General features: G+C 36.0%; 2 protein-coding genes, 1 long non-coding RNA gene and 1 pseudogene across 4 annotated transcripts; 1 reads left to right on the top strand and 3 right to left on the bottom strand.

Annotated features, from left to right (window-relative positions):
- Nucleotides 1-26,640: 26,640 nt before the first annotated feature.
- On the bottom strand, nucleotides 26,641-48,488 carry LOC137772402 (inactive caspase-12-like; annotated as a pseudogene).
- An 8,119-nt stretch (nucleotides 48,489-56,607) lies between these two features.
- Nucleotides 56,608-71,387, bottom strand: LOC137772659 (caspase-13). 2 transcript variants are annotated; one of them, XM_068556718.1, is made up of 8 exons: nucleotides 71,278-71,387; nucleotides 67,266-67,520; nucleotides 62,877-62,986; nucleotides 61,907-62,080; nucleotides 60,463-60,697; nucleotides 59,478-59,621; nucleotides 58,226-58,335; nucleotides 56,608-56,711 (listed from the first exon to the last, which is right to left on the bottom strand). In XM_068556718.1, the coding sequence occupies exons 1-8, from the start codon at nucleotides 71,282-71,284 to the stop codon at nucleotides 56,613-56,615; spliced, it is 1,134 nt and encodes a 377-aa protein (XP_068412819.1). In that variant the 5' UTR covers nucleotides 71,285-71,387; the 3' UTR covers nucleotides 56,608-56,612. The 2 variants fall into 2 exon arrangements, with proteins under 2 accessions (XP_068412819.1, XP_068412820.1); XM_068556719.1 differs by having other exon boundaries at nucleotides 67,266-67,517; nucleotides 71,278-71,382.
- LOC137772660 (uncharacterized) lies at nucleotides 64,855-118,221 on the top strand. The gene is made up of 3 exons (XR_011075512.1): nucleotides 64,855-64,911; nucleotides 111,853-111,964; nucleotides 118,134-118,221. It is a non-coding gene; the product is annotated as an uncharacterized lncRNA (long non-coding RNA).
- Nucleotides 77,978-89,707, bottom strand: CASP1 (caspase 1). The gene is made up of 10 exons (XM_068556717.1): nucleotides 89,696-89,707; nucleotides 88,807-89,073; nucleotides 86,994-87,056; nucleotides 83,881-83,996; nucleotides 83,065-83,238; nucleotides 82,353-82,587; nucleotides 81,745-81,888; nucleotides 79,044-79,153; nucleotides 78,488-78,590; nucleotides 77,978-78,077 (listed from the first exon to the last, which is right to left on the bottom strand). The coding sequence occupies exons 1-9, from the start codon at nucleotides 89,700-89,702 to the stop codon at nucleotides 78,492-78,494; spliced, it is 1,215 nt and encodes a 404-aa protein (XP_068412818.1). The 5' UTR covers nucleotides 89,703-89,707; the 3' UTR covers nucleotides 77,978-78,077; nucleotides 78,488-78,491.
- Nucleotides 118,222-144,179: the final 25,958 nt, after the last annotated feature.

The raw sequence follows: 144,179 nt of genomic DNA, 5'->3' as shown, positions 1-144,179 counted from the left end.
CTCTTGGTTATTTCATCTGCAGTACATACCAGAATACCTCAAATATGTAAGGTTTCCACTTAAATTTTAGTGAATAAATCAATATATTTGTACTTTTTTACACTGTCTATTTGCACATATATATACATATGAATATTTTATTTCATTGTGTATGAGTTAGAGAAAATAAAATATACTTCATTTAGTTGTCACTAATGCATTTATCTGTTCAACAAATATATATTTTATCTATATTATGTTTTAAGCATTATACTAGTAACCAGGGGCAGACAATGTTTTCCTTGTATTTTATCTAACAGAGAGATATACCATTAGCAACAATTAAAATAAAGAATGATAAATGCTACGAAAGGGGATAAACAGATGTTGGTACCCAACATTCCTAATAGGTAAATTAGGAAAACCAAAAAATAAGTAATAGATTGATATTAAGACCAAAATGATGATTAAAAGTTTTCTATCAAAAAAAAAGAGGAAGCAGAGATACACACCAAGTGGTCTCATGAAGAGATGTGGTGCATGTCTAAGGGAAAACAAGTACAATGAAGGGATAAAGGGATTGGTTGTTACTGTATTTTAGAGTACAAGATAGAGTACCTAGAGATTATGAAAGGCAAGGCTTGACTATGATAGATCAGGTCTGGTAGATTTTATCCTAAGGACAGTGGGAAAATATTGCAGAATTTAAAGCAGGAAAAATTTCATAGGGTGAGGAGTCCAGTAAGGAGATTTGAAAAATTATTCTTGTGAAAGGCAATATTGGAGTTAATGAAAATTTTGGCAATAGAAATGGAGATAATGGGTAGCTTTGAGAGACATAGGATTTAGAGGTCGATTTGGTGTGGATGTAGAAAAAAAGGGAGAAGGCAAGGAGGGCTCTTTGTTTCTGGCTTTGCTGCTGGTACCATTAACTTCAACAGAGAAATTTAGATGTATAGTAGGTTGGGTGTTGAACTGCACCCTGCAGGCCTGAAAGCCCTGTACTTACTCAGCTTCAAGACTGAAGAAAGAGCCCATATCCGCATCAGATACATCAATAGTTTAATGGATAGGAGGATCTTACATGTCTGAAGCAATGTCCTGGAGCGACACACCACTGTGTGGGCAGGACATGGTGGCAGTCTTTGCACAGAGGGGGAGGGGCAGGTTACCAGTTATAGGGGGAACTGATGTCAGTTTGGCTCATCAGTTACTAGGGAAACTAGCAGAGGGACATGGCCCTCACTACCCCTTTGATAAGCTATCATGGTAGAGATATTCTGATCTAAAGATTAGGACAATCACTAGCTGAGGTGGGGGCAAATATGTAAGAAGGTCAGTCATGTGAATACTGTGTAAGTGAAGCAGGCACTGGTCGAGGAGGGGATGTACAGAGAGCAAGAGAACAGCTATTTTGGGTGGCCTGACCATATACTGGGTAATCAGAGATAAGATGACATCACATTTGAACTTGCAATACATCCACTGGAAAGTTTGAATAAAGGGTTGGATTTATGGGTCTAGACCTCAGGAAATACAGATTTTAGAGCCATGTCTGTATACATGGTCACTGAATCCATAGAAACAAATAAGATATTCTACATGTAAAACAGGACAAGTAAGTCTATAAATAAGGAATCACGAATACCAAATATAAAGTGAGTTGTAAAAGTGGAGCCTGTCTTTGGGAAAATTAATGAGAGAAGTGTCACTGAATCCAAAGAATATAGGAGGTTAAAAATCAACCATGACTTTTGTTGGAGAGAAGTCAAGTAATTAAATTTTTCCTTTGGATTTAAGAGTAATTAGTGACCCTGGCAAATGCATTTTCTGTGAGGTAGTTGTGACAGGAGTCAGATTTCAGTAGCTTTAAGAATTAAGAATATAAATTGAAACAAGCAATTGAATGATGCTATTATAAGGAGTTTGAGATGTTTAAGCTGGAAGAAATATGACCAGAGTCAGAAGATATCAGCAGAAAAGAAGCTGTGGTTACACATGATATCTACACAAGAGTTATACAGGGGCTATGTGGCTCTAAGTAGAAGATAAGGATAAGTGGAAGGCTAGCATTCTATGTTCAAAAACTCCTATTACTTTCCATCATCTCCAAAACAAGTCACATCATTCATCCTCTCTCATTCTTTATGTCTTTATTTATGACTGTAGGAGTATTATTCTTATTATTCCCTTATTATTGACCAGCCATCACATTTTGGAGAGAAATAAAATCTTATCATATAAAACAATGAAGAAATTACACATTTATCTAACAGTCTTTTAAGAATAAAAATACAATTAACTGTTCCCACAATGGCATTTCATTCATTAAACAAACATGAACTGAGTGTCTACTAAGTGTGAAACACTGGAGATATAGAAAGGAATGTAATATTTTTAAGAACAAAAAAAGAGGTTCCATTCCAAGAGGGTGATATAGGAGGGTCAGGAACTCACTTCCTCCTAAACACTGAATTCACAGCTACACACAGACCAACTCTTTCTGAAAGAAGTCCAGAAACTAACCAAAAAACCCACAGTACCCACATCAAAATGGGTAGGACAGGCTGAGACAAACTCTTGCCATAAACACCACCCCTGGCACAGTGAAATACAATCTGGAGGGAACTCACAGTTTCCAGCTTCTCCCTGAGGTTCAAAGGGTTTGGATCCAATATATAGCATCCCAACTTATAAGACGTCCACGTGAGGCACAGCCCACAGAACACCTATTTCTGAAAGTCAGTGGGGCTTGCATCCATGAGACGCACAAGACTGTAGCAGACAAAGAAACAATTCTTTTTCTTTTAAATAATTTTTACTGGAGCATTGTTGATTTATAATGTTGTGTAAGTTTCTGCCCTACAGTAAAGTGAATCAGTTATACATATATATATATCGCCACTCTTTTTTAGTTTCTATTCCCATATAGGCCATTATAGAGTATTGAGTAGAGTTCCCTGTGCTATACAGTAGGTTCTTATTAGTTATCTATTTTATATATATTAATAGTAGTGTGTACATGTCAATCCCAATCTCCCAATTTATCACTCCCCCTTCTTTCCCCCTTGGTAACCATAAGTTTGTTTTCTACAGCTGTGACTCTATTTCGTTTTGTAAATAAATTCATTTGTACCCTATTTTAGATTCCACATATAAGCAATATCATATGATATTTGTTTTTCTCTGTCTACATACTTCACTCAGTATGACAATCTGTAGGTCCATCCATGTTGCTGCAAATGGCATTATTTAGTTCTTTTTTATGGCTGAGTAATATTCCATTGCATATATGTACACATTTGCTTTATCCATTCATCTGCTGATGAACATTTAGGTTGTGCCCATGTCCTGGTTATTGTAAATAGTGTTGCAATGAACATTGGGGTATGTGTATCTTTTTGAATTATGGTTTTCTCCTGATATAGGCACAGGAATGGGAATGTGAGATCATATGGTAGCTCTATTTTTAGTTTTTTAATGTACCTCCACACTGTTCTCCATAGTGGCTGCACCTATTTACATTCCCATCAACAGTGTAGGAGGATAACCTTTTCTCCACATGCTCTCCAGCATTTATTCTTTGTCGATTTTTTTGATGATGATCAATCTGACTGGTGTGAGGTGATACCTCATTGTATTTTGATTTGCATTTCTCTGACAATTAGTGATGTTGGGCACCTTTCATGTGCTTTTTAGCCATCTGTATGTCTTCTTTGGAGAAATGTCTGTTTAGGTCTTCTGCCCATTTTTTAATGGGTTGCTTGTTTTTTTGTTTTTGTTTTTTTGATATTTAGCTGCATGAACTGTTTGTATACTTTGGAAATTAATCCCTTGTTTGTTGCTTCATTTGTAAATATTTTCTCCCATTCGGTGTGTTGTCTTTTTGTTTTGTTTATGTGCAAAATCTTTTAAGTTTAATTAGGTCCTGTTTGTTAATTTTTGCTTTTATTTTCATTACTCTAAGAGATGGTTCAAAAAGATCCTGCTGTGATTTATGTCAGAGTGTTCTGCCAATGTTTTCCTCTAAGAGATTTTGTCTGGCCTTACATTCAGCTCTTTAATACATTTTGAGTTTATTTTTGTGTATGGTGTTAGGGAGTGTTCTAATTTCATTCTTTTACATGTAGCTGTCCAGTTTTCCCAGCACCATTTATTGAAGAGACTGTCTTTTCTCAATTGTATATTCTTGTCTCCTTTGTCATAGATAATGTGACCATAGGTGCATGGGCTTATCTCTGGATTTTCTATCCTATTCCATTGATCTATACTTCTAATTTTGTTCCAGTACCTTACTGTTTTGATTATTGCAGGTTTGTAGTATAGTCTGAAGTCAGGGAACCTGATTCCTCCAGCTCCATTTTTCTGTCTCAAGATTACTTTGGCTATTTGGGGTCTTTTGTGTTTCCATACACATTGTTAATGTTTTTGTTATAATTCTGTAAAAAGTGCTATTGGTAATTTGATAGGGATTGAATTGAATGCGTAGATTACTTTGGGTGGTATAGTCATTTTGAAAATATTGATTCTTCCAATCCAAGAGCATGATATATCTCTCTATCTGTTTACATCATCTTTTATTTCCTTCATCAGTATCTTATAATTTTCTGAGTACAGTTCTTTTGCCCCCTTTGGTATGTTTATTCTTAGGTATTTTATTATTTTTGATGCTATGGTAAATGGGATTGTTTCCTTGATTTCTTTTTCTCATCTTTTGTTGTTAGTGTATAAGAATGCAAGAGATTTCTGTGTATTAATTTTGTATCCTGCAACTTTACCAAAATTACTGATGAGCTCTAGTAGTTTTCTGGTAACATCTTTAGAATTTTCTCTGTATAGTATCATATTATCTGCAAACAGTGACAATTTTACTTCTTTTCCAATTTGGATTCTCTTTATTTCTTTTTCTTCTCTGATTGCCATGTCTAAGACTTCTAAAACTATGTTGAATGAAAGTGGCAAGGGTGGACACCTTCTTCTTGTTCCTGATCTCAGAGGAAATGCTTTCCATTTTTTACTGTTGAGAACAAAGAAGCAATTCTTAACAAGCTATCTCCCTAGGGCTCAACACAGGGAGAGCTGACAGAAACACTAATCTCTCAGTCTTTCTCTGAAAGAGGCCTATTTGCATACTTTAAAAGTTGCAGCCTGAGAGTCAAGCTTTTAATTTAGTGTGCATCTAGAGTATGACTGTGATCCTTTCCTTAGACCCAGGAGTCCTATGGGTGCAATCTCTGTGTTCTCCCTCTGACCCACTCCAAGTACCTAGAGTCTCCCTGGAAGGAGCTTGTTCACAGATCTTGTTCTCCAGCTTTTGTAGCAGCCACCAAGGGGATGCACCCCTTGATTGACTGGCTCCATTAGCCAGATGGGCTTCCATTCCCTGGACCTGCAGAACTGTAGCAAGGAAAAAAGTAGTTATTTACCAGTTATCCTTCAGAGTTCAGTGCAGTCTTTGTTCAGTCTTTCCCTGAAATAGGCCTATTTGCATACTATAAAATCCACTTCCTGAGCATCTGTCTTCCATTCTAGGTGCTGACTGAGATCATCACCCTTGGAGCACTGACTGGTCTTGACACAACCTCAACTACTAGGAGCTGCTAAACAAAGATGGTAGCTTGGATAATCACAAAGGATTGAGAGAGAATCAAGAGCTTGGGCTGGGCTGAACGATAAGGTTCATCTCCTCCATGAGACCACACTTTCAAGACTGGGAGAGGTGATTTTATATCCAATGTATAGAACCAACATAGAGAGTTTAGGAAATTGAAGAAACAGAGCAATATGTTTCAAACAAAAGAACATGATAAAACTCCAGAAACAGATCTTAAAGAAATGGCCATAAATAATTAAAAAGATAAAAGTATTAAAAATAACTATAACTATAATAATTTGTTAATGGATTCAGAAGGTAAAAATATGTAAATTGTGACATCAAAAACATAAAATGGGGGGAGGAGAGTAAAAATGTAGAGCTTTAGTTTTCTATTTTTTATATGTGGAATCCTAAAAAAAAATAAAACTCATATAAACAGAATTTTGAAAAGTAGTTTCTAGAGGCTGGAGTGTGGGAGAAACAAGGAGAAAATGGTAAAAGTGTACAAACTTTAGCTATAAGAAGGTCTGAGGAACTAATGTAAAATATGGTGACTATAGTTGATAACACTGTATTGTATAATTGAAATTGGCTAAGAGAGTAGAACTTAAATATAAAAAAGAAGATAAACATTTGAGGTGAAGGATGTGTTAATTAACTGGATGGGGGAACCATTTCACAATGCATATGTATATCAAATTATCATGATGTACATTTTAAATATCTGATAATTTTATTTGTCAATTGTACTTCAATAAACCTGAAATTAAAAATAAAATAAATAATATAACAAAAACAAAAACAAAAACCTGCCTCATATTACTAACATAGAGCCCTTACTTATAATTCATTTTTATATTAAAGTTAATGTAGTTTCAAATGTATTTTATAGATAAATTCTGTTAAATTCCAAGGTAAGTGATGAGGTATATCATTTCTTGTTCTTTCCCTCTTCCCTCCATGTCTAATACATTTTCTAATAGTTCTCTGAATAAATGAAATTAATATTAAAATCACCCATTTAATTACTACAAAATTTTCTTCTGCAAAAATATTGGTGACTAAATGATTAAAGATATTTACTAGTATGAGATATTGAATTACTCTTGAATTTGAGGTAGCCATATTGCCTGGCTGTGTGTTACGTACATGAGGTTGGCCCAACTTGATATAATAAAGGGAGAAACCCAGAAATTTTCTAAGGGAGAGCACAGTAATCTTTATCAATGCCCTAACTTTAACAAGTTTGCTTCAACTATTTTGGACTTAAAAGTATTTAGACTATTCTTGGAAATTTCAAGGTGAACTCTTTATCATGTAACATGACTTTATCATGTCAGCTTATAAGTTGACCTTCATCTGTTTCATTTCTCATTTAATTCTCCATCAAATTAGAGAAAAGATAATAATAATTATTACCATTTCCTTTCAAAGTTACTTTAACAGAAAACAACAATGTAAAGGTAATTGGATCTCCGAAAATAAAAATGAAAGTACTACCTAAAGTAAATATCTTCTCACTAATAAAAATGTGTTGTTCTCATGTAACTCAATAGCAAAGACAATCTAATAAAAAAATGGGCAGATGACTTGAATAGATGTTTTTCCAAAGAAGATACAAATGGCCAACAGATGTTTTAAAAGGTATTCAATATTACTCATCTTCAGGGAAATGCAAATCACAACAATAAGGACATATCACCTCATACATATCAGGATAGCTATTATCAAAAAAGATTAAAGATAACATGTTTTTGAGGGTGTGGAGAAAAAAGAATGCTTGTACAGTGCTGGTGGGAATGAAAATTAGTACAGCCATTATGGAACATAGTGTAGAGGTTCTTCAAAAAATTAAATAGAACTGTTATGTGATATAACAATTCCTCTTCTGGGTATATACCCAAAGGAAATGAAATCAGTACCTGGAAGAGGTATCTGCACTCTCATGTTCATTTCAGCCTTATTCACAATAGCCAGCACATGGAAACAACAATCTAATTGTCCACAGATGGAAAAATAAAGAAATTATTGAATAAATTCAACCTTAAAATAGAAGATCTTTACATTTGCAGCAACATGGATGAAACTGGAGGACATTATGCTGAGTGAAATAAGCAACACACAAAGAGAAATACTGCATGATTTCATTTATACGTGGAATCTTAAAAATGTTGAATGTGTAGAAGCAGAGAGTAGAACAGTAGTTACCAAGGGTGGGGAAATGGGGAAATGTTGGTTAAAGAGAACAAAATTGCAGTTATGTAGACGTCTAGAAATCTAATGCACAGCATGATGACTGTAGTTAATAATACTGTATCACATATTGAAAATTGCTAAGAGTAGATTTCAAGTGCTCTCACCACACACGCAAAAAATTGTACATATGTGACAAGATGGATATGTTAATTGGTTTGAATGTAGTAATTATTTCACCATTTATATGTATATTAAAATATCATGTTGTATACCTTAAATACATACAATTTTTTAAAAATAAAAAATGAATAAAAATGTTTTGTGATTTTATTTTCAAATCTATGTTGTAAGTTCATACGTAAAATGAAAAGTAATTTTTAAAATTATTTTAGTATAGTGAAATCCAGCACCACAAATAACTTTTACATGATTCTGACTAACTGGCATAAAGGAGTCATTGATATGCAAAATCACTGTCGAGTTTGCACCATCTGTAAAGCATAGAAAGTAGTTTAGTTATTGTATTATGTATTTGAAAGTGTAATTTTAGTTTAGTATATTTTTGTTACACAAATTTGAAGTACAAAGGAAAAAGGAATAATAACAAAATAATGAGGCTCTCAACACAGCAAGCAAGTTGGAAATTCGCCAATTAACAATGATTGCAGATTCTGTATAGCAAGTATAGAACTTACTATACACTTCAAATAAACGCCTCTTTAAGGAAACTGCAATTTAATATTTCTCATAAAAATATAGAAAACAACACTGTCTCAATAGAAAATAAAATAAAAACATAATGATAGACAGCTGAAGTAATTGCTGTGTTCAAGTTATCTTGTCCATTTTTTCATTAAAAAACATATGCCCTACTTTCTTATTCCCAGCTCCAGAGATGGAATATATATGTGTGTGTGTGTGTGTGTGTGTGTGTGTATACATATTGCATTTTAGATTGAAGCCATGCTCACATACCTTGACGATACTAATGTATACTTAAAGTCTTATATTGGGAAAGAGTAGAATAAATCCACATTAACAATAGCTTGTAACATAAGTAATGTATTTGTGCTACCATATTCTCTACCAAAATTTTTAGGAAAAAAGACAAAATATTTGTAGTTTAACATTTTGTCTGTTGTAAGGATGCAAAAACAGATACATTTTAAATAGTACTTTATTTCTCAGCTATTAGTATTTTATTTCTTTTTTTTCCTCTTTTTTTTTTAATGTGTTTATTTATTTATTTATTTATTTATGGCTGTGTTGGGTCTTCGTTTCTGTGAGAGGGCTTTCTCCAGTTGCGGCAAGCGGGGGCCACTCTTCATCGCGGTGCGCAGGCCTCTCACTATCACGGTCTCTCTTGTTGTGGAGCACAGGCTCCAGACGCACAGGCTCAGTAATTGTGGCACACGGGCCCAGTTGCTCTGCGGCATGTGGGATCTTCCCAGACCAGGGCTTGAACCCGTGTCCCCTGCATTGGCAGGCAGATTGTCAACCACTGCGCCACCAGGGAAGCCCAATATTTTATTTCTTATTACACTTTGTTCATTCAAGAATTCATCAAATATATATGGAAGATACAGCTTTTTTTTTTTTTTAATAATTATAGATTTATAGGAAGTAATAAAAAATATGAACACAGTGTAGACATCAGTGAAAATGGAGTATTAGGGAACTCCAAAATTCCATCTCACCAATAAAAGCAATGGATATTATACAACTGGCAAAAACTGTCAGAATCAACTTTTTTGGAATTTTGGATACTACTCAAAAGCTTACAGTAAACTGAGGAATGTTTAAATAAGAAAAAAAACAGCTGAATCTCAGGAGAGCTTGGTAACATTTTAGGTTACCAAGACCCCATCCCTTGATCCCCAACTTTGCAGTGGTCTTGAAAATACTGGCCTGCATTCCCAGTACAAGTGTCTAATACTAGAGAGAGTAGAGCGGACCTTACTATCAAGAATTGTGGTTGCTCATTTTGACCTGTCTGATGGCTCCCTGAGGGCATAGCCCAAATGGCTTGTTTCTATTTTGCCTAACTCAGAACTCTTCTAGGTCTGAGAAGGCTACCTAGTAGCATTTGTCAAAAGTATTTAAAGGCAAATGTAATAGTTGCTGCTGCTTGGAGCAAGGGATAACTGTTGGAAAAGGTAATCGACTAATCAAAAATTTGAACAAAGAATTACCCAACATTTCCACTCCTAGGTATTTCCAAAATATTTGAAAACATATGTTAAATGAAACAAACACTTGTACAAGAATATTTATAGTAGCATTATTAATAATAACCAGAAAAGTGGCAACAACCTATCCATCATATGACAAATACATTAAAAAAGTGATATATCCATACAATGAAATATTATTTGGTCATAGAAAAAGAATGATGCATGCCATAACACGGATGAACCTTGAAAACCTTTTCCTGAGTGAAAGAATCCAGACATGATAGTCCACATATGGTATGATTCCACTTATATGAAGTGTATGCAATTGGCAACTCTTTAGAGACAGAAAGATTAGTTGCCATAGGCTGAGGAAGGGGAAATGGGGAGTAATTGCTTAATGGGCAAGGAATTTCCTTTTAGGGTGATAAAAATATTCTGAATTTAGATAGTGGTTATGGTTGCCCAATTCTGTGAATATACTAAAAGCCACTGAATTGTACACTTTAAAATGGTTAAAAGAATAGGTTTTTTAATGTGAATTTTATCTCATACACATGTTCACCCATACACCCAAAAGTGGCTCTGGGCTGTTCAGCTCTGACTTCCCTGCTGTATTCCAGGGTGATAGGGACACTGGGATACCAATACCATAGATCTTCCCCTAAGTCTGTGTCAGTACGCAAAGCCCCTTCCCCATAAATTGTCCTTTTTGCTTTTATTATAGTGTGCAGTTCAGCATTGATAAATGTGGTTATTTCATTTCTGTTTTTATCCACCATACAGAATCTCATCCAAGCTATTTGACACTGAGTTCTCACATCAATATCTGAAAAAATATTCACTGAATAAAGGAATATAAAATAGGAGGGGAAAATGTACAAAGAGATCATGTGTACACTTTATCTTGTTTCCCCCAGTGGTAAGATCTTGTGTAACTGTAGTACAATATCAAAATGAGAAAATTAACATTGATAAAATCCATTGATCTTATTCAGATTTCACTAACCTTACATGCACTCATTTTATGTCTATAGTTCTACACAATTTTATTTATTTATTTTTCTTAATTTTTATTGGAGTATAGTTTATAATACTCCAATAAAAAGTTGTGTCAACTTTACAATGTTGTGTCAATTTCTACTGTACAGCAAAGTGAATCAGCTATACATATACATATATGCCCTCTTTTTTGGATATCATTCCCACTTAAGTCACCACAGAGAGCTGAGTAAAGTTCCCTGAGCTATACAGTAGGTTCTCATTAGTTATTTATTTTATACATAGTATCAATAGGGTATATATGTCAATCCCAATCTCCAATTCATCTCACATACCCCCTTCCCCCCTTGGTGTCCATATGTTTGTTCTCTATGTGTGTGTCTCTATTTCTGTTTTGCAAATAAGATCACTTATACCATTTTTCTAGATTCCACATATATGCATTAATATATGAAATTTGTTTTTCTCTTTCTGACTTACTTCACTCTGTATGGCAGTCTCTAGGTCCATCCACATCTCTACAAATGACCCAATTTCATTCCTTTTTATGGCTGAGTAATATACCATTGTATATATGTACCACATCTTTATCCATTCTTCCGTTGATGGACATTTAGGTTGCTTCCATGTCCTGGCTCTTGTAAATAGTGCTGCAATGAATATTGCATGCATATGTCTTTTTGAATTATGGTTTTCTATGCCCAGTAGTGGGATTGCTGGGTCATATGATAGTTCTATTTTTAATTTTTTAAGGAATCTCCATACTATTCTCCATAGTGGCTATATCAATTTACATTCCCACCAACAGTGCAAAAGGGTTCCCTTTTCTTCACACCCTCTCCAGCATTTATTGTTTGCAGATTTCTTGATGATGGCCACTCTGACTGGTGTGAGGTGATACCTCATTGTAGTTTTGTTCTGCATTTCTCTAATAATTAGTGATGTTAAACACCTTTTCGTGTGTTTGCTAGCTATTTGTATATCTTCTTTGGAGAAATGTCTATTTAGGTTTTCTGCCCATTGTTTGATCGGGTTGTTTGTTTTTTTGATATTGAGCTGCCATATATGACAAAGCCACAGCAAAAATTATTCTCAATGGTGAAATAACAAAAGCATTTCCTCTAAGATCAGGAACAAGACCAGGGTGTCCACTCTCACCACTATTATTCAACATTGTCTTGGAAGTCCTAGACATAGCAGTCAGAGAAAAAAAATAAGTAAAAGGAAACCAAATTGGAAAAGAAGAAGTAAAACTGTCACTGTTTTCAGATGACATGATGCTCTACATAGAAAATCCTAAAGATGTCACCAGAAAACTACTAGAGCTAATCAAAGAATTTAGTAAAGTTGTAGGATACAAAATTAATGCACAGAAATCTCTTGCATTCCTATACACTAGCAACGAAAGATCAGAAAGAGAAATTAAGAAAACAACGTCATTTACCATTGCAACAAAAACAATAAAATACCTAGGAATAAACCTACCTAAAGAGGCAAAAGACCTCTATGCAGAAAACTATAAGATGCTGATGAAAGAAATCAAAGACGACACAGACAGATGAGGAGATATACCATGTTCTTGGATTGGAAGAATCAATATTGTGAAAATGACCATACTACTCAAAGCAATCTACAGATTCAGTGAAATCCCTATGAAATTACCAGTGGCATTTTTCACAGAATGAGAACAAAAAATTTTACTTTGTATGGAAACACAAATGACCCCGAATAGCCAAAGAAATCTTGAGAAGGGAAAACGGAGCTGGGGGAATCAGGCTCCCTGACTTCAGACTATAATACAAACCTGCAGTAATCAAGACAGTATGGTGCTGGCACAAAAACAGAAATATAGACCAATGGAACAGGATAGAAATTCCAAAGATAAACCTATGCACATATGGTCACATTATCTATGACAAAGAAGGCAAGAATATACAATGGAGAAAAGACAGCTTCCTCAATAAGTGATGCTGCGAAAACTGGACAGCTACATGTAAAATAATGACATTAGAACACTCCCTAACACCATACACAAAAATAAACTCAAAACAGATTAAAGAGCTGAATGTAAGGCCAGACACAATAAATCTCTTAGAGGAAAACATAGGCAGAACACACTTTGGCATAAAGTGCAGCAGGATCTTTTTTGACTCACCTTCTACAGTAAAGAAGATAAAAACAAAAATAAACAAGTGGGACCTAATGAAACTTAAAAGCTTTTGCACAGCAAAGGAAACCATAAACAAGACCAAAAGACAACCCTCAGAATGGGAGAAAATATTTGCAAATGAAGCAACAAACAAGGGATTAATCTCCAAAATATACAAACAGCTCATACAGCTCAATATCATAAAAACAAACAACCCAATAAAAAAATGGGTGGAAGAGCTAAATAGATGTTTCTCCAGAGAAGACATACAGATGGCCAAAAAGCATATGTAAAGATGCTCAACATCACTAACTATTAGAGAAATGCAGATCAAAACTACAATAAGGTATCACATCACCATCTTCTCTCTATATAGTTTTCTTTAGATAAAGAAGAAAGTCAACACTCTCCTTTTCCAGTTCTAAAGTTTTTAGAAAATGTGAGTGATTCTTCCTGAGAATTGTCATGTCAGAACAAAGATACACTCAAATCCAGTAGAGGATTGAACATTTCTGAGACTGAAGGGCTACGGAAGCATGCCAAAGCAAGACAGAGTGGGAGGTGAGAGAGGTGTGTCTTCCTTCTCTCATATCTCAGAGTGTGTGTGTGTGTGTGTGTGTGTGTGTATGTATGTATGTGCACACTAGTTTAGGGAAACTATGTGTATTCTATGTAAGTTTCACTTATATAATTTCCCTTATCTTCAAAATCCATATCTTCTTTTAAAAGCCAACTTTAATGAGAACATTTCTCCTATTTGCCTTCCTTAAACTCTCAAAGGATCTTAGACTCCCTTTTCCTTTTTGGATCTTTCAAAGTCTGGCGCCTCATATATTGGACTGATGCTAATGGAGGCTTCTTCAGCCTAAGGTTGGCTAACTCTGATAAAAGCCAAGGGCTCCATTCCCTTGAGATAGATAATCTTCTTCATTCTCTCCACCAGTAAATGTTAAAGATAAATTTTTCCCAAATTACTCAAGGAAAAACACATGAGTTTTAAGCATATTAAATATCCTCTAAAGAGTACATGGTTTATTCTCACTAAAGAATGTAAATTTATCCTATTTTTTTTAAACATCTTTATTGAAGTATAATTGCCTTACAATGGTGTGTTAGCTTCTGCTTTATAACAAAGTGAATCAGTTATACATATACAGTATGTTCCCATTTCTCTTCCCTCTTGCATCTCCCTCCCTCCCACCCTCCCCATCCCACCCCTCTAGGTGGTCACAAAGCACCGAGCTGATCTCCCTGTGCTATGCGGCTGCTTCCCACTAGCTATCTATTTTACATTTGGTAGTGTATATATGTCCATGACACTCTCTTACCCTGTCACATCTCAACCCACCCCCTCCCCATATCCTATTAACTTGATTTTGATCTGACTTGAAAAGTAATAGCCTTGGCATTATTGTTCTCAGAAGCATTTGCCTCCTTCGCAAGTCTTCTTTCAACACAAAAGCCCACAGCATTAGCTGAGAAGTATTATGTAGGAAATTATGTTAATGAAGTAGTAGTCTTCAATATACTAACCGAGAAGCTATCCCAGAATTTGAAACAGAAAGTGTTTCAGACTAAATAAAAATGAAAACGTGACTTATCAAGTCAATTAAAACACCGAGCAAGAAGGAAGGAGAATGAAATAGGTTAAACTAAAACATTTAGATAGGTGCAAACAGGGTAAAAGGACCACTCTCCCTGAGTCCCGATGTTCCCAATGTTCATACATCCTGCTTCTCTCTTGCTATATCAACCTTCGCAGCTGAAGTTTTGGTGATGAGGACCAGAGTTGAGGTTGGATCAAGGAAGAGTAACAGAGGGAGATATCTTGAGCCAATGACACATACCTGCTCTGTCAGAGTTGCAGGGGAATTGTACTTGATGCAAGAGTAGCTGCCAATTAGCTTGTTTAGCAGCCTTTGATCTTATTTGCATTCCTTGGGTAGGGCACTTGTATGACCAGAATGGGACTCTATTGGATTGTAAACAAATGGTGTTAAATTCATATATGATCAAGTCCTAGTCTAGAGGTTGCATGATCACAAAGTTGGTCTTTCATCCCTTTGTATCTTTAAGCAGCATATTTTTGTTTCATTGCATTTTATATTTATTCTTTCTTTGTCAGTCTTACTAACTTACTATCTATACTTACTAAATCATATGAATTCATGCCTACATTCCATTATATATAAACCTATCCTATGAGTTTTGCTTATATCTCATATACTTACTTTGTAGCATATTACTATTTATGCTTAACATTTCTTATGAATTCCATCCACCTTGTTTTCTTGTTTTCCAGAGTAGAATTGAATATTCTCAGCAGTACAGAAAATGCTCATTACAGAATGCCATTGGCTGAGCCATCTAATTTGATGAGTATCATAATCACAAAACCTATTCTTTCTATTCCCCAATATATCCCCAACAAAAAGGAGAATTTGCGTGTTTTAATGGCACTAAGACACACTTACAGTAGTTCAGGTGAGAGATGATGGTGTCTCAGCCTGGACTGAAAGTATAGGATGTTGAGAAATGGATGAAACAGAGAGGGAATCTATATATCTAGGTGACCAAATTTAAGTGGGGTTTTCAGAAGAGAATGATATCAAAGAAACTCCCAAGTTTCTGTATCAAGTTTCTGTATCTATACGTGTATCACTAGATAAAAAACGTGAGAAGAGTGGAAAAGAAGTAAGTTGGGGACTGTACAGGTGAGTAATTGACACAAATTCAATTTTGGAATTATGCTCCAAGGGTGATATCTAGTTTGTAATTAGTTAAATACTAATGTGAAATTTAGAAGACAAAACTATCAATTATATACAGTGAGAATATTTTAAAATATATTGATAAATAGTGTTAAATACCATGAAATTGAAAAATATCATCTAGGAAGAGAATGTAGAAGGGAAGAGAGACTCAGTGAATCAATATTATGAGCATATACACATACATGTTTATAGGGTACCAAATACAGGTTACTTTTTAGTTTTGTATTGTGTCAACTTACTAAGCTGGAACTAGGTTTCTCAGAATTTCCTTCCCTGCAAATTCAAAGTTAGATTCAGCCACAAGAGATATTTTCATGAGATTTGGAATGTCAGTGAAGCAGCAGCCATGTTTTATTTAAATATGGAAGGTCAGTGAAGGACATGAGACAATTTGCAGCATTACCACCTACATGCTTAGCTTGGAAAAACAGCCAGGCCCACAACTCCTCCAGGTCCAGTCTGATTTCCTCCTTCAGCTTTCTCATCTCTTGGGTCTGATAAATGTTTAATTACAGATGTGAGTCCTGAAGGACACAGCCATCTCTGAAGTTGGAGGCTTGGAGATAGTGAGAGACTGATGACTTTTATCTTGGTTTCTATGTAATCCTCATAGGTTTCAGCTGAGTTGCTTCCTTCACTTCAAGTCTATCTTCGCGCACCTCTTTGTTTCCCAGTGAACTTTAGGCCCCAGTCATAGACACAGGCATCATCTTTATGCAGACCATTTTACCAGCTTCCAGGTAGTTCTGCTTCTCTGACTGAATCCTGAATGATACAGTTATGAACAACCTGAATTTTGTGGTAATACTAATGTAGCACTAAGAAAAGAAGAGGAGAATGACCTAGACAACCTACAGAACACAATGCCCAGCACTGTACCAGTCATTAAACTATTCTTTATTAATTTCAAATTCACCCTTCCATATTCTCCTTTATGATGTTGTGGCTGGGATTCTGCAAACAATTTTTCTTTGGTCAGCTAGCGTCCAGTTAGGCTCTACCAATAAGGGGTAAAGACAGAGATAAGAAAACATAAGGATAAGAGAAGAAATTACTTGTTTATCCATTCCTGTCAGCATTGGCAAAGCAATGACCCTTTACTCCTGAAGTGGTAATTAGTTTCAGATCTGGGCTTATTGCAACACTCCTAGAAGGAGCTTCATCCCATCCCCTTGAGAGAACTCACATCAAAAGTGGGTAGTCTTTTCCTCAGAGGTCTAGAGTCTACTTCATGAAATATCCATGATCAGGCTTTAAAAAACCAAAGCTACTCCATTGTGCCCTTCCTCAGAGGTCTGAGTACTAATTTTGAAGGTCCTCCCCTCTCAATAAGTTAGGTTTTGATAACCCCAATTACTTCTTTTGAATTCCCTCTACCCTAGGATTGATTGGTAAGTGCTTCCTGCAGATATCACCTTAGTGTTTCCTCAATATTTCCTTTTTTCTTTTTCAGTGTTTGAATACCAAATTAATAAATCCATGTATTAAGTTTCATCTCTTTATCTATATACAGTAGTATATTTTGTTGTCCTTTGTGGACTGTGCCTGATAAATACTGCTGCTCAAGAACATGTGAAAACATGTCGGAGGAGTACCCAATAGCTAGGAGAAAAGTATCAAAGAAAATTACCCTGAGGAACTGAACCTTCAATAAGAAAATATTTATAAAATGTTTTGTGAAGCTCGTAGTATAAATAAAAACATTTAAAATGAATGTTTTTCTTTTCTCATGTTTACTCATGTTGCCACTGTTTTTGTCGCTATTTTTGTTGTTATTACTGTTACTACTATCATGAGGAATAATCAGAGATTAGCAGATAAAACGTTCTAGGATTGGAGTATGTGGTTGTTCCAGGGAAGCAAGATTAGTACACAGAAAGGCATATAGAGCATGCAAAGGCACATAAAACATGGAGACTTGCAAGTATTTCAGCATAGCTGGGATTCAAAATAGAAGAGGAAAAGTTGCAGGAAGTAAAGACACAATAGAGTTTGTGAGTTACGAGAATATGTTTGTATCTTACTCTGAAAAGAATAGGGAACTAATAAATTGGTGAATGATGAATGACATTCATTTCAGAGCAATCTCACCAATGATAGTCTAGTGTATTAGAGGAAGACAAATGTGAATTTATGTTGACCAGTGATGAGTCTATGTACTACTTCAGATGAGAAATAAAGGGGGTTTGACCTGAACAGGTGAGAGTGATTATGGGGAGAACAAAGCAGATTTGGAAATGCCAAAGTAAAGCTGGCAGATTTGGTGATTGATTTTATGTCAAAGGAGGAAAAAGAAGGAGCTAACTTACAAAGCTAGGATTCTGGCAAGGGCAAGTGTGGGGATGGAAATGCCAGCCATCAACATAGCGATTTTGGAAAGAACAGAATTGGACTGAGATTCTTAGTTCATTTTTCAGAACACGATATTCATTTTAACATTTGGGCTGATGTAACAAAATACCACAGAATAGTGACCTATAAACAGAAGAAAGGTACTGCATACAGTTCCGGAGGCTCCAAGTCTGAGATCAGGGTGCCAGCAAGGTCAGGTGAAGTCCCTCTTCTGGTCACAGATTTCCCCTCATATGTTCACAAGAGGAAAGGAGCTAGGAATCTCTCTGGAGCCACTTTTATACGGGCACTAATCTCATTCACGAGGGTTCCACCCTCATGACCTAAGCCTCTCCCAAAGCCCTCACTTTCTAATACCATCACATTGAGCATTAGGATTTCAACATATGAATTTTGGGGGGGACACAAACATTCATTTGATAAGAGTGTGTTTTAGATATTTATGTTAAATAAACTCTATATAAGTAGCAAACCTGTCTATCTTTTTCATTGTTGTATCTCCAATGGCCACTATTGAATTAGGCAGAGTACAATCACACAAACAGTATTTATAGAATGAAAAAATGTTTGGTTGTGAAGAAAAGAATGTATTATGAATTTCTAGCGCATAAATAGTAGATGTTCTTAAGAAGAATCTAGAAAAAATGGCTTAGGTTTAATAAAATAAGAAATAAAAATCCTCAAATAAAACAAAACCTAAGTTTTGCATTGAAAAAAAGTTTGTATTGCAAAGCTATTTGCAAAGTGTATTACATATTTTAACTCTCTAGCTCCACGGCAAAATGTTTTCTAGATGTATTCATTCACCTAGTCAAAAATTGGTGTCTTCTCTGTGCCAGACACTATTCTACACTCTGTGAATACAGTAAAAAAGTCACTGCCCTCATGGAGGTTATAGTCTCATGAAATGAGATGGACATATTAAATAATCAAAACATAATTATGTGGTGTGTCATAAGGTAATCAGTACTGTGGAACAAATAATGAAGCAGGGTAAGGATGTAGGGAGTATCAGAGGCAGAAAAGGGCATGCTGTGTTATTTAGAGTGGTGAGAGAAAGCTTCACGGATAAAGTTAGGTAATTTTAGGTAATTTAGCAGGCATCCAAAGAAGGGCTGTAGCAAGTCTTATAGATATGGGGAAGGGAGGGGTTATTGTTCCAGCCAGGGATTTTAGCAAATTCTTATGTGCTTTTAGTTAGAAGGACAAGCCCTGGAAGGGTTTGAAGCCACTGAGGTAGCCTAGGTGCCAGTTCCTATGAGTTTAAGACAACCCTATATAGAACTTGTGGGCAAGAGGAGGCACAGGCTAACATTTAAATAGTATACAATGACCAGTAAGTGTGGGAAAGGATGCTTAATCAATTTATAAATCAAATACATAAAAATTGAAATGATTTTGTTTTTAACCTGACAAATTAAGGAGATTGATCATGCATGATGTTGATGAAAATATAGAAAAAGAGACTATATCACTTTTGGCTCATGGGGAGGGCACATGTGGACAATGCTTTGAATAATACCTTACATAGAATTTTTAAATTTTAATGCTTTTGACCCTGTCATTTAAGTTTTGAGAATTTAGGCCAATAATATTATCAGAGAGAAACTTAAAGATATACTTATAAGGATTTTTTAAATTTTAAACTTGCTTAAGATAACAAATTTGGAAATTACCTAAATTAGTAATATACATTCTAATATATCCATTAAATGGGATATTAGGTAGCCATTGACTATGGAAACAATGTATGGTAGAGACACTGTTGAGACCAAATATGTTTTCTTTTTCCTTTCCTAGTAGAAACTCCAATTTTTTTGGTTAGGCATGTGGCAACATGCAATAAACACTTAATTTCTCAGCTTCCATTGGAGCTATGATTTGCTTTTTGACTAAGTTACGGTTAATTGCTAATTGGAAGAAAAGCTCCTCTGAAAGGGATTGGGCATGTGCTTTTCATTTCTTCTTTTTTCTTGACAAAGATTTCATCTCAGTAATATAATCATTGCTTGATATCAGAACACCTATTTTTTTTTAAACATCTTTATTAAAGTATAATTGCTTTACAATGGTGTGTTAGTTTCTGCTTTATAACAAAGTGAATCAGTTATACATATACATATGTTCCCATATCTCTTCCTTCTTGCATCTCTCTCCTCCCACCCTCTCCATCCCACCCCTCTAGGTGGTCACAAAGCACCGAGCTGATCTCCCTGTGCTATGCGGCTGCTTCCCACTAGCTATCTATTTTACATTTGGTAGTGTATATATGTCCATGACACTCTCTCACCCTGTCATATCTCACCCCTCCCCCTCCCCATATCCTCAAGTCCATTATCTAATAGGTCTGTGTCTTTATTCCTGTCTTGCCACTAGGTTCTTCATGGCCTTTTTTTTTTCTTCCTTAGATTCCATATATATGTGTTAGCATACTGTATTTGTTTTTCTCTTTCTGACTTACTTCACTCTATATGACAGACTCTAACTCCATCCACCTCATTACAAATACCTCCATTTCATTTCTTTTTATGGCTGAGTAATATTCCATTGTATATATGTGCCACATCTTCTTTATCCATTCATCCGATGATGGACACTTAGGTTGCTTCCATGTCCTGGCTATTGTAAATAGAGCTGCAATGAACATTTTGGTACATGACTCTTTTAGAACTATGGTTTTCTCAGGGTATATGCCCAGTAGTGGGATTGCTGGGTCGTATGGTAGTTCTATTTGTAGTTTTTTAAGGAACCTCCATACTGTTCTCCATAGTGGCTGTATCAATTTACATTCCCACCAACAGTGCAAGAGGGTTCCCTTTCCTCCACACCCTCTCCAGCATTTATTGTTTCTAGATTTTTTGATGATGGCCATTCTGACTGGTGTGAGATGATATCTCATTGTAATTTTGATTTGCATTTCTCTAATGATTAATGATTTTGAGCATTCTTTCATGTGTCTGTTGGCAATCTGTATATCTTCTTTGGAGAAATGTCTGTTTAGGTCTTCTGCCCATTTTTGGATTGGGTTGTTCGTTTTTTTGTTATTGAGCTGTATGAGCTGCTTGTAAATCTTGGAGATTTATCCTTTGTCAGTTGCTTCATTTGTAAATATTTTCTCCCATTCTGATGGTTGTCTTTTGGTCTTGTTTATGGTTTCCTTTGCTGTGCAAAAGCTTTTAAGTTTCATTAGGTCCCATTTGTTTATTTGTGTTCTTATTTCCGTTTCTCTAGGAACTGGGTCATAAAGAATCTTGCTGTGATGTATGTCATACAGTGTTCTGCCTATGTTTTCCTCTAAGAGTTTGATAGTGTCTGCCCTTACACTTAGGTCTTGAATCCATTTTGAGTTTATTTTTGTGCACGGTGTCAGGGAGTGTTCTAATTTCATACTTTTACATGTATCTGTCCAATTTTCCCAGCACCACTTATAGAAGAGGCTGTCTTTTCTCCACTGTATATGCTTGCCTCCTTTATCAAAGATAAGGTGACCATATGTGCATGGGTTTATCTCTGGGCTTTCTATCCTGTTCCATTGATCTATATTTCTGTTTTTGTGCCAGTACCAAACTGTCTTGATTACTGTAGCTTTGCAATATAGTCTGAAGTCAGGGAGCCTGATTCCCCCAGCTCCATTTTTCGTTCTCAAGATTACTTTGGCTATTCGGGGTCTTTTGTGTTTCCACACAAATTGTGAAATTTTTTGTTCTAGTTCTGTGAAAAATGCCAGTGGTAGTTTGATAGGGATTGCATTGAATCTGTAGATTGCTTTGGGTAGTAGAGTCATTTTCACAATGTTGATTCTTCCAATCCAAGAACATGGTATATCTCTCCATCTATTTGTATCATCTTTAATTTCTTTCATCAGTGTCTTATAATTTTCTGCATACAGGTCTTTTGTCTTCTTAGGTAGGTTTATTCCTGGATATTTTATTCTTTTTGTTGCAGTGGTAAACGGGAGTGTTTTCTTAATTTCACTTTCAGATTTTTCATCATTAGTGTATAGAAATGCAAGAAATTTCTGTGCATTAATTTTGTATCCTGCTACTTTACCAAATTCATTGATTAGCTCTAGGAGTTTTCTGGTAGCATCTTTAGGATTCTCTATGTATAGTATCATGTCATCTGCAAACAGTGACAGCTTTACTTCTTCTTTTCCGATTTGAATTCCTTTTATTTCTTTTTCTTCTCAGATTGCTGTGGCTAACACTTCCAAAACTATGTTGAATAATAGTGGTGAGAGTGGGCAACCTTGTCTTGTTCCTGATCTTAGTGGAAATGGTTTCAGTTTTTCACCATTGAGGACAATGTTGGCTGTGGGTTTGTCATATATGGCCTTTATTATGTTGAGGAAAGTTCCCTCTATGCCTACTTTCTGCAGGGCTTTTTATCATAAATGCATGTTGAATTTTGTCAAAACCTTTCTCTGCATCTATTGAGATGATCATATGGTTTTTCTCCTTCAATTTGTTAATATGGTGTATCACATTGATTGATTTGCTTATATTGAAGAATCCTTGCATTCCTGGGATAAACCCCACTTGATCATGGTGTATGATCCTTTTATTGTGCTGTTGGATTTTGTTTGCTAGTATTTTCTTGAGGATTTTTGCATCTATGTTCATCAGTGATATTGGCCTGTAGTTTTCTTTCTTTGTGACATCTTTGTCTGGTTTTGGTATCAGGGTGATGGTGGCCTCGTAGAATGAGTTTGGGAGTGTTCCTCCCTCTGCAATATTTTGGAAGAGTTTGAGAAGGATAGGTGTTAGCTCTTCTCTAAATGTTTGATAGAATTCACCTGTGAAGCCATCTGGTCCTGGGCTTTTGTTTGTTGGAAGGTTTTTAATCACAGTTTCAATTTCAGTGCTTGTGATTGGTCTGTTCATATTTTCTATTTCTTCCTGGTTCAGTCTCGGAAGGTTGTGCATTTCTCAGAATCTGTCCATTTCTTCCAGGTTGTCCACTTTATTGACATAGAGTTGCTTGTAGTAATCTCTCATGATCGTTTGTATTTCTGCAGTGTCAGTGGTTACTTCTCCTTTTTCATTTCTAATTCTATTGATTTGAGTCTTCTCCCTTTTTCTCTTGATGAGTCTGGCTAACGGTTTATCAATTTTGTTTATCTTCTCAAAGAACCAGCTTTTAGTTTCATTGATTTTTGCTATTGTTTCCTTCATTTCTTTTTCGTTTATTCCTGATCTGATCTTTATGATTTCTTTCCTTCTGCTAGCTTTGGGGTTTTTTTGTTCTTCTTTCTCTAATTGCTTCAGGTGCAAGGTTAGGTTGTTTATTCGAGATGTTTCCTGTTTCTTGAGGTAGGCTTGTATTGCTATAAACCTCCCTCTTAGCACTGCTTTTGCTGCGTCCCATAGGTTTTGGGTCGCCGTGTCTCCATTGTCATTTGTTTCTAGGTATTTTTTTGATTTCCCCTTTGATTTCTTCAGTGATCACTTTGTTATTAAGTAGTGTATTGTGTAGCCTCCATGTGTTTGTATTTTTTACAGATCTTTTCCTGTAATTGATATCTAGTCTCATAGCGTTGTGGTCGGAAAAGATACTTGATACGATTTCAATTTTCTTAAATTTACCAAGGCTTGATTTGTGACCCAAGATATGATCTATCCTGGAGAATGTTCCATGAGCACTTGAGAAAAATGTGTATTCTGTTGTTTTTGGGTGGAATGTCCTATAAATATCAATTAAGTCCATCTTGTTTAATAGAACACCTATTAATATACTCTATCAGTAGTTCAAATAGAAAGATCATATTTTCTTTCTCTTTGCTGTAGTCTGCATAAGGACCCAAATAACATTCATCTCTTAGAGGGAGAAAAACCATATGAAAATAACAATGTAAATATACACTTTATTATAAAAAAATCTTGCTTAAATCAATAGAAGATAAACTATCCTTACTGATGAAACACTGGAGGCATTTCCACTAAAATAATAATTAAGAATGCCCATTTTCACTATTTTAATGTTTATTTTATCTAGAGGTATGTGATAAATATAAAGTTTCATGAATATGAAATAAAAGCTGTGAATAGTGGCAAGGGAAAGACAAGTTTATGATTTGTAGATAACAAAATTTTATATGTAGAATTTTCAAAAGAAAAACTAAGTGAAAGATTCTCTACAATAATGAATGTTCAATATGGCTGCTGAATTAAATTTATATATAATTAAGAATCAACAGTGCCTGTCATTTTCTTTTCTTAACACTCACAGCAATAACCAGTTGGAAACTATGGAGGAAAGTATTTTCATTCAAAACAGTAAGAAAATACAATTTATTCAGGAATATCTTTATCCAAAAATTTGAGGAAGTTATGTGAAGGAAAATCTAAACTTTTGCTTAAAGATAAAAATATAATATGTGGCTTAATGATTACATAAAACATAGTCCTAAGGATGTACTTATTTAAATTCCATTAAAACCCCCTTTTAGTTGTCAGAAAACTTACAACATCTTTCTAAAATTCATCTGAAAACATGTACAATACAAGAATAAGAATATTGTGAACAGGGAGAACTAAAGAAGAGTATAAAACAACAGTAATTAACAGTGTGATGTGGCATAGCCCTGAAAGATAAATCAGTGCATGTAACAGTAATGACTTCTACTGTCAAAATTGCCCACTATGTGACTGGCAGTGTAACAGGGAGGCACTTCATACACATAATATTGTACCTGCTCTATATGAGTCAAGTGTTAGTGTACCCACTTCATACTTGGAAAATTGTGTCAGAGAAGTTAGCTACTTTATTACAAATTATGGATTTTTATAGGTGCAAGATTTAAAAGAAAGACTCATGCTACATTGTAGGGGCTAATCAGAGAGAATAATTTCCTGACTTTCAATTTTCTAGACCAGATTTCCAGAGACATGGTTATTTTTTTGTTTTCCACTTGTAGGAATATTAGATTACCTGTTGTTTGCTTACTTTAAGACTGTTATTTTGTTTTTTATTTTTTTTTTGAAGCTAGCTTGAGTGGATTCCAATCCCTTGTAGTCAAAGATTCCCTAATGTAAAAACCAAAGTCTAGTATCTGTATTATATATTCTCCAAAAACAACTAGCCCAGAGCACATTCTAAATTAATATTAAAGACAATTAGTAAGAAAATGAAGCATGAATCAACAAGTATTTCTTTCACAGTTTGTAATTCATTGAAAAAATATCAATAATATCCTTAATAATAGTATCCCATAATTCATAGGAAACAACATATATAATTTAGAGATAGATTAAAAAAATCTTAAAAGTAATTCTAAAAAATTATTGATGAAGTAGTACAATATTTCATTTAAAAAAGTAAAAGTAAATGCAGAAAAATATAAATGGATGTCATTACTGAAAATTTCAATGTTCTACATGTCACATAATAGAATACACAAAATAATATCAAACTAAGAAATACATGCTAACATGACCATGATCTAATAACATAAGAACATGATCTAATCCTTCCTTCTAATACAGGGAGGATTTACACAAGTTGATAAGAAAAACACAAAAAACTTGAAACAAAATAGGAAAATAATATGAATTAATAATTCATATTAAGATCTAGCTAATAAAGATATTTAAAATATGTTCCAATGAAATTGAATATTTTTATCTATTAAATTAGTAACATTATTAAAAAGAGGCATTTATCTTCATTTCTTTGCCAATCATTATCGGCTTTATTTCTTGTGTGCATATAACAAATCTTGACAATAAAAAAATGTAGAAGTATTTAGACTTGCATCTAGAAATACCAAAAAGGTTAACAAGTATTATTTCTTTGTTAAAATTTTTGGTTTTCTATACTTAAAATTTGTTTTGTAATGAGCATGACATATTTATGGTAAAATGAGAAAGCAAGCATAATTTTAAAAGAATTTATGAAGCATTAATGCAGCAGTAGTATAGGAATGATTTTACCCTGTTATTTTTGGAGGATGGGCAGTTGGGAAGTTTATATAAAAATGTTCTTAATTAAGTTGACCTTTTAAAATAGTAGATTCATAGGAACCATAATGCCTTAATTTTCCTGGAAAAAATAAAGAGAAGAGAACATGAGTAATTGGGCTCCTAGAGATAAGATATAAATAGAACTCATCTCTCCTGTGAGATGTATCTTCACAAAAGGGCTATGGACCTGTCATCCCCAAATGGGAAGATCTACACTAGGGTCTCATGGTCTCAGCATAGATCCAGCAATAACAGTTGACACTGTGGTCCAGGCAGCCCTCATCACAAACAGAGAAGGGATGTGACTCAGCAAAACTGACTTCTCGGAAGTCAGGAAGCTAAACACCTGCTCTACATAGCATGTTTGTGCATGCATCAAAACTAAATATTTTATATTCACTGAGTAGATCCTTGAGAGAAATGAGGACTGAAATGTTTTCTAGCAAGCTACCGTTGGACTTTTATCGTTTCATGTGCAGTCATTATACAATGGCCAAAGTCAAATAAAACTACGGTTTCACCAGCAACCAGTAAGAAAAGGCAGATAAGACGAGCTTCAGTGACTACGGTGCTGCAGCACTCTGTCATTGTTCTCCATTCTGTCCAGACTTTTTGTATAGACTCTGAGCAGGGAAAACCCAAATCCACTTCTTGGATACATTTACCTGAATGCTTTGCATGATTTTAATTCCCTGGGAAGAGGTAGAAATATCGTATCATGGATAGTCTTTCAATCGTGGGCATCTGGGTCAGTACATTTGGGGTCTCAAATGAATGTTGAACCTAAAATAGTAAAGAAATCTTTTTAAAAAAAATTTAAAGGGAATTCTGGACTTCTTCTCAGAAGTGAGTATATAGTTTGTATTAAGGCTGTGGTCAGATAGTACAATATAAACAGAAGAACTTTAGCTTTTACTTGGATATAGTACCTACGCAAAATAAATAGTACTCTCAAAAGCACTCGTTAAATAAGCAAGGCTATCGGAATCAGAAAAACTCACTCTGGTTCTACGTAGTGTGCTTCCAAAAACTTCCTCTTTAAATAAACTTAGAGTACAGGAAGGAGTATCAAGATGACTTAAGAGCTTCAGGATTCACAGAAAAGCTTTGCAAACAGTTCTACAAAGTTTTCTGGGACATAAATTGAAAAGACATGGAGATTCCTACCTTTCGAAAAATCTCCTCCAAATGATAACACCAAGAATATTCGTTGAAGTAGTAGATAAGTTGGGAAATGAAGAGAGAGCCATTTGTGTAAAGTATCCAAGAAACATTACCTGAAAATAAACGGTTTTAAAATAATGGGGGAATTCAGCCACCATATAAGTGTACAAGACTCTTAGAGCCATAGCTTTTGAACAAAGTTTGATTTTGGTGCTTCGTAGGAAGGAGGGAGGCCAAATCTGGATAATGCTGAGATGTTTCCATAACAGGCCCAGAGAAGCCATCATAGACCCTCAATTATAAATTCCTTTGACTTTCTTAGTAGGCAGGGCCAACATTATGGCCTCTAGGACTGCAAGTAGTAGAAAAGAACATAAATCTTTTGAGCATTTACTACATGATAGAATAAAAGAAGCCAGGTCTTGACAGTCCTTGACTCCGGGCCTCCTCTTCATCCATACTGTTTTAATACTTTAATTTTTTGCACTTACTGTTTTATTGAGTGAACATCTTTTGAATTACTACCTCTCTTTACCATTGCAATGTGATCAAATTTCTCTTATCAGAAAAAGCTAATATTCTCTTAATTGTCACTTTATCTGCAGCTACCTTCCTATATCTCCTTCCTTTTTATAGTTAAATTTCTCCAATTTATCTCTACTCAACGTCTTCATTTCCTCCTAGCTTGTTCACTTCTGTCTGTCTTCTCCTTCCCACAACAACTTTACCAAATGACTTTCCCCAAGGTCATCCATGACCTCTAATTCATTAAGTCTAATGGTCCTTTATCAGGCCTCACATTTACCTGGTCTCCCATTCACATCAGAAAATATTGGTAACTCCAACAAATTCTTTCTTTATAACTCTGACAACACATCTTCCTAGTTTTCTTATTCCCTGACCATACTTTCTTAGTATAATTTGCTGACTAATATTTCTGCCTCAGATCCTGAACTCTAGAGTTCTTCAGTCCTTAGCTTTAGGATCTATTCTCCTTCTATTCTCTGTTGCTAGATAAATTGATCCATTTTTAGAATATTAGATATCATTCTTAGGCAAGCATCTCCCAAAATTCAAATGCTCTCTCTTCTGGAATATACAGCTATGTAACGCTACACTCTTCATTTCATCTTGAAATACGCCAAAGGCATCTCAAATTTTCTTTCAGGGTTCCCATTTTAATGAATGAACCAGAGTTCTCCACTTGAAAACTTGAGTCACCTCAATCATGTCTTCATGTTCATCAGACATACTCGCTAAACTACTAGGCCATATAAATTTTATATACTAATTATTTCCCGGATCCAAATATTTACATCATCCCAAGACTATCATTATCACCTATGGCTTGTAATACTGCAATAGCATTTTAACCTATCTCCCTACATCTAATATTGTTGTACTGTAATTCATTCTCCACAGAATCCTCACAGTGATCATCTTAAAAGAGACATACAGTTGGCCGAAAGGGACATGACAAGATGCTCAACATAACTAATTATTAGAGAAATGCAAATCAAAACTACAGTGAGGTATCACTTCACACTGATCAGAATGGCCAACATCAAAAAGTCTACAAATAATAAATGCTGGAGAGGGTGTGGAGAAAAAGGAACCCTCCTAAATTATTGGTGGGAATGTAAATTGGTGTAGCCACTATGGAAAACAGTGGAGTTTCCTTAAGAAACTAAAAATAGAGCTACCATATAATCCTGCAATCCCACTCCTGGGCATATATCTGGAGAAAACCATAATTCAAAAATATACATGCACCCCAATGTTCATAGCAGCACTATTTACAATAGCCAAGACATGGAAGAAACCTAAGTGTCTATAGACAGATGAATGGATAAAGAAAATGTGAGATAGATATATAGATATATATATAGATAGATATATATATAGATATATATATATATATATCTCACAATGGAATACTATTCAGCCATTAAAAAGAATGAAATAATGTCATTTGCAGCAACAAGGATGGACCTAGAGATTATCATACTATGTGAAGTAAGCCAGACAAAGACAAATATATGATATCAATTATATGTGGACTCTAAAAAAATGATAAAAATAAACTTATTCATAAAATAGAAATAGAATCAGAGACATAGAAAACAAACTTATGGCTTCAAAAGGGGAAAGGGGGGATAGATAAATTAGGAGTTTGGGATTAAAATATACACACTATGATATATAAAATAGATAACCAACAAGGACCTACTGTATAGCACAGGAAGCTATACTCAATATCTTGTAATAACCTATAATGAAAGAGAATGTAAAAAATGAATCACTTTCCTGTACACCTGAAACTAACATAACATTGTAAATCAACTATATTTCAATAAAATTTTTTAAAAAGAAAAAACAGCAAGAAAATCTTATCATTTCATTGCTTAAAAGTCACCTAAGCAATGAAATAGTATAAAGTAAAATTAGTAGTAGTATAAAGTAAAATTAGTATTAAAATATATTAGTGCAAAAGACCAAATCCTTCCTTAACATATGAGGCCTCAAATTATGTGGCTCTTGTGTACTTCTCCAAATTCCTTCTGGTTACTGTCCCCTGGCTCTGTGTTTTAGTCACACTGGTTCTCTGGTTCTCTTTTCTAAGCTCCTTTCTTTCTTTCTCACGCCCTCCTCGTACAGTTTTTTTTTTTTTCTGTCTGGAATATTCCTCTCTTACCCTTGTCAGCCTAAAAATGTTAAGAAGCAATAATCAAGCAAAAGCATTTATTTGGGATCAAAGAATTTCTATTCAAGGCACACAGATTTGGGTAGCAATCCAAATAGTGTCCCACTAAGGATCAAAATCAGAGGTTTTTAAGACAAAAAGGGGAATGTCTACATAATTTGCTTACAAAGAATTTTGATCGGTGTTGCAAGGCAGAAAGCTAGACTTGACTGAACATGATTGGTTCCCAAGGCTATCACTCAGCAAAAGTCCATTACTGGAGCAAGTAGCAGGTATTATTGCAGAGTTATTGGAATATTTGGCATATTTGTAGTTTATTCCAGCTCAAAAGTTCATGTTTCAGCTGGTGAGGATGTGCATAAAGCTCACTTCGTTAATGGCCTCTCGGCTCCATTTTAAAACCACGTGACATAAGTGAGTCTGTTTGATTTTGTCTTTCATGCCCTTGATATGGTTAACTCCTTCATCTTTCAAATGTGAGCACACATTTTTTCTTTAAAACACTTATCACATTTGACAATCATTATTTATTTCTGTTAAACATAACAGATATTTTCCCCCAATTAATTTCTGTCTTCCTGGTCTGACCATACACTCTGTAATGTTTAGTGACCATGCCTGCTTTAGCTGTGTATCACATGCCTTGCATCTAGTACATTATCTGCACATAGTTATGTATATAAAAATATTAATGCAAGAATTTCACATATTAGACTTTATTTCCTCAATTAAACAATCTCTTAGAGTACGTATCAGACTGCATATACTTTTTAAACTTCCTTTAAGAGCTAAAAGCACAGAACTCTTCTTTCAAATAAAATATTTTTAAAACTCCAATATGTAAAACAAAGAGAAGTAGAACTATTCCAGTTGTGGAATGGGTGTTTCCTGCATGGTCTTTTTCCTATTTCCCCAGGTAGACTCAGAGGGTCCTCTAATCCCTTCCTAGTCACAAGCAGCCATGAACCAACAGCACTGCATCACCATGGAGCTTTTAAAAAATGAAGAATCTCAGGCCCTGCCCCAGACATACTGAATGAGAAATCTATGTTTTAATGAGATTCTCAACGATTCCCATGCACATTAAAATTTGAAATTACTACACTAAAACACTTAGAACTTGTATAAACTAGGTTTTTAAAACTGCCCTTGTTATCTAAATCATTGATAAAACAATATCATGAATGACTGTTAAATAGATTTTCTACAGGTATGACCATGAGCAATCAAGAATATCTTTTATTTCTACCTCTACTGTGACTTTCCTGCCAAAGAAGGATTTTCAGTCACTGACTGCACTCTCATGAAGTCAGGCATTTGAATGTTAACTAATAACCTAAGACTAGATTCAAATAACAGGCCGATAGGTGTTGAGCAAGCTTTACAGTTTCACTGGTTGGCTCATTTAGTTGTTAGTAGATCATCAGTTGGACCAAATCTGAGAAGATGATACATTTCTGTGCCATTGCTACATCTAAAAAACCTCTTGATTTATGTATAGACTATTTTAGACTATTTTAAATCTGGGTCTTCACCGAAGTCCTGTTTATTTTGAAAATTTCCTCCAGTATCAATACATACAGGTTTCCAGTCATGAAAATCTCAGTACTTAAATATCTTCCCCACCTAAATATCTCATTAGTTAGGGAAGAAATGTTCTTATATTAGTGATAAGATATGATCATAACCAAGCCTGTGATCAAGAAATTAATAGGAGATCTAGAAATTGTTCTCTCTGAAGTCACTTATGTGGAGTCGAAGATTTGAAAGCAATGAAGTCTTTCTCCACATGGCTCTTTGTAATGGCATCATTCCAGATGGAACACTGCAAGAACTGGTCATACCTATATGCAGAGGCTTCTCCCATGTCAGTCACTCAAACAACTCCAGCACCTTCTGAGATATCCATGTCTTATAAAAGATGTTATATTAACACACACACATACACACAGAAAGTCTCTTTTACAATTATTCCTTTCAATATGCCATTTATTAAAAATGCAAATGTCTTGCTACTAGAAAAACTGCCTCACTGACTGGGAACCACATAAATCTCACTTAAGTTTAGAATGATCATGTTGACAACCTAGTCCCAAATAATCAGTATATTCCTCATTATTCTAGGCTATTTATCATTTCTTAAAAAAAAAGAAAAATAGTACAGCCTTATTACAATTTCTTTCTGGACTGTACCTAAGAGTTATACTGAAATATTGTTTCTCTCCCCATCCCTGGGAAAATGAAGGCTAGACTCTAGACTAATAGAAAGAAGTACATGGCCACTCCCTGGGTTTCCTGAACTTTGACTCACTGCTTCAGCAGGCCTGCATAATGATGACCTTGGGTTTGTCTTTTAGACTCTGGCAGTTACGGCTGTTGAAAATTTGGAAGATGGTATCATCACGAAGAATATCTGGGTCTTTTTCTGTGTGTTTTGTCCCACAGATTCCATCCATGATGCCATGTGACATAAATACAAGGAATGTGCTGTCTGAGGACTGGTGCTCTTGGTGGGCAGCAAACTGTCTTAGCGCTGTTTCCATTTCCTGAAAAAACACTCCAGAATTACTATTGAGGAATTCTCCTTATATAGTTTATACTCAAATAATAGGTGGAGTTCACAAAAAGGAGCAGGCACTAAAGAATCAGGTGATTTGGACTGAATGGAATTGTAAGATAAATTATATTCTGACATAAAACCAGGAAATTAGATGTGTAAAATATTAAAGTTAGTAGAGATTTTACATAGCATCTAGCCCAATGGTTTTCAATAGAACCTTACACTTAAGAAGATACTGGGAGATGGAGTATAATGAGGGGCAAGTGAGATGATATGTCTCCAATACGAGAGCTTTGCTTTCATCTGTTTTACATGTTGGAGTTTCTGTAAGTTTTTATTAAAAAGAGAGTGACAGAGACAGAGGCAGAGACAGAGAGAATTTTCTATTGACAAAAATTAGAAACACAACAAATTCCTTCATCTTGGAACAGCAGAAAGTTAAGTTTAAAATGGTTTGTCTAAAGCCCTCTGGGATTATTTTTGGCACGGCCAGAATCACAACATTTTCTTTATGTGTGTATGTGCAATTTTTTTCTACACACCTGGTTTTACATTTACACACATGATATTGAAACTGTAAAAGTCTCATAAGCTCTTTCTGTAGATATCAGTAACTTTCAGGGCCCAGAGCTTATGTCTCACCCAGGCTATCAAGTAATAGATTCCTCCCAGGTTGAGAACTTTAGAAAGATCCAACATTTGGGGGAAATACTTCTACATAGAGCTGCTCTAAATATTTTCTATGAGACTGTGCATGGGAGGATGCTGAAATTAAGGGAATCCTATTCTGGAGCAAATATAATTTCTATAACATGAATTTTATTCTTACAGATGCTAAGGAAGAGGTTCAAAACGTTTAGGAGGGAAGGAAGCTTGTCCCACTCTCCTGGTCCGTTACCAGAACTGTGAGAGCCTCTTTTACAACCACTGAGTATCCAAGGTTTTCAAGCAAATCTTGCATTCCCAAAAGGTCAACCACAGAACCATATTGATTAGAAAGACAGTCAAATTCTTTGTTGCAGATGATGAGGGCCAGGCGTGTCCAGCCTTCATTCTCCATCACTGGATATATCTGCAATTAACAGACACAAAATGAGTTGCTCCAGACCTCCTAATTTTGCCTACAAAGTTCATACAAAACAGGCCCTTACAATTAAACAGTGGATGGCTGGAGAGCTTGGGAATGGAAATATATTCTCTTGAGGAAAGAGACAATACCTGAAACTGAAAACATATACTAGGTCTGAGTATACACTCTAGGAACTTGGCTTCGGTTGGGTGGTGGATAGGAGTTCAGAATGTGATGGAAGAGACAGGAAATCAAATGTAAGAACCAGATAATTAGATAACATGATTAAATAACATCCTGTGCTTTTGGTCTGATCTTAGGACATTTGTAACAAGAACTAAAATTGAGTGAGTCCCAGTATCTTGTTTAAATGGAAAATCTTCCAAAACATATCATCTCATCTTCCTTCGTTGTCTTCAGTGTGTGGAAATGATCAGGAGGACAAAGTTTTAACTTCCCAGGTTGGGAAGCCTGTGTTTCCTGAGGAGCTAAAAGAGAAAAAATAGCTCATTAAACAGTAACATCCACTGCCATTAAGTCATGCAGATCTTTTGACTGGGCTTTCATTCTCCAGAAATGCTTACTGCCAGCCCACCACAAAGTTTAATATAATAAGAAAATCATTTCATATTTAAAATGACTAAAACACAAATCTTGAATACTCCCCATTTTGCTTTCTGCTTCTTACTGAACTCACCATAAATTTCTGTTTTTGTTAGTGGTCACAACTTTGATTGCTTTCTCAGACCCAACACACTAGACTCACATAAACATGATATCTAAGATTGGGAAGGAAGCCTAATGTTCATCTTGCCTAATAAGGTCATTATTCAGATATTTGAACTCTGCTGACTATATGCCTACTTTATTATTACCACTCTCTGAAATATCTCCACTAACAGGGTACTTACAACATTCTAAGGCATTTTTAAACAGTTCTGAGCATCATAAAGTGTGAACTTTCCAAACACTGGTATATATTTTCCACATTGGGAACATACAGAAAAAAAATCTAATTCCTCTTCCTGTAAAGCCCATGAATTCTCCCATGACTTCAATATACCTTTCCCTATGTTTCTATTATTTTATGTAAATGCCCCATATAAATAATTATGTTTATCTTAATTGTGTTTACTGTACTGTAAGCATAATTAAGACAGGGAAGATGTCTTTAATCTCTAATCTCTGTATTCCCAGTATCTAGAATGATACCTAGCACAGATTAAAAGTTTATGACTGCTTGTTAATGAATAGTTATCTTCTCATACTTGAAAATAGCTACCAAGTATCCCCTGGTTCACATTTTCCCTTAGGCAACAAACCTTTTATTCCTTCTAATATTTTTGCATAAGAATATCATTGATGGAGATCAAGATGCCTGAGAAGTAGGAAGATGTGGAGCTCAAATCTCCCCACAAATACATCAAGAATACATCTACAAATGGAAAAATTCTCACAGATCACTGGCTGAACACTAGCAGAGGACCTCAGGCACCTAAAAGGACAAGAAAGATCCCTGCATAACTGGGTAGGATGAAGGAAAGGAGAAGGGAAAAAGAAGAGGAGAGGAAGCAGATGGGAACGGCACCCCTGGGTGGGGTAGCTAAAGGAGAGGAGAGGTCCCTGCATCCAAGGAAGCACACTCACCTGTGGGAAGATCAGTTGGGACAAAAGGGGAGCTTCTGAGGCTGTTGGAAGAGAGTGCAGCAACTGGTCTGTGGCAGGCAGGACAGAGTGAGACCTACACAGACAGTCTGTGCCACAGCCCAGCATGCCCCTGCCTGAGATGCGTGTCCACTGGTGCGCACAGGGCCTGGGTGTTGGAACATGGGGTTTGGAGAGCAAACCCGGGGAAAGGACTGCTGTTGGCTGCAAGGAGACAGCTTGAGGGGACAGGAGTGAGGAAATCCACAACCAGGAATGCTTGTGGAGGAAACCTGGACTCCCGTAGAAGCAAAGCGCCAAGATTAAGTGACACTTAAGGGGTGGGGAAGCCATTGCAGCCTTTCTCCCCACATGTTGGCTGCTGCCTCCCAAGGCCAGCTCCCTCATGCCCAGGACCACTGGCTTACTGCATGCCCATCACCACCAGGGCTCTTGTGACCCTGGCCTCAGTGCTGCATCCAAGCTCCCTCCCCACTGGGGCAGACTCGTGTGCTCCAGGGAAGACTCAGGAGCAGACCTCTGTGGGTGGCCCACATGCAGAGGTGGGGCTGAAACCACAGCTGAGCCCCAGGGAACATGCAACTAAGGAAGAAAACCTCAAATCTCTCCTCACAGCTGTGTGAAGATTCAATTGACACCCCCGTGACCAGCCTTGTAATCTCAGCACCTACAGAATGTCTGAATGGGCAACAAGTGCTCCCACAGCCAAGACGGACCTAGCTTTAGCATCTGTAGATTTTGTGGGCACATGTACATAGGGGTTGGGCCAGGCTAGAGTCAGAGCTGCCCCCATAGCACCCACAGTAGGTCCAGATCCATGACTACTTGAAATCCTGGGACCTGAATTCAGTGGATCTATGCTGGAGGTCTGGTGAAAAAATCTTCTGAGAGATACCAAGGCCAGTTGCTGGCATACCCACAGTTAAGGTGGGGCCGAAAGCAGTGCCATCAACAGTGTAACCTGAGAGCTCTCACAATGGGTGAAAGGTGACACAACAGAGCACACCCATAGGTGAACAGCTACAGAGGAGGAATACTCAGTGGCTTCCTTCCCAGTAGGAGTACTGCAGTCCTGCCTACCTCAAACCACAGATCAGAAACACAGCTAAGAAACAGATCTGGGGCCCTCTCTTCCAACAACTAGGGAGCAGACCCCACCTCTGGCAAGGAAGTAACAATCACAGGGCAAAGGGGAGACCCTGCTCAATATCCATTGCAGGCTCTGGACACTACAACATAAGTCACACCTCCTATAAAGGGAATAACAGCCGTTATACAGTGAGGAAAGAGATGGCAGACATCTATACTAAAAACAGCCCTTGCACCAAAAAATATTAAACCCATGCAGGTTACACAGAGAGGTTCCACATAAAATAGCCCTCCAATACAGTCTGAGGGTCTGGCATTGGGTGGAAGAAGCCCCAGAACATTTTAGTCTTGAAAGCCAGCAGGCTTGAGTGCAAGAGCTCCACAGCACTGGGGGAAAAAGAGACTCCACTCTTGGAGAGACACAGAAAGCAGTACCTCCATAGGAATGCAGGCTACAACTACCTAGGGGTCTTAGAGGGTCTCCTGGGAAGGCAGATGTCAACTATCCTTCACTGTGAGGGCAAGGAAACTGGTAGCAGAAGCCCCAGGGAATATTGAATGGAGTGCGATCTCCCAGAGGTCCACATTTCAGCAGCAAGACCTGGTCCCATCCAACAAACTTTAGGCCCAGAGCTGGAAAGTCTCATGCCAAACAACAACCAAGGTAGGAACACAGCCCCACCCATCAGAAGACACGCTGCCTAAAGTTGTACTGAGCTCACAACTGCCTCAAAACACACCCCTAGACATGGCCCTGTCCATCAGAGGGACAAGACACAGGTCCATCTGTGAGAGGGCAGGCACCAGTCCCTTCCACAAGGAGGCCTACACAAGCCCCTGGACCAACCTCACCCACTAGGGAGCAGACTCCAGAAACAAGAGGAACTAAGATCCTGCAGCTTGTAGAAAGGAGACTGTAAACACAAAAAGTTAGACTAAATGAGATGACAGAGAAGTATGTCCCAGATAAAGAAACAAGATAAAACCCCACAAGAACAACTAAATGAAAAGAAGATAGGCAATCTACCTGAAAAAGAATTCAGAGTAATGATAGTAAAGATGATCCAAAACCTCAGAAAAAGAGTTGAGGCATAGATTGAGAAGATACAAGAAATATTAAACAAAGAACTAGTAGATTTAAAGAACAGAGATGAACAATACAATACATGAAATGAAAAATACGCTAGAAGGAATAAAGAGCAGAATAACTTAGGCAGAAGAATGAATAAGTGAGCTGGAAGACAGAGTGGTGGAAATCACTGCCAAGAAGAGAATAAAGAAAACAGAATGAAAAGAAATGAGGACAGTCTCAGAGACCTCTGGGACAATATTAAATTCACCAACATTTGAATTATAGGGGTCTCAAAGGAGAAGAAAAAGAGAAAGGGTCTGAGAAAATATTTGAAGAGATTATAGACAAAAACTTCCCTAACATGAGAAAGGAAACACTCACCGAAGTCCAGGAAGTGCAGAGAATCCCATACAGGATAAACCCAAGGAGGAACACAGCAAGACATATATTAATCAAACTGATAAAAATTAAAGACAAACAAAAAATATTAAAAGCAACAAATAATATACAAGGGAGTCTCCATAAGGTTATCAGCTGATTTTTCAGCAGAAACTCTGCAGGCCAGAAAGGAGTGACACGATATATTTCAATCAATGAAAGGGAAAAACCTACAACCAAGAATATTCTAACCAGTGGGCCCCTCATTCAGATTCATTGGAGAAATCAAAAGCTTTACAGACAAGCAAAAGCTAAAAGAATTCAGCACTATGAAGTGAGCTTTAAAACAGATGCTAAAGGAACTTCTCTAGGCAAGAAAGAGACCAGCAACTTAGAACAATCTTGTACATATATAGACTACTAAATCAAAACCTCAAGGGAACAACAAACTCCAAAACTACAATAGATATACACATAAAAAAGAAAAATCAACAAACACAACACTAAAGATGGTCATCAAACCACAAGAGAAGAGAACATAAGAGGAAGGGAAAAAAAAAAAGACCTACAAAAACAAACCCAAAACTATTAAGAAAATGGCAATTAGGAACATACATATCAATAATTACCTTAAATGTAAATGGATTAAATGTTCCATCTGAAAGACATAGACTGGCTGAATGAATATAAAAACAAGACCCATATAAGAGACCCATATAACAAGACCCAGTGTATATATATATATACACTGTCTACAAGACACTCCACTTCACACCTAGTGACACATACAGATTGAAAGTAAGGGTATGGAAAAAGGCATTCCACGCAAATGGAAATTAAAAAAAAGTTGGGGTAGCAATATGTATATCAGACAAAATAGACTTTAAAATAAAGACTCTTACAAAATACAAAGAGGACACTACATAATGATCAAGGGATCAATCCATGAAGAAATTATAACAATTGCAAATATATATGCACCCAACAGAGGAGCACCTCAGTATGTAAGGTAAATACTAACAGCCATGAAAGGGGAAAATGACAGTAATACAATAATAGTGGGTGACTTTAATACCCCAATTACACCAAAGGACAGATCTTCCAGACAGAAAATTAGTAAGGAAACACAGACTTAAATGACACATTAGACCAGATAAACTTAACTGATATCTATAGGTAATTCCATCTGAAAGCAGCAGAATACACTTTTGTCTCAAGTGCACATGGAACATTCCCCACGATAGATCACATCTTGGGCCACAAATCAAGCCTCAGTAAATTTAAGAAAATTGAAATCATATCAAGCATCTTTTCCGAACACAACAGAAATCAATTACATAAAAAAAAAAAACTGTAAAAAACCCAAACACATAGAGCCTAAACAGTATGTTACTAAACAACCAATGAATCACTGAAGAAATCAAAGAGGAAATTAAAAAATAACTAGAGGCAAATGACAACAACAAAAAAATGATGATCCAAAATCTATTGGACACAGAGAAGCAGTTTTAAGAGGGAAATTTATAGCAATACAATCTTACCTGTGGAAACAAGAAAAATCTTAAGTAAACAACTCAACCCTACACCGAAAGCAACTAGAGAAAGAAGAACAAACAAAACCTAAAGTTAGTAGGAAATAAATCATAAATATCAGAGCAGAAATAAATAAAATAGAGATGAAGAATACAATAACAAAGATCAATGAAACTAAAATCTATTTCAATTTTTAACAAAACTGATAGACTTTTAGCCTGACTCATCAAGAAAAAAATGGAGAGAACTCAAATCAATAAAAGTAGAAATGAAAAAGAAGTTACAATGGACACCAGAGAAATACAAAGGATCATGTGAGACTACTCAAAGCAACCTTATACCAATAAACGGATAGCCTCGAAGAAATGGGCAAATTCTTAGAAAGATACAAGACTGAACCAGAAAAAAATAGAAAATATGAACAGACCAATCACAAGTATTGAAATTGAAACTGTGATTAAAGAACTTCCAACAAACAAATGTCCAGGACTAGATGGCTTCACAGGTGAATTGTATCAAACATTTAGAGAAGAGTTAATACCTATCCTCTTTAAACTATTCCAAAAGAAATCACAGAGGAAGGAACATTCTCAAGCTCATTCTCCAAGGCCACCATCATTGTGATTCCAAAACCAGCCAAACATATCACAAAAAAAGAAAATTATAGGCCAATATCACTCATGAACATAGATGCAAAAATCCCCAAAGAAACATTAGCAAACTGAATCCAACAACACATTAAAAGAATCATATACCATGTTCGAGTGGAATTTATCGCAGGGATGCAAGGATTCTTCAACATATGTAAATCAATCAATGTGATACACCACATTAACAAACTGAAGAATAAAAACCATAAGATCATCTCAATAGATGCAGGAAAAGCTTTTGACAATATTCAACACCCACTTATGATAAAAACTCTCCAGAAAGTGGGCATAGAGGGAACCTAACTCAACATAATAAAGGCCGTATACCAGAAACCCACAGCAAACATCATTCTCAATGGTGAAAAACTGAAAGCATTTCCTTTAAGATCAAGAACAAGGCAAGGATGTCCACTCTTGCCATTACTATTCAACATATTTTTGGAAGTCCTAGCCACAGCAATCAGAAAAGAAAAAGGAATAAAAGGAATCCAAATTGGAAAAGAGGAAGTAAAACTGTCACTGTTTGCAAATGACATGATACTATACATAGAAAATCCTAAAGATACTACCAGAAAACTACTAGAGCTCATCAATGAATTTGGTAAAGTTTCAGGATACAAAATTAATACACAGAAATCACTTGCACTCCTATACACTAACAACGAAAGATCAGAAAAGGAAATTAAGGAAACTATCCCATTTACCATTGAATCAAAAATAATAAAATACCTAAGAATAAACATACTTAAGGAAACAAGAGAACTGTACTCAGAAAACTATAAGATACTGATGAAAGAAATCAAAGATGACACAAACAGATGGAGAGATATACCATGTTCTTAGATTGAAAGAATCACTGTTGTGAAAATGACTGTACTACCCAAAGTAATCCACTGATTCGATGCAATCCCTATCAAATTACCAATAGCATTTTTCACAGAATTAGAACAAAAAAATTTACAGTTGGTAGGGAAACATGAAAGATCCCAAATAGCCAAGGCAATCTTGAGAAAAAAAAAAAAACCGAGCAGGAGGAATCAGGCGCCTGACTTCAGATAATACTACAAAGCTACAGTCAACAAAACAGTATGTTACTGGCACAAAAACAGAAATATAGATCAATGGATGAGTATAGAAAGTCCAGAGGTAAACCCAGGCATCTATGTTCACCTAATCTATGACAAAGGAGGCAAGAATATACAATGGAGAAAAGACAGTCTCTTCAATAAGTGGTGCTTCAAAAACTGGACAGCTACATGTAAAAGAAAGAAATTAGAACATTCTCTAACACCATACACAAAAATACACTCAAAATGGATTAAAGACCTAAATGTAACACCAGACACTATAAAACTCTTAGAGGAAAACATAGGCAGAACAGTTTCTGACATAAATTGCAGCAAGATATTTTTTGATCCACCTCCTAAAGTAATGAAGATAAAAACAAAAATAAACAAATGGGATCTAATAAAATTTAAAATCTTTTGCATATCAAAGGAAACCATCAACAGAAGGAAAAGAAAACCCACAGAATGGGAGAAAATATTTGCAAATGAAGCAACTGACAAGGGATTATCTCCAAAATATACAAACAGATCATGCAGCTCAATATCAAAAAACAAAAAAACACAATAAAAAAATGGGCAGAAAATCTAAATAGATATTTCTCCCAAGAAGACATACAGATGGCCAAGAGATACATGAAAAGATGGTCAACATCACTAATTATTAGAGAAATGCAAATCAAAACTATAATGAGGTATCACCTCACACCAGTTAGAATGGCCATCATTAAAGAATCTACAAACAATAAATGCTAGAGAGATTGTGGAGAAAAAGGAACCCTCCTACACTCCTGGCGGGAATGTAAATTGGTACAGCCACTATGGAGAACAGCCTGGAGATTCCTTAAAAAACTGAAAAGAGAGCTACCATATGATCCAGCAATCCCACTCCTGGGCATATATCTGGAGAAAACCATAACTGGAAAGGATACATGCACCCCAGTGTTCATTGCTGCACTGTTTTACTCACACATAAAAAATAATGAATTAATGCCATTTTGAGCAACATGGATGGACCTAGAGATTGTTATACTGAGTGAAATAAGTCAGACAGAGAAAGACAAATATCATATGATATTGCTTATATGTGGAATCTAAAGAAATGGTACAAATGAACCTATTTACAAAGCAGAACTTGAGTCACAGATGTAGAAAACAAACTTGTGGTTACCAGGGTAGAAAGGAGTGGTGAGTGATAAATTGAGAGTTTGGGATTGACATGTACACACTACTATATATAGACTAGATAACTAATAAGAACCTACTGTACAGCACAGGGAACTGTACTCAATAGTCTGTAATGACTTATATGGGAATAGAAACTAAAAAAGAGTGGGTATATGTGTATGTATAACTGACTCACTTTGTTAGTTTCTGACAGTAAAACTAACACAACATTTTAAATCAACTATACTCCAATAAGAAAAGTAAGAATAAATAAATAAATAAATAAATAAATAAATAATAGAAAAATATTTTGGTTACTGGGGGAAGGGTGGGGGAGAGGGATAGTTAGGAGTTTGGGACTGACATGTACACACTGCTATATTTAAAATGGATAACCAACAAGGACTTACTGTATAGCACAGGGAACTCTGCTCAGTATTACTTAACAACATAAATAAGAAAAGAATTTGAAAATGAATAGATATATATTTTAAAATAAATAAATAACATTATTGCATCAAAAAAAGGAACAATTACATCCTTTTAATCAACAAGTTCATCAAATTACCTATATCTCTACCCACCTTCTGTTCTTTCCCTCCTACTAAAAAGAAAGATATGTTCTTCCTCTGATCTAAGCGTGATACCACTCCTTATGAGTCCCTTTCCCTCTCACACACAGGAAGTTTACTCAAGCATTTATTCAGCCATGTCTTCTATAGCATCAATTTCTACCTCTCTCCCTTCTATGCTATCCCCGTTGGCATATTAGAATCTTAATTTATCTTTTAAAAACACATTTCCTTGACTCTGTTTCCCCCCCATCTATTGTCCCATTTCTCTGCTCCACTTCTCAGCACAGTCGTTAAAGGCATTGTCTATTTTCACTATTTTCATGTTTTCAACTCTGATTTTTTTTTCTTGTATGCATAAAATGGCTATTATCCTCACAACTTAAGCAAAATACCTGTTATCAATGTTACCACTGACTATTTGTTGCTTGCTTAGCATTTAGCATTGTTGAACACATCTTTCTTGAAAACTGCTCTCTAGGCTTCTGTGATCCTGCATTTTCCAGCTACTCTTTCGAAATCTGTCTGTGTTCATTGCTAAATTTTCCTCATCTGCCAAACTCCAAAAGTGGGATTATTCTATATTAGAGTCTCTGTTATTCTCTATCAACATCTCTCCCTAGGTGGCCTCTTCTAGGTGGTACCAACATCTCTCTGTGAATTCCTCAGTTGTACATCACCTTTTTATTCAACATTTTCTCTTGGATGTAACATGTTTTAAACTAAACTTACAAAGAAGAACTTCTGATACCATCTTCTTCTACAGATAGGTTTCTCCCAAGTTTTCTCTCAACCACAAGTTTTCTCTCTCTCAGGAATTGATATCTTTCACCCAGTTGCTGAGCCCAAAACTTAGAATCATTTTTTTTTTCTATTGTTTTAATTGGGGTATAGTTGCTTTACAATGTTGTGCTGGTTTCTGCTGTACAGTGAAGTGAATCAGCTATATGTATATATATATATATATATATCTCCTCTTTTTTGGATTTCCTTCCCATTTAGGTCACCACAGAGCACTGAGCAGAGTTCCCTATGCTATACAGCAGGTTTTCATTAGTTATCTATTTTATACATATTAGTATAAAATACATACAGATTAGTGTATATATGTCAATCCCAATTTCCCAATTCATCCCACCTCCCTCTTTCCCCACTTGGTGTCCATACATTTTTTCTCTACATCTGTGTCTTATTCCTGCTTTGCAAACAGGTTCATCTGTACCATTTTTCTAGATTCCACATATATGCGTTAATATACCATATTTGCTTTTCTCTTTCTGACTTACTTCACTCTGTATGACAGCCTCTAGTTCTATTCATGTCTCTACAAATCCTTCGTCTCTTTCATTAGCCCATATCCAATCCATCTGTAGTTTCTGTTGACTCTATCTCCAAAATAGATCCCAAATATAACCACTTGTTATCATCTCTATTACTGTAACCCAGGCCTAAAAGCTATTATCTCTTAACTGAAACACTTAAATAGCTTACAAGTAGATTTTCTATTCTATGTTTATCACTCCTCTGCTCAAAAACTTCCAAAGGCTTTGTATTGCAAATAAAATCCGAATTGTTTTGCATTCTCTCAGAGGCCCCACATGCTATGGCCGTCCCAGTCTGTCTGACAGCTCCTGCACCCATATCGCCCTCATTTCCTACTCCCCAGCCAGACCAGCCTTCTCTATTACCCTTTTACATGACAAGACCATTCCTGACTCACAGCCCTTGTTCTTGTTTCCTCTTTCCATGGAATGTTTTTGCCTTAAATTTTGGCACAATTCCCTCCCTATTGTTCAGTTATATACTGAAATATAATCTCAAAAGAGTTCTCATAACTGTTCACCCTGACTCATGTGTACCCCTCCCCTCAACAACAATATCGCTTTCTATGGCCTAATCCTCTTTCTTGTGTACATCCCCTGAAATTATACTGTTTATTTTTTGAGAGTTTACTATATATCTGCCCTCACTACACTGTATGAAAGCAGTAACTTTATCTTGCTCACTGCTATAAACACAGTAATTAAAATAGCATACTGTAGATTTTCAATTAGTATATGAATATATAATGTATGAATGGATATAACAATGAATAAAGATGACAAAGTTTTTATTCCTTTGGTAAGTTTTTCTGTACTTTTGAAAATATAGTACTCAGAAGACAATACTATCATTACCCTTTTTCTGGATGCTATGGTTCTTTAATGTGGCCCAATAATTCATCAGATTCTTTGGTGACCACATAGTATGTGTGACTCATGCTGTTTTTTTTAATGTGTTTTTCTTAACCACATCCTTATTCTGTTTTGTGCAGTAGGTAGTTGCCTATATCTTTGATGTTTTATGAATCCTTTCAGAGATGTTATCAACTCCGTTTAAAAATGTGAGTCTCAGAAATGTTGGTTATACCAGCAAATATGGTTAATCAGAGACAGTGATGGGCTCAGTCTTACAGATTTCTTGGGTTTTACTTCAGTTCTCTTTCCACTACACCATAAGGAGTTTCTTTATCTGTCTTTGCTTTAATAATGTCATTATGTGTCGATGATATTACCTATCATAGTTAGAACAGATACCTGGGACAATCTAGCATTCTTCTCAGTTTCATAATCTTCACTTTCAACTTCTACATTCTTAGGAGAATTGAATATCAGGGATGTAAATGCTAACCTTACCTTTAAGGGGCTTTGTTAGGTGCAGAGGAGAGAAATAAGCCAGATTTTCTGAGCCTCAGTTCAGTGGTCTTTCCACTATAATGTAGGGACGTTGTACAGCTGCCTTACCCCAAGTAATGAATAAGGGTTCCCATGAGCCACTGGGTTTGGGGCAGTTACCTGTTGGAGGGAGAGCCAATGCCTGGGCTGATTCAACTTTTTCCTCATCTCTACTTTTTTCACTTTCATCTTCAGATTCTGAGGTGGAATGAAAAAATTTAAGGATCAATGTTCTATTCTGAAGGTTATTTCCAAAGATGAGAACTGACTGAGAACATAGAATTTCTAGGTTTTTAAGGAAATACCTTCTAACAGCACTAGGGGTCTAAGAGTATTCACTTGGGATGTGTGATTTGGAGGTAGTTACCTGTCAAAGAAGAAGATGACTCAGTGCTCTCAGATTCATCATTCTCATTTTCCAGATGAGATCCTGAACTAATAGTAAAATAAAATTTGTTAGCAGAACTAAGTTTATAGAACCTATACACTTCAAACTCTTTCCCTTGCACTGACTAGGAAATGACTATGCTCAGCATGGGACTGACTACTCTATGAAGCATGGAGATTTGCCCCATTCTCTAAGTTCCAGGTTTGTTTTAGAAAACTGTAACTTTGTGCCAAGTGAAAGAGGAGGCAGATTTTCTCTGAAACAAAGAAGAACTCATTATCTTCCTCTTCTGTAATTCAAGGAATATTCAAATTCATTAATCAAGGTTTTCTGAAATAGCACTTTTCATTATGAGGAAGAAAAATACATTGTTGTACAAAAGTTAGTCTTTCAACAATAACAAAATAGTCCCAGAGGGTGTTCCAAGAATTGGGGATATACTCATGTATAATTTTACTCTGAACTAGGGGTCAGCAAACTATGGCCCACTGTCTAAATTCAGTCTGACACTTGTTTTTGTAAATAAAGTTTTATTGGAACACATCCACACTTATTTTGTACTTACTTTCTATCGCTGATTCTATATTACAACAGCAGATGTGAGTAATTATTATAGAAACCATATGGTCCGAAAAGCTTGAAATATTTACTCTCTGGCTCATTAAAGAAAAAGTGTGCCAACACATGCTCTAGAAAGAAGGACACATCTATGTTCCTCAAACTTTCAGTTTCCCTATGTCTTCCTTTAGCAAGGAGAAATACAGGTTCTCAGAGATTTGTTCCTTGGGTAATCCACAGCTAAGAAGAAGATGGTGGATTTTGTTCTACTGATCATTCTATATCTGGGAATGACTCTAAAGGCCACAGTGTATGGCCAGAGTAGCACAGATTAGTTAAAGACTATCATTTAATTTAATACAGCACCAACACCATTTATTCCTTTAACAAATATTTACTCAACACCTAATCTGTGTCAGACTGGGGATGATGGAACAGGGACTGGGTAGATCAGGGCATTTTGTGGCATTAAATAAGATAGACAGGCAAAGAAGGTGCTAGAAATGTGAATAGTATATTATCCACTTGCAAAAAGAAATAAGAAGACAAAAACTGCATAAGGATAGTAGATAAAGAACAAGTTACTAGCCCTTTACTGAGATACTCACTTAAACTCAGTTGTTTCTTGGGGTTGAAGAAACGGTCCTTAAATATTTTGCCTGCCATTTGCGTTTTCTCAGTGAGATCATCAACCAGGTCTCCAGTCCTGTTCACAATGTGGTCCACTTCTTCCCCTAATCTTTGTAACTCACCCCTAGTTAACACTTTATTTTCCATCAAATCATCAAAAATGCCATCAAGCACGTTCCTGGCCATTAACTTCACCATGTTGACCGGATCTTCTTTTGGTGGTCTTTTCTCTGTGAGAATGATAGGATTTTAGACACGGAGAGGAGCTTAGATATCTGATTCTAGGCCAGTGGTTCTCGATTTTAAATAATCTCCTGAAAAAGCTTGATAAGCAGAGCTTTTTGTATTCCATTCCCAGAAATTCTTTTTTGATAGATCAGGGTGGAGCCCATGAATTTACATTTCTAACAATTTCTGAGGTGGTGCCAAAGCTGCTAGCCTGAGGACCACACTTAGACAAATACTTACGGATGTTCAATTCTCTAATTTTTTTTTTTTTTTTTGGATGGGGAAACTGAGGTCCAGAGAAGTGAAGCAACTTCAGTGTAAGTCAGTGAGAGTTGACTGACTCAGTTTAGTCTTTGTATCACCCATGATGCCTTCACTTCCTGTCATTTTTATCAATACCTAATTTAAAAACACATTATATTCAATATGTATAGCAGTAAAACATATTATACCTGTAAAAGAATGCATTTTTGTTTCCATGGGCAGGGCTGACAGGGTGACTCTCTGTGCAGAGATTGAGAGCACAAACTGTATCTGGTTTGCTCACTGTTATAAACTAAAATTCACACAGAGAGCAGAAATACGTAGGAAACTCAAGTTACTCTGCATTTTTACTGCATGGCCTTTCACTGTGACAAGGTAACACTTGGGTGAGAACTCTGGGTCAAGTCCAGAAGTCCAAAGAAAAGCCTAAAATCAACACGAAAGTTTTAAGAACATAGGTCCGGATTTTCTAAATTTTCCGTTTTTCCAAGAAGTTGTAATGTATTGTCTAAAACACTTTGTTAGCATACTCATTACTGTGCCCCAAGCTTCCATCCCTTACAGTCTCAGAGTAAAATAGTTGTGTCTCGTGTGTGCCCCCTTCATTGCTCCTTCTCCTCTCACCCGTTCCTTCCTCCTGAGCTGTTTCTCCCCACAAAACATAACCATAAACAACAGAAAACCTGGAGCGACTCACCAGCCATTGCTGCTCCAGCTCCCTGGGCAGGAAAAGCGGTGAAAATGAAAGCAGCTTTCTTTCTTTGCTCTCAGTGGACCAGCATTACCTAAAAGGGAAACTGCAGCTTCTCAAATTCTCTCATTCTTTGACAGGATAGAATTTGACTCCTCCTCTGATATGTAGCTTCTCTCTTTTAGAACACAGGAAGTGAATATTGACTTTTCTCCTTACTGTAACAAAGTCACCAGAATGAAATACATACACACACACACACACACACACACACACACACACAGGGTCACTAACGTAAGTTTCTATGTTGTTTTCCAGACTATTTTTAACACAGTTAATAAGTCAAATTGACCCTTATTTGTCTCTGTGCCACCCCTTAGCCACTAAATAGTAGGGGCGCCTCACTTGACTGATGTCTCCTCAACCCCGGAAATGAAGTGTGAACTTAGAAGCCTTGGGGGAAGGGGAGCGAGAAATTGACTGAGAACTGCCAAACAGTTTTAAAAACCCAGATAAATGATCTCTTTATTTCTCTCCTCATCTGCTACTTTGTCAATTCTGGGTATTGTTTATCCATGAGATTCATGTGTATATTTTTATCTGTTAAATGCACAAGGAACTCTTAAAGATTTCTTAAAATAATACATAGATTTTTTCCATGAAAATGAAACAATAGAAAATTTTGTGAAACAGAGTAAGATCATCCAGCTTCTTTAATTTCACATTACAAACATACAACACATATATAATGCAATTATATGTTTAGCTTGCATCTTTGTGAATCTTTTTCTATGCTTATAAAAAATGCATAATACAATACTGATTTTATTGATGGCCACAATCATTGGCCTACTTGTATCCATGCCCTTTGCTCTGACTACAGACTGACCTTGTTACTTAGTTTTGGCCAGCATGATACAGTAGAGGGACATTGTGTAGTTCTGAGCACAGATCTTCAGAAGCATTGTGCACTTCACCCTCTTGGACACCTGAAACTCCATGTGAATAAGCCTGGCCTAGTTTACTAGAGAATAAGAGACATCGCGTAGAGGAAAGCCCAGTTGTCTCAGCCAAGGTCATGCTAGACCAGCTTTTTTTTTTTTTAATAGGGGTATAGTTGTTTTACAATGTCGCATTTGTTTTTACTGTGCAGTGAAGTAGAGCTCCCTGTGCTATACAGCAGGTTCTTATTAGTTATCTATTTTATACATATTAGTGTATATATGTCAATCCCAATCTCCCAATTCATCCCCCCTAACTTTCCCCCCTTGGTGTCCATACGTTTGTTCTCTACATCTGTGTCTCTATTTCTGCCTTGCAAATCGGTTCGTCTGCAACATTTTTCTAGATTCCACATATATGCATTAATATATGATATTTGTTTTTCTCTTTCTGACTTACTTCACTCTGTATTTACACTTTCCAAAGCCAGATGCTTTCCAAAAATATAGGAGGTCCCAACAATGTCAGTATAGATGCTTACCCTACATGCAGGTGATCTCAGACACATGAATAATTCCAAATACAAGAGCCACTCAGTGAACTGGTCAACTTGTGAACAATAGTAAATGTTTATTGTTTTAAGCCACTGCAGTTTGGGGTAGTTTGTTACTCAGCAATAGATAACTGACAAACACATATTTACCTATAACTTCTTTCCCATATTATCAATAATTTGCTTTTTAAAAATTTGACAATGTATGACAAACCTCTAAAAAAGTCAACACATTAAGAACTATCTCATTTTTGATGACTATACAGTATTAAAGTGTTGATAGATTATAATTTTAAGATATTTTGTCAAATTATGCCCATTTAAGGCAACTAATCCAGTAGTACAGCAAAGTGTTTAATAAAAACCATATTCTCCAGTATCTCTCCCCATCTTCGATCCCGTATCCTATGTGTCACTTCCCTAAATGATTTCTATTTTTATTTTCTGGTGGTAATCTTCAGAATTCTCAATAACTTGCCTATTTTATCCCTCTATTTTCTTATATATCAAATACAAGCAATGCCATTGTTCACCTTGAAAAATGAGATGCAGTTCATTTACACCGCCTCATTTACATCCTATTCTACCTAATATTTGATATCACAATTTTTAAATATTAGATAATATATTTAACCCTCATTTCCTCTTCCATCAGTGTTGCTCAGTAGCTTACTTTTCTTCTGTGTAAATTGAAGATTTTTGCCCTCATACAATCTCCTCCGTCTTTTCTCACCTCCAATTATACCAATATTTTTAACCTATATTTTTATTTTACATTGTCAACTTATTAAGATTTTCATTCACTTGTGTATCCACAACCAAGCCTTCTGTGCTTGGTCTGTTATAATAACTAAATGTTAAAGAACCAATGAAGAACATTTATATTATTTTTGGCTATGTACATATTGCAATCTGTCTGGAAAAGTGATATGTTGGGAATATATTTCCTTCTCTTTGGGCCCAATTTCCCAAACAATTTTATCCCAAAGAATATTTCTAGTCTCAAGATCTACTAACTCACAATTACCTGGTCTCCTATACCTGGCCTTCACTCCTGTAATTCTATCTAAGGCCAAGCCATCACTTTCTTCATTCTATTCATTCACTCTCACCTACTCAAGGACATTGTTTAACAATAGTCACATTGTTTTCTTACATCATTGATTTTCCCACTTACTCGTATCAACACTATAACCACAAAAATACATTATAATACCCCATATTAAAAAACCCTCTCTTGGCGCCACTTCCCCATAACTCCTCAAAATCATTGTCTATCCTTGCTGTCTCCAAATGTTTTTTATTCTGTCTTGAACCAGCTCCAATCACCCTTTTGTCTCTAGCCCCCTACCAAAATGACTCTTGTTAATGTAACCAGTGACTTCCACATTGTCAAACTAAGTATTTAATCCACAATAGCCTTTTTGACCTATAGAAGCATTTCACAGTGATATTTTCACCTCTTCCTGCAACCCTTCATTCATTTGCCTTCCAAATAACAACCCTGTGTTGATTCTCCTGCTACTTCAGCTGGCTGCTTCTTCTAGTAACGCTTGCCAGTTAATTCATATCTTTGGTTCCTGCTCTGTTTCTCCTCACTTATTTAGCAGCCTCATCCAGTATCTTGGTTTTCAATACTGTTTATATATAGGAAGGCACCCAACATTTTAACATTCAGCCTATGCCTGTTCCCTGAATACCATATTCATATAGCCAATGTCAACAGGCATCTATTTGAATGTCTGGTAGATATCTCAATCTTGACATTTCAACCCCCATCTCCCATCTACCTCCTCTGAGAGTGTTTTCTATTTTATTCTTACAGTTATTCAAGCCAATTTCATTGTTCCAGTTATTCAGAGTGGAACACGTAATTCTTTTTTTCTTTCTCAAAACTTTATCCAATCTGTTGGCTTTACTTTCAAAACATGAATTTTGCTGATGACTGCCACTTCTACTCTTATCTATTCTTGCTATCTCACCTTCCAAACAAACAGTATAAACAATCTGTCAAGTTCAAGAAAATACTCTGTTAGATTTTCTATGGGATTCTGTTAGGTTTATAGATTAATTTGGGTAGAAAATTGAAAATTTTACATTTATTTGTCTTATCAACGATGGTGATCTATCCCTCATTCTAGTCAATCTTCTTTTATATCACTCAATGTTTTTAAAAAATATTTTTCCACATATACTTTGCAACTATTTGTTTAGAATTTTCTATAAGTATGTTATATTTGTTACTTTTGCAAAGAGAGGCTTTTAAAAAGAAAGAAGTACTTCCTAATTGGTTGTCTTTTGAATATAAGAATGCTATTAAATGTTGTATATTGACTCAATTCTTGCAAATGTGGGGACTGTATTATTAATTCTAAGAAATTTTTAATAAATAATGCCATATTTTTCAGGAATAGTGATGGTTTTGCTTCTTGGCTTCCAAATATTTTTACTTTTGTTTTTATTGTCTTGGAAGTCTAGTGTAAAATTGAATTTTTAAAAAATATTATTTTATCTAAAGATAATATTTTAATATTTCTGTACAAGAAAGCTATAGATTTTCTCATGTTAAGTGTTATTCCTCTGTTCCTATTTTCCTGATAGGCTTTTATTAGATACATGCTCTTAGATTAAGGGATTGCTTTTCTCTCTGTTTTTCTTTTTTATTATGAACAAATTCTGAATACTATTGAATGCCTTCTAAACGTCTTAAAATATCACAATTTTCCCTTTAATCTCTTATTTTGAGGAATGCTATCACAACTATTTTTATTATTAAACTATAACTGCATTCCCAGAATAAATACTAGCTGGTTAAAAAATATTAGTAATGTTTCATATATGGCTGGAATTGCTTTGCTAACATGTTATTTAGAATGTTTACATCAATGTTCCTGAAAAATCAGCCTGTATTTTCTAACGTTGCTTCTACTTCTCTAGTTTCATATCAGTTTTGTACTAGATCTGTAAAAGAATTGGAGTTTACTTCTCTTTTCATTTTATGTAAGCATTTATGTAAAATTGAGTTTATCAATTTCTTAAACGTTTTGTAAGACATTTATCTACAATCACTTGGGTCTATTAATTATTTTTGCAGTAGATATGACAAAAAATACTTACTAATTTAATGTTTATTGATCCATTTGGCTTTTCATTTCTTTATATATTAATCTTGTTACTTCACTTTTTCTAGAATTCCATCTATGTTATGTATTGTATTCTCTTATGGTTTTTTTTAATTCATGTTTATCTCTATTTATTGTACCTTTTTATCTCTAATATTGTCTTTGTGCTAACTCTATTTTTTCATACTCAATCTTGCTGAACGTCTGCTATCTTACCAGTCTTTTTTAAAGGACCAGGTTTTTTTTTAAGTGAGCTGTTCAATTTTTTGTTTTGTTACCATCTCATTAATTTTTTTCTTTTTAATCTTTATTATTTGCTCTCTTCTATTTTCTAAATGGTTCAGTATTTTTCTGACTTCTCAAGTTGAATGCTTAGTTTGTACTTTTTTCCTTTCTTCTTTTTATATGTGTTTATGTATATTTCATAATTTATGTTTGTATATGTATATACTATCTGAGTGTGTTTTTATTTCCAACTATGTGGAAATGTGTGGCAGTCTTTATGTTATTAGGTTTCTAATATTATCATGCAGTAGGCAGAGAATGAAGTCTCTCCCTGTATATTTTTGAACCTTTGTGATGTGTCTCATGTCTCCACATGGACAAGTGAAGTCCAGAAACCTAAACATCATGAATCTTTGTAGTGTTAGCTAACCTTACAATTCAAACTTCAGTTAAATTGAAGTTTGAATTACAATTCAAACCCATACAATTTCAGTCTCTCCTTGCTTTGGAGATGTAAGGTGGTACAGTGGTTAATAAATCAGATTCCAGAGAGAGCAAGATTGCCTTCAAATCCTGGTGCAGCCACCTACTAACTGTGTGACTTTGGGCACATCATTTAAGCTCTATTTTCTTTTGTTTCCTTACCTGTAAAATGGGAATATTGATAGTGATTACTTTATAGGGCTGTTATGAGGGTTAAAGTAGCTACTTATATAAACAAAATCCCTTATAACAATCAAAATCCTTAAAATAATCCTGACATACAATAATAAATATCACCTATTATGGTTGTATTTGACATCTAGAGAATCCTTTTATTTTTTTAATGCAGTTCATCATGTACTAAAATATTTATTCAGCATTTTGTGTGTATGTAACAGAAGTGGTACATCTCCTTACTTAGTAGCTCAGATGACCATGTTGCCAAAATTCTTCTACCAAGATTCACCCTTCCAGAAATTTTAACATTCTCCTCTTCCATTGCTGACACTCTCCACTCTCTTTGCTGTTCTTTATCTAATAATATTTGTCTTTCCATACAAACATACTCAGTTACACAATCTTGAATCAAAAGCCCAATTTATTTTAGACAATAACCGAATGTTTGCTAAATAATAAAATTTTCCTGAAGCTTGGAAATATGCAGAAATCTGGAAAGAAAATAATCAACAAGAAAGCAAATTAACTTATAGATAGGAAGAAAGATACATAGGTGTAATTTGCTAAAATCATAACTTACTGAAGAAAAAAATGTACTCAAGCTATGACGTTGGTTGAATAATATATTAGAAAACTTCTTCTGCACAATTCTAGGCCTGGGGTTTGATGAGCGTATAAAGGAGGAGCTGACCAATTTACAGCTCTTGTCTCCAGATGAGCACCATCTCCTTTCACCCTATTGCTGAGGGCAAGTCATGACCAGTTCCCTTCACTCAATGAAGTGCAGATATTATATGCAATAAAACTAGAAAACCCAGTTTGCTTCTTCCACTTCATTTACATCCATCCACCATTTTAACTGAAAGTCTATTCTCTATTAGAAGACCCAAAAAAACCCAGTTCATTTGTTTTCATTTTCATTGAAAGACAAAAGATTAAACATGTGTTCTGTACTGGTAAAAGTGCTTCTTGAAGTTGAAACAGCTGAACTTCCTGTGATTTTCTGAAGAAGAGAAAAAGAACAGAAGGTTAGGATAGTAATCCCTGGAAGCCTTCAATCCAACCCTTACTGTGATTCTTCTTTGATTTTCTTCCATATGCTTTTGCCATTTCCCTTGGCTTCTATCTGTAACCTTTGTAGTCTATTCATCAAAAAGTACTCAGAGTGATCTTTGCAAAATCTAAGTTAGATTATATCATTTCTCTCTTCAAAAGCTCTTGAAGGGTTTCCTATCTCACTTAGGATAAAATATTTTAAAACATTTACCATGTGATCACCAAGGCCCATGTGATCAAGCTTCTCACCATTTTTCTGAATTTTACTCTGCCATTTTTCCCACTCTTCTTTTCCAGCCAGCTGCCTTCTTGCAGTACTTTAAACATCTTAAGCACACATCTGCCTCAGGGCATCCGTACTTCCTATTTCTGGTGTTGGGATGCATTTCCCACTAGAAGCATAAGGTTCACTCCCTTACCCTATCCATTCTTTGTTCTGATTTCAAATCATTTCATTACTTCAAAGCAGCCTTTCCTGAGTAATCTATTTCTAACAGTACAGTATCCATCTTTTTGTGTCTTTTTAGCCCTTTTTATTTTTTCTTCTTAGCTCTTACCACTGTCTAACATATATTTACTTGCTTGTGTATTTAGAGTCTACCTCCACTCACTAGAGTATGAGCTTTCTGAGAGCAAAGACTCTATTTATTTTGTTCACTGGTACATTCCAAGCATCTAGAACAGAACTTGGAACATAGTAAGTGCTTGATAAATATTAGTCAAATAAATAATTCAATCCCCAAATGTGGTTCTATTGGACTAATTAGGCAGTAGAAGCTATTCTGCTGAAGTATGTATGCATTTATGTAGCCAGGGTGTCAGAAACCAGGGGTAGAAGATGGTGGGTAAATATTTCAAGAATTGAGATAAAATTTACTATAAAATATAATCTTAGTTATGTTTCTGAGAGGGAGATTAATAATATGCTTATAATATTGTGTGATATAAAGCTGTTATGAGTGAGTAAATAATTGTTGGGTCTAAACTCAATAAACCCATTCTAAAATAATTTGACCAAAAAATTTTTGTTTAAGTGTTAATATGGGTGATTGAAGGGGTTTCTGAGCAGTAATTAAGAATCTGAGAACTGACTCTGAATGTTCTGTGATCTACACTGTGAGAACAGTCGGAGAAGCAGAGTCTTCATTGACACAAACTTTTCCAGGGTGCATTTTATACTGTATGGTAATGGTAGTTCAGTATCAGTAATATGACACCTGCACTCAGAGGACCTCAGTCCTGCTTTCTCTACAGTCACCTCTTTTTTCTGTTTGTTTTTTTTTAATCTGAGGCAATATTTGGTAACTAATAATGTGTGTGTGTGTGTGTGTGTGTCAGAGACAGAGAGACAGAAAGAGAGAGAAAGAAAGAGAGCGAGACATGAATATAAGTAATAATGGAAGGATGAGTACATGTCTATGCTAATAATTGTTAGCTGTGCCCTTCACTGTTTATTACTTTCTGTCTTGATTTGGCTTACCTTCTTGGTTGATTGATTTATTGATTGATGATTGTAGAGATGTAGGGGTGGATCCAGATGCATATAAATAAAGTAAAAATTAGCAACTAATCAACAAATTACATCAACAAGGAATACTAATTTACTAATTTGACCACTAAAGCAACAGGCTGCCATTGGTCATTGGACCTCACTACTAATATCACTGTCCCACTTACTTTGCCTGCCAAAAAAAACTCTTGATACTTACTGTTTTTAATTGCCAGGAAAGAGGTAGAAATATCTTGTCATGGAGAGTCGTTCAATGGTGGGCATCTGGGCTTTAACATTTGGTTTTTCAAATGATTTTTGTACCTAAAAATAAAAAGAGGTTCTGGCTGATACATACCTCTTATGCATTCTCAAAAAATGCTTTGCACAATGAGCCAAAAAATTCTTGGAAAGAAGGGTGCTCCTAGGATTGATGGAACCAAGCCCTTGGACATTCTAATTCCCTGTCACTGCTACCTTACCTCTTAGAAATGACACCTAATGTCAGAATATGCTCTTTATCTCAAAATACACACCTCATGCCTAATTCAAGTCTTTTCAAACTGCATTTTTTTTCTAGTTTCTACTTCTGATCTACAGATCTGATGATTAATTAACCCTTGGTGTTTGTTCATGAGAAGTGGACCTCAGAGATCCCCTATCTTCAAACTCTAACAAGGTTAACACCTCAATTCAATAAGGTTAAAATCCCAGGATTTTGTCCTTAACATTCACCATCAAGCTGAGCTCTGAAGTCTTTTTCCGTAGACTGATCAATGAGATCTTACCTAGATCCACTATTTCTAATCTCTTCTGAGGAATTTCCTTGAAAGTATAATGTCTAAATCCTATACATCCAATAGGACTTAACTTCCTAAGTTCCTATTCACAGAGACTGTGACTCAGGTTACAATGCAATCTTCTCCAATTCACTAAAGGTATATCCTTCTTTTCCCATGGGAGTGCTACTGTTCTCTATGGCTTTAGTTTAAAAATAACCACATTTTCCCATGTTCTTAATACCAATACTTTTCTCCCTAAAAAAGGAGCAGCATTTATTCACTCATTCATACATTTATTTATTCAATGAATATTAATTCCTCCCTTCCAGCATGTTGTTGAACAAATCCCTGCCTTCATGAGCTTGCATTCAAGTGAGTAAATACAGATAATAAACAAACAAAATATATACTGGGTGGGTGGTAGTAAGAGCTATTGGAGGAAAATAAATTAGGAAGGAAGGAGCAAATAAGGAATGTCCTGAGTTGGCGAAGAAGTATCAAGTCTTCCCTTCTGGGCCACTCTATTCAAAGAATTTTTCTCCTACATTCTCTTTCATGTGTCCTAGGACTTTCTCTTCTGGATCCTATCACAACATGTATCACACATTTTTTATTGTTGTTGTTGGACTACTTATTCAGTATCCATCTCTCTCACAAGAATGTTAGTTCTAGGTAGCCTTATGTCACATATGTCTCATTTACCCCTGTGTCATGAAGATATAACCCATTACCAAGTAGACCACCCAATATATATTTATTTAATAAATGAAGCAGTGAAAATTAATCCAAAATACTCTCCATTCTTTGAATTTTAAGAACTTATAACCCATAACACACAAGCTCACATGTTATAATATTTTGTTCTATTTTGATCTTCCGCTGTGGTGCATTAACATAGTCTTTTTGTAAATCAGATTTTAAACACATGGATTACAGAAACCAGTACCACTCTACTTTTGTTTGCCTGACAAAAATCTGTCATTGTCACTTGAGAGGCAAATAATACTAAAGTCTTCCTGAACAAATACATGATTAGAAAAGGAGAGAGGAGCTTACCTTTCTAAATACTTCCTCTAGATGACAGCGCCAGGAATATTTTTGGAAGCATGTGATGAGTTGAGTAATGAAGAGAGAACCTTTTGTGATGTCTCTCCAGGACACATTATCTATGACAATAAGGAGTGGTAAGTCTTAGGCTGTGGCCTTCACCATTTTTTTTTTTTTTTTTTTTACATTTTTTTGTCTTTTAAAACATAACTTGGGAACTATCTTGACATGTTTAGGGGAAGAACTTACAACCTTTCATTAACTCATTTTCCATAAAGAAGATGAACTAAAGAAGCAGCTCATCAAAACTGCAGGTCATTGCGTAGTGATTACCTTGTATTTTGGGGATTGACTTTCTACTATGGGACTTATGCTTATTCATTTGGCTTTTAAAGGAGGCTTGAGAGATAATTGTAATTATCCCATTTTACAGAGGAAAAATAGAAGCTCAGAAGGATTAAAGAATTTCCCCATGTTCACACAGGTGATTGTTTACAGATTATATACCATGATGTCTTTCACAATATAGTGAGCAAAATAAATGAAAAGATCTAATGAAACTTTTGGAGGGAAGGGAAATGTTTTTGGTATAGATAATGGTAATAATTTCACAGGTATATACTTATCTCCAAACTCATTAAACTGTATACATTAAATAGGTGCAGCTTTTTGTATGTTAATTATACCTCCATAAAGTGGTAAAAGTACTTAAAAATATGTAAATTAGAAACCTCAGATATAAGGCTTCTCAAGATGATTACCTAGAGTTCAAGGACTAGATACTGTTCCCCTAATAGTAGGCCTAATAAGTCCCATTGTATCATTTTCTTCTTTCTTTAAAAGGACATCCACCTTCTTGCTGGGATACCACTCTAAATAGTACCAGATGGGAAATATGGAGAAAATGGCTTGGAGTTGATAATTTTTGAGAAATGTCTGTCAGTCCCTAGATCCATAAAAACTCTACTCAAAATGTTAAATGGATTTAATAGAAAACTGAATCAATCATTTATTTTTAATTAGTGTGATGGTAAAGAGATTTTCTTGTATTAGGTTGTTTTAATGGTTACTATACCTTTGTCTGTAAAGTGCAACATATAATAAAAATCAATCTTTAAAAGTGAAGAATAAGTAAAATATATTGACAGCATTCAAAATTTGCATCAAATCATTGCTGCCCAGAGCTTATCTTGATTTTTTAGAATCATTCAGAGGTAGCCTCAGACCCACAAATCCATGTCTGCAACTGAAAGACACATACGTGGGGTTGAGGAGCAGAAAGCAATGAAGTCCTTCTCCACATGGGTCTTGTAAATGGCATCCTCCTCCAGGTTCTCAGGCGACTGTGAAGAGCTGTCTGCCAAGGCTGCTGGAGAGTCACTGACCCACAATTCCCCACGATTTGCTGTAGAGACATCAATTTCCTACGCACTGTGTGTCTCCCTCAGTATGACTGTTACAATTGCCCACCTCATTCTTTTACAATGTTTATTCTAGCCAGTTTCACACACACATGTGCACACACACATACACACATACAGGTGCATCTCCACCTCACATATAACAGTTTGCCTTTTTCTTGTGTTGTTGAGCAACATGCCAATTAATAGTGACAGCATGGTAGAACTGGAAGAACCCACTTGCTGAGAATAACAAAGAAGTTAAAGCCTTATCTGCATAATTTCAGAGCATAGTTATCATTTTATAGCTAAATTATTTTGGCTTTTCATCTTCAAACACTGTTCCAAAAAGCTAAAAGGGAACTGGGAGTCAGGAAATAAAAGCAAAGAAAAATGTCACTGCAATCCCAGTTTCCCTCATCTCCTTATTCATTTCCCTTTCAATAATATATGAGGGAAAAAAAAAGATAATGCTATTACATAATAGCCTGACTTTCAAATGAAATTATTCTCAAGCCAGAGAATGTCAAAATGTCTGTAAAACATTTACAAGTAAAGTTGTCATTAAAATGATTTCATTCCAAGGTTGGAATATTTTTGTTTAACTTTGATTTGAGAATTCTGGTGATCTCCTTCACCACTTACCTTGAATCAAACTGAACAGAAATTTCTCAGCTAACAAAACAAAGTCTCATGATACCAGCCCCCTAAATGGAATTTCCTAATAATTCAATTTAGTTTATTTGCACTGGATGGGGTTTAAGATTGTTTCCGCTAGACATAAAACATACTACAATCCTCTGCAAACACCTTTATGACTTTTGGATTTTTCATCTCAGAACTCACCACCTCTACAGGCCTGGACAATGATGACCTTAGGTTTGTCCTTTAGACTGAGGCAATTGCGGTTGTTGAATATCCGGAAGATGGTGTCATAAGGTAGCACATCTGGTTTTTCATCACTATGCATAGTCCCACAGATCCCATCCAGGATGCCATGAGACATGAACACCAAGAATGTGCTGTCTGAAGATTTGTGCTCTTCACGGGCAGCAAATCTGCACAGCACTGATTCCATATCCTGAAAAAGACTGCAAAGTCTTACTTTAACAGGACAAGCATTAAAATTAAACTGACCTCCTATTTATCATGATCAGTATAAGAAACATCTGTAACGTTCCAGTCATGGTGGCTTTACATAGTGGTTGCTTGATGATAGTTTTATTTTTATTTCTATAATGGATCAATGGGTTCAACTTTTTGTTCCTTCTGACATTATATAACCTGTCCTCTTAATACATTTTACATTTGCTTATTGTCGCTATATACTTTCATTTTCATCTCTGTATTTTCTCTCGTTACTTAATAAAAACCTTGAATAATAAATGTATCATACCACTTCCTTTCTAAGGCACTCCCCACCATACTTAGAATAAAATAAAACTTCTGACATAAGTATACTTCTCCCTCTGGCATCCTTCCTCCTCCTCTAGTCTCTAGTCACACTGGTCTTTCTGTACTTTTCAAGTGCCAGTTTCATATTAGGTTCAGACTTTTCACTTGTAGTCATGCCTGCTTGGAATATATTTCATTCACATCTTTCCAGAGCTATCTTGTCTCTGATAGTCATGTGTCAGATCCCATATTACCTCCTCAAAATGTCTTTCTTGGCCATCCCATCAAACATTATTACTCCCCACTCACCAATTTGTTCTTATGTTTCCTTTTTCCTTTTCATTTCCTTTTCACTTCTTTTCAATCTTAGAGACACACAGATACATCAAATCTCTGAAATGTTCTGTTTTGCTTATAGTTTGATCAACCCCCACCAAGTGAACCTAGATCAAGTGAGCTTGGAACTTTCTGTCTCATTTACAGACCCATCCCCAATGCCAAAATAGCCCCTGGGACAGTCAGGATTCAGTATTTATATGGTGATCACACTCCTGCTAACATTCATTACTCCAGAATTTTCTGGGAAATATTGGGGCTGAATCTCAATCATCCCACTTCAGAATTAAGAATTGTGTGGGTACATATGCCAACCACTTTTTGTACAGTTTTATGGAACTGAGGATATTTGAAGCTCTAAAGAAACATAGATTTCATCTGTCTTAATATTTTTATTTTATAACACACATTCACACACTTAGATACACACGCACACACAACACACACAAATGAGACCTAAGGTTGTTAAAGTTATGTGCTTAATATTATAATGTTCACTTGTTAGTAGGAAGATATGTGTTGAATATGTATGTGTTTGGGGTGGGTGAGGGGCCCTTACCCTGGCTGTGAGTTTCTCTTCCACATCCACACTGTAGCCAAGGCCCTCAAGCAGCCCCTTCATTCCCATGATGTCATGGGCAGCCCCATTCCTGAGAGGGAGATGATCAAACTCTGTATTGCATATGATGAGAGCCAGACGAGTGCGGGACTTTATCTCCTTTATTGGATAGATCTGAAGGAAATTGATATGCAGTGAGTCTGATTTACCTAAATCTTTCCTAAACCATCATACACCAATCACTGTTGCTTTTAAGGGCTTGCATAGCTGTCCTCTCTCTTATCCTGTACCAGAATACACTATCTTCCTCTCTTTTAGTAATGGATTGAATTGACAATAGAAAGAAGTACAAATTGGAAGGGAATTATTTTTCAAAAGCCCAGACAATGATCCAGATCATATTTGTGATGGTTACTCGAGAATCTTCAGGAGACTAGGACAATTCCTATCTTCTCCTTCTCCTCTTTCTTCCCCACCTAGTCAAATCTTTCTTAACAATCAAGGCTCAGATCAAATTTCATAAAAACCAGGAGATATTTGCCATTGACTCCAGCTAAAAATAAATACACCAAAGATCCTTTGCCTTGGGTAACATTATTTTGGTACTATTTTAACTTATAATGTTTTGCAGGTGTTAATAATTTTTAACTGGAATGCAAACAATTACTACTCAGCCATGTTATCTTATAAATATTTTGATTCTATGACTACAGCTAAAATTCTAATAAATCCCAAATATATAGGACAACAAATAAATGAAAAAAGTGGGAGACTTGTATTTTGTCATAGGGTTGAAAGAGAATTAGAATCTGTGTGAAGCCATGTGATTTCCTCCTGCTCAAAGCATCTATGAAAAAGGAATCCACTGTCCCCACCCTGCCACTCTATAACTAATGCTTTAAGAAATTGTGTAATTAGTGAAAGCAATTGTTTTTCTCTCTTTCTCTCTTTCATGTACAGAGCACAGTACCTCTTCAGCCCTTTCTTTACACAGTTTAAGAAATTCTTCATGAGAGCAAAGCTTGAGGGTATCTGTAGTTTCTGCTGACTCATCTGGTCCAGTCACGATTTCCTCAGGAGCTGCAGGATACATCGCATAATATAAATTGTGATATCTGACTCTGTGACCCAGTTATCACCTAAGAAAACTGACAGAAAAGGGAGATCCTGGGAAAAAGATTTTTAACATGTTGGGTTATAGTTGAATCTAACCTGTGTGTGAGGAGACAGATGTATTATGACTGGGAAAGAAGGGAGAAATCCTTGGTAGTAAAAGCAGATCCACTCAAAAATGCAATAATAGATTCTGATCTTATGCAGGAGACACCTTAATGATTTAAGGTCAAAGTTAGCCTTCCCTTACTCACCAAAACAGTTTGATTTTTCCAGTGGTTTTACTCTAGGGTATTACTCATCTGTGTGGACTTTCTATTGTCTCTGAGCAAGAGCACGTTTAGTAAATATTTATCAGAGTGCTATCTACTAGAAATAGAATTAAGTCACACTCACATTGAGTCACTTTTTTTTTTGTTTGTTTGAGAGTATGCAGCACTTATTACAAAGCCAGGAAATACAAATGTCCCAGGGTAGGAGGAGGATACAGCCACAGCACCTCAGACACAGGACAAGGTGCAAACACAGACAAACCTGTTGGGGGACACCTGACCCCAAACACATAGGTTGTGATAGAGTCTTGCCTCCTCCCTTCATCCCGATCTGATCTATGCACATTGGAGAAAAAACTGGTGGGCAGGAGTCTGTTGGGGTCTGTCCCTCAGGGGGTGGACCACTTGACTTCTTGGGGATGGAGCTGAGGTCAGATCTCACAGGTTCTGCCTTCTTGTGCTTTTAGATGCCTGTTGCTCTTTCCTGACTTGGCCTCAGCTGTGGGTGGGGAGGGCACTGCAATTTAAAATTTTCTAATGTCCACATTGAATAAAAATAGACAGAATCAATTAATTTAATAATATATTTTGTTTAACATAATATATCCAAAATAGTATCATTTTAACCTGTTACTAGCCACAATTTATGCACTTAAAAGCCACGTGTGCCCAGTAGCTATCATATTGGGTAATGTTACATCCCAAGTCCACTCCTAATTCATACAACAAACACAGACACATACACACTCAAATACTTAACAGAATCCTAAATCCTGTACCATCCAGGTATTATTTTTTCAGCAACCTCAGCGTGAATTCTTAACCTTTCCAGAGGAGCTAGGCTTCAATGATTCACCAAGTTGTGAAGTCAGCTATTTAAAGGAGAAATGCTATGCATTAATCATAGTATTGAATCCAGTGTCGAAGGGACAATTTTTTTGTCAGAGATTCTACATTACTCTGAATGTCCTTGCCTCCAAAGTGCTGAATAACCAGCCCTAAATTTTCAACCCATGTTTTAAAATGTGAGGAAATAACTTCTCCTTGTTGGAAAAGTTTGTTTCTGACTCAACCTGACCTAATCCCTTGAGAAATGTAATATTTTCTGAAACTGTTTGGCCTCATTTGACTAAGATTGTGCAAGAGACTGGGAAAGTCCAGAGCCTTCCCTTGGAGAGGGAAAGAAGAGATTCCTCATAAACAAAAATCAGAAGAGGTTTGTCAAGACCTAACATAACAAGGTTTTTGTCTATGAAAGTAATAAACTTTTATGTTCATTTACATGATCGAACCAAGACAGTCTCTTATTTTATTTTATTTTAATTAGAAAGGCAATATAATCTTCTGTAAATTTTTCAGTTTTTAAACTTTATAATTTTTTCCATTTCACTTATTTGTTTCCATTAGTTTTTAAATAATATATTTTTTATAAATGTCTTTCTAAAACGTGTGCAAAAAATGTAAGCTCTGGAGATGCAGCAAATGGTATGTCTTTAAGGCTACCAAACTGTCTTATTTATTTCTGTAGATAAAGTACTGACACATACTCTCCTTTCCTACTCCAGAAGATTCTGCCAACGTGAAGAAGTCCAGGATCCTGGGATAGTCCCTTGTCAGAAGGTATGTTTTGTCATTGAAAGTCTCCTGTTTCCAGGTCATTTAAAGGTTTGGTGTACTCTTGAATTTAATAAATGTCATCTCCTAATGACAATTATATGTCTATATATAGATACGGTATTTACAGATAAAACTGAAAATTAGACTATCTTATGTCTAATAGTAAAATTAGCATGAAAATGAATCATTTCATTACAATGTAATAAATATAGTGTAGCCTGCTGTTCAAAAGGAGTACCCATGGGCCTGACAGCACAGGAAAAAGAAATAAGAAAATTAGCAGTTTAGATAAAAACTTTAATATCTGAGTTTTATCTGTTACCTAATGAAATGCTCAAGAAACCCCTTAAACTGAAACAAAACTAAAGATACTGATATTAGATAAGACAAGTCCTTCTCCCTTGGCAAGTAGGAATTTGAGTAATTATCTCTCTGACTAAATAACAGTGCTTGGCACATAGTATGTACATATACTGCTAAATAATTGAAACAAATAGCTTAGGTTCTTCCTATCCCCCACTCCATTTCCTCAGTACCTCATTAAGAACCCTCTGAATTATATCCATGCCCAAAAGGCCTGGCTAGGGCTTTTACATATTCTAATAGCCCTACTCACCAAGCTTCCTGGTCTCCTGGGCCAGTATACTCGAGGTGTCCTAAGATTCCTCTGGAGGTTCCATGTACAGTAGAACTCAGGGGGCTACTGGATACTTCATGAAACGATCTATACCTGCCTCCTGCCTGCCACAGACTCTGCTGATGGAATAGGTTATTTCAGTTTAAGGTTCATTCTGGTTCCTGGGGTTGCTAAAATCATTTTGAAGTTCCCCTTATTTCAATTTTGATTCCCATTTGTTGAATTATCTCTGATCTTTTTAAAATTTATTTTATTTTATTCTATTCTATTCTATTCCTTTATGGCTTATTTTAGGATACTGAATATAGTTTCCTGTGCTATACAGTAGGACCTTGTTGTTTATCCATTATATATGTAATAGTTTGCATCTGCTTACCCCAAACTCCCAATCTATCCCTCGCCCACACCCCTCCCCCTTGGCAACCACAAGTCTGTTCTCTGATTTTGTTTTTAAATCCAAATTGTTTTTATCCCATCGCAGGTTTAAGAGAAAGTAATAAACCTGCACAAGGACCAATTTAAATGTTAATGATAACATAGACTAAGCCACAATCTTGGACATCTATTAGACTAGTGTGTACTTCCTGCTGGTGGGAGTGTCCCTTCTCCATAGAGAAGGGATTATTGAAAAAGCTTATTTGCTATAGTGAGGTCTCTACAGTTATGTTGCATTTTGTTTATTATTGCTTATTATTATTGATAAACTCTAATATTCAGGCTGGAATTTTAGGTTAAACTCTATACCAAATTGAGCCCATCACCGGTGAACTTGGATCTGAGGATATTTAGACTCTAGTAATATTCATAATTCAATTAAAGTGAAGTTTTGAAAGATGTTAATATATTGGACAGTTTATATTGAATAGGTATTCTCCTGATCATATTTTGTAATTCACAGAAATGAGTAAGCACAGTAAACATTTAAATATTATAAGCTAAAGAATAATTCTGATAACTAATATTTATTACATGCATGTTCTTCATTTGCCTATTCATCCTATATTCATTACATGCCTGCTATGTCTCTGGCACTCTGCTAAGAGCTATTATTCATTGGTGAAGAAAACAGTTGTGATCTGGATTAAGAAACTCAGTGGATTATAGTCTTGTCTAATGAGATAGACAGGGGATAGAAGTGTAATAGATTTGATGCGGAGAATAAAGAGTTTCATTTTATATATCTTAGCTTTGTGAAGCCATTGGAACATTCAAGTGGAAATGTTGAATATGCAGCTAGAGCTAAATATATCTGGAGTTCAGGGGAGAGTTCCAGATGGGAGCTAAAATATTAGGAATTATCAGTCTGTGCCTGCCATTATGTTCCTAGCTTTACAAAGCCTGTGATGAAGTGACTGAAATTGTCCCCACTTCACAGATGCTCATACTGATGCTTAGGGAGGTTAAGAAACTTGAATGAAGTCACATAGTGTCCAAAGTGACAGAAATGTGAGTTCAGCTCCAGGTATCCCTTACTACAAAGTCTCTGCAATTAGCTATCTCTATGATCAACCTAAACACAAGTACTCAACTTCTAAGCTAATTGGAAATTAGATGCCCTCCTACAAATGACAAGGTGGCCTCTAAAAGGACAATGATAGATTTAGTGAAAATTATACTTTAGTAATAGGAGGACGGGGGACTTAGAGGACAGTGGAGCAGCCTTGGAGCCAAGTAGATCTGAAAAATTTAAGATAGCCCTTGAAAACAATTCCAGTCTTACCTTTTATACTGGTGGAATTTTTTTCTATGTTTAGGAAGGTTTGAACAAAGATTTGACCTGCCTCATGGCGTTTCTGTCGCATAGAGTCCACCAAGACCCGCGCCTTGTCTTCAAGCTTGGCATCATAAATTTTTTTCTTCTCCTCTTCCTCCAATTTCAGGACATTTTTTCCCACCAAGTCATCCAAAACGCCAGTAATGAGTTCTTTGCCCACAGATTCCAAAATCTTAAGTGGGTTTTTGTTGCGTGTGTCTTCTGTCAGAAATACAAAGCTTCCTTTGACTTGATCTTGTCTCAATAAAAAATTCAGAATTGAAAATAATCTGACGACTGATCTTTCAATATGGTAGATCAATATGACACCAGGTTAATATATTACTGTCTGGGATAATTAGAATTTTTGTGGGTAAATAAGTCAAATTAATAAGTATTTTATTGTAATACCACAGGTATTATTTGAATGGATAGTGCAAGGGAAGGCAGGGCATCTCATCAATACTTAATTAAATCTACAATGACAGTTATAAAGTCCATCTAGATATAAAGATAGTCTTAACACAAAATGACATATTCTAAAAAAATGCACCAAGACATTGAACAAAAACTTTGCCCCAGAAGCACCAGCCTCATTGTTCATGTTATCTTGAAGTATTCTTTCAATAAATGTTTATTGGGCAACTATTATGAGAAAGAAACATGGACATTACAAGGCATGAATAAAAAGTTACCCAATATCAGTTCATTTAATAACAGCTAACATCTATTATGCATTTAGGATTAAAAAAGAAATACATATAAAGCAATACACAATATTATTATTATTTATAAGTCTCTGTACTAAATACTTTATAAATATTAATATGATGGACCCTCACAATAATCCAATGAGATGGTTAATATTTTCCCTATTTTACAGATCATTTAAATAAAATGCCCAGATCACACAAATTAGGATTCGAATTCTGTTCTTATAGCATATTCTATAAAGTTAAACATAGCACAGCTTCAGTAATAATAGTTGATTTTCATTGAGGCCCCATTGGTCTCAAGTGCTTCATGTGAATCTTATCAGTTAAAGTTAATAAAAATTCCATGTAACATATATATTAATATTTCTATTATATAGTAAAGGAAACAGACACAGAGAAGTTAGTTAAATATTTGATCCAAATTGTGTGAATAGTACACCATGTTTAGTAAGAGGGTAGGAAGGGATTCAAACTCAGGGGTTCAGAATCTAGTCCCCACTCTTAAATCATCAAACTACTTTACATGATACTTGGTGAAGAGTTACTTAAGAGAATAGAAAGTGATTCAGGGACTCAGAAAAGACTGGGTAAATTTCTGCAGATGAGGTCACAAAATGCTTCTTCTTAGAAAAGGTGGCAAAAACACTGGTCTTACACTGGAGTATACACATGTCAGAACAGAGAGATTTATGAACAACATGCAGGTTAATCTATGAAATATTTACTCTGACTGAATTCTGGGTTTCTATTTTATTTATTTCTGCCTTCAACAAGGTTGAGTGTTGACTGAATAAGTGGTACTGGGAGAAATATGGTAAACAATAAAACCGAAGAGTTTTTACTTTACATCCTCTTATTATCTACACATTCTCATGGCTTCAGTTATTAGCTTTAAATAATAGATAAATTATCCCTGAATTTATAGATTCATCCCAAAGGTGGATCCCAAAATTGAGGCTCCTATATTCATCCCTTCTCTGTATCCCACAAACTCATTAAACTCAACTTTTAAAAGCTGAACTGCTCATTTTTCATCACCTGCTTCATTCCCTATATGTACTAGTTAATGGTATCTTACAGTCAAGTGCACCAAATCAGTAAAAGCTGGTGATACTGAACCTCTTCTGCTTTCTTTATATCTTATTTTCCATCTCACTTCAAACTGTATTGATTTTATGTGCTAAATATTTGCAGAATCTGACTACTTCTCCCTTTCTAACTGTTTGATACTCTAGTTCAGGCGAACATCCTTTCTTGTTTAATTACTCTAAGAGTCTGATAAATCTACTCTTGTCCCCTTCTAATCTGTTCTTCACAATGAAGCAAAGTCAGTGTTCTAAAAATCTAGACGTAACCATGAAATGTCTCAGCTTAATCTAATCTAGGTCTTCTCATTCAGCCTCATCCTCTGCTACTATACCCACCTTGCTCATTACATTTTAAACACTTTGCCTTTCTTTCAGATTCTACAAAGCCTTGACTTAGGGATCATTATGTGTACAGTTTCTCACACCCAACATTCCTTTCTATTTCTCAACTGCTTCCTGTTTATCTTCAGGTCTCAGATGACATGCCATTTTCTTTAGGAATTTCTCCCTGATGCTTAGACTAGACTGAGTGTCAGAGCAATATGCTCCCAGAGAAACTTGTTTCTCCCTAAGCTAGCATTTTTTTCCTTATAGTTGTTAATTAGTTAACAATGGCAACCAAACTCATTAGTTTATGTTTATTGAGTCACTTTACTTGTTTTGTCTACTGCTTTTCAGTTTATCATATCTATTATCTAATGATTCCCAGATTCCAATTCAATAACAAGTAAGGTCATCCTGCCTAGCTAAAGAGGCAGCCATGAGTGTGAATTTAACGTACTACTCCCCAGTCAAATGCTGTATGAGCGTCATGAAGAAGATAAGAAAACAGTCAGTCCTTACATTTTAGGAGCTTAAATTAAATGTGTGAGATGAGACAGAAACCCTGGAAAGAATTACACTACAGGGAAAATGAAAGAAATAAAGTAACACAATAGCAAGAAAGTACGAGTGGGGGGAATGCAAGTAAATGTTTGTTAATGAAGCTGAAATCATGCTTTAGAGAGATTAATGGTAAAGTGAATAAATATATTTTGAAAGGTAGGAAAACCTGTCTGACAAGTTCAGACATTTTTTAAAAGGCAATACAGAGCCATTGTATGTTCCTGAGTAAGAAAATTGCATTTGTAAATACCTAGAAGGTAAGAACTGAAAGATAAGGATCTGATCATCTTTCCTAACAATGCTAATCTGCAGACAAACTTAGTCCAGCTACATAAGAATCATTTGTAGATCTTTAAAAGATTATAAAGGTTTATGGTCTATCCATGGTTGAGTAATTTGGGGTTATGAAGGGGGAAATAATCTAAGTTTGTTAATGTCTACAGATTATTTAGATTTGTTGTAAGGTTTAGAAACCACTGATCTAGTTGAACCTCTTCCTTTTCAAATGAAGAAAATGAAGCCAAAGAAGTGATATATACACTAATATGTATAAAATGGATAACTAATAAGAACCTGCTATATAAAAAAAATAAATTAAATAAAATTCCAAATTCAAAAAGAAGTGATATGATACACCTGAATACTAGCTGCATAAATAGCCAATGATTCCATCCCTTATGCTTTCCAGTTTCTGTGTGTAAGACATGTGACCTGAAAACAGTATGCAGGATGGATAGGAGGGTTAAATCCTGGAGAGAGGGAGACCAGTTAAAAACTGTGATAGCAATCCAAGAAATACTGTGCTAGAGTAGTTAGAAAGGGGGGAAAGTGTAGTTACTTTATAAAGACAAAGAGCATAATTCAATATAGGATATGGCAAAGGGGGGGTGGGAATTCAAAGACTCACTTATCTGATTATGGGGACAATTTTATGGAATCAAGAGGAAGCTGAGAAGATTTCAGAGTGCATTTAGGAATTTTCAGAGTTTTCTCACACATAAATAACTTACTATATTTGCCTTTATCCACCCTTCACTTTGATTACCAGGAGCTTCAAAAAAGGAAATAACTTCTTCCTGGCTCTGAGATAATCTGGACACCATACTCTCCTTCAGTGTCTCCAAGGCAGTGCCCCCCAGTTCAAGTTACACAGAGCTAATAAGGAGAATTTAGCTTGCACAGGATTGGCTCATTTCCCTTTTGTATATTTCTTCCTGTCACAAAGCAATTAATAAGTGTTTTCTAAGACCCAGGTTCCTGACCCTCAGCTAGGAAAGGACCCTTACTCACCAGCCATATGTAACAACCGTAGTCCCTTCCTGATACCTCGAGAAGAGCACAGGCTTGAAAATGAAAGTTACTGGACACTTCCTCCATTCAGGGGGCGGGGACTCCTAATCATAGATTGGGAAACTGCTGCTCAGAACTTCTGCGTTCACTGTCAGGAAGTTCCCTGTAGTCAGCAAATGGATTTCCCAATCCTTTGGGAAGAATTATTTCTTCTTTTTGGAAGAAAAAAATTGAATTGACAAAACATTTTCCAACCTATGTTGGAACCTCTGACTGTTTTTTCCCTCCTTTTCTTTTTCTTTCCTCATTACTCCACACCTCGTTCTCTCTGTCCTTCTGCTTCTGATCTCTCAGTATTTCTCCTTTGCTCAGCTACATGTGCAAATCATGAAGAAGTTAAAACTAACAAGTTCCCTTTCATTTCCGGATAAGGATTACCCAAATAACTTTAGTTTCCTGTTTTAACTGTGCTGATCATGGCGGTATTATCCCTTCTCCATCTCCCTATCATCTTACACTTTTATTGGAAATAAGTTCTGAACCCTTGTCTCCATTCCTTTCATGATTTTCTTTAACTGCCTAAGCTTCCCTTAACATTTAATTTTTACTGAGGGTGACTATTCACCTCCCCTTTTTGTTATATTCTGAACAAAGACTGACCATAGAAGCAGTCTCAGGCTGTAGTAGAATGATTGTGTGATAGTACAAAAGATATATATCCAGAAGAACTGTTAGTGAAAGGAAAAAAGAAAAAAAAAAGACTCTGAAATGCTCAACTTGAAGGTCTTGAAAAGGTCAGAAATTCTAGGTCCATCCATGTTGCTGCAAATCATACTAAGTGAAGTAAGTCAGACAAGAAAGAAATATCATATGGTATCACTTATATGTGGAATTGAAAAAAAATGGTACAAATGAACTTATTTACAAAACTGAAATAGTCACAGAAGTAGTAAACAAACTTATGGTTACCAAAGGTGAAGGGGGGTGGGAGGGATAAATTAGGAGATTGAGATTAACATATACACACTACTATATATAAAATAGACAACTAATAAGGACCTACTGTATAGCACAGGGTACTCTAGTCAATATTCTGTAATAACCTAGATGGGAAAAGAATCTAAAATAGAGTGGATATATGTATATGTACACCTGATTCACTTTGCTGTACACCTGACACTAACACAACGTCGTAAATCAACTATGCTCCAAAATATATATATATATATATATACTCCAATAAAAAAAAAAAAAAGGTGTCTTTTTGACAAGTCCAAAAAAAAAAAAAAAAAAAAGGACAGAAATTCACCTTCACTTTTAAACGGGTTAGAATTAGAAAAGGCTCATATTTGCAAGTAAAAGAGTAGTTTTTCCAGTTCTTCCTAAGTCTAACCTTGCTAAGTGAAAATTTCACCCCAAACTCATTGTTTGTGCATCACACAGGGACATTGTTTTGCATACAAGTCACCCTAGCATTTATTCATAGGGTGTCATGTACTGTCTGCTGATTGTTTTATGTTTGTTGACTGTCCCATCTTATCAATGAGACTGTAAACTACTATGTACCTAGAGTTGAATCAAATTACTTTGTATATTGAAGAATCCTTGTATCCCTGGGATAAATCTCACTTGATCATGGTGTATGATCCTTTTAATGTGTTGTTAGATTCTGTTTGCTAGTATTTTGTTGAGGATTTTTGCATCTATGTTCATCAGTAATATTGGTCTGTAATTTTCTTTTTAGTGTGATATATTTGTCTGGTTTTGGTATCAGGGTGAGGGTGGCCTTGTAGAATGAGTTTGGGAGTGTTCCTTCCTCTGCAATTTTTTGGAAGAGTTTGAGAAGGATCGGTGGTAGCTCTTCTCCAAATGTTTGATAGAATTCACCTGTGAATCCAGCTGGTTCTGGACTTCTGTTTCTTGGAAGGTTTTTAACTGCAGTTTCAATTTCATTACTTGTAATCAGTCTCTTTATATTTTCTGTTTCTTCCTGGTTCAGTCTCGGAAGGTTGTACCTTTCTAAGAATTTGTCCATTTCTTCCAGGTTGTCCATTTTATTGGCTTATTGTTGCTTGTAGTGGTCCCTTATGATCCTTTGTATTTCTGCAGTGTCAGTTGTAATTTCTCCTCTTTCATTTCTAATTTTATTGATTTGAGCCCTCTCCTTTTCTTTTTTTTTTTTTTCTTGATGAGTCTGGCTAAAGGTTTATCAATTTTGTTTATCTTGTCAAAGAACCAGCTTTTAGTTTCATTGATATTTTCTATTGTGTTCTTTGTTTCTATTTCATTTATTTCTGCTCTGATCTTTATGATTTCTTTCCATCTACTAACTTTGGGTTTTGTTTGTTCTTCTTCTTCTAGTTGCTTCAGGTGTAAAGTTAGGTTGTTTATTTGTGATTTTTCTTTTTCCCTGAGGTAAGATTGTATTGCTATAAACTTCCTTGTTAGAAATGCTTTTGCCACATCCAGTGGGTTTTGGGTGAGTGTGCTTTCATTTTCATTTGTCTCTAGGTATTTTTTTATTTGATTTCCTCTTTGATTTCTTCAGTGATCCTTTGGTTGCTTAGTAACATATTGTTTACCCTCTTTGTGTTTTGTTTCTTAAAGTTTTTTTCTTGTACTGGATTCCTAAGTTCCTTGTGTTTTGGTCATAAAAGATGCTTGATACTCTTTTAATTTTCTTAAATATACTGAGGCTCACTTTGCAGCCCAGCATGTGATCAGTCCTGGAGGATGTTCCATGTGCATTTCAGAAGAATGTGTATTCTGTTGCTTTTGGATGGAATGTCCTATAAATATCAATTAATCCTATCTGCTCTACTGTGTCATTAAAAGTTTTTGTTTCCTTATTTATTTTCTGTCTGCATGATCAATCCATTGGTGTAAGCCAGGTGTTAGAGACCCCCACTAGTATTGTGTTACTGTAGATTTCCCCTTTTATGGCTCTTAACATTTGCCTTATGTATTGAAGTGCTCCTATGTTGGGTGCATAAATATTTATAATTCTTATGTCTTCTTCTTGGATTGATCCTTTGATCATTATGTAGTGTCCTTCCTTGTCTCTTATAACAGTCTTTATTTTAAAGTCTAGTTTATCTGATATGAGTATTGCTACTCCAGCTTTCTTTTGATTTCCATTTTCATGGAATATCTTTTTCCATCCCCTCACTTTCAGTCTGTATGTGTCTCTGGGTCCAAAGTGGAATTCTTGTACACAGCATATATATGGGTGTTATTTTGGTATCCATTCATCCAGTCTGTGCCTTTTGGTTGGAGCATTTAAGGTATTATTGATATGTATGTTCCCATTACCATTTGTTTTTTGCTGTGGGGTTTTTGTTTTTGTAGGTCTTTTTCTTCTTCTTCTCTTGTGTTTCCAGCCTAGAGAAGTTTCTTTAGCATTTGTTTTAAAGCTGGTTTGGTGGTGCTGAATTCTCTTAGCTTTTGCTTGTCTGCAAAGCTTTTGATTTCTCTGTCAAATCTGAGTGACAGCCTTGCTGGGTAGAGTAATCTTGGTTGTAGGATTTTCTCTTTCATCACTTTAAGTATATCTTGCCACTTCCTTATGGACTGCAGAGTTTCTGCTGAAAAATCAGCTGATAACCTTATGGGGATTCCTTTATATGTTGTTTTTTGTTTTTTCCTTGCTGCTTTTAATATTTTTTTCTTTGAATTTTATTTTTGTTATTTTGATTAATGTGTGTCTCAGCATGTTTCTCCTTGGGCTTATCCTGCATGGGACTCTTCACTTGCTGAACTTGGGTGGCTATTTCCTTTCCCATATTAGGGAAGTTTTCTACTATAATCTCTTTAAATATTTTCTCAGACTGTTTCTTTTTCTCTTCTTCTTCTGGGACCACTATAATTCGAATGTCGGTGCATTTAGTGTTGTCGTAGATGTCTCTGAGACTGTCCTTATTTCTTTTCATTCTTTTTGTTCTTTATTCTGTGCCTTGGCAGTTATTTCCATTGTATGTTCCACCTCACTTATTCATTCTTCTGTCTCAAATCAATCAATGTGACACACCATATTGACAAATTAAAGAAGAAAAACCATACAGTCATCTTAATAGATGCAGAAAAAGCTTTTGACAGAATTCAACACCCATAATAAAAACTCTTCAGAAAGTGGGCATAGAGGGAACCTACCTTAACATAATAAAGACCATAGACAACAAACCCATAGCAAACATCATTCTCAATGGTGAAACACTGAAAGCATTTCCTCTAAGATCAGGAAAAAGACAAGGATGTCCTCTCTCACCACTCTTATTCAAGATAATTTTGGAAGTCCTAGTCATGGCAATCAGAGAAGAAAAAGAAATAAAAGGAATCCAAATTGGAAAAGGAGAAGTAAAACTGTCATTGTTTGCAGATGACATGACATTATTCATAGAAAATCCTAAAGATGCCACCAGAAAACTACTAGAGCTAATCAATGAATTTGGAAAAGTTTCAGGATACAAAATTAATGCACAGAAATATCTTGCATTCTTATACACTAACAATGAAAAATCAGAAAGAGAAGTTAAGGAAGCAATCTCATTTACCATTGCAACGAAAACAATAAAATACCCAGGAATAAAGCTGACTAAGTAAGTAAAAGACCAGTATGCAGAAAACTATAAGACACTGATGAAAGAAATCAAAGATAACACAAACAGATGGAGAGATATACCATGTTCTTCGATTGGAAGAATCAATATTGTGAAAATGATTATACTACCCAAAACAACCTACAGATTCAATGCAATCCCTATCAAACCACCAATGGCATTTTTCACAGAACTAGAATAAAAATTTTCACAATTTGTATGGAAACACAAAGACCCTGAATAGCCAAAGCAATGTTGAGAAAGAAAAAGAGAGCTGGAGGAATGAGGTTCCCTGTCTTCAGACTGTACTACAAAGCTACAGTAATCAAGAGAGTATGGCACTGGCAGAGAAACAGAAATACAGATCAGTGTAACAGGATAGAAAGCCCAGAGACAAACCCACACACCTATGGCCACCTAATCCACAACAAAGTAGGCAAGAATATACAATAGAGAAAAGACAGTCTCTTCAATAAGTGGTGCCTGGAAAACTGGACAGCTACATGTAAAAGAATGAACTTAGAACACTCCCTAACACCATACACAAAAATAAACTCAAAATGGATTATAGACCTAAATGTAAGATGGGAAACTATAAAACTCTTAGAGGAAAACATAGGAAGAACACTCTTTGACATAAATCACAGCAAGATCATTTTTGACTCATCACCTAGAGTAATGAAAATAAAAACACACAAAAAAACAACAAATGGGACCCAATAAAACTTAAAGCTTTTGCACAGCAAAGAAAACCATAAACGAGACAAAAAGGCAACCTTCAGAATAGGAGAAAATATTTGCAAACAAAGCAACTGACAAGGGATTAATCTTCAAAATATACAAACAGCTCATGCAGCTCAATATCAAAAAAAGCACATGAAAAGATGCTCAACATCACAAATTATTAGAGAAATGCAGATCAAAACTACAATGAGATATCACCTCACACTGGTCAGAATGACCATCATCAAAAAATCTACAAACAATAAATGATGGAGAAGGTGTGGAGAAAAGGGAACCCTCTTACACTGTTGATGGGGATGTAAATTGATGCAGCCGCTTTGGAGAATAGTATGGAGGTTCCTTAAAAAACTGAAAAATGTAACGACCATATGACTCAGTAGTCCCACTACTGAGCATATACCATGAGAAACCCATAATTTAAAAAGACACCTGCACCCCAATGTTCATTGCAGCACTATTTACAATAGCCAGGACATGGAAGCAACCTAAATGTCCATCGGCAGATGAATGGATAAAGAAGATGTGGTATATATACACAATGGCATATCACTCAGCCATAAAAAGGAACAGAATTCGGTCATTTTTAGAGATGTGGATGTACCTAGAGACTGTCATACAGAGTGAAGTAAGTCAGAAAGAGAAAAATAAATATCATATATTAACGCATATATGTGGAATCTAGAAAAGTGGTACAGATGAACCTATTTGCAGGTCAAAAATAAAAGAATAAGGATGCAGACATAGAGAACGGACATGTGGACATGGTGAGGAGAGGGGATGTGGGATGAATTTGGAGATTGGGATTGATGTACGTGCACTGCCATGTGCAAAACAGATAGCTAGTGGAAACCTGCTATACAGTGCAGGGAGCTCCTGTGCTGCGGTGACCTAGATGGGGGGGGGGCGGTGGGAGGGAGATCCAAGAGGGAGGGAATATATGTATACATATAGCTGATTCACTTCTTTGTACAGCAGAATCTAACACAACATTGTAAAGCGACTATACCCAAATTAAAAAAAGGAAAAAATTACTTTGCATTCCTGAAATTCCTTAAGGAAGGGTTAGAATTATGTAAACTGTAGTCGTGACTTTTTCACCCCAAATTCTGGGATTTTGGATAAGTTACTTATTACATTACCTTCTCTTAATCTCTCTTGTTGAGCTCTAAATTCTTTGAAGTCAGGTACCTACTGTAATTTTTTCTGTATTCCTAAAGCAGAAAGTCTAGCAAAATTGTTTCTAGAAGGAAAGAATGGTGTTAGCCAGTTCAGTTCTTATGAAGTCTAAAGACTCCAAATCCATTACTTGCTCCAAATTCCATCCCCTGCCTTCAAGGAGTGGTGAAGAAAAAAAATGACACTTTCATTTTTATTTCAGATTTATTGGAATGTTTAAAGAAATGTCTCTTTTCTGCTGACAGGATCCCAAAACATGTATAGAGTGGCAGAACTCCTGGCTTCCTACAGAAAAGGAAGAGGAAATAAAAGAAAAAAATGAATTCTGCTAAAAGAAATTCAAGTTATAAAATCACTCTACCAAGGGGTCACACAGACTCATAAGAGGGAAGAGCTCATGTTATGTCTAAATATTGCCCTGCTGAGGTAGAGGGGAGGAACATCTAAAACTGAGCTTTCATCATCTCTGGTCACCTCTCAATCTATATCAGCTAACCTTGAGAAAGGGCCATCTATCTCTGCAGAACTTTGAGAGGAGTGCAGTGTGCTCTGCACTAAACAACAGAAAAGCATCCTTTCATTATCCACAGTTTATTATATTAGACCTTGAGATCTTGACCAGGATGTAGTTCAGCACTCTTCCCCCAACCTCACCCCACTCCTACCACACACACACATCTGTCCCTACAACTTACTTTTTTAATATCCTGGAAAGAGGTAGAAACATCTTGTCAAAGTCACTCTTTCAGCGGTGGGCATCTGTGCCTTACCATCTGGCAGCTCAAATGAAAATCTAACCTAAAAGTAAAAGAAGGTCTGTAGATTTTTTTTTTTTTTCCTGAGTAGAAGGATTTTCACTTATGCTGGAAAAATGGCAAAAAGTATAGCAAAATAAGTGATAAAAACAAAAAGTTTGTGCCTCTGTACAAATCAGCAATATATATATCTAAGGATGGAATGACCATGCTTTTAAAATCTACTGAATCTAATAGATATGGACACAAGCAAATTAAAGTCCACTCATTTGTCTATTCAGAAAAGAGGGGAGTTAAAATAATTGATTGTTTTCTAGGGGGTTTCTAGGTTATAAAACTTGGAACTGGCTTCCAGGTTGGCTGACTCACCAAAGACCCTCAAAACTCATTTGAAATGGAGAGCAGTTTTTAGTAGAAAAACATGTCCAGAGTTGCTCCCTAGGTTTCCAATTAGAACAAACAGGGAAGTAGAGTGTAAGGAGTATCTAGCACCTACCTTTCGGAAAATTTCTTCCAGGTCACAAAACCAGGCATATTCTTGAAAATTTTCAATGAGTTTAATAATAAAAAGAGAACCCAATATGGGATGTCGCCAAGAAACATTATCTGTGAAAAAAGCACATTCCAAATTTCATGCAAGGTCTTGCCTGGCCACAAAAATGGAGTCCTAGGATTTCTATTCCAGCTGAGGCAGGCTTTTGAGTTTATGTTGTTTCCTACAGACTGTATGTCATTTTTAAGTGAATATATTCATCATTTAGTGTGTATATTTTCACTGATACTTGACAATTGTTAAAGTCATATGAAGTATGCTATATAAGGTACAGATGTTAGGGCAGCACAGTCTCTGAGTTCAAGGAAACACAAGTCTAGTAGACAAGGAGAGAAAGGCAGAATGGGGTGGAGGGGAGTGACTGGGCTTTGAGAAAGAAATACCTGAGTGTGGATCCCAGGAGTACAACTTAGTGACTTGATAGTTAATTATATGTTCTGAAATGCAATGGCTTTGACTGCAATGGGTAGGGTAATAATTTCTGCCACAAAGATATGTTTTCATATTAGATGTAATGTATCACAAGGATCTGGGAGAACATAGGATATGTAATATCCAGTCTATACAAGGTAATCATATTAATAATATTTCAGTTTATCTACTTTATAACTTAATTAAAATCAAATGATACTGATCATAAGGTATTTAGACAAAGAAAATATTAACTAAATATGAAAATGGTACCAACAGAAAAGAAGTACATACCTAGAAAAAATTTAAGAGGGAAAGATCATATTCTATTGGAGGAAAAAACAGTCTTATGGAAAAGACATTGGAAAAGAATAATTATACAAAATAGTAGGGACATAGAAGTTATGAAGCCATTTTAAAATTATACTAAGTAATATATAAGAAAAGTATCAATAGCTGTGCATTTAACATGGATACATGCTTTAAAAACCTTTTTGCCAATAAACATGGTAATAAAATGTAAAATAGTAATGGATTAATATCCTATCTAAAACTACAACTGTCTTACTAAGCTGGTTCCAGTTAAAGGAAGTAGGTGGGAGAGAGTTGCAGGCTGGTATCTCTGTAAGTTCTTTGTGAAATTAGGTAGGGGATGGTCACTTTTCTTCAGAAGAGCACTATGTACAATGTAATTGGGATTAATACCAGAGAATGTGAAGCTAGGTTTACTTGTGGAAACTGGAGACAACTGAACTGGAGTTTCTATGAATCATCTGGAAAGGAAGGTGAGGAAAGTGAATGAAAAGGAGACAGAAATCACCAAGATGGATGACAAGAAGACAGGGGGCTACAAAGCCTATAATTGCCAGAGGTAAATCACCTTGTGGAAGGCTGGGATCAAAGGATTTTTAAAAAATAGTTATGTCTAATATTAAGTCTGCTAAATATACGCAAACTGTAAATGTGTGGAGGTTTTGCCTAGTGTCATTGTTTTCAATTGTTGAAAAAAAATTGATTTCTACATCAAGATATAGTCAACACACGAAGTGAGAGAGTGGCCTGGACATATATACACTACCAAATGTAGAATAGATAGCTAGTGGGAAGCAGCCGCATGGCACAGGGAGATCAGCTCCGTGCTTTGTGCCCACCTAGAGGCATGGGATAGGGAGGGTGGGAGGGAGACGCAAGAGGGAGGAGATATGGGGATATATGTACATGTACAGCTGATTCACTTTGTTATAAAGCAGAAACTAACACACCATTGTAAAGCAATTATACTCCAATAAAGATTTTTAAAAAAAAAGTTATGATCAACACAATGCAAAAGCAGGCTATCTCCTGAGAGATGGCACCTTATTATAGAAATTAATCTGGAAATTAAACTATTTGATCAGAGGCAAGTCTTTAAGGTTGGAAGTAATCAAGAGAATGTTAATGTCCAAGAAATTCCAAAACATAGTGGATGACTTTTATTTAAACCTTTATATGGAAAGTAACTCAAGGTAAAACCTTGAATTAAGTTACAACATAGAAACATCTTTAATAGTAGCCATCAATTAATGTGTACTTTACTCTGTCATGCTCAATATTTCATATTTATCATCTCATTTAATCCTTACAACAATGATATTTGTATTCACATATATTAGCGAGGAATTCAAAGAAAGCCCAAAGAAGCTACATACAGAGTACTAAATGACAGAGTGAAAATATAATTGGCAGTACTCTTAATCTAAAACCTAGACTTAGAATCATTCAGGTTGTTTCTGTTTCATAAACTCCATATTTCTGGTTGAAACAACTTTAACTTAGGGACTCAATATGCTTTGTCTGCTTTTCTCCTTCTCCCTACCCCTTTTATAAATACCACAGTTTTATAATACTTGTCTAGGCAAATTTAACTGTTGAGTGATCCCAACATGTAAACCTTTTTGTATGTGGAGTCAGATTCTAATTTACTTCAGTGTAGATAAGTTTCTTTTTATTTCTCAGAGTCCAGGAAAATACTTTGCACCATGGGAGTTTACTAGTTACTAATTTAGTAAAAATATATGTATATGTGTTTGGTCTCCATGGATAAGGGGAATTGAAGGTGTAACTGAGAGGAAGGCTTGAGTTAATCTTCAAGAGTCTCATGAAAATTCAACACAGATATCCACACTCTAATGGATGGTTGTGAGTTTCTGCATTGATAATGCCCACAAACGTGTCTTACACAGATACCCATTACCTGGTGTTGAAGAGCAGAAAGCAATAAAATCCTTCTCTACGTGGGCTTTCTTAATGGCATCATCCTCAAAATCTTCTGGAGCCAATAAGGAACAGTTTCCAGAAGCTTCTACTGAATCTTTTAGCCATACCACCCCTTGATTCTCTGGAAAGACAAGATTTGGTCCCTTGTTACTATCAGTAGTCAAGAGACCTTTCTCCCCTAAACATCTGTTCAACCATATTTACTAATTTATTTGTCATTAGCTTTAATTCACATGCAGATACATACATACCTTTCAAAAACTATCTTTTCAACAACTCTTAAGAGGCTTATCTTATCTCTCTCAACCCTCAAATGAATATATCCCATCCAAGTATCCCAACCAAGTATCAAAGTCTTAAGATTAAAAGTGGTATCTCAGTTGAAAAAGGAACAAATATCTTCCAACCAGTCATACAATTCATAGAAGCTACAATCTTGTTTGTAATGTCCAAGAACATCTACTGTCACCAAACAAGATTGTAGCCTTTTTTGAGTAGACTCAAAGGAACTGAAAAATACTGGATACATACAGATGATGAGATCAAAACCTCAGCGTCTGTGTTCTAACAGACATCAGTACTCACCACCACGGCAGGCCTGGATAATGATCACCTTGGGTTTGTCTTTCAAACTTGGGCAATTCCAGGTGTTCAACATTTGAAAGATGGTGTTGACTTTTAATACATCTGGGACTTCTTCAGAGTATTTCTTCCCACAAACGCCAGTCCGGATCCCATGAGACATGAGCACCAGAAAAGTACTATCAGAGGTCCGGTGCTCTGGGCGAGCAGCAAATGACTTCAGCTCTATAGTCATGTCCTGGAAGAGACATACCACTGATTTTGAACTACGTGATTGGTTATCATGGCACCTCGGAATCCAATAAAGAGACATTAAGGATTTCCTGGATGATATGAAAATCAATGAAATACAAAAAGAAAATTTAAGTTTCAATTCACAGAAAGGTGAAGAAAGTGTTATGGGATGCCATTCAGGGATTTCTAGTAGAACGTAAGGGACTTTATTTATTTATTTATTTATTTATTTATTTATTTATTTATTTATTTATTTGTTTGGCTGTGGACATTATTGAATTAATAGAAAACTTCCCAGCTAAAAGTTTTACCAGATTCTTGCTAAAAGACTCTAAGTTAGAAGCATGAAGTACCCTACAAGAACAAATTTAGATTTTAGACTGTCAAGAGATTAAGTTTCTGGTTCTACAACCAATCTTTCTAACATTATTTAGGAATATAAAGGGCATGACCATTGTCTCTACATTACGACAGACTTTACCGAAGCAGTGAGATTTTCTTTCACATCCACACTGTACCCCAGACCTTCTAGTAGCATCTTCATGTTTCTGATATCAACATCAGCTCCATCTCTCCTGGGAAGATTTTCAAACTCTGTGTTGCAGATAATGAGGGCAATACGTGTGCGGATTGACCTTTCCATTATTGGGTAAATCTGTAAGAAATGCAGGTTGGGTGAACAGTCTTGTTCTCTCTAATTAAATATTCATCTTGAGGGTATAAGACAGCTTCTCCTCCCTTAGTCCTACCTAGAAACCTAATCTCTTGAACCATAGATAAAAACAGGGAGGGAGAATGAGTCCTACCATAGAAGTGGAATGACATTTGCAAATGCTCATATGGCAGCTGAGCACTTGATTTAATTACTTTTGAGAGGTAGGGCTGTGTGAGATGAACTGGCTTGGAGTCATAATGACTCAATTTTAAAATTTATTCCTTGACTTACTGGTTTAGCCAAAATAGTTAACAATCCATGTCTCAAGTTTCCTGATCTCTAAAATGGGTTATTTTGAGGGTTCAAGGTGTTATTACTTGCAACTTCCTTAGAACAGTGTCTGATTCATATTAAGCATTAAATAGATACTATTGTTGTTATTATTATAATTATTTACTCAGGGGATTGGACCAAACTTGGAAATCTCTACATAAACCTAGGAATAGGAATCCTTTATGTAAGGGAAGAGCAGAATGGTTTTCCAGAACCTCTCAAGGAAATTAGCTCTAAGGCAGAACACTGCAGTTTAGAATGGTCTCCAGTGTATATTTCACCCGGATCCTTATGTTCTGAGCACAGCACCTCTGCTGACTTTTCTTTCCATATCCTTTGGGCTGTTTCTAGGGGGCAAAGCTTGAGGTTCCCTCCTGGCCCTGAAGATGCAAGCTTAACTGGGTTGTCCTGCATTGCCTGAGGAGCTGCAAGAGACAAGAAACATTATGAATAATGGCATTCCTGAATGTTTCATTTGGTGCTCCTCCTAGAATCATCTGTGTGTGAAGCCACGGAGGAGGAAATTAATCTTTAGGAAGACAATCCTGGACTAGTCCTTAGCATCATTAAATGCATCTCTGCTAAAGGAATATATTCCAAGCCAGAGATTTCCAGTGGTGTGATACAGTTATCATATCCCTTCATCTCTTAGAATCAGCATTTCACAAATCTTTTTCATTAAAATAATTGAAAGGGAGTTTTTTAAGGCCATGCATGATAAAATTCTCAGAAAACAATATGTTAGATAAAATAGTTAAGATATAAATGTATTTCAAATAATTGAAAGCTTAGGATAACGGAGGTAGACCTTAATGAATCTATTTCAATGATTTTTTAAAAAAACATATGTTTATGTATCTATTTATTTAGTTATTTATTTGCTTAACAGGCATGATAGTAGGCATTAGAGATTTGAAAGAAAGAGAGAAAAAAAGTAAGAAAGAAAGAAAGTGAGCTTTTGTCCTAACCTTTAAGATCTCTCTACTGTGTGTACATATAGTGAGAAGGAGAAGATATTGAATACGTGAACTAGAATGAATATGAAATAGAATGATAAATACTAAAATCAAGGTGTACTCTTAGAGAGATTTACAGCACTAAGCATTGATTGCACAAATATATGAGGAAGAGTTTTCACAGTGGTTCATGTGACAAAAGCCTTGGGGGTTTCTTTGATCACAAGTTCAACATCATCGAATAATGTGATGTATTTTCTAAAGAAATTAACATAATCTTTGTTTCAAAATAGAAATAAGTTTTCTTGATATTTGGAAGATTCTTTAGAAACTAAACTATTCAAACAAGAAACATATTCAATTTTGAAGAGGAATTTGAAGAAACTGTTGTATATTCAGGTAAGCCAAGGTAACATGAAGTGTGTTGACTGTGGAGAAAGCAAGAGATAATTAGAATGGATATATCTGAGAAAACTATAGGAATCATTATTATGTGGAAGAAATGTATTCCTTCATAAAGGAGTCTGAAGAACAATAGACAAAGTTAAAGATAAATATTTGGATTTTATTAGAACTAATTTTTCTTATGGCATTTGGTTATATAGTGAGTGTCCCATCCCATGAAATAGCTAAGAAAATATGCACCCTTATCTGATTCACTAGAGTAATTTCTAAACTTGCTGAAATATTTGCTTCTGTGACCTCTAAATTTCTTCCAAATTAAGAGTATTTTTATTTTAAGAGAAAAGGGTCACTTTGTGATGAAATCTGCCCACAACTGTGGATGAAATACTGTTCCAGAACAAGTAAAGCAGTGATTATTTGGTAAGCAAGAGGCTGGATTCAGACAAATATAAGGTTTGCTAATAAGAAACCTAATGCATATTGACCTTGATTCAATAAAGCTGAGACCAACATTTTCAGGGTAGAGAAATGAAATATTTTTAAGAACTTCTTTGTGATTTGGGACCTAGGTATTTCTTGTGCTACCTTCAATACTGTGTAGAATGAAAAGTTTTTCATTTAAATTTTGTGGCAGAGACTGGCTAGCTGTTCAACAAGACACTTTATTCTTTTTTTCCCTGACACATAACTGATCTATATTGCCAACCAATCCAGTGACTTGGTGTGACCATATAACTAAGTTCTAGACAATGGGATACAAGCTGAAATACTGTGTAATTCATCCAGGTCAAGCCTAGCAAAATCTCTCACAAATGATCCCACATACTCTTTCCAATGTCATTAACTTAACTGTTATTACCACAGTTATTCTGACATCATATGTTGCAGATATCAGAGCCATATGATGGAAGAGGCCTAGGTATCTGAATTAGCACTTGGAGGAAAGCTGCCTTCTGATGAAAATTGCCCATTTTAGAATTTTTGTGATTTGGGAAAAAAATTTCTATCATATCTGAACAATTATAAATATATGTCTGTGTTATAACATTCCATATCATCTTAACTGATACAGATATGTGTAGTGTCATTTCCATCCCTAAAGTTATGACTGGCTTTAATTTGATGGTGGAGCTTCTTAAATGCCTATTCATTCACTATTCATATACTCATATAAGTTCAATAAAAGCAAGACCCTTGCTTGTTTCATTCATTACTCTCTAAATAGTTTATAGAATAGGGTCTGTAACACAGTTGGCACGTGCTAAATATTTTCTAATGGCATAGCAAATAGTAGTGACTCTGGCCACATTATTCAGTGAAATAGTCTTAACAAATATATGTTCATACACATTACAGGCCAACTTCTATTAGATGGTATCTATAAATAAATCAGATATGTTCAATTTCCTCATTAAGCTTAAAGTCCTGTGAGGGAAAAGGATGTATTTACTAAAAAAAAATTACAAGAAAAATATATTGAGAGTTATGACTGGAGAATTATGGAACACTGTAGCAATGGGGGCTCTGAAATCTAATTGTAGAAATCGAAATGCAAGGACAGACCTGAATTTGAGAGAGGAATCAATAAAATCTGGCTGCTGCTTGAATGTTGGAAGTGAGGAAGAAGAAAGAGTCTAAGATAATTTCAGGTTTCTGGTTTGAATAACTGGGTGATGGTGGCACCATTAATCAAGATAGAGGAAAGTGGAAGGGAAGCAAGGTGGGGGAATGATGGCAGGCTATCTCTGGGCCCATGTAGATTAAATGTGTCTGCAGGAGATATGAGTGCATATGTTCAGTAGACACTTAGTGAAGTGTGGCACTCAAGTGGTTAGTCAGGATTTGAGATCCAGATTCAGAATTTTTTGGTATAAACATGATAGTGAAGCTGTAGAAACAGCTCCTGCTAAAGCACAGTAGATTAAGAAGAGAAAAGGGTATAGAATAAATCTGTGAGAATTGCTCATAGCCCCCCTCACCCTGGATTCATCCCATTAATCTGTAGTAAAGGTCAGGGAAAGTGGGGTTCAAAGAATGCCATTGCCTTGAAAATACCATTACCTGGGAAAGGAGGAACCACTGCTTGGGATTCTTGTGTATTAAGATAATTTCCAGATTGTGAACCTGAGGAAAGATGAAGGACATAAAAATAGTCACAGTCTCTGAAGATTCTTACCCCAATGTGTTAGACACACAGCCTCTGTAATCTGCATTTGCCTTACTCACTCAAATCTGTTCATATCTACTCTGGGGTCACTATGCATTGTGATTGTCAATTTCAAGGACAAGAATTGAAATTAAATTTATTTAAGGTTTTATAAGGATCTCAATGTAGCAACACACACCTGAGAAACTTATTCCAGAAACTTGAGAATTGGCATGAGCCAACAAATGAAAAATACTCCAAGTTTTTCTCTCATAGTACCTATTGAAGACAAGATTTCCATAGGCAAAATATGGTTCATGTCTCTGTTGTGAATGGAGGAGAGCCATAGGACATCCCACAAAACTTCAAGTCCAAGGCAGCAGGCTGCAGTTTCCCATGTAGACTGCTGGACTAAATTAACCATCAATAAATTCAAGAACATTTTCTGGAGGAGGCCTTGTTATTGCAGTATTGTGTCTGCTAAGAAGTTTTTTTATATCTCTCCCTTTACAGTACATTTAAATATTACATCCAATTATCATATACTAGCGCCCTGAAACAACTGGCAAATAGATGAGGAGGAAACAAGTTATGACAACCCTGACAGAGAAGGCATCATCTGACAACTAGGGAGGCAGACTCCAGGAATTAGTTATCACGAGTTGTATAAGTACCTCCAGGGTTCAAGGACTATGAGTTGAAAGAAATATGACAAGGAAGAAGACACTTTGGCTATTGTACAAATATTCTAGACCCTTACTGTTATTGATTGATTGTCTTTAATTCTTGAGGCAGGGGTTAATGTAAAAGATGTATCAAAAAAAAAAAAACACACAAAGAAATTCAACACAGAAAACATTTGCTGTGTCACTCAGAGGGACACAGGCTTCTCTCAATCCCTAGGAAAAAAATGGCTTCTTGCTTTCAAATAACATCTTCTTCCCCTGAATGACCCCCAGAAGCACAAAAGAAACCAGTAACTGTAAGTGCATCAGAGCTCCTGTCTTTTTTTTTTTTAATGGAGGGACTAGGGAACTACAGAAGTGGCAGCTCAGATGGCTGAACCTGTATTGGGCCCTCAGGAGACTAGAGTAGGGGGGCTGGGCCTCTGAGAATGGTCCCCAGCAGAGTGCCATGCTAGTGCACAATCTTATTCAAAAGAAAATGCAAGGGGGCAACTAAAAGAGTCTGCTTAAAATCCTTACTTTTCTGTAAAAGTTGAAATTATTCTCTGAGTGTTCCACTATCCCTGAAATATATTTTATTCCACCTGGAGAGCAAAATTTTGGAGAGAAGTTGGACAAAGTATTTGATTACAGACCTTAAACCTTTGTGTCTGATGACTACATAAGTTCCTAGAGACCTCTAGGCTTAAACTAACTATTTTAACTAACTAACTAGATAAATCAATAGTGCCTTGCTAGGAGGACTAGAGGATACAGTATGAAGCTTTTCAAGACTGTTCTCATGACCTTCAACAAATGAGCTATGACATACTCAGGATAGGAAATGAGCTTTAATCAAAAGAAGGCCACTAAGGCCAAAAGAACAGGAACAAAGAAGAAAAGAGACAGAGGGGATGCAAAATGACCACTGATATAGAAATGGGGCCCTGAGGCCAGAGGTAGGGAAGTTGTTTGCAAACTAACACGACCAATGAAGAAATCAGATGTTAGGCATAAAGAAACATGGCCTACATGAACTTCAGTCTGAGTCATTGACCCTTACCTGAGGAGAGCCCCAGTGTTCCTGCAAGGAGGGAGTCATCTTCTCTAATATGACTGATGCAAATTTGGCATGCCTGGGACCCTTTCGGAATAACAGAGTCTATCAAAGCTCGGGCCTTATCCACAACTGTAGAATTTTCATCTCTTACTTTCTCCATCTCCGCCTGGTTCAGCACTCTTTTCTCTAATAGTTCATCCAGCAAGCCATTTATTGTACCCAAGCCCACTGAATGGACAAACAGATTTCTCTTCTCCTTCAGGACCTTGTCTGTTGGAAACACAAGGATGCCTCAAGTCACAGAAACAGCCTCATTTTCCTTTCATATTAGCAACGGAGAATAGCCTCCTTTAGATTTAATCAATAAAATGTCCCTCCCCACACAGTGTGGTAATCCTGAGGACACCCATATCTCCTATTCTTCCCTCAGTATTACCCATATATGCTCACTAGTGGCTTGAAGACTGAGATTTGCTACCTCCAAGTTAGTACCTGAAAACCAGGGGTCATCATAACATGCCTCATGTTTATTCAACTGTACATAATAAAATAATGAAATAGTGATTGTCCATTTCCTTTGGGGACTACAACTGCTGGTACCCATTCAATGCCAATTCTGCATCCTCTGTCAGACTATGACATTTAAGAATTCAGTTAAGATTGCAAAATGACAGAAGGATACCAGCCAGTAAAGCCCAGTTCCGTTCTGAACCTTGTCTTCCCTTTTTAAAGACTGTGGGGTCTCTGGGCCCCTTCTCTCCTTCCCTTTGCCCCCACCGCTCCCTCTCTTTGCACTCCCTCTGTTCTGCTCACCTAACATTCACAGAACTTAATTATGACTTCTGCAAAAGCCAACCCCTTCCAAAACTATTCTCTCAAGAAAGAAACTCACCGGCCATGGCTTTTCTCTCTTAGCCTTGGTGTGTGGTATGAAACTGAAAGCATGTTCCACCTTCCTTTTCAGCAGGGCGTGTACAAATTGCAAAATACCCACGGCACATGCATATATATGCATTTTTTGTTGTTGTTCCAAAGAAATTATCAGATTACTGAAACTTAGACCACATCAGGGAGTGTATCCTTCACCAGAACTTGACTCAGGTCAGGGTAGGAAAGGAATGGGGCTTACAGAATAAGAAAAGAGTGAGAAAGTATATATACAATTAAGCTCACATAATAATGAAGTGTGATCTGTAAGAGCAACTCATTCTTTGGTATCTTCATTCATTCAGGCTGCTCTAACAAAATACCACAGACTGTATAAACAAGAGAAATGTATTCCTCCCAGTTCCAGAGGCTGGGGTCTAAGATCAGGGTGCCAGCATGGTTGAGTTGTGGTGAAGTTCCTTTCATGAGTTGCAGACTGCCAACCTCTCACCATTGTCCTCACATGGCAGAAAGGACAAGGTATCTCTCTGGGAATCTCTGTTATAAGGGTTCTGCCCTCATGATCAATTCAACACCCAAAGGTCCCACCTCCTAATACCATCTTCTTGGGCATTAGGTTTTGAACATGTGAATCTGGCACAGACATTCAATCTACAGTACTGGGAGAAGCTGAACCACTGTGATCCATGGTCCCTGTGACCCCATGACTCTGGGCTGTGTGTCCCTGTGAAGCTTTTAGGAAGGGAACTTCCTAAAAGTTCTACTGAAAGAACTTCCTACATTTTCTATTTTTAGGAAGGAAACATTTCTCACCAGAATCAAATCTAACACTCTTCTATTTCAAGTGGCTCTGTTTTGAGGGGCAATGCAGAGATAAAAGCACAGGCTCCAGACTCAGACTGTTGGACTTAACGCTTTAACTATCTGTTCTTGGGCAAGGTATAGAACTTTCCTATGCTTCGCTTCCTCTATCTGTAAAATGCTTTCATTAATAGTACATACATACACAGTTTTGAACATTAAGTAGGTGAAAATGCGGAAACTGCATAGAACATTTCTTGACACATGATAAACACACAATAAGTGGTGTTATTATTTATAATGTAAATATTTTACACTAGAAAAATAGGCAAGGTTAATTCTCTGCAGATTTTCCTTTTATCTTTGGAACATCTCGTTTATTCATTCATTTAGCAAATATATATGGATAACCTACTCCATACCAGACACAGTTCTAGGTGCCAGGGTTTAGCCAAAACAAACAATGGTTCCCTACCCCCCATGGCCTCACATTCAAAACGAAAAGACAAACATGAAACCCAATATGTGTAACTAGGATATTCAGAATATTAGATGTGGTAAGTGCTATGGAGGAGAAATTAATTAGGGAAGCAGGTTATGAATGTTGGAAGACTCATTAATACTGAAAATAGAGGAGTCCGGGAAGGCACAAGAAGTCATTGCTTTTTGTAAACACATGTACAATTAATTATCCTAGAAATAAACTCAATGTGGCCAATTTATTTTACATATATTTGATATATTTGATGAAAAAATGGGCTAGTAAAAAAATGCAGATATTAGGCCTTCATGCTTATCAATTTACTTACTGAAAATACCTTTGGGGAATGTAAATTGGTACAACCAGTATGGAGAACAGTATGGGGGTTCCTTAAAAAACTAAAAAAAGAACTACCATATGATCCAGCAATCCCACTCCTGGACATATATCTGGAAAAGACCATAATTTGAAAAGATACATGAACCTCAGAGTTCATTGCAGCACTATTTACAACAGCCAAGGCATGGACACAACCTAAATGTCCATCAACAGAGGAATGGATAAAGAAGATATGGTACATACATAGAATGGAATATTACTCAGCCATGCAAAAGAATGAAATAATGCCATTTGCAGCAACATGGATGGACCTAGATATTATCATACTAAGTTAAGTAAATCAGACAAAGACAAATATCATATGATATCACTTATATGTGGAATCTAAAAAAATGATAAAATGAACTTATTTCCAAAACACAGACTCACAGACTTTGAAAACAAACTTATGGTTACCAAAGGGAGGGATAAATTAGGAGTTTGGGATTAACATATACATACTACTATATATAAAATAGATAATCAGCAAGGACTTACTGTCCATGGGAAACTCTACTCAGTATTCTGTAATAACCTATATGGGAAAAGAAACTGAAAAAGAATGGATATATGTATATGTATAACTGAATCACTTTGCTGTACACCTGAATCTAACAGAACGTTGTAAATCAACTATACTCCAATATAAAATAAAAATTAAATTAACAATTTCTTAAAAATAAAATAAAACACTTTGGGCATTATTACCTTATTATCTTAAGACAATAAGGATCCAGAGTTACTAAAATGTTCTGTATGTGTGTGTGTGTGTGTGTGTGTGTGTACATTCACACATGCATGAACTATCTAAATTAAATATTGATAGCTCTATTACTATTGTTTTAAAACTCTGTACAATTACAAATAAACTTGCTTTTGCATGTGGGCACCAGTTTTGCTCCCTGCACTCTAGGCTAAGTGTTAAATTTATTTTAATTAAAAAATTCACTGTGTAGATTTTAATCTAAGGGTTTTCTCAGGGTATTTTTTTAATCTTTACTACTTTGCTTAATTATCCAATCAAGTTTGCAGCACAATCCTGTGCTCCTTGCCACAGGGAGACTTGTTGCAGGGAAGAAAGCAGAAATTACATGTACGTTTTTTTCCTTTCCATTTTTATAATTATTTGTTTAGTTTGTTATTTCCCAAGTACCTTAAAGATTTCACATGAGGGTTTCTCCACCAGCCAGGGCCACATAGCACTGAGCTGAAACATGCTGACATGGCATCCAAGCCACAGAAGGATGGCTAGGCAGTATACTTGAGGATGTAGAACTCTAAGGACATGATCAATTGATTATCCCATTGATCCCTGGAAGCTAAACAGAGAGGCACTGCATAGCATGGGTCCACTGTTTCCACAAAAATGAAGATGCTAAAAACTGGAAACATCCCAAATGCCTACTATAGGTGCTGGAGTAAACAAACTGTATTATATGCATGCACTGGCATACAACAATAAAAAAGTAACAAATTACTGATACATGCAGAAACACGGATGAAAACATTATGCTTTTATTATAACCAAAAGAACCCATATACAATAGATACATACCTTATGATTTCAATTATATGAAGTTCTAAAATAGGAAAAACAAATGTATTGTGATAAAAATCAAATCACTAATTGCCTGAGGGGAAGATGGAAGGAAATTGAGTGCAAAGGGCACAAGGCAACATTCTGGGGTGATGGATGGAAATGTTCTGCATCTTAATTGGGGTGATGTTATACTACAGTATACATTTGTCAATAATAATCAAATTGTACACTTAAAAGAGATCCACTTTGTTTTTATGTAAATTATACCACAATAATATTGAATTTTAAAAACTAAAATCAATTGTTGTAATGATAGACTGGAAAGGATTTTCTTTTCTTGTTTTTCTGGACATTCTCGATCAAGCTCCACAAATCAGTCAAAACTCTGTTAAAAGGAAGAGGTTCCTATAGTGACTGAAATGGAATTATCTACAGTTGGATGGGGATTTGTAGACAGAATGAAAATAATTTATAGGGATAATTTATAGAGATGATCAGTTTATCAAATAAGATATGTTCCTAGAAAGTAGTAATACATAGATAGAATGTTACATACATAAAATTGTTGTAAAATAAATTAAGTAGCAGTCCAATTGTAAGTAGTGTTTTAAAGGAAGCATAATGATTTAAAAATCCTCCTGTCAGAATTGCCTGTGATAGTCTGCTTGTGCAAAAGTATCATCTTTTAATAAAGGTAGGTAATATGAGAAGCTTTTACACAGAAGACAGAAGATCCTGTGCTTGTGTTCTGGTTGTGCCATTTTCATCCCTTAGAAATCCACTTACCCTCTAAGTTTATCTATCTCTTATTTTTCTTTATATTTTTAGGACATTGTGATTAATACATCTTAGTAAGACCACTAACATGTTATTTTATCTTTTTCTTTGTCTAAAACCTTCCCTTCTGTACAGCTTATCAAGATGGATTTTGAGATTCAGTAGCCTTGGCATCAACTTCCATTCATTAGCTCTCGATCTTGGATATTTATTTAATGTCTCTAAGCTTCTGTTTTCTCATCTGTATGGGGAAGCTCATAATTATTCTTATTTGTAGGATGGCATAGTATGTGTAAAGACCATGCCACAATGCCTCCCATCTATAGTAGTCATGAGCTATATTCCAAAAGCAAGGTAATGTCAAAATATATTTTGTAAAGTACTTCTAAATTTTCATATGCCTTATTTTATGGCCTGTCATAACAACTGTATAAGTTAGGTTAAATAACCACTAATTCTATCCTATGAAGAAGAAAACCAGGTAAACAGTTGATTCAGACGCTTGGCAAGCACAAGTTGCAGAACTTGGGTGAGAAGCCACCTTTCCTCCCCACCCAATACTTGCTCTATGTGATGTGCTATGCTTCAGCCTGGACTCCTCAGGAAACATGGAGTGTAAAAACAGAGGATAGAACTATGCACTTGTTCTTATGGAACTGAAGATAATTTGGGGAGATAAAATATAAGCACTGATAAGAATTATAGTGATGATAAGTGAGGGCATCGGATATATCAGAAAAGGATCAATTAAATATGACCTATGACCTGGAACAATCAGGGAAGAGTACACATGCTGGCAGGAGGGATAGTTTTCAGATTGGTAATGGAGGAGAGAGAATGTAACTAATTTATTGAGCTATTTCTGTGTTCTAGGTACTGAGATAAGTCCTTTCACCCACTCAACAATACTGGAAAATTATTACTAGTATCCTAATTTTAAAGATCAGAAATTGAGGTGAGTGGATACATCTCTTTGTCAATAGCAGAGTCCATGAGTACAAAATGTAATTTGATTGCTTAACTCTAAAGTCCATGATTTAAAAAACAAAAACAAAAACAAAAAACTACAGAGAGTAGAAATGTGAGACCAGAGCAATCTGATGGGGAGAATAACATAAATAAAATTTCAAGGCCAAAATCAAGGAAGGAGGGAATTTTTTTTTTTAATTTTGTTTGAATCAAAGGGCATTTGTTTGAGATCAGTCGGAGGTGTGTTTTGAGAGATAGACTGGATCTAGATTATGATGATTTACAACAATCAGCCTCAGTGAGGAATTTAAACTGATGTGACAGGCAATAGGGAGCCAATGTAGCTTCTTGAGTAGGAGAGTCACATGAACATGACTCTAAAGTAGCTATTTTGTATTGAGGGTTTAAGGAGAAACAGACATTGGAATGAGTACTTAATCTATATTGTACTCATTACAGAACACAGACACACAGACGGAAGGCAGCAATATTATACTGAAAGCAAAGATTAGAGTTATGCACCTGTAAACCAAGGAACACCAAGGATTGTCAGAAACAACCAGAAGCTGTCAGAGAGATCATGGCCCTGCTGAAACCTTGATTTCAGACTTCTAGGCTCCAGAAGTGTAAGAGAATACATTTCAGTTTTGAGTCTCCCTGTTTATGATACTTTGTTATAGTAGCCCTAGGAAATGAATACAGACATTGCTGATTCCATTTTGCAGATGAGAAAACAGTCTCAGAGAGATGAACTACTTGGTCACATAAGTGAGGGGCGATATCAGCCACAAGGATTTATAATCTAGTGGTAGAGCAGAGACCACATGAGTTACAACAGAAGTCAAAAATTGGTAGCCCTCACAGATGGCATCAGGAGCATCATGTGTTTTTTTGACACTCACAGATGTAATTTTATGGCATTGATTATTTAACAGAAGTTAAAAGTTATGAGATTTCAAATAAAATTTTGGACTATAGTGGTCTCTTGCCTGAATTTCCACATGACAATAATTAGCTGGAACCAAGTCCATAGAGCTACATTTATAGTCTCTATTTTCCCTGTTCCCACCTAACCAGATTATCTCAATTTCTGTTTCTTGCCAAGCCCATGGTCTTGTTTACATTTGTGACCTCTGATTCAGGGATTACAGGCTAGATTTTGGACTTAGCCCTCTGATTCAGGGATTAAAGGCTAGATTTTGGACTTAGCCATTCTTTTTTTTTTCCTGTCATATTTTTATTTTTACTTACTAATTTTTTTTGAATTTTTGAATTTTATTTTATTTATTTTTTTATACAGCAAATTCTTATTAGTTATCCATTTTAGACATATTAGTGTATATATATCAATCTCAATCTCCCAATTCATCACACCACTGCTACCACCCCCGCCCCTTCCCCTGCTTGGTGTCCATACATTTGTTCTCTACATCTGTGTCTCGATTTCTGCCCTGCAAACCCGTTCATCTGTACCATTTTTCTAGGTTCCACATATATGCAGTAATATACGATATTCATTTTTCTCTTTCTGACTTACTTCACTCTGTATGACAGTCTCTAGATTGATCCACATCTCTACAGATGACCCAATTTCGTTCCTTTTTATGGCTGAGTAATATTCCATTGTATATATGTACCACAACTTCTATATCCATTCGTCTGTCGTTGGGCATTTAGGTTGCTTCCATGACCTGGCTATTGTATATAGTGCTGCAATGAACATTGGGGTGCATGTGTCTTTTTGAATTATGGTTTTCTCTGGGTATACACCCAGCAGTGGGATTGCTGGGTCATATGGTAATTCTATATTTAGTTTTTTAAGGAACCTGCATACTGTTCTCCATAGTGGCTGTATCAATTTACATTCCCACAAACAGTGCAAGAGGGTTCCCTTTTCTCCACACCCTCTCCAGCATTTGTTGTTTGTAGATTTTCTGATGATGCCCATTCTAACTGGTGTGAGGTGATACCTCATTGTAGTTTTGATCTGCATTTCTCTAATAATTAGTGATGTTGAGCAGCTTTTCATGTGCTTCTTGGTCATCTGTATGTCTTCTTTGGAGAAATGTCTATTTAGGTCTTCTGCCCATTTTTGGATTGGGCTGTTTGTTTTTTTAATACTGAGCTGTATGTGCTGTTTAGATATTTTGGAGATGAATCCTTTGTCTGTTGATTCGTTTGCAAATATTTTCTCCATTCTGAGGGTTGTCTTTTCGTCTTGTTTGTAGTTTCCTTTGCTTTTCAAAAGCGTTTAAGTTTCAGTAAGTCCCATTCATTTATTTTTGTTTTTATTTCCATTACTCTAGGAGGTGGGTCAAAAAAGATCTTGCTGTGATTTATGTCAAAGAGCGTTTTTCCTATGTTCTCCTCTAAGAGTTTTAAAGTGTCCAGGATTACCTTTAGGTCTTTAATCCATTTTGAGTTTATTTTTGTGTTTTGTGTTAGGGAGTGTTCTAATTTCATTCTTTTACACGTAGCTGTCCAGTTTTCCCAGCACCACTTATTGAAGAGACTGTCATTCCTCCATTGTATATCCTTGCCTCCTTTGTCATAGATTAGTTGACCATCAGTGCATGGGTTTATCTTGGGGCTTTCTATCCTGTACCATTGCTCTATATTTCTGTTTTTGTGCCAGTACCATATTGTTATGATTACTGTAGCTTTGTAGTATATATAGTCTGAAGTCAGGGAGTCTGATTCCTCCAGCTCTGGTTTTTTTTTTTTTTTCCCACAAGACTGCATTGGCCATTCGGGGTCTTTTGTGTCTCCATACAAATTTTAAGATTTTTTGTTCTAGTTCTGTAAAAAATGCCATTGGTAATTTGATAGGGATTGCATTGAATCTGTAGATTGCTTTGGGTAGTAGAGTCATTTTCACAATATTGATTCTTCCAATCCAAGAACATGGTATATCACTCCATCTGTTGGTGTCATCTTTAATTTCTTTCATCAGTGCCTTACAGTTTTCTGCATACAGGCCTTTTGTCTCCCTAGGTAGGTTTATTTCTAGGTATTTTATTCTTTTTGTTGCAGTGGTAAATGGGAGTGTTTCCATAATTTCTCTTTCAGATTTTTCATCATTAGTGTATAGGAATGCAAGAGATTTCTGTGCATTAATTTTGTATCCTGCAACTTTACCAAATTCATTGATTAGCTCTAGTAGTTTTCTGGGGGCATCTTTAGGATTCTCTATGTATAGTATCATGTCATCTGCAAAGAGTGACAGTTTTACTTCTTCTTTTCCAATTTGTATTCCTTTTATTTCTTTTTCTTCTCTGATTGCCGTGGCTAGGACTTCCAAAACTATGTTGAATAATAGTGGTGAGAGTGGACATCCTTGTCTTGTTCCTGATCTTAGAGGAAATGTTTTCAGTTTTTCACCATTGAGAATGATGTTTGCTGTGGGTTTGCCATATATGGCCTTTATTATGTTGAGGTAAGTTCCCTCTATGTCCACTTTCTGGAGAGTTTTTATCATAAATGGGTGTTGAATTTTGTCAAAAGCTTTTTCTGCATCTATTGAGATGATCATATGGTTTTTATTCTTCAATTTGTTAATATTGTGTATCACATTGATTGATTTGCGTATACTGAAGAATCCTTGCATCCTTGGGATAAATCCCACTTGATCATGGTGTATGATCCTTTTAATGTGTTTTTGGATTTTGTTTGCTAATATTTTGTTGAGGATTTTTGCATCTGTATTCATCAGTGATATTGGTCTGTAATTTTCATTTTTTGTACTATCTTTGTCTGGTTTTGGTAACAGGGTGATGGTGGCCCCATAGAATGAGTTTTCTCATTCTATGCAAGGAGTGTTCCTTTCTCTGCAATTTTTTGGAAGAGTTTGAGAAGGATGGGTGTTAGCTCTTCTCTAAATATTTGATAGAGTTCACCTGTGAAGCCATCTGTTCCTGGACTTTTGTTTGTTGGAAGATTTGTAATCACAGTTACAATTTCATTACTTGTGATTGGTCTGTTCATATTTTCTATTTCTTTCTGGTTCATTATTCGAAGGTTATACCTTTTTAAGAATTTGTCCATTTCTTCCAGGTTGTCCATTTTATTGGCATAGAGTTCCTTGTAGTAGTCTCTTAGGATGCTTTGCATTTCTGCAGTGTCTGTTGTAACTTCTCCTTTTTCATTTCTAATATTATTGATTTAAATCCTCTCCCTCTTTTTCTTGATGAGTGTGGCTAATGGTTTATCAATTTTGTTTATCTTCTCAAAGAACCAGCTTTTAGTTTTATTGATCTTTGCTATTCTTTTTTTTTTTGTTTCTATTTCATTTATTTCTGCTCTGATCTTTATGATTTCTTTCCTTCTGCTAACTTTGGGTTTTGTTTGTTCTTCATTCTCTAGTTCCTTTAGGCATAAGGTTAGATTGTTTATTTGAGATTTTTCTTGTTTCTTGGGGTAGGCTTGTATTGCTATAAATTTTCCACTTAGAACTGTTTTTGCTGCATCCCATATGTTTTGGATAGTCGTGTTTTCACTGTCATTTGTCTCTAGGTATTTTTTTGTTTTCCTCTTTGATTTCCTCAGTGAGCTCTTGGTTATTTAGTAACGTATTATTTAGCCTCCATGTGTTTGAGTTTTTTACGTTATTTTCCTTGTAATTGGTTTGCAATCTCATAACATTGTGGTCAGAAAAGATGCTGATATGATTTCAATTTTCTTAAATTTACTGAGGTTTGATTTGTGACCCAAGATGTGATCTATCTTGGTGAATGTTCCGTGCGCACTTGAGAAGAAAGTGTAATCTGCTGTTTTTGGATATAATGTCCTATAAATATCAATTAAATCTATCTGTCCTATAAATATCAATTAAATCTATCTGTGTCTTTAAAGCTTGTATTTCCTTATTAATTTTCTGTCTGGATTATCTGTCCATTGGTGTAAGTGAGGTGTTAAAGTCCCCCACTATTATTGTGTTACTGTCGATTTCCTCTTTTATAGCTGTTAGCAGTTGCCTTATGTATTGAGGTGCTCCTATGTTGGGTGCATATATATTTATAATTGTTATATCTTCTTCTTGGATTGATCCCTTGACCATTATGTAATGCCCTTCCTTGTCTCTTGTAACATTCTTTATTTTAAAGTCTATTTTATCTGATATGAGTCTTGATACTCCAGCTTTCTTTCAATTTCCATTTGCATGGAATATCTTTTTCCATCCCCTCACTTTCAGTCTGTATGTGTCCCTGGGTCTGAAGTGGGTGTCTTGTAGACAGCATATATATGAGTCTTGTTTTGTATCCATTCAACGAGCCTGTGTCTTTTGGTTGGAGTATTTAATCTATTCACTTTTAAGGTAATTATCGATATGTATGTTCCTATTACCATTTTCTTAATTGTTTTGGGTTTGTTTTTGTAGGTCCTTTTCTTCTCTTGTGTTTCCCACTTAGAGAAGTTCCTTTAGCATTTGCTGTAGAGCTGGTTTGGTGGTGCTGAATTCTCTTAGCTGAATGAGATCCTTGCCAGGGAGAGTAATCTTGGTTGCAGGTTCTTCCCTTTCATCACTTTAAATATGTCATGCCACTCCCTTCTGGCTTGTAGAGTTTCTGCTGTGAAATCAGCTGTTAACCATATGGGAGTTCCCTTGTATATTATTTGTTGTTTTTCCCTTGCTGCTTTCAATAATTTTTCTTTGTCTTTAATTTTTGCCAATTTGATTACTATGTGTCTTGGCATGTTTCTCCTTGGGCTTATCCTGTATGGGACTCTCTGTGCTGCCTGGACTTGGGTGGCTATTTCCTTTCCCATGTTAAGGAAGTTTTCGACTATAATCACTTCAAATATTTTCTTGGGTCCTTTCTCTCTTTCTCCTTCTGGGACGCCTGTAATGTGAATGTTGGTGCATTTAATGTTGTCCCAGAGGTCTCTTAGGCTGTCTTCATTTCTTTTCATTCTTTTTTCCTTTTTCTGTTTTGCAGCAGTGAATTCCACCATTCTGTCTTCCAGGTCATTTATCCGTTCTTCTGCCTCAGTTATTCTGCTATTGATTCCTTCTAGTGTATTTTTCATTTCAGTTATTGTATTGTTCATCTCTGTTTGTTTGTTCTTTAATTCTTCTAGGTCTTTGTTAAACATTTCTTGCATCTTCTCAATCTTTGCCTCCATTCTTTTTCCATGGTCCTGGATCATCTTCACTATCATTATTCTGAATTCTTTTTCTGGAAGGTTGTCCATCTCCACTACATTTAGTTATTTTTATGGGGTTTTATCTTGTTTCTTCATCTGGTACATAGCCCTCTGCCTTTTCATCTTGTCTCTCTTTCTGTGAATGTGGTGTTTTTCCACAGGCTGCAAGATTGTATTTCTTCTTGCTTCTGCTGTCTGCCCTCTGGTGGATGAGGCTATCTAAGAGGCTTGTACAAGTTTCCTGATGGGAGAGACTGGTGGTGGGTAGAGCTGGCTGTTGCTCTGGTGGGCAGAGCTCAGTAAAAATTTAATCCACTTGTCTGCTGATAGGTGGGGCTGGGTTCCCTCCCTGTTGGTTGTTTGGCCTGAGGTGACCCAACACTGGAGCCTACCTGGGTTCTTTGTTGGGGCTAACGGCAGACTCTGGGAGGGCTCACTCCAAGGAGTACTTCCCAAAACATCTGCTGCCGGTGTTCTTGTCCTCACAGTGAGACACAGCCACCCCCCGCCTCTGCAGGACACCCTCCAACACTAGCATGTAGGTCTGGTTCTGTCTCCTATGGGGTCACTGCTCCTTCCCCTGGGTCCTATGTACACACTACTTTGTGTCTGCTCTCCAAGAGTGGAGTCTCTGTTTCCTGAAGTCCTGTCAAAATCCTGCAATCAAATCCTGCTAGCCTTCAAAGTCTGATTCTTAAGAATTGCTCCTCCCATTTCCGAACCCCCCGGTTGGGAAGCCTGACATGGGGCTCAGAACCTTCACTCCAGTGGGTGAACTTATGTGGTATAAATATTCTCCAGTTTGTGAGTCACCCACCCAGCAGGTATGGTATTTGATTTTACTGTAATTGCACCCCTCCTATCATCTCATTGTGGCTTCTCCTTTGTCTTTGGATTTGGGGTATCTTTTTTGGTGAGTTCCATGTCTTCCTGTCAATGATTGTTCAGCAGTTAGTTGTGATTCCGGTGCTCCCACAAGAGGGAGTGAGAGCACGTCCCTCTCTTAGCCATTCTTAATAATAGGAACACTTCACATTGGTGTAATGATTGGTGTGATAATTACTCAAGTCTCAATTTCCCTGCCTGTAAAATGTCTGCCTTGAAGAAGTTATTGGATTAAATTTAATGCTTGAAAAACAATATCACTTGTTGAATAGTGGACATCCATTAGTGTAATTATTGCCTTTACATAATTCTTCAAGTATCTGTAATGCTAGTAGAAAATGAGAAGTACCCTAAGACAAAGGTTTTCGTAAGAGAAAAACAGTATATTTCTGCAAGGAGTTCAAAAGAGTTAAAAATTGCATCTGTTTCAAGGGTGGAGGAGGGCGGTATAAAGAGACTTGGAGATTATATTGATTAAAACAAAAAAATATTTAAGGCATAAATAGTATTACATAAGTTTCATAAGCAATGTGGTATGCAATACTAATTTGCACTATGAATTTGAGGAGATAATTATCATCACACGTCATAGCCTTTTAACCCACCTGATTTGAATGCTTTTATGGTGGAGATTTCCTTGCATGTGGCTAGTGTCCCACATCAAGCCACTGTGCATCAGGTTTTTTTCTGTTTTGCTGTCTGGAGAGTTTCATCAAAGTCCTGAGGGTTGCTCAGCTGTGAGCATGCACACCCAGAAATTTAGGTGTAAGTAAAGGCATGCCCCCGGCAAACTTCAACTTATGGAGAGCAATAGTCAGTTGATAAATATCTCCAATTTCCCATGTTCTCAGAAGGTAGATTCTACAGGATCCCAGAGGATCCCCAAGGAATATTGAAATCCGGTTGCTCAGGATAGTTATGAATTCATTAATGCAACTTTTTTCAGGTGATTTTCTCCCTTTCATCTCCCTTTCCACTCTGCTTCTAGGGGCATCCAAATTGAGAAAATATCTTTATCACCATCACCATCATCATCATCAACATTATCATCACCCTTGTTGTTGTTAACATTGTCTTAACTGAGCACTTTCTGTGTGGAAAACACCATGCTTAATTTCCTACATATTCATCTAATGTAATTCTTACTACACGGATATTGGTAGTATTATCTCTCCTCTTGGATAAAAGTCTGTAGCTAAGGTTAATTGCACATATAATCACACATCTTATAACAAGTTAGATTTGAATGCATATCTAAATTATTTTAACTCCCTGAAACCAGTCTAAACATAGTACTAGGTTGATTTATTTTCAAGAGCCTGTGCATCAATCTTTTTACCTTAGCTTTTAAAGTCTGAAACTATGTTCCTGATGTGTCTTACCAGACTTATTCCCCACTGTTCTCCATGATATGTATTCACTAACTTTAGGCAAAGCAAGCCACTAAACAATCCCTCAAGTATTTGTCTTGTCAGCTAGGTCAGACTACAAGCTTTCTGTTTTTTGAGTTTTGTTTTGTTTTTGTCTGAGGGAGGTCTACATATCCCTCAGTTATTCTTTCACTACTCCATGAAGAGATCATTAAATGACAGGTAAAGTACATGTGGCAGGAATGTATAGACTTATTTTCCATGGATAAGTGGAACTGGAGATAACACAGAGAGGAATATATAAAACAATATGGAAAAATCACTGTAAAAATTAAGACGTATTTCAGCTGTCTAAATTTCTTCACTTAGGCCTGCATATTGCATGGCCACCTACTCTTTCCATTTTTTGATTTATTGAAGTCTGGGAATTGGTGACCTCAACTCATAAAAACTGTCTAGAAAACTATGTCCTTGAGATTGAAGGGTAGAAATCAAGAAAAATCTTCCTCCCATGGGCTTTGTTAGTGGAATCATCTGGGTCCAGTAAAGAAGTAATCCCAGGTATTCTAGTGATTTCTTCACCCATGCATGTTCTTTCACAGAGCGAATTGCATTTATTGCTAGTAGTCACTGAAAAAAAAACAAGAAAATGTCATTCTAACATATTTTTTAATCTTATAGCCTCCTTTCCTCTCCATCATTATACCCCACCTCTCCCTCTCTCTCTCACAGACACATACAAAACACACACTTATTCATTCACAACACACTGCCCCCACCTTCCCACAAATAATGAAATCTATATTTTGCTTCTTCTTAAAAAAAAACCAATTTAGCCCAAAAGGCTTTGAAAACAGATTTAAAAAGAAACCTCTTTTTTTCAGCAATAAAATATTGTATTAAACATTCATCTCCAAGTTGCTCAGTCACTTAATAGCAAGATAAAAGCAGTAAGAATGTAAGGTCCCAAGAGGCACTGAACACATTTTTTGACTTTTACCAGGCTGTTAAGTACCATTGAGTCAAGTGAAAAACACTGGATGACAACAAGAAATTTGAAATTCTATGTCCCTTGTGCTAGCACTCACTCAACAGTAGGCCTAGATGATGATCTTCAGTTTGTCCTTAAAATTAGGAACAGTTCCAGTTGTCCCATAATTGTAAGACAGTAATGCAGCAATATTGGAATATTCACTAGACCCCTAATAGTTAAAGTCTGTGCTTATTCCAGAAATACTAGAATTACCTGTAGATCATAAGAAATGCAGAATCTCAGTCCTATGCAGACTTGCTGAATTTGAGTTTGCATTGTAATAAGATCACCAGGTAACCACCTTAAATGTATTTAAGTTTGGAAACACTGCTCTAAATGTTTCTTCCCACTGAAACTCTCTGAGCTACTACAAGATATAAACACAAAAAAAGTTACCAGAAGCAATCCAAGGTTCTGAGCAGGCAGCAAAAAATTTAAACTGAAATCATATCATGAAAAGATTTCAAAGCCACTGAATTTGGATTCAGTTGAAGTACAGCTTACTCATTAAAGAAAATTAATAGTAAATGAATCTTAAATGAACAAATTCTTTGCTTTACTCTCAAAGTAAGTTCCACTTACCTACTTTCTCATTGACAATCAAGTGTATTTCCCATTAATGAACTCAAAAAACAAAGAGTTAATTATTTTTAGAATTTTTTGGGATACAAGAAGAAATAAAAAACGTGGAGGACTGGCAAATTTTCTTTTAGTCCAGAAGGCTAGACTGTCTGACATTTTCTACAGGAAAAAGAAAAAAGAGAGAAGAACAGTTTGGCAAATGCTACCTTAAGCCATTTCCTGAAATAATAGTAGCCTTATCATGTCTACTCTTAGTCTCCAATCACCAAGTGTGTCTTTATTTGATCAAGAACGATAAGAAACTGCAAAGAGACATTGGTAGTGGTGTGCAGCAACATTACTCTCAAATGACTAGGAATGGTCAAAAAATTTGACGTAAGTGATAATGCATGTTCTGCTAGACTGATAATTTATGTGACTGAGTGACTGATGACAGGTACTAAGAGTCAAATATTAGGTGGCTTAGTAATTGTGATACTGAGTTAATTTCATAACAAATTTTAAGAGTGTTGGTAATTCAAAGTGTACTAAAATGTATGTAAGTTTCTTAGATGTAATGGCTACTATTGATATGAATAAATGAATAATTGACTGAACTTAACATACATATTCAAAAAATGATTTTGACTGCAAAGAGGTTTGGCTTAGCATAAGAAGTTGAAGAAGTGTTTGAATAGTAATTTAGTGATGAGGTAGTATTTTAATTACCTGTGTTCTGCACTGGGAGAACATCCTTGAATAGGGAAACAATCAGACCAGTGTCAAAATTAGATATATCCTAGGATACTTCACTATGATTTTAGATCAGAGTCACTTAAAGCTACTTGTGCACTCAGTTAATCACAGACTTGGTTTCTCTATGGTTGACCAACTCTGTTAAATCAGAGTCTGCTCATTCTCATTGATAGACAATAATGTGTGTGGGTTTGTCACATGGCTATGTATGACTAAATAACTATTTGAATATAATGCCCTTTTCATTACAAAATTATCCTTGCTTTATTTTTTTAAACAGATGTCAGGAGAACACACACAGGCAAAAAGCAGAATTTAAATGCTATGACCTCCATACCACTGGTGGTCCATTAGGAACCAATTTGCCATGAATTGCATCTTGTACTCTGGTTATTTATGTAAGTTGCTAACTGCAGCTATTGAGACCAGAAAGACTTTATCTCTAGAAATCAGTTAAGAAGTCATAATACTCCAGGCAAGTGCAAAGTTAAGAAGAGCTATTGTACATTGAAATGGGTAAGAATTTCAAGGAAATGTCACATACCCCAAGCTGAGACATCTCAGTGCGATAGGAAGAAAATGCGCAGCTCACAGATCAGATTCTCTCCCAGATGTGAAAAAGAAGAGTGGAACGTATATCTAACATTATGGCTTTCAGGGGCACTCCCAAGGGACTGTTTTCTGTCTTATTTGAGTCGGAGAACTGACAGGGAAACAGCATACTTTGGATGCTTGAGGGTCTTTGAGAATAAAGGAAAGCTCAACACCAAAGAACCTGCAGTACTGCAGACAGACACCAAAGGGAGGAGGAGATTATGACCTCGAAAAAGAAACATGTAGTCTCCTCTAACTGGGAAATTATATACCTAAGCCCAAATAAAACACAACCCCAGAAGAGGTAGTGAGGCCCCTAGAATTTCTAGTGAGGCTTATTGGTGAATGTCTTCTCTTATCCAAACCCAACCCAGAAAAAGTGGGAGAAACGATTGTTTTTTCAAATGCCCAAATCCCGAGGGAAAGAAAATGATGCGTACAAAGAAACAAGGAAAAGTGGCCCAATCAAAGGAACAAAATAAATCTCTATAAACTGAATCTAGAAAAAAGGAAATCTATAAATTACCTGATAAAGAATTCAAAATAACTGTCTTAAAGAAGCTCAAACACAGATTGAAAACTAAATAAAATCAGGAAAATGATGTATGAATATAATGAGAATATCAACAGATAGAAACTACTAAAAAGAACCAAACAAATTCTGAAGCTAAAGAATACAATAACTGAATAAAGGAATTCACTCAAGGGGTTTAACGGTAGACTTGAAAGAGAAGAAAGAATCAGCAAACTCAAAGATAAGTTATTTGAAATTCTCAAGTCACAGGAGCACAAAGTAAAAGAAAAAAAGAAAAGAAAAATGAAGAAAGCCTAAGGTACTTATGAAAAATCATCAAGTAGACCAATATACACATTATGGGAGTACCAGAAATGAGAGGCAAAGGAGCAGATAGTCTATTTGAAGAAATGTGGCTGAAAATTTCCATATCTGAAGAAGGAAATGGACATCCAAATTCAAAAATTTCAATGGATTCTAACTAGGATGTGTCCAAAGAGACCCACACCGAAACACATTATAAACAGATGGTCAAAAGTCAAAAACAAGTAGAAGATCTTGAAAGCAGCAAGATAAAATTGACTCATCATGTACCAGGGAGCTCCCATAAAATTATCAGTGGATTTCTCATCACAAACCTTACAGGCAAGAAGGTAGTAGAATGACATATTTAAAGTGCTGAAAGAAAAATAATTGTCAGACAAAAATGTCTTTCAAAAATGAGGGAAAAATAAAAACTTTCTCAGATAAACTAAAGATGAAGGAGCTCACCATTACTAGACCTGCTTTACAAGAAATGCTAAAGAATGACCTGGGAGACTGGTGTCATGATTTTTCTGTTAGCCTCCTGAAAATCAGAGGTCATTCTGCTCTGACACACCCCAATTTATTGAACTCTGAAAGAGCTTGACAGACTGTTTCCTTTGGGAACAAGAGTACTGATACCCATCCTGTGCCCAATTTAATTCTCGGGTGATTCATAGGTTCAAATTCAGATAAGATTAGCATCATAATAGTGGGAGGTCAGTAGAGTCCCAGATTCTTCCTGACCTTTATCTTTTATCTCAAAAATGCTGTGAAAGGCTCTCTGAGCTCCTTCTTTTCTTCCTCCTATTCCCACTTTCACTTCAAGGTTGTTCACATAAATCTTCACCAAGCCTAGTGAGGAATGTAGCCCTTTTTGAAATTATTTCTTCCCCATGACTTCTCCTCTTAAACTGAGAAAGACTCACTAGCCATGGCTCCTTCCATTCACCTTTGTTGTGCAGTTGAATGGGAAGCAAGGTGGCCCTATTCTTTTAGGTAGGGCGTGTGCACAGATTGAGAAATAATGATTACACCTTCCTATATATATGTTTATAATTATGATTTCCTAAGAAGTTTTTAATTATTGTCATTTCCCAAGACATTTTTGGGTCACTGAACCTTGGATTGTAGCAGGCACTGTGCCCATAAGACATTTGCTTCACCATTCCTTGGGAAGTGAGAAGTAAAAATATAGAACAAATGAGAAAGCACATACAGTTAAATGTATGCAATTAAAAATCTTCAATTCACTGAGGTTTAACTAGAAGGTAAAACCAGAATATAAGGAAGTGTTGCCACCTAAATCAGGTACTAAGACTTCTTTTTCTAAATTGTGGCTAAAATACACATAACATAAAATTTACCATCTTAACCAATTTTGTGTCCAGCTCAGGGGCATTAAGTACATACATTCACATTGTTGTGCAACTATCATCACCATACATCTCCAGAACTCTTTTCATATTAGAAAACTGACACTGTACCCATCATACAATAACTCTTCATTTTCCTTTTCTACCAGCACCTGGCAACCACCATCCTACTTTCTGTTTATATGAATTTGACTACTTTAGCTAGTTCATATAAGTGGAATCATACTGTATTTTTCCTTTTATGACTGACATTTCACTCATCATAACATCCTCAGGGTTTATCCATGTTGTAGCATGTGTCAGAATTTCCTTCCTTTTAAAGCTGAATGATATTACATTATTATTACAATATATATGTATGTAATAATATTACAATATTTTTGCAATATATATACATATGTAACAATACAAATATATATATACACACACAATTCGCCTATTCATTTATCCATCAATGAGTACTTGAACTGCTTCTACCTTTTGGCTATTGTGAATAATCCTGCTATAAACATGGGTGTACAAATATCTGTTCAAGACTCTACTTTCATTCTTGTGGATATATATACCCAGAAGTGGAATTGCCAGATCACAGTATAATTCTTTTTAAATTTTTTGAGGAACAGTTACATTGTTTTCCAAAGTGGCTACACCATTTTACTTTCCCACCAACAGTGCATGATGGTTCCAACTTCTCCACATTCTTGCCAATACTGTTATTTTCTGGCTTTTTGTTTGTTTTGATAGTACACACCCTAATGTGTGTGAGGTCGAGTGAGACTTCTTGACCTCTTCCCATCATGCTTCATCCAAGCTCTGGGAAGTCTCCAGCCACAGGAATGCTGTGTGTCCCTGTGAAGCCGTTTTGGTTTTAGAAATGATAGTGTTTTCTTATCCAAGGCTCTTCCTCTTAAGTTGGCTCCATTTTAAGGGACAATGTCTGGCAGAGACCGAGGAAGCAGATTCTGAAGAAGCCAGAATGGTTGAATTAACGTTTTAATTGCTGACCTCATGTAAAAACTTAACAATGCCTTGGTTTCCCCATCTCTCAAACAGGTTTCATGATAATTCCTATACTGTAGTGTTATTGCATATGAGTATTTAACAAGCCATTAAAATATCAATAGTACCTAGCTTAGGGGAAGTGCTCAAAAAATACTATTATGTGTGTTCATGTAACAACCCCATTCCTCTTATTAATTCATTCAACATAAGTATTCAACATGAATATATATTGAGAATTAATTCTGTGTGCTAGATACTATTATAGATGCTAATGATACATTAAAGCAATATTTAAATTGACAAAAATTCTGCCCTAACAGAATGTACGTTACAATGGGAGAGACAGAAATACTTATTAATTGCATACAAAATACTTTGTGTTAAGAGTAATACACATAAGGAGAAGAAAATAAATAGGGGGAGCCAAAAATCTTTGGGAGTATTGAATTATATATTGAGGTGCCAAAAAAGGCTGCAACAAGAAAGTCACTGACCTTTATAGCACATATAATTAGGTATCCCATAAATAAATTCCATGTGGCCAGCTGCTTTACCTTATTTGTTGAAAACTGGAGTAAAATCTAGACACTAATACAGATGTTAGTCCTTAATACTTGATAAATGTTTTAGCAATTAAAAATAAAGAAAGCAAAATTTGGGAGTTCCCTGGTGGTTCAGTGGTTAAGACTTCTCCTTCCAATGCAGGGGTGCAGGTTCGATCCCTGGTTGGGGAGCTAAGGTCTCACATGTCTTGCGGCCAAAGAAATCCATAAAACAGAAGCAATATTGTAACAAATTCAATAAAGACTTTAAAAATGGTCCACATCAAAAAAAAAAAAAAAAAAAAAGGAAAAAACTTCTTAGAAGGTTTGAGGAATCACATTTTTCACTAGTAGCTTATACGTGTGCCATGATTTAATATATACATAGAATCTGGGCCAGATGCCACAATTTAAGTACCAGTGGACCAAGGAATACACCAATTGAATGAGGCAGGTTGGAGTCAGGAGATCTGTGCCCACCTGGTGAGGTTCCTCAGACCTAGCTGACTTTGCCTAGGAGAATGAAGATCAAGTTTAACTTACATATGTGTATTCTGTATCTTTAATTTAAAAAAAAATTTTTTTCAACTGGTATACTATTGCTTTAAAATACTGTGCAGATTAAACAGAGCCTGTCTTTGGTTCACATTTAACCTGCAGGCCACCTATTTGTCTTCTGTGCTCTTGGCAAAGAATTCCATTTATTTTCTTGGAAATAGGATCCTCTGTTTTAGCAATGTGTAGTAGAAATTTGGGAACTTTTTAACCTATGGCTTTCTTAAAGTATTATTCTTCTTTCCCTTCCCACTTTCCCAGCCAAGCTTGTAGGAGGCACTGTGTCCTTTCGCCATAGGGAATATTTGTGGCAAGGCAGAAATTAGAAATGACCAGAAAGACACTGGGATCTAGAGAAAGAAAAGAGACAAGACACAAAAAGAGTGGCAATGTCATTGTGGAAAACACAGAGAGAAAAATTTCGTCCTCATAAAAATAGAGTTTCCTTCTCATGGACTGGGAGACGAGGTAGAAGTGTTTGATTTTCCCATCCATCCAGGACAACACACCACTCTGTGGCAGCACCCTGAGGTGGTGTCCTGACCACAGCCAATGGCCAAATCATAGAACAAATATGTAGGTACCAGGATTCCCAAACTCAGCCCTCGTTTTCAGTTTTCTGGAATCCCAGCAGAGAGCTACTAGATATGAGAGTCCATTACTGGCTTTAAAAATGAAAATGTCATTGATTACAGTGTTTGAATGGAAAAATAGGATTTTCTTTTCTCATCTTTCTGGACACCACTCAAGCATATGTACATTTAACAAGACTCCAAGAAGAAGACGGGCCTCCTGTAATGACCAACATTGGAAATTATCCACCATCCTATTTGGATAAGGATTTGGATTCAGAAGAGAATTTGGACTCAGATATAATGATAATAAAATAAATGAATGAGGGACTAAATGATAAGTAGTGTTTTAAATGACAAGTAATGACTTGAAAATTTAAATCCAGGCCCACTCTAGATTTCTATACTTTGATTTGCTGCTGACAATTCAGATTTGTGATGATAATAATAGTGTGGATGTAGAGGATAGGTGTGACTTAGGAGGCAAAAAGTCCCTAGATGAGATATCTACCTGTGTTATTTATAGCTCTTTGGGAGACCCAAGTTTTTATCTACTGTTCCTCTGTCTATTCTTAGGTATAGACAGCCTAGAGTAGATCTAGTGAATACATCTTAGCAGGAACACTAATCAATTATAAGATTTCATTCTTTTTCCAGAAACTCTAACCTCTCCCAAATTTGGATCAAATCATCCTTGATTCAAGTACACTGTATAGTTGTGTGATGTTGAATGAGCTAGTTAACCTAAGCTTCAGTTGCCTAATATGTACAATTATCTTAACTGTATCATTTCTATTATCTAGATTTGTTTTGGCAATTTAGTATAATAGGTATAACATCATTGGCTGGTCACAAATAAAAGTGATTTCTGTCATATTAGCAATAGTCTTGAAGGAGAGTATCCTGGTAGCTTACATTTCTTTGTAAAGTACTTATAAATCTTGATATCCCTTATTTAATTCTCTTTTTAAAATTCCCCTTTTAAGACAAAATGTATCTCTGTTTTAGGAAGAAGAATACTAGGTATCAATGGTTCAGAGATTTGCCCAGCGCAAGGGACCCTCTCACTCAATACTGGGCTCTGTGTGGCTTGCTGCTTGCTCCTCATCCTAGCACTGTGGTAAGAAATATGGAGAACATCAGCTGTTGAGATAAGATTCAGACCCCACCCTTTTTTGTTTGTTATATACCTTGCTTTATTTTCATTTTACCGTACATGATGGTGGGTGTTTCCATGGTGAATTTCATGTTATAATGAAAGTTTTTGTCCTGTCCACTTGCCTTTGGAAGTTTATTTCTTCTTGCTTTCAAAGGAATTTTAGTTACAAATATTCACACCTTTTTATATGTCATATATGTTGATTATTTTCTAATGGTATCCAGCTTCTGCACCCACTGCTCAGCAATCCAAAGCAGGAATGCACAGTCAGAACACAAAACCCTGATATGTGGAGGACAAGGCTATTACTTCCCATTCTGAATCCAAGAAGTGGCACCATAAATGCCTACCATGGGACTTGGGAAAGGGGTTAACCAATACTGCGCTCAAAGTTGAAATGGACTGAAATTAGCTGAAATTTACCAGCGAGGTGTTCCCTGGAAGCTGCAAGTGTTCAAATAAACTCCAGAGTTCCAAAATAGTAACTTCAGAATGTTTCTGTCAGGAGGAGAGAGATGGATTCTGGCCACTTCCTACTTCACTACCTCCCTGATATCACTCACTTGGACTGGTTATTTTTTACTTGCCATCCCAAGATCCATCCTCTGCCCTTATCTTCCCTGTTTTGTGACTATGGATCATACCCATTGGACTACTATTGTCAACAAATTTGAATTGTGTTTGCCCAATAGGATGCACTACCTGGGGAATGAAGGAAACTGGAGAGTAGTAGAAGACAGAAGTTAAGATAGTCTACACTTCCACATACCTACACGCCCCAGTGTTAGCACAATTCTGTCAGTGGCTGTGTCTTCTATGACTACGGTGCCTTCTGGATGAACCCCTTCCTCAGCTGTTACCACATCACCACAGTCTGGAACAAAGTGTGTGTGTGTGTGTATAATTTCTAAGAAAAGTGAGCAGTTTTTGGTTTAATAATAATCAAATAACTACAATAATAATGACAATATTATGGCTGAAATACATACACACACGGGCACACAAATACGTATGTGTCTATATGCGTGTACATATATTTGTATATGTATGTATATACACTGCTCAAAGGAGGTATAGACAATTATAGATACCAGGTTTAAAGTTTTAAAGCTTAAGAAAGCAAGCTCCAGGAAAGTAAACGAATGACCTCAAATTACAAAACTATTTAGTCATTAGAGTTATATGGGCATGTAGGTTTATATGTACTGCACAGAGGAGGGACTCTTTCCCTTGCTGTGAGATTCTTTTCCACATGCACATTGTAGCCTACAAACTCAAGCAGCCCTTTCACCTAAGTGATGTCACGATTGGACCCATTGTGCCTAGAGAGGTGGATAAACTCTGGGTTACAGATGATGAGAACTAGTCCTCCTTCTCTCATATTGGATAAGTCTGCAGAATAAAGGCAAGTTAGATGCATTGTGTTTCTTCTTACATATCCACATCATAGTCAGAGTTACACTCTAAAAGATATGATAGCTACTTGTTTGTCTGCTAGCTTTTCCCAGAACTGTTTCTTCATTCTTCCCTACTAATGGATAGTAGAAGGAGTTTCTGAAATGAAACAGAGGCAATGGGGAAAAACTTTTAACTCAGGGTATGACAAAAAGAGCAAAATGTCAGAGTGGTAAGCAAGAACAGACATGAGTTTTTTACTCAATGATTTTGTACAGTTTGTTAGAATATTTTCTCTCCTTGTTTCCCTCCTCTCTTCCATTTAGTCAAAGCTTATCTAATATTCAATATTCATCTCAAATTTTTTGAGCATTGAAGATATTCTCCACCTATATAAATCTACACTAAGTTCCATGACCCTTATAGGGACATTATTTTTAATACCTATATATTAAAATATACATATTTTAACATCTATATATAATGTATTGCATCAGGATTATTTCATTATTGCATAAATAATATTCTCTTTTTTGGGGGAGTAAAATTGCTTTACAATGTTGTGTTAGTTTCTGCTGTACAATGAAGTGAGCCAGCTATATGTATACCTATATCCCCTCCCTCTTAGACCGCCTTCTCCCCCCATCCCACCCATCTAGGTCATCACAGAGCACCGAGCTGAGCTCCCTGTGCTATACAGCAAGTTCCCGCTAGCTATCTATCTTACACATGGTAGTGTATTTATGTCAAACCTAATCTCCCAATTCATCCCACACTCCCCCTCTATGTCCACATGTCCGTTCTCTGTCTACATCTCTATTCCTGCCTTACAAATAGGTTCATCTGTACCATTTTCCTAGATTCCACACATATGCATGAAAATATCTACCTGTAATTGTATTTTAACTCCTATAGTGCCTTAAGACAGAATTAGAAAATATAACTTTCAGAACCTCTGCATATTTCGTATCTAGGGAAACTTCCACTTCATTTTACCCTCCATTTCATTCATTGATCAACTTATCCTTCCAGCCTCTTTTTTGTGTAGTTCCAGGAATTTTTCATGAGAACAAAAGCTTAAGTTTTCCTATGAGTTTTCTGCATTCTGACTCTGGTCTTCTAGCAAGAATTTCTGCAAAAGTTTTAAAAGACATGGCATAGAGTTGTGATATCTAGTATATTGGCTCTCTCGTTGGTCCCAATACCCTATATTACCCTAGAAATCATCACAGAGAAGGGGACTTATTCTCTTGAAAGAAAGAAGAAACCTTTGTAAGAAAATATCTTAGCTTTTAAGAGTTATAGTTTTGTCCAACATCTTGTTAACAGAGATGAATTGTCAGGCAAGAGACAGCTCCTTTGTCAGGAAAGTTATCTGATTTTGAGATCTACACACAAGATTCAGAAATGCATGCATGTGACTCTTTGGTGAAGACTAGAAGGAAATGTGTCTAATAATAATAATCTATTGATCTACCTCAATTCTTGGAATTCACTAAGAATCTCCTTTAAGTCTAGTCTCTGATTCATAAGGATTGTCTGGCTTGTCCCTGGGAATAATAGGGGAAGTGACTTTTGTTATGCATAGGTCCCTCCCTCTCTTCTCCCAGATTAAAAAAAAAGATCTGGGTTCTTGCTTCAATTGAACAATGGAGGAAATGTTTTGTTTGTTTTGTTGCTGTTGTTTTCCTTTCCTTGCTCAATGGTGGAATAGGTGAGTGACAGGACAACATGAGGCCTGCTGTGGTGTTGGTGGCAGGATTGGGTAGAGGAAATGTCCTTGCTGAAGATCCAGAGCTCAGAACAAAGGTCAGTCTCCTGGAGCAAGCGTGTTGGTGATGATCAGGAAGCCAGGTTCCAGCTGGAGAATATTGATAATCATTTCTTCCCTGACTAGTCTTTAGCTTACTTTTGGGAGACATGACACCCAAAAGCTCCAAATGAGCTTCCAAAGAAGGGAACAGAACTGGACAGAACAGGTCTTTTGGCTTCACTTACTATAATCCTAGAATAGAGTAATAAAACGATGAGATTAATGGTGTACTTGATGCTGAGTCACAAATAACAGGATTCCCATAGACATCTATTTTATCAGTTTAGCGTCATTTGATAGAAAGCCCTGCTTGTTCAATAATCACTATAGCTTAATAGTCATAAGGATGAACTTTGGAAGCAGCCTTGAATATTCTTTCTACCATCTATTAGCCAAGTCAACTTAGACTTCTTAATGTCTCTGTTCTTCAGTTTCCTCAGTTGAAAAGGGAGGACAAAAATAGCACCTTCCTCATTAGATTTTTGTGAGCATTCAGTGAGTTAATATTGCTACATGAGAAATGCTTAGAGCAGTGCCTGCATATATTAAGCTTTATTTTAGTGTTAACATCATCATTATTATCTAGCTACTACAAATATAATGTGGACTCAGAAAACAATGGAATCATAATTAGATATTATATACACATGTGTAGTTCATATTGAATCACAAGGAAGCAATGTTCCCTACCTGACATTGCTCCTGCAGATTGAGGTGAGTTAGTTAATCTAGAGTTCAGTACTGTCTTTGATTCCAGGGACTGTGAAACTGTCCTGCTGCTTTATCATAGGCTCCCTTTTTACTTTTTATCTCATTGTGATTTCATCCATTCCCATGATGTTAAACTGAGAGCTCCCAGCTATATGTCTCCAATTCCTCTGATGTCTAGATTTATGTAATCCACCATCTTTTTAACATCTGCTCTTGGATACATAATAGGCATCTTAAATTTAATGCATAAAAACTTTTGATATCTTCATTAATACTAGCTGATTTTCTCTCATGTTTCTGCTTCTTAATAAATAACACTATTCTCCATTCATTTGCCCAAGTTGAACACCTAGAGATCTTCTTTGACTCCACTATTTCCCTCATCCTCTACCAATTCCATCCTCCTCCAGTATACATTTTATTAGCATATCCTGTTAACTCTACTACCAAAATGCATCCTATTTATCAGTTCTTACCTTCTCACTGCTACCCTCCTATTCCCATAACACATAGTCTCCCATACAGATCATTGAAACAGCCTGAAAACTTAACTTCTCTATATCTATTCTTATCCTACTATTTTCCACTGTCCCAATAGTGACCAGAAAAGCCTTCTGCCTTCAGTTCAATGTCTTTCAGAACAAAGATCCTACAAAAATACCAGTGTAAATATCCTCGAGTAAAACTTAGATCATAGGGCTTCCCTGGTGGCACAGTGGTTGAGAATCTGCCTGCCAATGCAGGGGACACGGGTTCGAGCCCTGGTCTGGGAAGATCCCACATGCCGCGGAGCAACTGGGCCCGTGAGCCACAACTACTGAGCCTGCGCATCTGGAGCCTGTGCTCCGCAACGGGAGGGGCCACGATAGTGAGAGGCCCGCGCACCGCGATGAAGAGTGGCCCCTGCTTGCCACAACTAGAGAAAGCCCTCGCACAGAAATGAAGACCCAACACAGCCATAAAAAAATAAATAAATAAAAAAAAAGCCTGCTGCTAAATTAAAAAACAAAAAACAAAAAAACTTAGATCATAATCATAGACATCCATCAGACAATTTCACAGTCCCTTCTCTAAGGAGAAACAGGGTGTCAGAGATTTCTCTGTCTTCACAATTAAATTTATCTTCTGAGCAATTATATTGGCACTGAATGAAACACTCCAGTGGCTTTTCATCCTACTTAAAATAATATCCTTGTGACTCTAACATGCTATTTGAAGACCTATATGATCAAGTCCCTGGTTAAACTTTGACTTTATTTCATTCTTGCCTAGCAACATATATAATTTTTCTGTGTGTTTCTCAAACACTCCATGCCTGTTACTGCCTTGACACCTTTGTACTTATTGTCCTCTACATTTATGGTTTCATTTCCCTAGACCTTTGTAAGACTGGATTTTATTACTTACATCATTTGAATGACCTGACTACTAATCCAGGTAGCCTTTCAGTCATTTTCCATCCTAACCTATCCCCTTATCGTATTTTGTTTTTCTTTATAACTCTTTTCAACATCTGAAATGTTTTTTTTTTAACTTCTAATGGCCACTCCCTCCCCACACCAGTCTAAAATCCATATGAGTCTTATTTTTAAGTTACGTATGCCCAAGATGAAAAATACTGTTTGTTAGTAGTTACTAAAAGTTTTTTTGAGAAAAATGAACCTGCACCAGGTTAAGAGCTGTGGGCTTTGGCCTCAGGAAAGTGGGAAGGCCATGTGTTTTAAGTTATGGAAAGACATTCTATTGAGTTCCTTATTTTGTACCTGTTAAGCTGACTATTGACATTAATATTTAGTATCTTTCATGAAGGAAAAGCATTTGGGTATCTCACAGTGAAGACTATGAAAAATATTTCTAAGATTTCTAATTGTAGAAAAAAAAGAATGTAGGGAAAAGAATAACAATTTGTTTGTGCAGAAGGAGTAGCATGTTTGTCCTATCATTTTTGAAAAATATGAGTTGTATATTTTGGTGGGGGGTGGGAATGTTGCTAAAGACATGGCTTAAAAACATATCTAAATCAACTAAGTAGAGAGGAGGGGAGGAGGAAAGTTCTTCTACTTTCAAGAGCTTTCATGGACAACAAGGGCCTACTGTTAATGAACAAAGTAAAGTTCTTTGTCTTTTATTTACTTAGAGAGATTAGAATAAACTCTTCCAAATTATTTCTGTAGGACTGAATTATTATTCTCTAATATCATTTTCAAACAGAGAGTAAGATATTGTCTAAACATGAAGCAGAGACCTGGAAGGTTTTTCAAGGACAAAGCAAAGGAGAACAGAGAAAGCAGGCCAGCATGGTCTGTGGCACATGAATGGGCACCTGAGGGTGAGTAAATATGAGGGTAAGAGCTCATGAGCCACTTATTAACTGGCAAGTGAATAAGAAAGCAGATATTAGGTACAGAGATACAAGGGTAAGTTGAGACATCCCTTGAACAGAATTGAGGAATCTTACCTGAAGAAAATCCCAACTTGTAAGCAAGGGTAGAATCTTTCTTGCAGATTTGGCAATAAATATTTATCTAGCATAAGACTCCTTGAGAATCACAAAGTCACTCAAGTCATGAGTCTCAGCTACAGTGTAACATTACGCTTTTTCCCTATTTTGATCTCATCTTGGTTCAGCACCTTTTTACTTAGTACGTCATCCGAGTTATTGTGTTCTCATATACAGAGTCAACAAATATTTTTAGTTTCTCTGTTAGTCTCTTATCTGTTGGAAGCACAGAAATGTTGAGACTTATAGCCATCTTAAGAAATAACACTCTGTGACCTCAATAACTGAGATTCTCTTTCTTCTATATTCCTTCTTTAATGGCTAGGAGTCCCAGAGAATGGCTTATTTACCATATCTAAGATCCCTTTCATTCTTTCTAAGCCCATGGATGCCCATGACCATAATTCTAACCCAGCTAAGTCAAAACAATTCTGTACTTATCCAAACCATTCTTCTTGTTCTGCTTTGGTAAGTTACCAGACAGGGCAGAAGGAGCTTCACCTGTGCTACTGCTTTGATGTATATGGTTATGAAAATCAGAATCACTAATGGTCACATTCATGTCATTTTTATTTATTTTATTTAAGGACAGCAGCCCATGGTAATCCTGTCACGCAGATTCTGCACTTCAGTCATATATGAACATTTGAGCATTCAGGAAGACCCACCAAAGAACCTCAGAAAGTGAGGTCACGAAACTTTCTGGCATTTTCCCTCTGAAATGCCAGGAAAGTCCAGCTGAGTACCTGACTTCTCATAACCTGAAGAATATAGGTCAATGAAGAAGACTCCTTCCTTTCTCCTCTAGCTAAATATTGCTCACACAAACAAGAGAGTCCAGTAAAAAAAAAATTAACTTAGTCAATATCATCCCCCAAATATCTCTGCTAAAGACACAACTTGATAAAACAAAATAAAACCAAACGTTACCAGCCTTTGTTGCTCTCTTTTCTGTTTTTTTTTTTTTGGCCATGCCATGAGCCATGTAAGATCTTAGTTCCCTGACAAGGGATGGAACCTGTACCCCCTGCAGTGGAAGAGCAGAGTCTTAACCACTGGACTGCCAGGGAAGTCCCATGTGGCTCTCTTCTTATGAGTCAGAAAAAGAGCAAAGAAAAAAAATCCTTAGAGCAATCAGTTTCTTCCTGCCCAGGCAGGGCATATTCACGCCTTGACACATAGTTATTGCATTGCACATGTGGGTGGCTATATATATATATATATATATATATATATATACATATATATATATATATATATATATATATATATGTGTATATATATATATATATATACACATATATATATATATATATATATGTGTATATATATATATATATATATACACATACATATATATATATATAATTTTTAAATGAGACTCTGTTTTCATCTCTCAGGATTTCTTCTTATGAAAGAAGGAGGTAGCATTCCATAGGCTGCCTTTCCATTTTTGTGATTCTTTCCTTTGCCATGCAGAAGCTTTTCAGTTTGATGTAGTCCTATGTTATTATTTTGCCTTTGTTGTTTGTGCTTTTGGTGTCATATTCAAAAAGTAATTTGCAATACCCATGTAGAGAACATTTCTCCCTATGTTTTCTCATAGGAGTTTTAGGTCTTACATTTAAGTCTATCCATTGTGAGTTAATTTTTGTGAGTGGTATAAGATAGGAAACCAATTTCATTCTTTTGTACATGAGTATACAGTTTTTCCAAAACAATTTATTGATGAGATTATCCTAATCTTATTGAGTATTCTTGACCCCCTTGTCAAATATTAGTTGACTGTATATGTATGGGTTTATTTCTGGGCTCTTGATTCTGTTACATTGGTCTTTGTCTGTTTTTATGCCAATGCCATACAGTTTGGTTTGCTATAGATTTGTAATATAGTTTGAAATCAGAACGTGTGATCCCTACAGCTTGGTTTTTCTCAAGGTTGTTTTTGCTAGTTGGAGTCTCTTATGGTTCCATATGAATTAAAGGGGTTAATATCCAAAATATATGAGGAACTCATACAGCTCAATAGCAAAAACAAATTGTCTGATTAAGCAATGGCTAGAGGACCTAAATAGATAGTTTTTCCAAAGAAGACATACAAATGGCCAACAGGTACATGAAAAGGTGCTTATAAACACTAATCATCAGGAGAATAAAAGTCAAAACTTCAATGAGATATCATCTCACATCTGCTGCAATGCCTATTATCAATATAACAAGAGATAACAAGTGTTGGCCAGCATGTGGAGAAAGGGAACCCTCATGCACTGTTGGTGGGAATATAAATTAGCACAGCCACTATGGAAAATGGTATGGAGGTTCCTCAAAATATTAAAAATCAAACTACTAAAAATAAAATAAAAATCAAACTACTGTGTGATTTATCAATCCCATTTCTGGGTATACATCTGAAGGAAATGAAATCACTATCTTGAAAAGATGTCTTCATCCCCATGTTTATTACAATATTATTCACAACAGGCTGACATGGAAACAAACTAAGTGTCTATCTACAATTAAATGGATAAGTAAAATGTAATATATATATATAAAGTGATCTCACGTACATGTGGAGTCTAAGAAAGCTGAACTCATAGAAACAAAGAGTAGACTCTGGTTGCCAGGGGCTAAGGTGGGGGAAATGAGGAGATATTGATCAAATAGTAAAAACTTCCTGTTATAAGAAGAATAAGTCCTGGGGATTTAATGTACAGCATGGTGACTATGGTTAAAATACTGTATCAGGTACTTGAGAATTCTGAGAGTAGACCTTAAAATGTTCTCAACAACAACAACAACAAATAAACCTATGTGAGCTGATGGATGTGTTAACTAAATGTACTGGGGTAATCATTTTGCAATATATATCAAATCACCACGTTGTACACCTTTACACAATATTTATTATACATCAATTATATCTCAATAAACCTGGGGAGGTGGGCAAGAATGATGTAGTAGAATTAAGCATTGACCTGGGAGATTGCTAAGCTGAAGATTAAATCAATCAGATTTATTGCAAGCTCCCAAGCTCGTGAGCACCTCGTCACAGCTCTGGTTGGCCCGTTAGCCAGGCATCACAGATAGAAAGCAGACTCCAAGCAGCACCTACACAGACCCTTTGTGCTCTCATCGTCACCAAAACTGAAGCCTCTTATCTTCCAGAGGCTCCTTTTTACCTAAAAGAAGACTGACCTAAGTGATTTTACTGGCCAGTTTTAACAGGTTGTTGTATCGTATGGGGGCCCATGAAACAGTTCTGCTACTCATCTCCTCCACTCATACACATGTTCTGTTTATTATTAGAGATAAATTCCATACTGTCCTTTACTCCCATTTGCAACTTTAATAGAAGAGGGTGTAAAACTATTTTAAAATAATGTTTGTCTTTGTCCTCAGTCTTTATTTAGCAGAGAAACATCAAAACAACTATGAAAGCAACTTATAAGATAAGATCTTTAGAAAGGCCTGGTACCCAGCACCCCAGTTGACTAGGAAGGCCTGTTATAGTTTCCTCTATAGATGCAAACTGGTTCAGTGGTTCCACTTGTAACACGAAGTCAAATTCAGTACTTTTCTGTCTGTTATTAATCACTTGCTTCTTTTTAATTACAGCCCATGTACTGAATGCCAGATTTCTGAATCAATAAATTAAGGACAGTAAGAGTGTAGTAAAAAGTCATTAGTAAATGAATTATAAGATTCCTGTATCCCAACCTTAGTTTTTCTACTTTCTAGTTCAATGACCATGAACAAGTAAGTTAACCTTTCTTAGTCTCATTTTCGTAACAACAAATAGAGGTATCTCATGTACCACCAATTCACGGAGTTTTTGTGAAGAGTTACTGAGATACTTTCCAGCTAACAATATTTAACAAATAAAAAGACAAGACTCCCAGTTAAATAATGTCCCAAATATGTCATGGGGCATATTTATCTAAATATTTTGGACTTATTATAGTAAAAACACTATGTTATTTAACTGAAATTTAAATTTAACTATTGTCCAGTGTTTTATCTGGATACATTATCAACATTTTGAGCCAGATAATTCTTTATTGTAGGGGGCTGTCTTGTGCACTGTAAGATGTTCAGGAACGTTGTTTACTTCTACCCACTAGGTGCCAATAACACTCCCTCAATTGTGACAACCAAAAATGTCTTCAGATATTTCCAAATATCTCCCCTACAATCCTCCCTCCACACAGAGCCTCTCTAAATTTTGAGTTAGGTGTAAGGTCCCTGCTCTCTCACTTACAATTTATATCACCTTGGGCTTAGCTTCAGTTGCTTTAACTATATAATGGGGATAACAATAATATAAAGTTTTTTTAGATTGTTATGTGGATTAAATGACAGAGTTTATTTAATGAACCTGTATAGAGTGATAGGTGCTTACACATTTCAATTAGGTACTAACTTAATATACATGATGATCCTGTAAACTAGTCAATATTAAGTTCATTTTATAAATTAGAAAATCAAACTGAGGCACAGAGAAGTTAGACAACTTGCTCAAGGTCATACAGCAAGTAAGTGGCAGAGCCAGAGTTCAAACCCAGGTGGTCTGGTAGCAGAATCTAGTTCTTCATTATGCCAGACTGCCTCTCAGAAATTGGGTATGGACTACATGGCAGGCATCTGGCACATAGTAATAGATTAATAGATTATATTGGTTGCTAGGGTTAGATTTGTGTTATTCTTTTATACAACTGTGAATTCTGGTGTTGTGCCATATGGTTTCTTTTGTACTTTTATACACAGTGTCCTTACAACTACCTTGTAAACTAGAGACGGCAGGCAAGTAGCAGCATTTTAATCTGATGAATAGTGAGCCTACCTACTTGCCGGAGAGATGGGATGAACCTGAATGAGAATCCAGATTTTCTCATCCCTGGGCCAGCTTTCTTTCATATCAAAAGTCACTTCCCTCTTGAGCATTGTGTCAAGTCCTCTAAGAAGACGAGGAAGGTAATATTAAGGGAGACTGTTTTCAAAAGGCTTAAGACAGACTGGAGGACAAAAGCACAAGAGAAAAATATGTGACAATAGAAGAGAACAGAGAATCCCTACATGGTAGGACAACCTAAAAACCTACCTGTATTTAAGGGGCACCTACTAAGTGTCATGCATTGTGGTGGATGCTCTGTATACAATCAGGTATTATTCAGTCACAGTCCTGTGGAGAAATGTTAGTGCTGTATCATAATTATACAGCTGGATTAAAACTCTAGTTTACAGCTCTTGCAGGAAGTCACATTGTTAATATCTGGTAGAAATCAAATTTAAATGCACTCTTCCAGTTTTAAAACCTGAGCTATTTCATGTGCAAATACAAGAGAGGGAAGGACATTATATATCCACAGAGAAACATAAAAGTTGAAAGCACAGAAATCAGTGACATAGATGGAAAAAAATGACAGAGGTGGGGAGGAAAATCTATTTCCTTTTAAACAGAGAATGCTTGTTATAGAGCAAGGTAAAAACAAAATTATCTAGGTAAATTGTTTTCTTTACAAAGGACTTATCACTAACTGATATTTTCTGATGTTTATGTATTGTCTGTCTTTTTTTACTACAAAATGAGTCTCCTGGATAGAATGACCTTTTCCATCTTCTTTGTTTTCTATGTCCACATCACCTAAAATAATGGTTTTGGTCTAGAGGGTAATCAGTATATATTGTAAAATATGAATGTTTTATAGGGTGAAAGGGGGAATAAATGTCAAACATAGCAAATTTGTGAATAAAAATAGTTTTGAAAAATATCTGATAGTGTAGGGCAATTAATTTAAAATACAAAATTAAACATGAAGATAAATGTAGGAAAGATAAATATGAATTATTGAATTTAATCATAATACATTCTCCTATTTATTTTGATTCATTAAATACATATTTATCAAGTACATAATAAATGCTGGGCATCTAAGGAGACAAAACAAGAATAAGATATTGTTCTTGTCAAATATTTTTTACTGACTACTTGGGGAATAAGAACATGTGGTATCATTGCTTTTACAAAATTAAAATATGCACATGTGGGGAGGCAATGCATGTGATCAATTGTTCCACTGCTAGGTGAACACATTTGGCAACAGCTTTTGTGTAAAATAAAAGTCCTGTACTATTTTAGTCTCATAAATTTAATCAGTGCTAGGACAATTCAATAATATCTTAGGCTCTATTAATCTTAATTCACTCAAAAATATGTACTGTGATCCTACTAAATATTATACACTGTTTTCAGTGAGAATAGCATAAGTTATAGAATCCTGGCTTTATAAAACGTACATTCTAGTAGGAAGAAGACAGTTAATAAGTTCATGGAATCTTCAATTTTAATAAAATATATATTTCCTTGCTCTGTGAAAAGGGCCTAGAAGCCATAATACTCTAGTAACAATGATCACTTCTGGTGTGCAGATATAATTTCTAAATATTATTTTTTACTAAAAGTGATGAGGGATCCTTGGAAACATATTGAATAGCTGATTCCAGGTCATAGGCAGGAAATGTACAAAATGAATGTGGGATGTCTACTTGAACCAGAAATCAAGGAATCTCTCATGGGGTCATGGGGTCATGCTAAAGAGACATAGGGAGCCAACTCCCACTGGCCAAACGCAGAGCAATTTTTCCTTCAGAAATGATGTGTTCAAATGATTAAGAAACATGATGTATTTAAAAAAATAGTGTGCACTAATTTTTTTTATGGAGTAGGAGAAACAAAAACTCTTCACTGAAAGTTAAAATTGCTAGAATAGTTGTTAATTATTCTGAAATTTGATAATTAAAGAGAAATTAATTAACCTTTTATCTTCTTTTTCCATATGAATTGTATTTTAGGATAACCAAGTTATGTCTAGTACACAAGGGGAAATTCATACTAAGAATAATTCAGAGAGAGGTGGCATCAAGATGGAGGAGTAGGAGAATGCTGAGTTCACCTCCCTTCATGAATACATAAAAACTACAACTACGTATAGAGAAACTAATGAAATAGAATTATCTTTAAAGCAACAGAAGAAAATTTTTAAACATAAAATTGTCTCTCTGCCCATTTGAGCAACTACTCCCTTGCCTTTAGTGTGCACTGTGCATCTTCATTATACACTAACAAAATCCCCGTAGAAGACATAGGAATGCCTACTCACCAAAAAAAATAAAAGAAAAAAAAAAAAAGCAATTAGTTTCCTCCTGGGGCCAGTAAGGTAACTCCTTAGGAGATAACATTTCTTTCTCAATCCTGTAGGAATCATGATAACTCACTACTTACCTTATTAGATTATATAAACTGTCAATATGTTACTTTGATATATAATCCTTTGTCTCAAAAACTTATATAACTGTGCCTTGACCTCTAACAGGTGGAACAGTCCTCAGAGCTTTCTGAAAGACTGTCTTCCAGGTTATAATCCTCGTATTGGCTTGAATAAAATTCTCCATTTCTTTCTTTGATTGACTATTTCTTAATTTTTATTGACACAACTGTCACTGAAAATGACCTGATGGCTAGCAGAACAGGTTTTCTACAACCAAGGTTGTACAGACAGAACCACATGGTGTCTGTAGGAGGGGAGGAGAAGCCACCTAGTTGGGACCTATGTCCCTAGCAGGTGACCCAGAAGAAGAGGGGGATATCACAGGCTTGGGGATCCTCTCTGTGGAGTGAAGAGTTTGAGCCACATATGAGACACCTGAGTCCTGGAGTCTGACACTGGGAAGACAAGCCCTCTTAGCTGGTTTGAAACCTAGTGGGGCTTACTGTAGGGTTGTAAGTAACCAAGACTCCGCTCTTGAAGCAGCAGACTGAAAACCACCTGGTGCTCTGGCTGGCTTTCCAGGACCACCCCAGCACACCCTCCAGACTGCAACAAGCTTCTGCTCCAGTCCCTCCTGCTCAGGCACTGCTCCCTGCTAGTTTGGTGGCTGTCATTGCCAATGAAAGTATGCAAACTTGGAGGGAACAGAGCTAGCTCAGGTCCCAGCCCTGTCTCTGACCAGGGCAGAGGCAGCCATTGTCAGCACATGCATTAGTGCACACACACAGGAGGAAGTGAAACCAGCTTCAGGCAGAGGATGCCATTGCTGACTTACAAGTTCATGCACAAACTTAGAAGTGGGTGGAAGAAGCTCCATTGAAGAGATTACCATTGCAGGCACACATGTCCATGTGCACATGTGGGAAATGACAGAACCAGCTCAGTAGTTTGGATCCAGATCTTTGACCCCAACCTAGCCTCTAACCAAGGTGTGTATACCAGGGAAACAGTGAAACCAGCTCAGAAGTGCAGCCCCAAGCCTGCAGGCCTGGTCATGGCCTGAACCAAGGCAGAAGTTGCCATCACACCCTGAGGAAACCCAACTCCTTCAGAGGTCCTCCTCTAGCACCTTGGGACCCATCCCCATGCCCCAGTAAACCAGTGAGCATAGGAGAAGCCCTGGCTTGCACCTGGCTCTGTCCACAGCTCTTCCAAATTCTACCTGCCATCCACCAAGGATGTTGCCAGTACAACACAGGGAAAGATGCAGCCTATGCTCACTTCAGATTCAGCTATGCCACCAAACCATGAGTCACACATATACTGCATAGGGACACTCCAACACAAAGAAAAACCTTCAAGAATGGAATAAGTAACTGTTTCGCCTAATTTCATAGAGACAGAGAAAGTTAAACAAAATGAGAAGACAGAGGAATATGTTTCAAAAGAAAGAGCAGGAAAAAAACCCTAAAGATACAGAGATAATCTACCTGATAAAGAGTTAAAAGCAATAATAATAAGAATGCTAACTGAATTAGGGAAAAGAATAGACAAGCACAGTGAAAATTTAAGAAAGAACTAGAGAATATAAAAAATAACCAGTCAGAGATGAAGAACACAACAACTAAAACGTAAAATAAAATAGAAGAAAATAACAGCAGCTTCAATGATACAGATGAACTCATAAGAGATCTGGAAAATAAAATAGTGGCAGTCACCCAATAAAAATATCAAAAAGAAAAAGAAGATTTTAAAAAAGATAATAGTTTATGAGACCATTGGGATAACATCAAGTATATTAACATTCACATTATAGCAGTCCCAGAAGGAGAAGAGAGAGAGAAGGGGTTTGAAAATATATTTGATAAAATTATGGCTGAAAACTTCCTGAACCTGAATAATGAAACCACTATACAGGTACAGGAAGCACAGAGAGTTCCATACAAGATGAACCAAAGGAGACCAACACCAAGACATATAATAATTAAAAAGACAAAAGTAAAAGTTAAAGACAGAAATTTTAGAGACAGAAAGAGAGAAACAAATAATAACATGCAAGTAAACCTCTATAAGGCTATAAGGTGATTTTTCAGCAGAAGCTTTGCAGGCAAGAAGGGAGTCACATGATATATTTAAAGTGCTGAAAGGAAAAAAAAAAAATCTGCAGCCTAGGAGACACTACCAAGCTAAGTTATCATTCAAATTTGAAGGAAAGATAAAGAGTTTCTTAGAAAAGCAAAAAATAATGGAGTTCATCAATACTAAACCAATTGTACAAGGAATGTTAAAGAATCTTCTTCATGTGAAAAATAAATAGTTACAACAATAAATAAGAAAATATAAGAATGGAGAAACCTCACGGGTAAAGGCAAATATATAGTAAAGGCAGGGGATCAACTAGCTAAATAAACTAGTACTAAAATTAAAAGAAAAAAATTGTAAAATCACCATAACTACAATAAACAGTTAAGGGATAGATATGAAAATGGAAGATATGACATCAAAAATACAAATTGCATTGGGGGAGTAAAAATGTAGATTTTTAAAAATGTGTACAAAATTAACTCCCAGTTTAAAACAAGTAGAGTTACAAATCAACATTTATGAGCTCCGGTGTAACCACAAATCAAAAATCTACAATATATACACAAAAATTCAGATGTAGTAACACAAACATAATACTAAAGAAAATCATCAAACCACAAGGGAATGCACTAAAAGAAGAAGAGAAATACAGACAAGAACTACATAAACAATCAGAAAACAACTAACAAAATTTCAGTAACTACATACCTATTAAAAACTACTTTAAAATGTCATGGAATAAATGCTCCAAACAAAAGACACAGGGTGGCTGACAAGATAAAACAAACAAACAAACAAACAAAAACACTTCTATATACTGCCTACAAAACACTCACTTAAGAGCAAGGGACACACAGAGACTAAAAGTTAGGGAAGACGTTGAGATCAACTTCCTCCCCAAAAATACATCAAAAATACGTATACATGTGGAAAACTCCTACAGAACACCTACTGAACGCTGGCAGAAGACCTCAGACTTCCCAAAAGGCAAGAAATTCCCCACGTACCTGGGTAGGTCAAAAGAAAAAAGGAAAAACAGAGACAAAAGAATAGAAGCGGGAGCTGCACCTCTGGGAGGCAGCTGTGAAGGAGGAAAAGTTTCCACACACTAGGAAGCCCCTTCACTGGCAGATATTGGAGGTGGTGTGGGGGTTGCTTCAGAGCCACAGAGGAGAGCACAGCAACAGAGGGCAAAGCAGAGAGATCCCTGCACAGAGGATTGGAGCTGACCAGCACTCACCAGCCTGAGAGGCTTGTCTGCTCACCCGTCGGGGTGGATGGGGCCTGGAAGCTGAGGCTCATGTTTCAGAGGTCAGATCTCAGGGAGAGGACTGGGGTTGGCTGCATGAACACAGCCTGAAGAGAGCTAGTGTGCCACAGTGAGCCAGGAGGGAGTCCGGGAAAAAGTCTGGAACTGCCTAAGAGGCAAGGGAACATTGTTTTGGGGTGCATGAGGAGACGGGATTCAGAGCACCACCTAAACGAGCTCCAGAGAAAGGTGTGAGCCACGTCTACAAGCGTGGATATCAGAGATGGGCATGAGATGCTAAGGCTGCTGCTGCAGCCGTCAAGAAGTCTGTGTGTAAGCACAGGTCACTATCCACACCTCCCCTTAAAGGAGCCTGTGCAGCCTGCCACTGCCAGGGTCCCATGATCCAGGGACAACTTCCCTGGGAGAACACATGGCACGCCTCAGGCTGTTGCAACATCATGCCAGCTTCAGCCACCGCAGGCTCGCCCCACATTCCATACCCTTCCCTCCCCCCCAGCCTGAGTGAGCCAGAGCCCCCTAATCAGCTACCATTTTAACCCCATCCTGTCTGGGCGAAGAAGAGATGCCCTCAGGCAACCTACACACAGAGGTGGCACCAAATCCAAAGATGAACCCCAGGAGCTGTGCAAACAAAGAAGAGAAAGGGAAATTTCTCCCAGCAGCCTCACAAGCAGTGGATTAAATCTCCACAATCAACTTGATGTAGCCTGCATCTGTGGAATACTTGAATAGAAAATGAATCATCCCAAAATTGAAGCGATGGACTTTGGGAGCAACTATAGAATTGGGGTTTGTTCCTAGTTTTATGTTTATTTTAGTTTAGTATTTAGAGCTTATTATCATTGGTAGATTTGTTTATTCATTGGGTTGCTCTCTTCCTTTTATATATATATTTTTTTCCTTTTTCACTTTTTGTGAGTGTGTATGTGTATATTTCATTGTTTGATTTTGTCTGTATAGCTTTGCTTTTGCCATTTGTCCTAGAGTTTGTCTGTCCTTTTTTTTTTTTTTTTTTCTTAGTATAGTTTTTAGCACTTGTATCAAGGAAGGATTTTTGGTGGTTTTGGTTTAGGTCTGGTTGCTCTCTTCTTTCTTTCTTTTTTTTAAATACCTTTTAATTTTTTTATTTTTAATAATATTTTTATTTTAATAAATTTATTTCATTTTACTTTTTTCTTTCTGTCTTTCCTTTTTATCTCCCTTTTCTTCTGAGCCAAGTGCCTGACAGGGTCTTGGTGCTCTGGCCAGGTGTCAGGCCTGAGCCTCTGAGGTGGGAGAGCCAAGTTCAGGATATTGGTCCACCAGAGACCTCCCAGCCCCATGTAATATCAAATGGTGAAAGCTCTCCCAGAGATCTCCATCTCAACGCTAAAACCCAGTTTCACTCAACAACAACCAAACTACATTGTTGGACACCCTAGGCCAAACAACTAACAAGACAGGAAGACAAAACCACTCATTAGCAGAGAGGCTGCCTAAAATCATAATAATTTCTGGACACCCCAAAACACACCACTGGATGTGGTCTTGCCCACCAGAAAGACAAGATCCTGCCTCATCCACCAGAACACAGGCACCAGTACCCTCCACCAGGAAGCCAACACAACCCACTGAACCAACCTTAGCCACTGGGGTCAGACACAAAAACAATGGGAACTGTGAACCTGCAGCCTGCAAAAAGGAGACCTCAAACACAGTAGTTAAGCAAAATAAGAAGACAGAGAAACACACAGCAGAGGAAAGAGCAAGGCAAAAACCAACCAGACCAAAAAAATGAAGAGGAAATAGGCACTCTATTTGAAAAAGAATTCAGAGTAATGATAGTAAAGATGATGCGAAATCGTGGAACTAGAATGGAGAAAATATAAGAAACGTTTAATAAGGACCTAGAAGAACTAGCGAGAAAACAAACAATGATGACCAACACAATAAATGAAATTAAAAAATTCTCTAGAAGGAATCAAGAGCAGAATAACTGAGGCGGAAGAACGGATAAGTGATCTGGAAGATAAAATAGTGGAAATCACTACCACAGAGCAGAATAAGGAAAAAAGAATGAAAAGAATTGAGGACAGTCTCAGAGACCCTGGGACAACATTAAACGCACCAACATTTGAATTATAGGGGTCCCAGAAGAAGAAGAGAAAAAAAAGAAAGAGACTGAGAAAATATTTGAAGAGATTATAGTTGACAACTTCCCTAATATGGTAAAGGAAATAGTCAATCCAGTCCAGGAATCACAGAGTCCCATACAGGATAAATCCAAGGAGAAACACTCCAAGACACATATTAATCAAACTATCAAAAATTAAATACAAAGGAAAAATATTAAAAGCAGCAAGGGGAAAGCAACAAATAACATACAAGGGAATCCCCATAAGGTTAACAGCTGATCTTTCAGCAGAAACTCTGCAAGCCAGAAGGGAGTGGCAGGACATATTTAAAGTGATGAAAGGGAAAAATTTACAACCAATATTAATCTACCTAGCAAGGATCTCATTCAAATTCGATGGAGAAATTAAAAGCTTTACAGACAAGCAAAAGCTAAGAGAACTCAGCACCACCAAACCAGCTTTACAACAAATGCTAAAGGAACTTCCCTAAGCTGGAAACACAAGAGAAGGAAAAGACCTACAATAACAAGTCTCCCAAAATTAAGAAAATGGTAATAGGGACATATATATCAATAACTACCTTAAATGTAAATGGATTAAATGCTCCAACCAAAAGACATAGACTAGCTGAATATTTACAAAAACAGGACCCATATATACGCTGCCTACAAGAGACCCACTTCAGACCTAGGGACACATATAGACTGAAAGTGACAGACTGAAAGTGAGAGAATGGAAAAAGTTACTCCATGAAAATGGAAATCAAAAGAAATCTGGAGTAGCAATTCTCATATCAGACAAAATAGACTTGAAAATAAAGACTATTACAAGAGACAAAGAAGGAAACACATAATGATCAAGGGATCAATCCAAGAAGAAAATACAACAATTGTAAATATTTATGCACCCAACATAGGAGCACCTCAATACATGAGGCAAATGCTAACAGCCATAAAAAGGGGAAATCGACAGTAACAAATTAATAGTAGGGGACTTTAACACAGCCACTTTCACCAATGGACAGATCATGCAAAATGAAAATATATAAGGAAACACAAGCTTTAAATGATACATTAAACAAGGTAGACATAATTGATATTTATAGGACATTTCATCCAAAAACAACAGAGTACACTTTCTTCTCAAGTGCTCCAGGAACATTCTCCAGGATAGATTATATCTTGGGTCACAAATCAAGCCTTGGTAAATTTAAGAAAATTGAAATCTTATCAAGTGTCTTTTCCAACCACAATGCTATGAGACTAGATATCAATTAGAGGAAAAAAATCTGTAAAAAATACAAACATATGGAGGCTAAACAATACACTACTAAACAACCAAGAGATCATTGCAGAAATCAAATAGGAAATCAAAAAATACCTAGAAACAAATGACAATGAAAATATGACAACCCAAAACGTATGGGATGCAGCAAAAGCAGTTCTAAGAGGGAAGTTTATAAGAATACAATCCTACCTAAAGAAACAAGAAACATCTCAAATAAACAACTTAACATTACACCTAAAGCAATTAGAGAAACAAACTATCCCCAAAGTTATCAGATGGAAAGAAATCGTAAAAATCAGGCCAGAAATAAATGAAAAAGAAATGAAGGAAATGATAGCAAAGATGAATAAAACTAAAAGCTGGTTCTTTGAGAAGATAAAGAAAACTGAATAACCACTAGCCAGACTCAACAAGAAAAAAAGGGAGAAGACTCAAGTCAATAGAATTAGAAATGAAAAAGGAGATGTAATAACTGACACTGCAGAAATACAAAGGATCATGAGCGATTACTATAAGCAAGTATGTGCCAATAAAATGCACAAGCTGGAAGAAGTGGACAAATTCTTAGAAAAACACAACCTTCTGAGACTGAACCAGGAAGAAATAGAAAATATAAACAGACCAATCACAAACACTGAAATTGAAACTGTGATTAAAAACCTTCCAACAAACAAAAGTCCATGACCAGATGGTTTAAAAGGCGAATTCTATCAAACATTTAGAGAAGAGCTAACATCTATCTTTCTCAAACTCTTCCAAAATATAGCAGAAGGAGGAACACTCCCAACAAACTCATTCTATGAGGCCAACATCACCCTGAGGCCAAAACCAGACAAAGATCTCACAAAAAAAGAAAACTACAGGCCAATATCACTGATGAACATAGATGCAAATATCCTCAACAAAATACTAGCAAAGAGACTCCAACAGCACATTAAAGGGATCATACACCATGATTAAGTGGGGTTTATCCCAGGTATGCAAGGATACTTCAATTTACGCAAATCAATCAGTGTGATACAACATATTAAATTGAAGGATAAAAACCATATGATCATCTGAATAGATGCAGAAACAGCTTTTGACAATATTCAACACATATTTATGATAAAAAACTCTCCAGAAACTTACCTCAGTAGAGGGAACTTACCTCAATATAATAAAGGTCATATATGACAAACCCACAGCCAGCATCATTCTCAATGGTGAAAAATGAAATCATTCCACTAAAATCAGGAAGAAGACAAGGTTGCCCACTCTCACCACTATTATTCAACATAGTTTTGGAAGTTTTAGCCACAGCACTCAGAGAAGAAAAAGAAATAAAAGGAATCCAAATTAGAAAAGAAGTAAAACTGTCACTGTTTCCAGATGACATGATACTCTTCATAGAGAATCCTAAAGATGCTACCAGAAAACTACTAGAGCTAATCAATGAATTTGGTAAAGTAGCAGGATACAAAATTAATGAACAGAAATCTCTTGCATTCATATACACTAATGATGAAAAATCTGAAAGAGAAATTAAGGAAACATTCCCATTTATCATTGCAACAAAAAGAATAAAATACCTAGGAATAAACCTACCTAAGGAGACAAATGACCTGTATGCAGAAAACTATAAGACACTGATGAGAGAAATTAAAGATGATACAAACAGATGGAAAGATATACCATGTTCTTGGAAGAATCGACATTGTTAAAATGACTATACTACCCAAAGAAATCTACAGATTCAATGCAATTCCTATCAAACTACCAATGGCATCTTTCACAGAAGTAGAACAAAAATTTCACAATTTGTATCGAAACACAAAAAAACCCTGAATAGCCAAAGCAATCTTAAGAAAGAAAAATGGAGCTGGAGATATCAGGCTCCCTGACTTCAGACTATACTACAAAGCTACAGTAATCAAGACAGTATGGTACAGGCACAAAAACAGAAATATAGATCTATGGAACAAGATAGAAATCCCAGAGATAAACCCACACACATATGGTCACCTTATCTTCGGTAAAGGAGGCAAGAATATGCAATGGAGAAAAGACACCCTCTTCAAAAATTGGTGCTGGGAAAGCTGGACAGCTACATGTAAAAGAATGAAATTAGAACACTCCCTAACACCATACACAAAATTAAACTCAAAATGGATTAAAGACCTAAATAACAACATAAAGAAGGAGCCACAATGAGTTGGGTAGGAGAGGCAGATTTGCAAAATTCCTATATCCCCAGGAGAGTGACACACAAATACAGAAAAATTACATTGCAGAGCTTCTCCAAATAGAGTGAGAAGTCTGAGCCCCACGTTGGGGTAACCAATCTGTGGGTCCTGCCTTTGGAAGATGAACCCCCAGAGCATTTGGCTTTGAAGACAAGCAGGTCTTACTTTTGCGAGTCCCAAAGGGCTGGGGGAAATAGAGATTTCACTCTTAAAGGGTGCACACAAAATCTCACACACTCTGGGGCCCAGATCAGGAGCAGTAATCTGAGAAAAGCCTGGGTCAGAACTATATGTTGATCTTCAAGAGTCATCTGGAAAGGCAGGAGGCAACTGCAGCTCACTGTGGGAACATAGACATTGGCAGCAGTCATTTTTGGAAGCTCCTTCTGCCATGTGGACACTGGAGCTCACAAGTGCCATTGTGTAATCCTCCCTCTAGCTCATTAACAGCAAGATCTGGCCCCATCCAACGGCCTGTAGGTGACAGTGCTAGAATGCCTCAGCACAAGAAATTAACTGGACAGGAACACAACCTCATTCCATCATCAAGCAGGATGACTTAAGCCCCCCAGATCCAACAGTGGCCTCTAGACACAGACTTGCCTACCAGGGGGCCCATGACCTATCTCCACCCACCATTGGGCAGGCACCAGTCTCAGAATCCCCTGAGTCCCAGGCTTGGCTCTCCAGGAAGCCTGCTATGGCTTCTGGATGAGCCTCACCAAACAGGGACAAACAGCAGACTCAAGAAAACCACAAACCCTCAGGCTGCTGACCCAACCTGACATTTAGCAGACCAGACCCTGCCTTGGGAATATTTGGGCACTTGCTCTGACAACTAGCAGGGACACAATCTTCGGGACACCCCAGACCATGTACTCTGTACTGTTAAAGGCAAACATATAGTAAAGGTAGGAATCATCCACACAAAGCTAGTAGAAAGGTTAAAAAACAAAAGTAGCAAAATCATTGATATTCGCAATAAGAAATTAAGGGATACACAAAACAATTAGATGTAAAATATGTTACCAAAAACAGCAATCATGAGTGGAAGAGAGTATAAATGCAGGGCTGTAAAAATGCATTAGAAAGTAAGAGAACAGCAACTTAAAACAACCACATATATATGTATTGATTGCTCTATAAAAACCTCATAGTTACCACAAACCAATAATCTATAATAGATACCCACACAAAAATGAAAAATGAATCCAAACATAACACAACACACAGTCATCAAATCACAAGATAAGAAAACAAAAAAGAAAGGAACAAAAAGTAGGTATGAAAACAACCTCCAAACAGTTATCAAAATGACAGTAAAAACATACATATCAAAAGTTACCTTAGGTGTAAATGGACCAAATGACCCAATCAAAAGATATAAAGTGGCTGAATGGATACAAAAATATCTATATACATGCTGCCTACAAGAGAGTCACTTCAGATCTAAAAACATACACAGACTGAGAGTGAGGGGATGGATAAGGATATTTCATGCAAATAGAAATCAAAAGAAAGCTGGGTAGCAGTACTTATACCAGACAAAATAAACATAAAGTAAAGACTGTTACAAGAGACAAAGGAGGGCATTATATAATGATCAAGGGATCAATCCAAGAAGATGATAGAACAATTATAAATATATATACAGCAAACAAAGGAACATCAAAGTACATAAAGCAAATATTAAGAGACATAAAGGGAGAAACTGACAGTAACACAATAATAGTAGTGGACTTTAACACTCCACTTACATGAATAGACAGATCATCCATACAGAAATTCAATAAGAAAACAGGAACATCAAATGACATATTAAATGAGATAAATTTAATAGATATATAAAAAATATTCTATCCAAAAGCACTAGAACACATATTTTTATCAAGTGCACATAGAATATACCGCATGATAGATCACATGTTAGGCCACAAAATAATCCTTGGTAAATTTAAGAAAATTGAAATCATATCAAGCAACTTTTCAACCACAATGCTATAAGACTAAAAATTAACTCCAAAAAAAATAATTCCCAAAACATAAACACATGGAGGCTAAACAATATGCTACTAAACTATCAATAGATCACTGAAAAAAAATGAAAGAGGAAATTTAAAAATACCTAGAGAGAAAAGAAAATGGAGAGAAGACAATCCAAAATATGTGGGACACAGAAAAGCAGTGTGTCCTCTAAGAGGGAAGTTTATAGCGATATAAGCTTACCTCAGGAAACAAGAAAAGTCTCAAATAAATGACCTAACCTTACACCTAAATGAACTAGAATAAAACAATACCCAAGGTTAGTCGAAGAAAAGAAATTATAAAGATCTGAGTAGAAATAAATGAAAAAGAGACTAAAAAACAATAGAAATGATCAATGAAACTGAGTTGGTCATTTGAAACGATAAACAGAATAAATAAACATTTAGCCAGAAGCACGAAGAAAAAAAAAAGAGGGAGCTCACATCAATAAAATCAGAAATTAGAAAGAAGTTTCATCTGACACCACAGAAATTCAAGAGATCTTAAGAGACTAATATGAAAAACTATATGCCAATAAAATGGACAATCTAGAATAAATGGACAAATTTTTAGAAATGTACAATCTCCCAAGACTTAACCAGGGAGAAATAGAAAATATGAACAGATCAATTACCAGTAATGAAATTGAATCAGTAATTTAAAAACTCACAGCAAACAAAAGTCTAGGACCAGATGGCCTCACAGTTCAATTCTACCAGACAATTAGAGATGAATTAACAGCTGTCCTTCTCAAACTATTCCAAAATATTGCAGAGGAAGGAGTGCTTCCAAATTCATCCTACAAGGTCATCATCACCCTGATACCAAAACCAAACAAAGATATCACAAAAAACAAGAAAAAAAAATCACAGGCCAATATCTCTGATGAACATAGATTCAAAAATCCTCTACAAATTATTAGCAAACCAAATCCAACAATACATTAAAAGGATCATACACCATAATCAAGCGGGATTTATCCCAGCAATGCAAGGATTTTTCAATATCCACAAATGAATCTATGTGATACATCACATTAACAAATTGAAGAATAAAAATTATATGATCAACTCAATAGATACTGAAAAAGTTTTATACAAAGTTCAATATCCATTTATGATAAAACTCTCTGTAAAGGGGATATAGAGGGAACACACATCAACATAATAAAGGCCATGTATGAGAAGCCCACAGCTAATATCATATTCAATGGTGAAAAGTTGAAAGCATTTCCTCTAAGATCAGAGAAAAGACAAGGATGTCCACTCTTGCCACTTTTAATCAACATGGTATTGGCAGTCCTAGCCACAGCAATTAGACAAGAAAAAGAAATAAAAAAGAATCCAAATTGGAAAGTAAGAAGTAATCTGTCACTGTTTGTAGATGACATGATACTATACATAGAAAACTGTAAAGACAGCACCATAAAACTACTAGAGTTCATCAATGAATTTGGTAAAGTTATAGGACATATAATTAATATTCATAAATCTTTTGCATTGCTGTTCACTAACAATGAACTATCAGAAACAAATTAAGAAAACAATCACATTTACCATCACAACAAAAAGAATAAAATACCTAGTAATAAACATAACTGAGGAGGTAAAAGGCCTGTACTGGAAAAACTACAAGACAGAAATGAAAGAAATCAAAGAGGACATGGGCAAATGGGAAAATATATCATTGTCATGGATTGGAACAATCAATATTGTTAAAATGACCATACTACCCAAGGCAATCTTAAGATTCAGTGCAATCCCTTTCAAAATACCAAGGGCATTTTTCACAGAAGTAGAACAAATAAGTTTAAAATTTATGTGGAAACACAAAACACCCTGAATAGCCAAAACAATATTGAGAAAGAAGAACTGAGCTAGAGGAATCCTGCTCTCTGACTTCATACTGTACTATGAAGATACAGTAATCAAACCAGTATGGTACTGATACAAAAACAGACACAGAGATCTTGGAATAAATAGAGGGCCCAGAAATAAACCACATACTTATGCTCAATTAATTTACAACAGAAAAGACAAGACTATACAATGAAGACACCATCTCTTCAAAAAGTAGTATTGGGAATACCAGTTGTCTACATGTAAAAGAATGAAATTAGAACATTTTCTCATATACAAAAAGAAACTCAAAATGGACTAAGGATCTAAATGTAAGACTGGAAACCATAAAACTTCTTGAAGAAAACATAGGCAAAACACTCTTTGATATAATCGTAGCATATTTATTTATTTATTTATTTATTTATTTTTTATTGAAGTATAGTTGATTTACAATGTTGTGCAGATCTCTGCTGTACAGGAAACTGACTCAGTTTTACACATATATACATTTTTAATATTCTTTTCCATTATGATTTATCAGAGGATATTGAATATAGTTCCCCGTGCTATACATTAGGACCTTGTTTTTCATCCATTCTATATATAATAGTTTGCATCTACCAACCCCAAACTCCAAGTCTATCCCTTTCCCTTTCCCCCCGACCCCTTGGCAACAAGTCTATTCTCTATATCTATGAGTCTGTTTCTGTTTTGTAGATAGGTTTATTTGTGCCATATTTGAGATTCCACATATAAGTGATATCATATGGTATTTGTCTTTCTCTTTCTGACTTACTTCACATAGTATGATAATCTCTAGTTGCATCCATGTTACTGCAAATGGCATTATTTCATTCCTTTTTATGGCTGAGTAGTATTCTATTGTATATATGTACCTCATCTGCTTTATCCATTCATCTGTCGATGGACATTTAGGTTGTTTCCATGTTTTGGCTATTGTGAATAGTGCTGCTATAAACACATGGGTGCATGTTTCTTTTTGAGTTATACATTTGTCTGGGTATATTCCCTGGAGAGAGATTGCTGAATCGTATGATGATTCTATTTTTAGTTTTCTGAGGAACTTCCGTAATCTTTTCCATAGTGGCTGTATCAACTTACATTCCCACCCACAGTGTAAGAGTGTTCCCTTTTCTCCACACCCTCACCAGGATTTATTTGTAGACTTTCTAATGATGGCCATTCTGACTGGTCTGTGGTGGTACCTCATTGTAGTTTTGATTTGCATTTCTCTAATTATAGTGATGTTAAGCTTCTTTTCATGTGCCTACTGGCCATCTGTATGTCCTCTTTGGAGAAATGCTTATTAAGGTCTTCTGGCCAACTTTCGATTGGATTGTTTGTTTTTTTCTTGTTGAGTTGTATAAGCTGTTTGTATATTTTGGAGATTAAGCCCTTGTCTGTCACATCATTTGCAAATATTTTCCCCCATTCTGTAGGTTGTCTTTTTTTTTTTTTTCTTTTTTTTTTAATGGTTTTCTTTGCTGTGCAAAAGCTTGTAAGTTTGATGAGGTCCCATTTGTTTATTTTAGTTTTTATTTCTGTTGCCTTGGGAGACTGACCTAAGAAAACATTGGTAAAATTTATGTCAGAGAATATTTTGCCTATATTCTCTTCTAGGAGTTTTATGGTGTCATGTCTTATAATTCAAAAAGACAACATGCACCCCAATGTTCATAGCAGCATTATTTACAATTGCCAAGATATGGAAGCAAGTGATGAATGGATAAAGTAGATGTGGCATATATGTACAATAGAATACTACTCAGCCATAAAAAAATTATCCGGACAGAAAATCAACATGGAAACAGTGGCCTTAAATGATATATTATACTAGTTGGAATTAATAGATATTTTTAAAGGACATTTCATTAAAAAATAACAAGATACACATTATTTTAAAGTGCACACAGAACACTATCCAGGATAGATCACATGATAGGACATGAAACAAGTCTCAACAAATATAAGAGGATAGGCATTATATCAAGCATCTTTTCCAACCACCATGATATGAAACTAGAAATTACTATAGAAAGAAAAATGTAAAAACCACAAACATGTGGATATTAAACAAATGCTACTAAAAACCCAATGGGTCATGAAGAGATCAGAAAATAACTTGAGACAAATAAAAATGAAAACACAACTTTCCAAAATCTTTGGCACTCAGAAAAGATAGTTCTAAGAGTGAGTTTATAGTAATACAGGGCTAACTCAAGAAACAATACAACTCTCAAGTAAAGAACCTAACCAACCATCTAATGGAATAGAAAAGAAAAAGAAACAAAGCCCAAAGTCAGCAGAAGTATGGAAATGTTAAAGATAAGAGCATAAATAAATAATATATAGATAAAATATTGAAAGGATCATTGAAACCAAGAGCTGATTTTTGGAAAGATAAACAAAATAGAGAAGACCTTTGCCAGGCTCATTAAGAAAAAAAGAAAGAGGACCAAAATAAACATAGTAATAAATGAAAGAGAAGTTACAGCTTATATCACAGAAATACAAACAATCATAGAGTATTACAGAGAGTTATATGACAAAAATTGGACAGCCTAGAAGAATGGATAAATTTATGGAAACATACAATATTCCAAGACTGAATCAGGAGGAAATAGATAATCTGAACAGACTGATTACTAGTGTTGAAATTGATTCAGTAATCAAAATTCTCAAAAAAAAAAGTCCAGAAAAGGATGGCTTCACAGTGGAATTTTACTACACATATAAAGAAGGGTTAATACCTATCCTTTTTAAACTTTTCAAAAAGTTGATAAGGAGAGAACACTCCCAAACTCATTCTATGAGATCAGAATTATACTGATAGCAAATCTAGACGAAGACACTACAAAAAATACAGGACAGTATTTTTGATGATTTAGATGTAGAACTCTTCAACAAAGTATTAGCAAATCAAATTTAAAAATAAAAATAAAAGTGATCGTATATGATCAAGCAGGATTTATTCCAGGTATGCAAATATAGTTCAATATCCACAAATCAATTAATGTGATACACCACGTTAACAAACAGAACAATAAAAATCACATAATCATCTCAAAGGCAGAGTAAAAACATTTGACAAAGTTCAATGAAAACTCAACAAAGTTGGTATAGAGCACACATATCTCAACATAATAAAGGCCATTTATGACAAACCCACAGCTAACATGATACTCAATGGTGGCAAGCTGAAAGCTTTCCTTCTAGGATCAGGAACAAGACAAGGATGTGTGCTCTTGTCAATTCTATTTAACATAGCATTGGAAGTCCTAGTCACAGCAATCAGACAAGACATCAAAATAAATGCATCCAAATTGGAAGGAATTAAAGTTAAATCATCACTATTTGCAGATGACATGATACTATATAGAGAAAACCCTAAGTCTCCACCAAAAAGACTATTAGAACTAATAAGTGAATTCAGTAAAGTTGCAATGCAAGATTAATATATGGAAATCTGTTTCTTTTCTATACACTAATAATGGACAAGCAGAAAGAGAAAGCAAGAAAATATTTCAATTTACAATTGCATGAAAAAGAATAAAATATCTAGGAATAAATTTAACTAAGGAGGTGAAAGTCCTATACTCTAAAAAAACAAGACATTGATAAAGAAAATTGAAGATGATACAAATAAATGGAAAGATATTTCATGTTCATGCATTGGAAAAATTAATATTATTAAAATGTCCATACTACTCAAAGCAATCTACATATTTAATGAGTCTTTATGAAAATACCATGACATATTTCACAGAACTAGAGCAAATAATCCTAAAATTTGCGTGGAACCACAAAAGACCCTGAATAGCCAAAGCCAAAGCAATCTTGAGAAAATAAAGACAAAGCCAGAGGTAACAAGCCCCCAGACTTCAGAATATATTACAAAGTTACAGTAATCAAAACAGTTTAGGACTTCCCTGGTGGTGCAGTGGTTAAGAATCTGCATGCCAATGCAGGGGACATGGGTTCGAGCCCTCGTCTGGGAAGATCCCACATGCTGTGGAGCAACTAAGCCTGTGTGCCACAACTACTGAGCCTGAGCTCTAGAACCCACGAGCCACAACTACTGAAGCCTGCATGCCTAGACCCTGTGCTCCACAACAAGAGAAGCCACCACAATGAGAAGCCCGTGCACCACGATGAAGACTAACCCCAGCTAGCTGCAACTAGAGAAAGTCTGCATGCAGAAACAGAGACCCAATGCAGCCAAAACAATAATCAAATTAATTTATTTAAAAAAAAAAGAGTTTAGTACTGGAACAAATACTGACACATAGATCAATGGAACAGAATACAGAGCACAGAAACAAATGCACACACACATAGTCAATTTATTTATGACAAAGGAGGCAAGATTATACATTCTCCTTTATAAGTGATGTGAAAATAATTGGACAGCTGTATGTAAAATAATTGAAAACATTTTTTCATAATGTATACTAAAATAAACTAAAAAAAATATTAAAGATCTAAACATAAGAACAGAAACCATAAAACTCCTAGAAGAAGACACAGGCAGTATACTCTTTGACATAAGACTCAGCAATATATGTTTTTAATCTGTCTCCTCAGGCAAGAGATATAAAATAAAAAATAAACAAATGGGACCTGATTAAAATTCAAAGCTTTTTCACAGTAAAGGCAACCATCAAAAAAAGAAAAGTCAACCTACTGAATGGGGCAAGATATTTGCAAATGATATGTCTGATAAGGGGTTAATATACAAGATATATAGATATCATACAATTCAATCTCAAAAAACAGATAATCCAAAGAAAAAAATGGGTAGAAGATCTGAATTGGAATTTTTCCAAAGAAGGCATACAGATGGCCAATGAACACATGAAAAGATGTTCAACATCACTAATCAGCTGGGAAATTCAAATAAAAACCACAACAAGATACCACCTCACATTTGTCAGAATGTCTATCATCAAAAGGCAACAAATAAGTGTTGGCAAAGATGTGGAGAAAAGAAAACCCTAGTACTTGTTGGTAGGAATGTAAATTGGTATAGCCATTATGGAAAACAGTATGAACGTTCCTCAGAAACTTAAAAATACAACTACCATATTATTCAGCAATTCCCCTCGTAGGTATATAGCTGAAGAAAATAACGAATATGAAAAGATATATGCACCCCAATGTTCCTAATGGCATTATTTACCATAGCCAAGATACAGAAGAAATCTGGGTGTCTATCAATGGGTAAAAGGATCAAGAGGATAGGGTATATATACATATATTTTGTATATATATTCAATGGAATATTAGCCACTGGAAATTCTGTCATTTGCGACAACATGTATGGAATAGGAGCGTGTGATGCTTAGTGAAGTAAGTCAGAGAAAAACAAACACTGTATGATATCACTTATATGTAAATCTAAAAAATAAAACAAATGAAAGAGTATAACAGAAGAAAGAGACTCAGGAATAGAGAAGAAACTATGAATTATCAGTGAGGAGATGGGTGGAGGGAGGGGAAAGATAGGGGAAGGGGATTAGAGGTATAAACTACTGGCATAACATAAAAAAGATGTTAGGATAGAAAGTCCAGCACAGGGAATATAACCAGTATTTTATAATAGCTTTAAAAAGATTATAATA

Source organism: Eschrichtius robustus, chromosome 11, assembly GCF_028021215.1.
Source record: "Eschrichtius robustus isolate mEscRob2 chromosome 11, mEscRob2.pri, whole genome shotgun sequence".
NCBI lineage: Eukaryota > Metazoa > Chordata > Mammalia > Artiodactyla > Eschrichtiidae > Eschrichtius > Eschrichtius robustus.
This window is presented reverse-complemented; position numbering and strand designations above follow the sequence as displayed.

Excerpts from the sequence above, each read along its gene's own strand:
- LOC137772659 (XM_068556718.1), bottom strand. Across the intron at positions 60,698-61,906 it reads AAGAGAAACTCACAGCCAGG|GATATGGAATCAGTGCTGTG; the intron begins GTAAGGGCCCCT and ends AGTCTTTTTCAG. Across the intron at positions 58,336-59,477 it reads TTTCTGCTCCTCAACCCCAC|ATAATGTGTCCTGGAGAGAC; the intron begins GTATGTGTCTTT and ends TTATTGTCATAG.
- CASP1 (XM_068556717.1), bottom strand. Across the intron at positions 81,889-82,352 it reads TATCCAGGCCTGCCGTGGTG|AGAATCAAGGGGTGGTATGG; the intron begins GTGAGTACTGAT and ends TTGTCTTTCCAG. Across the intron at positions 78,591-79,043 it reads TGGAAGAAATTTTCCGAAAG|GTTAGATTTTCATTTGAGCT; the intron begins GTAGGTGCTAGA and ends TTTTACTTTTAG.